We start from the raw sequence: 117,115 nt of genomic DNA on the forward strand, positions 1-117,115 counted from the left end.
TGGGGGAAGTCAATTTTTTTTATGTAAGAAGATCTGGAACAAGAATTTCCTCTATATGTTAAAGTAAAGGGATGTAGGTGTTTTGTTATAGATGTATGGATGTTTAGATTTGTTTAAAAAAAAAGATGTATGTTGTATTTGTGTATTGTATTGTTTTTGTGTTTTTGTTTATATGGAAAATCAATAAAATCTTATTTAAAAAAAAAAAGGAATTGTCTGAGTGTGATGAAAACACAGCACACATTTCTTTTCTCTAGATGTCCCCAGAGTAGGTGTGAGAAAGAAAAACAAATAAACATCTGTTGGGAAAGGTGAAATGTTCCTTATAACCTCTACTCTGAACCTGACTGAGACTTTGGAAAAGTGGGATAAAGCTGGGTGTGAACCACAGATGGGTGAGATCTCAGTCCAAAACCCCTGAGGACAGCTGTCAGTGGCTTCGTAAGGATGCTAAACAGCACAAGGGACAAGATGTAACCCAAAGCAACACCACCCGAGGACTTCCATGGCTTCAAACAATGCTGCCCCATAACAACTTTTTGGTAAGGCCCCATGATGTAAGGACCAAACTCCTGAAGTGGAATGCCTGCAATCCCTCCCTCCTTGAGCCTCTCCAGAGGGTGTGAGTGATGTCCAATGCTGCCAAGAGGTCAAGGAGAACAACCTCAACCCTCCCTGCCCCCCTCTCTCACCCAGGAAGGGCACAACTCCATGCCCCATGGGACTCTCCATCCAGAGGCAACAACCTGACTTTCACCCCCCACTCCAGACCACCTTTAGCCTCTCACACTGGAAACTCTCCCAAGAAAAAGAACCAACCCATTCTAGACCAACATACCTTCCCTCCCTAAGTGCCTCAAAGAGGCTGAGTTACCAGAGTTGGGCTTCTAGCTGGACATGGAAATCTATTGGTACGCTCTTCCAAAGCATATTTGGGACTTTCTCTTCTAGATGTTTGAAATCTCCACAAAGTCCATGAACAGAAAGTGCAAGAGAAAGAAAAGAGCCCCCATCCCTGTGTGGAGTGATGTGGGAGGGAGGAGGCAGAGCTCTGGCCTTGATCCTTGGTGGGAGAATTGGGGTGCTACAAATTCCAAAGAGGGGGCCCTGCTTTTACCTGTGAGGTGCTGCAGGGAGTGAGTCCTACATTCTCTCCCCTGCAGCCCCTGGAGGACCATGTCTGAGGTTCTTGCATCCCAGCCTCATGGAGTGATGCTAATGGAAATGAGCCAGATCTACTTACCTCTGCAAGGTGCTTCTCATATCCTAGAGGGGGAAAGAGAAGGGAATTCACTGCACACCACAGGCCACACCAGGAAGAACCCCTCAGACCCTGGCCCTAGGATGTCAGTCTGCCTTGTACATGCCAAGGTTTTGGGTAGGGATGGCAGAAGTTTTGGCTCATCACAGCTTTTATTTTTTCCAATCTGAAATTATTAATTTTTCCAACATCAAGTTCTCCACATTTCACATGAGTTTGAAATTATTTTTTGAAATCCTTATTAAAATCCACCAGCATTTAAGGGAAAGATTCCACCCCATCTCTTGTCTTAATTATAATTTATTAACTTTAATCCAGTTTACATTGTGCAATTCAGACATAAGTATGCCTACAGGAGAATCCTACCAGGGCACTGCTCCAAATTGTCTCCCATAGAAGCCCCCAATTTCCAATTCCATTTTCCATCTGGAAATAATAAAAAGCACCTGCATCATAAAATGTCTCCAAAGGGGTAATAAAACAGCTCTGTGTTTATTTGGGCTCATCCACACTTCTGCTTTTCCTGTCCAAGTGGGTTTGCCTTTCCCCTGCTGCTTTCCCTCAGGAAAAACCTGCTCCTTAGTGCAACATCAAAGCAAACGTCAATCGGGAGAAAACCTGGCTGAGGTTTGCTCTAATTCAGCAGTAAACAGCAGGTTTTCCTGGAGGAAAGGGGTGGGACAAGCAGCAGTTTGGATGAGTCCCTCTGGCTTGCTCTTTGGTCACTGTGATGGAGCACCATTTTGGGCCGATCTATATCCATGATGAAGGTGAACAACCCAGAAGTTGTGGAGGAAACGAGAAGAGAAACTTGGTCAAGAGAGTGGCTCATGTTGGAAGGATATCAGAATGCATCCTCGGCGAAGCCCCCCACAGACTAGGAAGGCAGCATTGCCCAGCGGGAAAGTGTTTAGAGACAAATCATCAGCAAAGAGCAGAAAATCATCTCCAGTTCTGGGCACTCTCTGGAAACCTGTTTCTTAAAAATTAATAAGATTTGGCTAAAAGCAGGCGTACTCTGAACTGATGGAGATAACGGAAACAATCTGTGGAACTGCACAGTCGCTGATGTCAAAGTTTGGACTTCAAAGAGATTCTCATCATCCTGCTTGGATTTAAGGAGGTGATTGGTACGTTTTCTTTTTTATGTCTACATTTTCTTTCATATGCCGAACCTCATTAAGGAAGACCTAAATTTTTTAAGTGGAGTACAGATGGACTTCTATTTGCAAATGATTATTCAGCTGCGCAGTTTTAATTGGACTTGATAAAGATAAAGGAGTGGAACAAGATGGCACTTGCTAGCTGTGACGCAGGATGGAAAACGCGAAACCCTCCCTTTTTTGTGGGAATGGGAAACATCTTTTGGCTGATTCTACAATGATCTGAGACAATAATTTGGGAAATATCACACAGAAGGGAGATTGTGTGGTCCTTGGAAAAACCGATCAATCGCCAAATGATTTATATCTGTGGAATATATTCCATTTCAATTACTATATATATTTGCGAACAGTATGCTTAACAATTACAAATTGGAAATCTACTGCGTCATAAACTTCAAATGGCAGACTTGAACAACAGCCCGGACTGGAAGATAAGGGTGAGCCAGGAAAAGCTGTGCTGGCAAGCAAACAAGGGAATACACACACACACACACACACACACACACACACACGATAAGCTGTACCCGACAGATGAAAGGATACCTGATTGTTCAACATGACTGAGAATCGATCAACCAGGGGCTGAGGACTTTGAGAGTTTAAGATCAGACTGTGGGAATTATGACAACAAGAAGAAGAAGTCAGAAATATTACTATGAGCGATGATTCTTCAGAGGTCCAGAGTATGGGAGATCCGTTTGAAATGTAATAATGAATAATTTGGACTGCAATTTGTTTTTTATATATATATTTTGAATTAGATTATGATTTGATTTGTTATTAATTGGATGTTCTTAATGGAAAACTAATAAAAATTATTTTAAAAAAGAAAAAGATAAGTACGTCCAGTTCCATCAAGACCACAGAAGAATCTCTAGTCTGCATTCAGGTGAGTTAAGCATTCCAGGTCTCTTGGGTCTTCCTGTCCATTACAAACCTGACTAGAGACTCCAACATCTGAGTCTCTGTACGCCTTGTATACATGAAAGGGGCACATAAAGGATTGGAGGCAGCCTCTTCCTGGAGCCATGGGCTGTTCCTACCACCGTCTTACCTGCAGGAGCTCACTCGCTGGCTGCTGACACTTTTCCTCCATCTCCTGGATGATACTCTCAAGAGAGGAGATTTTCCTGGAGAGTCTGTCCAGCTGCTCATCCCTTCTCCCTGCAATCTCCTTCTCCACCTCTTTCACATAATTCAGCAGAATTTTTTTTTGTTCTTCCAGGAACTGGCACAGTTGTCTGACCTTCTCCACAGCCTTCAGTCTCTCAGTTTCTGTCAATTTCTGCAAGAAAAGAGGAGGTCTGAGTGTGGAAGAATAAAATTGTGAGAATTCCACAAGGAGGGCACCTCTGATTTTTCATAGACTTGAAACCAATCTCCTGTGGCTAAAGTAGCAGGGCCGTCTTATCCATTAGGTTTAGTGGTGCCCTGCACCAGGGCGCCTGCCCATCAGGGGCTCCTAGCAGCGGGAGTCCGGGACCGAGAACTGGCATCCGTGAATAGCTGCACGCTGCTTCTGTTTGGGGCAAACAAGTGAGGCGCTGCCCGGACTCCAACGTTCTCCCCCAAACTCACGCCGAGCCACTGCTCTGCTCTTGCTGTCGGCTCTTGCCCCAGCTGCATGGTGGCTGTTTGGGTTGCATGTGCCACACCCAGAGCGCCGTGTAACATTCTGGGTGCTGCTCGACGCATCCTGTTGCATGCGCTGAGCTGTGGGTTCCTTTGCTGGCAGCAGAGGAAACATCTCTGGACGGGATCCGCCATGGGCCAACAGCGCTGACGGAAGCAACAAAACCTGATGAATAGGAGCGCACAGATCACCTCACGAGAACTTTCCTCTGCTGCTGGTTGCATTCCCCATTGTTCTGTGCTGGCACCCCACGTTGGGTGGCTCTGGGAGCGTGTGCTGACAGCAGAAAAGGAACCTGCAGCTTGGCACACGCAACAGGATGCATTGCGCAGCACCCACATTACACAACGCTCTGGGCGCGGTGTGCACAGCCAAAACAGTTAGCTGCCATGCAGATGGGGGGGGCAGCAGGTGGACAGCACGGCGACTGTGCCGCCTGACATTCCCCCCCCCCAGCATGGAACCTGCACCCACCTTTGTACACCCCTGTGCGTGGGGCGTTGGCACCCCCGTTGGTTGGCGCTGTGAGTCCCTGCGTCCTGCAACCATTCTAAAGCTAAACAACTATTTCCTTTTAAAAGGGTTAAAAATGGCCTGAGTTTCCTAAAGATGAACAAGGACATACGTTTAGAAAGACAATTCTTTAGTAATATTTACAGTAAATCAGGATTTGAATTGAACTGTTTCCACCCTCTCAGCTCACAAGTCCTCAGGCTTCTCCTTGTTATACTATTCATATAACAAACAACAATGTGAAATAAACTCCTTTTAGCTGCATTCAAAGCTGAATTTACATAATTCGCAATTACTGGAAAAATATGGAGACCGAAACAGAGCAATGCTTTAAAATTCACATTACCCAGCCAGGTAATGTTCACAAAAATGTATTTATGGGGGTAAAGTACAGATCAAACTATTTCTACATGGAGGTAGCTACCCTAACATCTGATTCATTTTCAGAATAATATGTTAATAAACAAACAGATATGGGAAAATGAGGAATGGGGAGAAGCTGAAATGGGCAGGTTTCCCCATTCCTCCTCAGTCCTGACTCCATTCTTCTGCTGCTTGTTTCCTCCCTAGTAACAATAGCGGCACTTACAAGGAGGTCTTTGCTTCCTTTGACCAGTTGTGCTTGATAGGCCAGATTTTCCTCTTTCTCTTTCCTCAGAATCTCCAGGCAGCGAGAGATCTCTCCCTAAAGAGAAAAGGAAAAACTGAGTTTTGACTGAGACACACAGAGAGGAGATGAATATTATACTGCCTTCTTGGGTCCAGTGGCCTTGCTATAGTAGCGAAGTAGTTTACTGGAGGAAATAAAAGTCCAGAGGTCTTCAACTTTTTTGGGTCCACGGCTCCCTGAACCATTCTTTCTGCGGGGCTCAGGATCCCAGTTAGGTGCCCCCTTACTTGCAGAGCTTGCAGCCCCTCACCCTTTTCTGAACACCCTCCCTTGTGGGGTGCTCTCTCAGCCTCCTCTCCCCTCTCCTTAGGAGTCCTCCTCTTGGTCTCTGAGCTGCCCCAAAGAGAGACACCTCCTCACGCTGCCCCACAGGGGCCTGGGACTTGTCTGTCCATTCCCAACAGCAAGGGCCCCTCACCAGTTTGCTTGCTTACTTCCAGGCCGCCTCAGCTCCTGGCAGCCAACACCCCTTGGCCAGCCGCAGTGGCACCATTTGCCTGTGGAGCTTGCAAGCCTTTGGGAGGCCCCCCGTGTGGGGGTCAGGAGCCCAGTTAGGTGACCCCTTGCCTGCAGAGCTGGCATTATTGGCATTGCATGGCACAGGAGCAATTTTGCACCACTGTAGTAGAACAAGTGATCTGTTTTTTTAAGGGAATAAAAGGCATTTTTAAGTTTCTTCTCAAGCAGAATTATAATATATATATATATATATATATATATATATATATATATATATATATATATATATATATATAATAGCACAGGTCCCCACTGAACCCTCAATGCACAGGCCCCACAGCACCCCCAGAATAAGCATGCTCCCCACCAGTAGGTGCTTCCATCCACCCCCACTCCAAAACCTGCTTCCAACAGATACTTGGAGGGGGGTGGATCCTGCACCATCTGGTCAATTCCTGGCCACCAGCGCGCCCCCCCCGCCCCCCACCCCACCCCCCACAGCTAATCCCTTTCTGCTCCAGGGCATTGAGGAGTCATCCTGCTAGCCAAAGGAGACATGTACTTAGTTGTGTATGTGCAATTTACATTTGTTGTGTTCTTAATATGTACAAAGCAATCTTGCTGGGGATGTTGATGAGGTTAACCCTTTCTCTCCCTGCCACGACTCCAACCCAAATCTTTGAAGCTGCTGTCAGTATTTCAAGGGAAGATCCCATTGTCCCCCTGGCTGAGAGAAAGACTTCAACTCCCTCCTCCCAGTCATCCCAGGAGCCCTCAGGCTTCCCCTGGGCTGCTTCTAAAGTAATAAACAACCACCAATTAATGCCCGTGACTACAGTCACACCCCGGGTTGCATACGCTCCGGGTTGCGCACTGTTCGGGGTGTGAACTGCACCCCGGAACAAATTGAGTGTGCAACCCGGGGTACCACTGTACTTTGGACCTGACAATAAAAAAGAAAACCTCCCAAGAAGAATCCACAGCTATTTCTCCCCCTCAAGATCCAGGGATATCCTACCTTGCATTCCTCGAAAGCCTCCTTCAGATGAATCACATTGTGATTTTCATGTTCATTTGATCTGTCACACAGCATGTAGATGGGGGCTTCATCCTCCTTGCAGAATAGCTTCCGGGACTCCTGGTGCTCCTCACACTCTCCTCCTTTTCTTTCTTCTCCCCCCACCTTACTGAGATTCTTGATTAATTCTACGAAGTTTTCCAGTTGCCGGTTGGAGGTGAGTTTACTTATCTGGACTTTTTTTCTGCACTGAGGGCAGAAAACCTGCCCCACTCTTGCCCCCCTGCACTGGATCAAGCAGGATCGGCAGAAGTTGTGCCCACACCCTGGGATGATCACTGGATCCGTAAAATATTGCAGGCAGATGGAGCAAGTGGTTTCATCACGGAGACCCTGGATGGGATCCCCAGCAGCAGCCATGGCTCCCTCAAGCCAAAATTTTGAGTTAGGTTTCACTTTTTCTGTTTTCAGTCACTGGGAGTTTCCTTTCCTGGAAATGACTCAGAAACTCAGTGACCGCATGATTTTTTTTTTTAAAAAAAACAAAATGTCCCCAGGTCTTTGCAGTTGCTGAATGTTTTCTCAAGTAGCAGCAAATGCTTCTTGGTTGCTTCCCATGTTTTAATTGCACAAACACACACTTACTTTGGTCTCTAAGGTGCTACTGGATAAAATTTTCAATTTTGTTTCGACTATGGCAGACCAATACGGCTACCCACCTGTAACACACTTACCTAGTAAGTTGTGGTTTTCATACTTTAACAGGGGCATACTCAGGATCAAAACTAGGGGGGCAAGCCATGGTTGCCCGCCCCTCCCCCAGTTTCCCAGAGTTGTCGACCTTTTGGCTGGCGGGGTGGCATGACGTGGCCCAGGACTCCTGTGATGCAGGGGGCAATAACCAGAGGCGTAGTAAGGTTAGGTGCATGGCCATCTTAAGCATATCCAGTGCCGGAGTACAAAGATCTTTCCGGAGGCCCCCCCCCCCATTTCCCACATCATACATTCAACACACATTTAAAGCACATGATTTCACCCAGAGAATCCTGGAAACTGTAGCTTCCCACTCACAGAGCTACAGTTCCCAGGATTCTCTAGAGAAAGTCACATGCTTTAAATGTGTGGTCTACTCTAGAACTGGCGTCAGCGGCTGAACATCTGCTTGACATGCGGAAGGTGCCTGGTTCAGTCCCTGGCATCTCAAGGTATGCTGGAATAGGACTGCCTAAAAATTCCAGAGGGCTGTTGTCAGTCAGTGTAGACACTATGGAGCTAGGTAGGCCAGTGATACAACTCTGGTTAAGTTATCCCTCTATAAAAGTAATATTTCATTTCCTCAGGTCATGTGTCCCCTGTTAAACTGGCATTGTGGAGGAGGTTGTCCCATATAATGGATTGGGGGGGGAGGATTCTCCTTAATGGAAAAAATAAAGGTAAAGGTACCCCTGACTGTTAGGTCCAGTCGCGGACGACTCTGGGGTTGCAGCGCTCATCTCGCTCTATAGGCTGAGGGAGCCAGTGTTTGTCCGCAGACAGCTTCCGGGTCACGTGGCCAGCATGACTAAGCCACTTCTGGCGAACCAGAGCAGTGCAAGAAACACTGTTTACCTATTTATCTACTTGCACTTTGACGTGTTTTTGAACTGCTAGGTTGGCAGGAACATGGAAAAAATAGGATTAAGCAAATAAGAGAGCCAGGGAAGTATAGCAGTTAAGAATGTTGGGCTAGGTCGGACCTGAGACCCAGGTTCAAATCCCCACTCAGCCAAGAAGCTAATTGCACGACCTTGGACCAGTTGTTCTCTCTCAGCCTTGCCTACCTTGCAAAGTTGTTACAAAGATGAAATGAAAATCATGTTTACTTCCTTGGACACCTTGGGGGAAATGGAGGTGTACAAATGTAGTAAATAAAGAAAATAAATAAATGAGGACTGTGTAACTGGAAAGGTACTTTTCCCCAAGTCAAACCATCTAGCTCAGTACTGCATACACTGACTGGCAGCAGCTCTCCAGGGTTTCAGGCAGGGGGGATTCCTAGCCATACATGCAGATGCCAGGGAGGAAAACTTGGGTGCAAGGTGTTCTAACCACTTAAGGGGGTGTTATAGCAAAAAAAAACCATACACGTGTTGCACAAGCACAACTCTATACATTTCTCAGCCACCCTAGCAACTTTCTTTTACACATGGCCTTCCCTGTAGATAAGGGGAGATAGGCTCGAAAACCCCGGTTTCCTTTCCCTTACGGACTTTGTTTATTCATAAAAAATGACGTTCCGACACAGCGCCCCTGGTGGCCAGCTCGTTGGTACTGCAGGCTTATCTTGACAGGTTAACAAGGTGTCAATACAATGTTTCCGCAGTCAATTGACCTTGACTGATCCAATCAAAATGTTGCAACTTTGAGATACAATGTTTCCGTTTTGTTTCTGCACGTTTATTCCTGACTTTTTCGCTTGTAAAACGAAGCCCTTTTGAAATCTAGCGACAGGGCTGACCTGGAACTTCATCCTCCATAATCTGCAAGGCGTGACAGCACGTACACAGCGGACCCAGGAAACCTGACTTTCCCACCTCAGCATCGCCAGACGGAAATATCTGGTTAACAAAAGACCACCGCTCAGGACCACCAAGAACATTTATATGGTCAGTATGAACTCTCTCGTTTCTTCCACTCTCCTCTCTTACTGAAGTCATTTACCACGCACAGAATATCAGATCATCTCTATCCACTGTGAGTTCTTGGATGTCTGTTCAAATTTACTTCGTCACAGAATTTTTTTTGCAAACAAAGAATGTTCATATGGTTTTTCATGCCTCTTCTCTCCGTTATGAGTTATCTCTCACTCTCTTTTTTGCAAATTAATTTTTATTTTATAAAAAACAGACATGAAAAAGGAGCAAAATTGACAAAGTACAATACTAATGATACTAACACTAATAATAGAATCGTCCTCCAGGATAGCAGGGGGTTGGACTAGATGACCCCCGTGGTTCCTTCCAACCCTACAATTCTATGATTCTATGACCTGACCCCTTCACCCTAAGGCCCCAGGGTGGGTTGAAGTACCAAAAAAGAAAAAACTTTGAGCCACAATATTGAAAGCAGCGTGAAACAACTTAAAATTACAAAATTAAGGTGGGCCTTGAAAATACACATTTCAAGCGTCCAAAGCCATTCACTGAAATCCTCTGGGATTTTCTGGAGCTTGGGGGGGAGGGCTCTTTACCCAGAGGATCTACTTTCCCATCCTAAAAATACAACGCTTGTAAGCCCAATCTTTCTCACAATGCCATGTCTCATATTTTATCTAGCCAGCCTTTCATGCAGAATCCCATTGTTTTCCGGTGACCCATTTGTGCCACAGATGGAAGCAGGAATCCAGGTCACAGTGAATCAGTTGAGGCTTATCAGGAAATTGAAATAGTTTAAAACGTTGCTTTCTGAATTCTGGATGACATTGTCTTAAAAAGGTGTCATACCTCAAACATTTCAGGCTTCATCCGGTAACACTGTACCAATGTCAACACCTTCGAGCTCTGAGGAACCTCCTGTGAGTTTGCTGGTGCTTTAGCAGGGCCCCACTCTGGCTGAAGCATTCCCCACATTGAAAACATTTGTATGATTCCTCCCTAGTGTGGACATCCCAATGTGTCCACAAAGCTCTTTCTCGATAGAACCTTTTTCCACACTGAGAACATTCATGTTTTTTCTCTCCAGTATGAATCAGTTGATGTTCCTTCAAATGATGAGTCTGCTTGAAGCATTTCCCGCAATGAGAACATTTGTAGGGCCTGTCTCCGCTTCCCTTGACTGACTTTGTAGAAATAAAGCTCTGCCTACACTCAGGAGAATTATGAGGCTTGGCTTGCATTGGGTGGCCCGGATGTCTAGTCAAGTTACTTCTTTTCCTATTCCAAGAGAATTTGCCTTTTCTCTCTCCTCCTCTTGTTCTCTGCTGTTGCCGGACATCTTTCTGTGGCATGGGATGCTCATTCTCCACTGTTTGCGTCGTAGCATGTTCTGACTGATAGCGATACCTCCTGCCATACCTGGAAAACAAGGCCGTTCCCCCCCTTTTGCCAACTGTGGAGGTCTGGCTAATGACAACTGCAGGACCTTCTGTGAGCTCATTGCATTCATTCCCTCTCTCCACGGGGTTCTTCCCATCTTTGAATTGGCATCCTTCCTCCTTAATCTCGCCGGGCTCCAGCCCATTCCCAGGGTTTATCTCCGGGGGAGTCCAGGGTGTGTCCTCTGGCTTATTTCCTCCGCACTGAGAATTCTCCACCTCCACCTCCACCTCACTTCCTTTCCCATCACCTGCAGAGACAGAGAGAGGAATTTTACCCATGGATCGGTTGAAGTTTACAGGATTACCTGGACCTGAGGGGGAGAGCTCCTTACCCAGAGAATCTCCGTTCCCATCCTCCTCTTGCTCCAAGACTTTCCAAACCAGGGTCTGTGGGCCTGGCTGTGTCACGCTCAGCTTGATGATCTGCAACGGGACACCCCTTTCCTTGAGAGCCATTAGTCCCTGCCAACAGGGGAAAGACAGCCATCTCCAGAAACTCAGATCTTGGTGAGGAAGAATATCATTAAGTAAATATTAAAGTAAAACCTTTCTTCTTGTTGTTCTTTTAATGACATGGGGTAGGGGTGGGGACAAAACATTGTTAGGGGGCTATATAGAGCCTGCAGAGCAGCCAGCCAAATCAAAAAGTTACAGCTCTGTGGGCAGCCTTTAGGACACACACTGTGATTTGCTACCACCTTGCAGATATGAAACCCACCACAAGGCCACATACCTCCCTCTCGCCAGCTTGGTCCATTCTGTGTCCTCCTGGAGCAAGCAACGAAGTGGAGTGACTTGAGCCCTTGATTGCCCTGCCTGCAAAAGATTTTAGAATCAGAATCATATTAGAGTTGGAAAGGACCCCAAGGATCATCTAGTCCAACCCCCAGCAATAGGCAGTTGTCCCATACAGGGCCTGAACCTACAACCTTGGCATTATCAGCACCATGATCTAACCAACTGAGCCATTAGTCCTGTTAAGGTGAAGCAGTGCTTTATCTTTCAGTCAGCATGAGATTTCAGACAGGCAGAACTGGTCCATACCTGCATTTTTAGTCTAGCCAGATACAAAGGCGTACTGGAGTAGGAGCACAGGGAGCTGCCTTCTACTGAGCCAGGCCCTTGGTCCATACAGCCCACACTGACTGGCAGTGGCTCTCCAGAATTTCAATCAGGAGTCTCTCCCAACCTCACCTGGAGATACCAGGGATTGAATCTGGGGCTTTCTCTCTTTGCCACTGAGTTATGGACCTTCTTATCCCTTATCTCTTTGAAGGAAAGGGAAATTTTGGCAGAGGGAGGTTGTGATTCCATGGGGAAGAAGGATGATATCCCCACATAAATCTTCTGCCTGACATTCAGGTGTGCAGTTGCCCTGTGCACCTGCACAGCATGCAAGGATATAAGTGGAGAGTATTCCTTGTGGAGCCCAGATTGTAGAAATGTCTAAATCTGGCTTGTTGGAGGACATGCATAAAGAGCTGGAGAGGCCAATCCTCCTGGTCCTTCCACAGCAGTAGTGAACAAGAAAATTCAACTGGTCACCTGCAAAGTGAGGCTGCAGTGGCCCACATCCCCTTTTCCACAGACTCATAACAGGTAATGAAGCTCTGGCCTTTCCTTTTCACCTGATTGGCTTAGGTTTTCCCCATAGAAAAGCATATAGCACTGAATAGCTGCCCTGGGAATCCTCACCAGGAACACCAATCTCCCTGCCGCCATTCTGCTCGGCTTCTTCATAGATCTGGACCTGTGTGGCACCCAGAGAATCCATGTGCTCTTCCTTAAGTTGCCCCTGAAACATGGAGAAAGATCCCCATCAGGATAGAGAGAAAATGCTGGGAGAGGAACTGCTGTAACTTAGCAAGAGACACATTCTGCTCCCCTTATTCTTATTGTGGTTATAATTCAAGTGGCAAATATCAACAGCATCACTAGTCCTCATGAGGTTTGATGTGCAGCCAATTAAGGTGTGTATGTCTGATCATCACCCAGAGTTCCCCCTAAATGCTTCCCTTCCTGTTGCTGCTCCTGGCCAAAACTGGCAGAGCTGCAAGAGGTACACTGTTCTGTGCATTAACGCATCTACACACCAGGAAAAGCTACACCTGTGGATTTTCACCCCTTCCTCAAGAATACGTTCCCCTTGCAAACTGAAGACAGGGATACAAAGGATTTAATGCACCCTTCCAACAGATGTCAAGGAAATAAGCAGCTATCCTATTTTTAAAAGACATCTGAAGGCAGCCCTGTTTAGGGAAGCTTTTAATATTTAATGCTGTATCGTTTTAACACTTGATTGGGAGCCACCCAGAGTGACTGGGGAAACTCAGCCAGATGGGCAGGGTACAAATAAATTATTATTATTAGTATTATTATTAATGCAGCTGAAACCACTTGAGGAATCACAGAAAACAAAGTTTGTCAGATATTATAGTAGAACCCTTGCAAAGAAACAGTTAAAACAAGGATCAGTTGTCAATAACAAGTTAATCACTGTGGCAGATTTGTTCAGAAATGAACTGCAGTAGCTGGATGAGTGGAACGGCCTCTAGCTTTACTAAACCAGGAAACATATATAATGTTTATTTTATAAAATTTGTACATTGCTTGCTTTGAGGAAAAGCTTTCAAAGCAGTTTACAAATAAGAAAATAATGAAACTATCAATACATTAATGACACTGGTGAGGGAAAATGGCACACGACAGAGAGCTGCAGGAATGAAAACAGAAGAGAGCAAGCCTGCTGAATGACTGTTAATCGGAAAGTCCTCGGATAATTTGTTTAAAGTTCTGAGGTGGAGACTAACTTTGTTACCATTCTTTTTGTTACTTGGGAGTGAGGAGGAATTCCCCCCCCCCCTGTCTTGGCAAAGGAGCTATTTGTTAGTTACAGAGAACATTACGGTAATTCACTGCGCTCCATCCATTTTAGTGTTACATGATTCTGCCAACAGCAGATTTCATTTGATTTTTGGATCGTGTTTCTCCGCCCCACCCCCCACTTTTTCCCTTCTTCGGATGCTCCCATGATAGATTTATTTAATTATTATTTACTCTTGTGGATATAGTATTTGACTTATCTTCATTTCTCTTGGGGTCTGTGACGCAGACTGTTTGGATTAAGCTGAAAAGCGGTTGAAGACCGGGAGGGGAATCCCCTCTTGGATTATAGTATTGGCTTTGATTTTTATTCTGTTGTTTTGGAGTCTGTAAGGATTTTGGTGTTTTTATTTTTGGCCAGAAATCAGGTGGAGACACTTTCAAAAAAGGAGTCAGTAATATACTGACCAGTCAGCTAAGTTGATATTAAATAATTTCCTGACTGAGAACAGTAAAATAATTAAAGGAACAAGACAAGGCTGCCCGTTGTCACCTTTGTTGTTTAAAATAGTTTTAGAAGTATTGGCGCAAAAAAATAAGATGTAATCAATATATTAAAGGTGTAAGAGTGGGACAGAGACAATATACATTAAAAGCATTTGCAGACAAATTGGTGATATATGTAGAAGAACCAATAGTCAACCCCGAAATCTCTTATTATGAGAGATTTTTTTTTAAATGGCAGGGTAGCAGATTATAATATTAATAAAGGTAAAACCAAACCCTTAAAAATATGAATGATGAGAGTAAAAATAAATTTCAAGATGTACCTGGATTAAAGATTGAAAGGAGGGTTAAGAATTTAGGAGTATGGGTAACAGCAAATAATATAAATCTGTAAAAAGATAACTACCAGTATTTAAAAACCTGAGAAGATATTAAAAGAAATTTACAAATTTGGAACAGAATGAATCTTTCACTATTAGGCAGAGTGTCGTCTATAAAAATGAATGCATTACCTAGAATGTTATTTGGGTTTCTTTTTTTTTTAATAAGAATTTATTGATTTTACTACAACAAATAAAACACCAACATTGACCCATCCCCTAACTAAAAATAGACAAATACATATACACCAATAATTCTTCTTCTTGTGTCATAACAAAAAAAAAATCTTGGTCGAATCTTGGCACAGACTTCCCCTGCCTTTCACCCTCGGTTCTAATACCAAATATTACTTTAATAACTTCATATACTAAAAATAAATCTAATTCCAACAAAAATCAATCATTTTATAACTTCCTGTTAATTCCACACAAAATTCTAATTCTTAACACATTATTCTCAAATATAAATCATCACAAATATCTTCTTTCACTATAACTGCTGTTAATAACAAAATTTAAATATCTCTTCTCTTAATCAAAAGCTTAAAGTCTTAACACACCGGTTTCAGGTTACCACAATATACCATTTTTCCTCTTTTCCCTTAATGCAGTTCAGCCTATCCCCCTTCTGTCCATTTCTTTTGGTCGTATTGCTCCAGAACCGCTCCTCGAGGTGTCTTCTTTTCTTGCATATCCACAGATCCAAACAAAATCCATAACAATCCTTGCATAAAACATCAGGGTATACATATCTTCTTCTTCCAGCTTCTCCGGTTCTTCATAACATTCTTCTTTAATTCCCGTCCTGGGTCTGCCACCCCCAAAGGACGTTTCATTTTTCCGGAGCCGCCAGATCATTCCACTCTGGTCTTCGGTCATCCCCTTCAGTTCCATGCCAAGGCTTTCTTCCAATGCTGCCATTTCCTGAATAGTTTCCTCTGTGGGGTACATCTTTTCTGACATATCCCGGTTCAAAATCTGCAGTTTTCGGTTGAGCAGTTCCAGTCCCAAAATAGTAATCCTTTGTTCATCACTCATCTCACAGTTCATAGCCAACTCAAAGACAAAACCCAACATGTCAGAAGCGGGCACAGGTGTCAAATTACAGTTTCGATTTCCAGGGTTCTCCATCTTAATACCAGTAACTTTCCACTCAGTCAAAGTCTTTCACGGCCATTTTCCCAGTGTCCAGGGTGTAAGACTCACAAATTTTAAAAAGAGATATTCTCCACAAGCTTATTCCCCGGAGGGAGATCAAAAAAGCCTCACTTGTCAAAATCCAAATACTTTGTAATCATCGCTGTAACAGCAGTCTCTCAAACTGGTTACTTTCTAACCCCCGAAGGGAGGGAGGCAGACGTCCTTTGCGAGTATCTCCCGGGTCGTTAAAAAGGTACAAAAGCAAAGTCCAGTCGAATACTCACGACCACCGGATTTCTTTTTAGTTCCAGACTTGACAGGTAGAACATTGACGCTCGTCGCGGGGGTGACCGACGCTCCGCGTCTCGGTTGGGGCATTTCCCCTATAGCCCGGCTCCGTGGTCCCTTCACCCCCACTCCCCCTTTACAGGAGGAGCGAGGGAAGGGTTCAGAGCCATAATGGGCACAGCCGGGGAGCCCGGGGTGCAGGACGCTCTTCCCGCACCCCACCGGAGCCCCGCTTTGTGGTAGCGGGGCTCCAACCCCCGAGACGGACTGGGTCGCCTCGCAGCCAAGGCAACCCACGACCGCTCCACGATGGCGTCGCCGCCGGAAGTGCCGTTATTTGGGTTTCAATCAGTTCTGGTGACTGGCAAGACAGATTGTTTCAAGGCATGGCAAGAAGATATTTTTAAATATATTTGGCAAGGGGAAAAACCAAGGATAAAATATAAAGGAATGGCATAAAGAGGGGTAAGGAAGTCGAGTACAGTGGTGCCTCGACTTACGAAGAGAATCTGTTCCAAAGGCGCCCTCGTAAGTCGAAATCTTCGTAAGCCGAAGGCGCCATCTCGGAACGGGAAAAAACTTCGTAAGTTGAAAAAACTGCATTGAAAACCTCGTAAGTCGAGGTATCGTGCTGCTGCTTCCCCTTCGTAACTCAAAAATTTCAGAATTTTTCAGAATTTCACTTTTTCACTTCCGGAACTGATTTAGAAGTCAAAAACGTTAGAAGTCAAGTCGCTCGTAAGTCGAGGTAACGCTGTATTTAAATGTTAAAATGATTGTAAAATTATTGAAATGTATAAAACTGAAAATCATTACACATACACACACACACACACACACACCAACTTTATATTATAGGAAAATATGTATTATATGCCTTTAATCAAATACCAGTAATAATAGCAGGGAAATGCTCTTCTATGGAAAGGCATGCATCAGACGAAATAAAGTTTTTTCAGAAACTTTCCCTTTTGCTATGTGTTATCAATTCTATCCATTTTAAGCTGAACAAAGGTAGGTGGTCCCAACAATCTATATCACATTAAAACCCTCACCTGCCACTCTGCAGCCTCGTCCAAGTCTTGCTGGCTGGCCATCAGAAACTCCTCCGCCAGGGCCACCGCCTGCGAACACGACTCTGGTCCTCCTGCTCGGATCCAGCTCTGCAGCTCTGGCGGGAGGCTGGCCAGGAACTGCTCCAGGACCAGCAACTCCAAGATCTGCTCCTTGCTGCGTCTCTCCGGCTTCAGCCATCGGTGGCAGAGATCCTGAAGCTGCAGGTGGATGCTCCGGGGGTCCTCCACCTGCTGGCAGCAGAACTGCCGGAAGTGTTGGCGCTCAGCTTCCGTCCTCAGGGCGGCCCCTCGCAAGATGGCTGCCTTCACCTTCCCATAATCCTCTCTGTCTCTGGCTTCCAGGCTCTGGAAGGCCTCGTCTGCTTCCCCGCTCAGCGCAGGCAGGAGCCGGGCCGCCCACTCTCCTCTGGGCCAGCGGCAGGCTTTGGCCACTTGCTCAAAGGAGGCTAGGAAGGCCTTGGCGTCTTCCCAGGGGGCAGACTCAGGCGTCTCTGGGGGGCTTCTGCATTCTGGGTGAAGGGGCTGCAGGGTCTTCAGGAACTGCTGCCATTGGGCTTCCCAGCGCTGCTGCATCCCCATGGCAGGTTCATCTTTGTGATCTTGAGACGCTCCACATCCTGGTCGCTCAGTGGCATATTCAACCTTGTGGCTGCCATTTGCTTTGTCTGGTTTGATTACTAGTTCCGGGCCTGCAGATTTTGGCTTCTTCATGCCTTTCTCTTTTATCTCTACTCAGATTTAGACATTAGAGAGCAAGTAGCAACCCTTCCAGGAAGTTGATTTCTGGCCAAAAATAAAAACCCCCAAAATTGCAGTCACTCAAACGTTTGAAATCTTGCTGTCACTCAACAATTCAGGCTTGATGAAATTTGACACGCAACAACGGAGCTGTAATTTTCTAGAGAACCACAGCAGCCCAAGAAAAGTTTCTACCTGAATGAAAGAGATACAATGGAAGTGTAAAATACCACTAGGGAAGAAAAAAAAGAGGAGAGATCAGCCTGCTGTTGTAGAAGCCGGGAAGGATGAATTTATTTAAAAGTGGCATATATTGGGATGGAGAAGAAACAGAAACAAGGAAGGGAAGAGTCAGCATATGTATGCAGCAGGGATTTTAAAAGGATACATGCTTAAGACTATCATCCTTATTCTCTTTATTTCTGCAGTATTCAGAAAGCATCTGAGATTGGCAGAGAAGGCACTCTTGGTAGTTCCTCCACCTTCTCCCTGCCAGGAGGAGCTGACCCGGGAAAGGGCATTTTTTGTGGCAGCCCCAAAGTTGTGGTCCTTAAGGTGAAGTGGGCAGGTCATAGAATCATAGAATTGTAGGGTTGGAAGGAACCCCAAAGGTCATCTGTAAGAATGGATACAAAAACTGGTGGAATATGCAGAAATGGCGGGGGGGGGGGAAGAAATCAAGAAAACAAACTTTTTATAAAAGAATGGAAATTGAATATTTACAAACAAACTGTAAACAATAAGTAAACGGACAGGATTAGTGTAATAACCTGCAGTTTCATAAGAGTATGTATTTAAAGTACCTTTACCATTTACCACAGCAAACTATGGCAAGTTCTTAAAGAAAAGGGAGTGCCGGATCACCTCATTTGTCTCCTGAGAAATCTCTATGTGGGACAAGAAGCTACAGTTAGAACTGGATATGGAACAACTGATTGGTTCAAAATTGGGAAAGGAGTACGGCAAGGCTGTATATTGCCTCCCTGCTTATTTAACTTATATGCAGAATTCATCATGCGAAAGGCTGGGCTGGATGAATCCCAAGCCGGAATTAAGATTGCCGGAAAAAATATCAACAACCTCAGATATGCTGATGATACTACCTTGATGGCAGAAAGTGAGGAGGAATTAAAGAACCTTTTAATGAGGGTGAAAGAGGAGAGCGCAAAATATGGTCTGAAGCTCAACATCAAAAAAACTAAGATCATGGCCACTGGTCCCATCACCTCCTGGCAAGTAGAAGGGGAAGAAATGGAGGCAGTGAGAGATTTCACTTTCTTGGGTTCCATGATCACTGCAGATGGTGACAGCAGTCACGAAATTAGAAGACGCCTGCTTCTTGGGAGAAAAGCAATGACAAACCTAGACAGCATCTTAAAAAGCAAAGACATCACCTTGCCGACAAAGGTCCGTATAGTTAAAGCTATGGTTTTCCCAGTAGTAATGTACGGAAGTGAGAGCTGGACCATCAAGAAGGTTGATCGCCGAAGAATTGATGCTTTTGAATTATGGTGCTGGAGGAGACTCTTGAGAGTCCCATGGACTGCAAGAAGATCAAACCTATCCATTCTTAAAGAAATCAGCCCTGAGTGCTCACTAGAAGGACAGATCCTGAAGCTGAGGCTCCAGTACTTTGGCCACCTCATGAGAAGAGAAGACTCCCTGGAAAAGACCCTGATGTTGGGAAAGATGGAGGGCACAAGGAGAAGGGGACGACAGAGGATGAGATGGTTGGACAGTGTTCTCGAAGCTACTAACATGAGTTTGGCCAAACTGCGAGAGGCAGTGAAGGATAGGCGTGCCTGGCGTGCTCTGGTCCATGGGGTCACGAAGAGTCGGACACGACTGAACAACAACAACATATTTAAAGAAGATGGATAAAGGAATAAGTTAAATTAATTTAGAGCATGCAGAAAATGTAAAAAGATAAATTTAAGGAACCGCAAAAAAAGGAGTAACAGAATTCTGAAATGTCCGAATGATTGTAAAACTACTGGAATGTATATAACTGAAAATCATAAAACAAATAAAATGCAGAGCTGTTCGGCAGTGGAACGGGCTCCCTCGGGAGGTTGGATGGCCTTGCTTTCGTTGAGATTCCAGCATTGCGTGGGGTTAGACTGGACGACCCTTGGAGCCCCCTCCATCGCAACATTTCTAATAGAGTCGTACCTGAAGCGGCGAGGAAGCTGCTGCGAGACTCTCGGCTGCTCGGCTCCCTTCGAATGGCTGCAAAAAAAAGTCTCCGTCCGGGAAGTTGGCGGGCGAGGGGACCCCGATCCCTGCGGAGGACGATGCTGCAGCCACGGATCCCAGCCTTGCCTCCTATTCCTATTCCTTTTTCTCTTTCTCTTCCTCGCGCGCTTCGGGGCCGAGCTGGCGTGGGAGAGTTGCACGCATCCCGCCGTTCAGAAGGGGGCGATCGTGTGAATCCTCGGGGTTTTGCCTCTTGCGACTCCGCCATTAAACCACCGAGCAAGAGGAGGAGGCGGCGGCGGCTGCAGCCTTAAAGCGAGAGATGAGAGATTGCACAGACCGCCTGCAGCCTCCGACGCCCCGCTTCCAGCCGGGGACGGCGCCAGGGAACTGTAGTTCGCGGGCGCCGAAACGGAGCTGAGCGAGCGCGGGGAGCAGCGCCGGTAGGAACCGGGATCGCTCCGGCTTTGTCGCTGTGGCAGCTTCTCTCGAAGCCCTGCAGCCCTGCGAGAGGGAAATCCCGTCGGGAGCTGGAGCAGCCGCCTGCATTAACGCCTGCCTGCAGCCCAATACTGTCTGCACTGGCTGGCAGTGGCAGCGGCTCGCCAGGGTTTCAGGCGGGGTGGGGACGGGTGGGGAGGGTCCCAGCCTCACCTGGAGATTCCAGGAATCGTACCTGCATGCAAAATGTTGTTTATTTATATCTCACTGACATAGGAAGCTTATACCAAGCCAGACCAGTGGTTCATGCAGCCCAAGACTGTCTGCACTGGCCAGCAGCCCCAGCCTCACCTGGAGATGCCTGGGTTCAAACCCTGGGGCCTTAAGCATACGAAACATTGTTTGTTCATATCCTACTCACCTTATATGGGAGGATAGGGTTCGTGTCCCCACTTGGCTGCGAAGCTTTTGCTAGGTGGCCTCGTGGCAGTCGCTGCCTCTTTGCCTAACCTACCTCGCAAGGCTGTTGTGGGTATTAAATGAGGAAGTGGAGAGCCATGTCGGCCAGCTTGAGCTCCTTGGAAATGAAAGTGGGCTTTAAATGTGTGCCTCTTCCATGTGAGGTCCGGAGGGTGGTAACATATGAGCAGGGCCTTTTCTGCAGTGGCTCCCCATTTGTGGAATGCTCTCCTCAGGGAGGCTCACCTGGCACCTGCCTTGTACCTGTATATATTTAGGCGCCAGGCAAAAACATTCTTTTTCAACCAGTCCTTTGGCTGATTAATACTCTACAGCCTTTTAAATGTGTCTGTACGTGTGTTATGGCTTTCTTGTTTCTGTTTTAAGTATTTATTTGTGATTTCACCTCATGCTTTTATCTTGTGTACCACCACCCTGAGATTGTTTGATGAAAGGCAGTATATAAATTCAATAAAGATACCGTGTTTCTCCTAAAATAAGACACCGTCTTATATTTTTTTCCCCTCAACAAAACACAGTATGGCTTATTTTCAGGGGATGTCTTATTTTAACCGCAACGCATCAGTACGCTGCATAGCCACGCCTCTCCAGGCTGTTTTAATGGGAGGTGCCGCATCACTATGGCTTATTTTCGGGGTATGGCTTATTTTCGGGAAACGGCTTATATTTCGCAAATGCATAGAAATCCTGCTATGGCTTATTTTATGGCCATGTCTTATTTTAGGAGAAACAGGGTAATAATGCCATCAAGGAAATTAATGAATTAATGAAATACTTGAAGATGCTGAACTTGGTAGATCGTTGGCCTCTCTATTCTTTAATTTACATACAGACGTGCACACGTTGACTCCTTTTCCTGGGGTTTTTAAGAGTATGTCTTTGGTCACCAGTTCTCCCTGCGTCTCCTCTCTCCCTCCCCACTTGTGTTTTAAACAGTCCATTGTTTCTCACTCAGGAAGACTATCGCCTAACCACTGAGCATCACTGCCAGGGAATGGTCAGGGGCAGGTGGTGTATATGACGGTTGAACCCCATCGACCACAATCCAATCCTTTAAAGGACTAGAAGATCAACCAAGAAGATAGCTGTTCCTTCCTCTCGTGTTTCTGGCCAGACTTTCAGGGATTGAGAGCAAAGATACGGTAGTTTTCTGTCAATAAACCGGATTCTAGATTGGCCCAGTGAACTTTGGAAGCGATGAAGAAGCAAAAATCTACAGGTGTGGAACTGGAACTCAGACCAGACCCAGCAGGAAAAGCAAGCAGAGTGCTCCTGCCTGGAATTACGAACAAGCGACCAGGATATGGAGCGTCTCAAGATGGCAAAGGGGGACCCAGCAAAGGGAGGCAAGAGCAATGGGAAGCCCAATGGCAGCAGTTCCTGAAGACCCTACAGCCCCTTCACCCAGAATGCAGAAGCCCCCCAGAGACGCCTGAGTCTGCCCCCTGGGAAGACGCCAAGGCCTTCCTGGCCTCCTTTGAGCAAGTGGCCAAAGCCTGCCGCTGGCCCAGAGGAGAGTGGGCGGCCCGGCTCCTGCCTGCGCTAAGTGGGGAAGCAGACGAGGCCTTCCAGAGCCTGGAAGCCGGAGACAGAGAGGATTATGGGAAGGTGAAGGCGGCCATCTTGCGAGGCGCCGCCCTGAGGACGGAGGCCGAGCGCCAACACTTCCGGCGGTTCTGCTGCCAGCAGGTGGAGGACCCCCGGAGGATCCACCTCCAGCTGCAGGATCTCTGCCACCGATGGCTGAAGCCGGAGAGACGCAGCAAGGAGCAGATCCTGGAGTTGCTGGTCCTGGAGCAGTTCCTGGCCAGCCTCCCGCCAGAGCTGCAGAGCTGGATCCGAGCAGGAGGACCAGAGTCGTGTTCGCAGGCTGTGGCCCTGGCGGAGGAGTTCCTGATGGCCAGACAGCAGGTGGGCAGAATAGACAAATGGCAGGTGAGCTTTTCATTCCTGGAGTCCTTCTCAAGAAACAGGCGGTGGACTGGATTCTTGGCATCATCTGCAGTTGCTCAGTTAGCAATGGGTGGGATTTTTAGCAGGGAGCTACGGTGAATTTTCTTTAATTAACCACACTAAGGTTGTTGAGCTAATCAATAGCCTTATTGGTTATTAGCACTGAGGGAATTAAGAATTCCAAAGCATCAGGTAAACTTTTAGAAGTTACCAAGTTATGTATCTCAGCAAAAAGCATGCATCGCTAGGTCATATGCAGCCTTAAAAATGGATGCTTTTGGTTTCATTTTTTACCAGACACAGGAAAGAGACATATCATACAAGCCCCGTCAACAAATTCCTTCTCTCTTCATTTCATTTCATTTCACTTTTAATTTGTATACCATCTTTCTATTTTACAATACCCAAGGCGGTTTACAAGCTGAAGGAACAAAGAATGTACCCCTTATAACAATCTAATCCAATATAAAAATGTGATAATAAAACATAACTAAAATACATAACCAACTTACATCAAATAAAGTAATATTCAACAATCCATTAGAATAGTATAGAATAATATTAAATACCAGCATATAAAAATTAAACAGAAATCCACTCTTAACAATCCAAATTTCAAGTAGAATTCTGGTCTGGCCTTGAATTGGCAGCCACCAGGACAAATTTTGCTCTTGGATCCTGCCTGCCTGATTCCTATAGGCATCTGGTTGGCCACTGTGGGAACAGAATGCTGGACTAGACGGGGCTTTGGTCTGATCCAGCAGGACTTTCGATAGGCAAGCTTTATTTGGTCCGAATAGCTCCTTGAATTAATAATACCCGAAGGGGAAGGGGGTTTAGGAGTGCAGAGCCCTTATCATTCCTGTACCTCTGTTCTGAGAGGGTTTTCTGTGCCTGTTTCAGGGGCCTCTGCAAGAGGTGTGTTTGGGTTCTCTGGATGCAGTCGAGGATCCCTCAGAAGCCGCCAAGGGGCAGGTCTGCTACGAAGGGAAGCAGGACAGCGATGGGGAGATCAGGTTGCTGGGTAAGAAGTCACCGAATTAGTGTTTCACATCGTTCTAGTTTCATGGATTATGAGAGGGACGAGATTTGGGCTGCCTCAGAATTGTAGAAGGAAGGAACTATGGTGTGTTCATCTTTTGTTTTGGGGAATCAGAATGGCTGCCCAGGTCTTCTAAGTCAGGATTTTATTTAATAGAAATGAATAAATCCCACTCACATGTGAGGGGTTTAGAAACCTGATTCTTTCTTCTTTTTCCCTTTTCAATTTCTTGATGAATACTTGCAATCGGAAATTTTTAGCGTTTGATGTTTTACTATGTTTTTTTATGTGTTGGAAGCCACCCAGGGTGGCTGGGGCAACCCAGCCAGATGGGCCAGGTATAAACAATAAAGTTATTCTTATCATTATTATCATTGTCATCATCATCATCATCATCATCATCATCCCAGTCTGTGCCTGTGTTGGATTTGAAATCCACTTTTATATATGTAAGGGTTTTTAATTGTTTTTGGATATGCAGTTGTTCATAGGCAGCAATCGTTATAACTTTATAAATACGTGTGCATGAGAGAGAGATAGCTCAAGCACAATATATCTATATCTATAATCTATATCTATATAGTGCAGTATTGTGAAATGGCTCCAAGATCCTTCATAGGGAGCAATCCATAAATAATAATAATAAATCTGGCTTATTATTATTAATCTCTTAACAGCAGAAATCTTGCTCCAGGAGAAAGCTGAGCAAAAGCTGTCTGTGCAATTTCTTAGCAGCTGTGCCAAAAGGGGGAATTGGTGACTTGGGTCTCTTTCCCCATCACTGCAAGAAAACCTGCCCCTTCTCTCCTTTATGTAACTCTGAACAGAACAGGAAATTTACCATACGCTGCTGCATCCAGAGCCCTAAAGGTGATGGGATTAACTTGCTCACCATTTCTAATTTTTCCCTCGCCCTTTTCAGGCAGCGGAATCAAGTGCTCAGGTCACTCTAGTTCCTTGTCTCCTGCGGAAGGACAGAGGATGGCTGAATCGGGTCTGAATGAGGTAGGTCAGCTTTTCTGTATGGTGTGTTAAGACTATAGAGGAGCCAGGCCAACAGTGGATGCTGCGATGATTCCTCTCTCCTGGTTTTCTAATACCTGGTAAACTGTTAGTTTGGGTTTTTTTTTTGCTCATTTAGAGGGAAGGAGCCTTTATTTAACAGACTTTGGGTACTGACAAATAAAAAACCTGTAAGCGGTTCACATAAAATGTAAAATGTACGTTAAAGTCTTTGATGAACTTAAGAAGTTAAAAACAAGTTGGCCAAAAAGCAAAATCATTTTTCTAGTGCACATGTGCACTGGAGTTACTTGAGTTCCTAGTCCTCATTGTTTATACAGTCGTACCTTGGTTTTCGAATTTAATACATTCCGGGAGTCTGTTTGACTTCCGAAACAGTTCGGAAACCAAGGTGCGGCTTCTGATTGGCTGCAGGAGCATCCTGCAGCCAATTGGAAACCACACCAGACATTTGAGTTTCAATCGTTCGGGAGCCGAAACTTTCGAGTTTAAAGGCATTTGGCCTCCGAGGTTCCACTGTAGTAGATTGACCTGTAAGGCTGGAACCCTGCCCACATTTACCTGCATATTGGGCAGTGGGGCTTGAATAGCACTGTAAAGCGTGCAAGAAAAGTGGGTCTCCCCCCTCCCTTATGCTTTACAAGTGGATCAAAGACTGTGGAATCCAACTAAGTAACTGCGTGCAGGCAGGGGCGTCGCTGGGGAGGGGCGGTGGGGGCGGGACGCCCCCAGTGACAGGGTGAGCAGCGGCGGGTGGGGGTGACAAGCGGCAGCCCCTCCCGCCACTCCCACGCGCCGCTGCTCCCTCCGTCACCCCGGGAGCAGCAGCACACAGGATGGGGTGCTTCGCCGCTTTTTTTCGGCGGGGGGGGGGGCGACCAGTGAGGGGGGGGTGTCACGCTTGCCATCCCCTCCTCGCTGGTCACCACCCCCCGCCGAAAAAACCGCGGGGGGGGGGGGCGGGGAAAGCCTGGAAAGGAAGCAGAGCAGGCGCGTTTAAGCGCAGCTCTGCTTCTTTTTCCCCTTTCCGCCGCTTTTTTTCGGCGGGGGGGGGGGCCGACCAGCACCCCCCGCCGAAAAAAAGCCTCGGAAAGGGGGAAATCCCCCCTTTCTGCATACACATGCGTCGTGACGTCATGATGACGTCACGGCGCACGCGTCGTGCCCCTCCCCCAGGGGGGTGCCTCTGCGCTGCTGCCGCCCCCAGCAGCGCAGAGGCTAGCGACGCCACTGCGTGCAGGGATCAACTTTCACGAGCGCAACGAGATGTCCTCCCCCTGCATGCCTCCTCCAGGCCTCTGCAGCCGATTTGGAGGAGAAGGAAGGGAAGTTTCGTTGTGCTCATGGAAGTTATTCCATGTGCAATGAATGGCTCTAAATGCTATTTATTGTGCAACGAGATCTGACTGGGAAAATCAGTGGTGGTTCCTTTCACTTTTTTTTTTCCAGGGGCTGGTGAGCCTCAAGGAGGCAGGTGTCTCATTGCACCTAGTGGAGCCGTCTCTGATCCAGCCAGGCCAACAGACAATGTTCTGGCAAGTCCTGCAGGAGGAAGATGGGAACTCCGAATCCTTGGGTAAGGATTTGTCATTCTCAGGCCCCAGGAGCTGCTGTGGATGCCGGCATAACCGATTGCCCTCTTTAGAATCTGTAGAAGGAGGGCGGAATAATTGAATAACTAGACTATTTGACTCCTTTGAATAAATATTGCATACACAACTGACAGATGGATAGCTGGAGTTCCTTTAATCCATTTCTTTCCATTTTCTCTCTCTTAACTATTATCTCCCTTGGTAGTTTATTATTATTATTATTATTATTATTATTATTACTCTCTCTCATTGTACTTTGGTAAGAACTGTACACAGATGAAGGGCAATGACAGTTTGAGGACCCCGTGTGAGAGATGGGCAAGGGGAGATGTCACCAGCTTTGAGAAGAGAGGCATGAGCCCAGGTGACAGCTGAGAGGGCACACCTTTCTCCATTAAGCTATATTGATGAGGGAGGATCTTGTGGTTTCTGTTTCTTTTCCTTCTTTCTTTAGTTTCTTTCTTTTCTAGATTAGTTGGCTCCTTTTATTGTATAGAAAATAACATAGCGAAATTGACTTGTGAGGTTGTGTGTTGTTCGATAAGAGATTGAGTGTTGGGGGGGAGGGAGGCTCGTTTAATTTCACTGTACACAAGTTGTGCAATGACAATAAAGGTATTACTAGTAGTAGTAGTAGGAGGAGTATTTATAGTCCTACCTTGGAAGTCAAATGGAATTCATTCCAGAAGTCCGTTTGACTTCTAAAACGTTCGGAAACCAAAACGCGGCTTTGTTCAGCTTAAAATGGATAGAATTGATAGCACATAGCAAAAGGTGAAGCTTCTGAAGAAACTTAATTTTGTCTGATGCCAGCCTTTCCAAAAAAGAGCATTTCCCCACTATTATTATTTGATTAAAGGCATATAACAAGTATTCTTCTGTAATATAAAGTTGGTGTGAGTTTTTTATATATACTTAATCCATTCCGGGAGTCGATTCGACTCCCGAAACCATTTGAAAACCAATGTGCGGCTTCCAATTGCTGCAGGAGCTTTGAAAAGCATGGTTATTGAGTTTTGAACTTAGCTAGACATCATTCTCTCTCTGTTTCTCTTTTCCACTCAAGAGGGATTTTTGGCGCCCAAACCTGATTTCCCCTCCCACCCCAAAAAGGAGGACGAGGTGTTCCACCAGTTCTCGGTGCGATGTGAACGACCCTCAGACCAAGCTATGGGTAAGGGGTTGGCAATGTTTGTTATTTGAGAAGGACACCGGGGTTGTCATGCAGAGCTGAAGGCCACTCTTTTTTCTTTCTTTTTCCCCTCTCCCCAAGGTCATTGTACACGGGTTCATCAGCATTTCTGATGACTGGTGGATGAACCAAAAAAAATTATGCAGAACAGGACTGACTCCTCGTGCATTCTCTGTTTTCCTGAAAGTGCAGAAAACTTCTGGAAATGTCAATGAGCTCCTTTCCACTTAAGATTTAAATCAAGTTTAATTGTGTCCAAAGAAGTCTACAAGGTCTTGCACTTTTGCAAAAGAACCTCCCTTTTCTCTGTCCTCCCCCCCCCCCCCAAAATGCATCACAGGGTAAAGGGAACACCTAGAAAATATTTTTGTTGTTGTTCAGTCGTTCAGTCGTGTCCGACTCTTCGTGACCCCATGGACCAGAGCACGCCAGGCATGCCTATCCTTCACTGCCTCTCGCAGTTTGGCCAAACTCATGCCAGTTGCTTCGAGAACACTGTCCAACCATCTCATCCTCTGTCGTCCCCTTCTCCTTGTGCCCTCCATCTTTCCCAACATCAGGGTCTTTTCTAGGGAGGCTTCTCTTCTCATGAGGTGGCCAAAGTACTGGAGCCTCAGCTTCAGGATCTGTCCTTCCAGTGAGCAATCAGGGCTGATTTCTTTGAGAATGGATAGGTTTGATCTTCTTGCAGTCCATGGGACTCTCAATAGTCTCCTCCAGCACCATAATTCAAAAGCATCAATTCTTTGGCGATCAGCCTTCTTGATGGTCCAGCTCTCACTTCCGTACATTACTACTGGGAAAACCATAGCTTTAACTATACGGACCTTTGTTGGCAAGGTGATGTCTTTAAATATTTAAATATTTAGTGGGCCCTTATTTTTGGTACCTTTTTCTTCCCACAAACCTTTTAAGCTGAGATCATTCCCAGTCTTATTTCTGTGTTGGAATTGTTTTAAATATGTTTTTAGGTGCTTTCATTGCTTTATCATTTGTGGGTTTGGGAAACAGGGCTGGGTCATTCCATGCCAAATCACCTGGTGCTATGTACTCTCACGTCTCAGATTTTGTTCAGAATTTTTGGCACTTAATACCACTTTTATACCTTGTTCTGAAAGAGACAAAATTAGCTTTATTTTGATACCAAAATAAGCCCAATTGGTTTAAAAATAAGTGGAACAGGTGTGTTTTTTTCTAAACTGACGCGGAAATTGCATTAGCCTGAATCGCGCGAAAATTGAAACCTCCTGAGCCCAATTTTGGACCAAAAAATCTTAAACAATTAATTTGAGGGTATCTCATAGGTATGTACACACACACAAATTGAACAAAATCTGAGATGCGAGAGCATGGTTGAGTATTAAAATCAGGTGATTTGGTGTGGAATGACCCAGCAGGATATAAATTTCTGAGGGTGATAGGTAGAAGCAATGAGGTGGTAGGAATCTGGAAAAGAGTCCCATTCAAACATGGACAAAATGTCCTCTTTTTGTCTCTGTAGATGATGGGAAGCGAAGCGAGCTCAAGGTGGAGAATTCGCAATATGGAGGAAATGACCCAGAGCCACAACCAGATATGGGCCAAGGGAATGGACCAATGGCAGCTGAGCTGTGTGAGAAAAGATGTGAGTCAGACAGGGAACAGGGGAAGAAGCCTCTAGAAACTGAGAATGGATCCAACAAGTTCTCAGAAGGTCTTGGAGTTGTGGGTAGAGGAAATTGCTCTGTTGATACAAGGGAGGAGAAGCTCTCGTTCGCAAAGTATGGTAGACTGACCCGCTGTAAATCAGGACATGTTGCGAAACGTGCTGGAGAGGACCGTTCTGAACGTCCCGCGATGGTGGATTGCTCCCTGCAGGATCCAGGCCGTCCACAAAGGCATGCGGGGGGCAAATTATACCAACGCTCAGAGAGCAGGCAACGCTCTCATCCGAGAAAGGACCTTCTTGGACAACAGAGGATCCGAGGAAGAGGGAAATCCTACGGCTGCCCCGAGTGCGGGAGGAACTTCTCTCGGGGATCGCATCTGAAGGACCACCTGCGAATTCATACCGGAGAGAAGCCTCACAAATGCCCCGAGTGGGGGGGCTGCTTTCCTCGGGCGATAAACCTGATGAGACATCGGAGAACCCACACCGGAGAGAGGCCACACAGGTGCCCCCGTTGCAAAAGTAGCTTCGCTCGGAAGGATGAGCTGCTCCGGCATCAGAGGACTCGCAAATGTCAGAGCGTTTGACAGTGCGCCCTGAGTGCAGGGAGGCCTTTGAGTCCCAAGGGGCGCTGGTCGGCCAGCAGAGAACCCATGAAGGGCACCAGCAGAGCTAATTCTAGCTGGAGTTACGGGTGAAGATGTTTCTAGTGGGCCTGCAGAAACTGCAAAGGAAGAGCTGTCTGGATCAGGACAGTGGCCCATCTAGTCTAGCGTCCTGTTCTCACAGTGGCCAACCAGATGCCCTAATGGGAAACCTGAAGGCAGGATTTGAGAATAAGAGTCATCTACCCACCCATGGTTTGTAGCAACTGGTATTCTAAAGCATTGCTGCCTTCAGCTGTGGAAGCAGAGCACAGCCATCGTGGCTGGCAGCCGTTCAAAGCTTAATCCACTATGAATTTGCCCGAACATATTTTAAAGCCATCCAAGTTGGTGGCCATCGCTGCCTCCTGTGGCAGGGAGTTCCGTAGCTTAACTGCGTGAAGAACGACTTCCTTTAATCCGTCCCGAATCTCCCAGCATTCAGCTTCCAGTGTGGTGTAGTGAGAGCCAGTGTGGTGTAGTGGTTAAGAGCGGTAGACTCGTAATCTGGGGAACTGGGTTCGCGTCTCCGCTCCTCCACATGCAGCTGCTGGGTGACCTTGGGCTAGTCAAACTTCTTTGAAGTCTCTCAGCCCCACTCACCTCACAGAATGTTTGTTGTGGGGGAGGAAGGGAAAGGAGATTGTTAGCCGCTTTGAGACTCCTTCGGGTAGTGAAAAGCGGAATATCAAATCCAAACTCTTCTTCTTCTTCTTCTTCCTTGGATGTCCACGAGTTTTGAGAGATGGAGGGAAAACTTTCCTGCATCCCCTTTCTCCATGCCATTTTATAGACTTCTTACTTGCCTTTTAAGTTTCTCTGAACAAGTTTTAAGCAACCATTCCCCCTCTGGTTGAGTATTAGTCTTTGCACTAGGTCACATGGCCAAAATACCTGCACCAGATGTGTTGATGGTGCTGTCATAGAATCACAGAACTGGAAGGGACCTCAAGAGTCATCTAGTCCAGCCCTCTGCCAATGCCTGCACACTCCACATTTAAATCACCAAAGAGCCAAAGGAATTAGTTTATGTACACAACTCCTGCTCTGAAAGTTTTATGTGCCCAAAAATGGCATGAGGGGGGTGGCAGTTGAATTTGATGGACTGTGCAGAATTATCATGTTGAACTGGTAAAATCAGAGGACAAAGTGGAACAGTTTTCAAGGAGGAATGGAAAACGTTTGCAGATTGTTATTTTTTAAATGTTGTAAATATGCCAGCACGCTAGCTAGCAGGTGTGAAGTAAATTCAGCAGTAACAGTTATTTTGGGAATAAAGCTGAGAAAAGAAGATATAGATTAGTTGCAATGTGAGGCATCAAAAGATAATCATGAGAAAGACATGGAGGGGTCAGAGGGAAGTCGACTTTTTAAGTGTATGTATACTGGAAAATGTTTCGATTAATTGTATTTTATTTGAGATAGATAGATAGATAGATAGATAGATAGATAGTGTGGTGTGTACACTGGGGCAGTGCTCGTTGAGCTGTTCCCCTTCCACCTTTTACATTTCTTTCTTCTAAAGGTTTCTCTTGTGCTTCTTCAGATCTCAGGGCTCCCCATAGGCTGCTGACAGGGATAGCTCAACTCATAGCTGTCAAGTTCTCCCTTATTTTAAGAGAAATTCCATTATGCCGAATAGGCTTCCTTGTGAGAAAAGGTAAAACTTGACAGCTATGGCTCAACTGGTAGAGCGTGAGACTCTTAATCTCGGTCCAGTATACCTGAAGGAGTGTCTCCACCTCCATTGTTCTGCCTGGACACTGAGGTCCAGCTCCGAGGGCCTTTTGGCGGTTCCCTCGCTGCGAGTAGTCAAGTTACAGGGAACCAGGCAGAGGGCCTTCTCGGTAGTGGCACCCGCCCTGTGGAACTCCCTCCCATCAGATGTCGAAGAGAAAAACAACTACCAGACTTTTAGAAGATATCTGAAGGCAGCCCTATTTAGGGAAGCTTTTAATGTTTGATGGACTATTGTATTTTAAAATTTTGTTGGAAGACGTCCAGAGTGGCTGGGGAAACCCAGCCAGATAGGCAGGGTATAAATAATAAAATTATTATTATTATTATTATTATTATTATTATTATTATTATTATTATCTCAGAGTTGTGGGTTCGAGTGCCATGTTGCGCTATGTTCTGCCACCAATGCCTGTTGCTACAAATCGCAAGTTGGGAGAGTCCTATGCTGTTGGGCTCAGATCCTGCTTGTGGACTTCTCAATTGGGCATCTGGTTGGCCACTGTGAGAGCAGGGTGCCGGACTGGATGGACCACTGGCCGGATCTAGCAGGTTATTCTTACATTCTAGATGCAAGGGGTTGCGGGAGAAGAGATGTTTAACGGAGCCTGTAATGCCATACAATGGAAGGAAGACCAGCAAAATTCCTCTCTCTTGTCTCTTCAGGTCAAAGAAACTGGATCAAGATGGAGTGTTCTCAGTATGGAGGAAATGAACTGGAGGAATCACCTAGGTCTCTTCCACAGGTAGACCAAAGAAATGTGTCAGTGGCAGCCAAGGTCCACGAGGAAAGATCTGAGTTCAACAGTGGGCTGGAGAAGAAGCCACCGACAGCTCAGAAGGAATCCAGTAGCCTCTCAGAAGGTCTTGAGGAGTCTTGGAGTGAAAAACACACAGTGTGCACCAGGGAGGAAAGGCCTTTGCTCTCCAAGTGTGATAAAAGCTTCCGGCACAAACCAGGACTTGTTTTGAAACACACTGGGGGAGACTCATCTGACTGTCATACGCTGGTGGGAATCGTCCAGCAGCATCTAGGCGATCAGAGAAGGGAACATACCAGCGAAATATTTTACCAGCGTCCCAGATGCGGGAAAATCTTCCATGAGAGAACTAAGGTCCTTAAACATCAGCAGTGCCACACAGTGAGGAAACCTTGTGTTTGTCTGGAGTGTGGGAGAAAATTCTTTTGGCGATCGGATTTGACAAGGCATCGGAAGACTCATACAGGAGAGAAACCTCACAATTGCCTTGTGTGTGGGAAAAGCTTTGTACGGAAGGAACATCTGAGGAGACATTTGAGAACCCACGTGGGTGGGAAACATCACAAATGACTTAAGTGTGGGAGAATAGCTTCCCGGAAATCTGAGCTGATCAGACATTGGAGAACTCACAAACTGAGGAGCGTAGCAGATCCCAAGAGGGGGAGAACTTTGGGTCCAGGCGCGCAGAGCTCCTCCATCAAAGAATGCATAGACTCTCTTTCATGGGAGGTTTTTAAGCAGAGGTTGGATAGAAGCTTTAGTTGAGATTCCCGCATTGCCCCAGGCAATGAACATGTGACATGAACAAGAATTGATCTGAGAGAGCATAGGCGGATTTTTTGTGAGAAACAGAAAAAATAAATCTTTGACCTTATCATAGGTTTTCTCCAAGGGGTCAGAGGGAATTCGAGATACGAGACTGAGTTATACAAAGTGAGGCCATTGGTTGTCTGGTCCACTACTGTGTACCAGACCGCCAGCAGTTAACCCCAAGCTTCGGATGTAGAGCTAAAGGAGATCCCAAACTCTGTGACTCATGAACTGCCAAGAATCTGCTAGCTTCATTCAGGTGGTCTGCAGCAAGTCTGCAGTCAGTGTTAATATTTTCAGCTGTATTTTTATTCAGTCTTTTATTTCTTGTGTTGTATCTTACAATGTTCCCTTTTGAATTCTGTGGAATGTGAATTGCCCTGTGCGATGAAATAAAATGTGTAAGTAATAAAAGGAGAAATAGAAGCACAACTAAAAACCCTACAGCATCTAACACCCCACATTCCAATTGCTATGAGAGGCAGAAACAACATTAAGCCAAGTCCATCTGCAATTTTCAAGTCCATGAGGAACGGATGTTTGGGAACGACTATGTTAGAACCTCCATGTAGGGCAGTGACAGGGCTGGAATCCTCTGATCGGGAACTGTGTCTGTTTGAGGGTACAGTGGTACCTCAGGTTACAGATGCTTCAGGTTACAGACTCCGCTAACCCAGAAATAGTACCTCGGGTTTGCTTCAGGATAAGAATAGAAAAAGTGCGCTGGCGGCGCAGCAGTAGTGGGAGGCCCCATTAGCTAAAGTGCTTCAGGTTAAGAACAGTTTCAGGTTAAGAACAGACTTCTGGAACAAATTAAGTTCTTAACCAGAGGTACCACTGTATATCTGAGGTGGGTCCATTTATTGCTGACCCCTAGGCATATTCTGCAAGAGTCCTTGTTTAGTCACTTAGTCATGTCAGACTCTTCGTGACCCCACGGACCAGAGCACGCCAGGCACCGCCTATCTTTCACTGCCTCCCGCAGTTTGGTCAGACTCATGTTGGTAGCTTCAAGAACACTGTCCCACCATCTCGTCCTCTGTCGTCCCCTTCTCCTAGTGCCCTCAATCTTTCCCAACATCAGGGTCTTTTCCAGAGAGTCTTCTCTTCTCATGAGGTGGCCAAAGTATTGGAGCCTCAGCTTCAGGATCAGTCCTTCCAGTGAGCACTGAGGGCTTATTTCTTTGAGAATGGATAGGTTTGATCTTCTTGCAGTCCATGGGACTCCCTAGAGTCTTCTCCAGCACCATAATTCAAAAGCATCAATTCTTCGGCGATCAGCCTTCTTTATGGTCCAGCTCTCACTTCCATACATCACTACTGGGAAAACCATAGCTTTAACTATGCGGACCTTTGTTGGCTTTTTAAGATGCCCTCTAGGTTTGTCATTGCTTTTCTCCCAAGAAGCAGGCGTATTTTAATTTCGTGACTGCTGTCACCATCTGCAGTGATCATGGAACCCAAGAAAGTGAAATCTCTCACTGCCTCCATTTCTTCCCCTTCTATTTGCCTATTCTACGCAAAATTCCTCTGTCAAATGTCAGCTTGGGAGAGAGAAATAGGCCGGGATCCTGAACACGCAGGAATGCAGCTGTTGCTGTGACACCTCAGGAACACATTTTTGGGAGGTTGCTGGAATCTCTTGGATGCCCATTGACCTGCCTCAGAAAATAAGTTCTGCTCAGAGTACACCCATTGGAATTAATGGGCACATTCATTATTTTCAATGGGTCTACTGTGAGTATGGCTAATGTTGGACGCAACCCATAATTCCCAGGGTTTGAGTCCCTTTATGCTTGAACAGAGAAAACATGTAAAATAAAAATAGCTTATTTTGCAAAATGAGGGGAAATAAGCCCATTTGCCTTGATTGGCTTAACTAATTCAACTGTTTAGGGAAGTTTTTAATGTTTGATGTTTTTATCGTGTTTTTAATATTTTATTAGGAGCCGCCCAAAGTGGCTGGGGAAACCCAGCCAGATGGGTGGGGTATAAAACAACAACAACAACACAAGCTACAACATCCATCTTTCCCATGAACAGAATCTGGGAACGTTGACATTTATTATTTTACGGAGTGGGTGATCTTTGAGACCGGGGTGGGGTGGGGATGAATTAGAACAGGGATGTGGCCAAGCTTCCTTCAAGCGGTTCATGGCATGTCTGCATTAAATGTCCAAACTGATTTTTAATTGTATTTCTATTGCTTTTTTTATTTCTTCTGTTGGAAGCAAATTTCTTCTGTTGTGCTGCAGTTTGATTTCTACGGAACGTAAATTGTCATACTGCGAAACACAAGAAAAGGAGGAGCAATAGAAATACAGTTAAAAACCGTACAGCATCTAGCACATTGCAGTGGCGACATTAAGTGGTCTGACAAGTCTGCCCCTTTTCAAGTGGTCTGTGGGGTGAGGGGAAGAGAGTTTTGGGAGCCACTGAATTAGAGTATGCAGCAGGCAGGGAGAGCAGTGAGAAGGATTTTCTTGACAAGAGGTGACCAGAACCAGAACATAGACAAAAACGCTCTCTTCTTCTCTCTTTAGGTGATGGGAAAAAACATTGGATCAAGATGGAGAAATCTCAGCTAGGAGAAGCACATAGGACGTTAGCAGAAATGTCCCGGTGGGATTTCCCTGGGGCATCTGAAATTTATGAGGACCGATGGGAATCCAAAGAGCATCAGGAGAAACAGCTGCTGATGGAGAAAAAAAATGAATACACAGAGGTCATGCAAATTCTCCCACCTGCTGTTAGCACCGTGCAGACACAGAGGGGAAAGCTCTACCCCAAGCAGGTCAGAAAATCCCGCTACAAATCGGGACTTCTTATGATCCCCAACAGGGAGAACGCCTATAAAAGTCCCACGCTGGAAGAAAACGTCCAGCTGAAGTGTTTATTGGATAACCGTCCAGGAATCTCTGCAGGCGAGAGGCAACATGAACTCTCTGAGGGCAGGAAAGGCGTCCGCCGTGGGGACGGTTTGATTGGGTATCAGAACAATCGCACGCAAGCGGATCCCTACGAATGTCCCGAGGATTGGAAAAGCTTCGGGAACAGAAAGGCGTTAAAGAGGGATCAAGGGATTCAGACGGAGGGGAGGCGATACCAATGTACGCAGTGCGGGAAGTTCTTCAGACACAGGCAGACGCTGACTAAGCACCAGAAAATTCACACGGGAGAGAAACTGCACGAGTGCCCCGCCTGTGGGAAAGGGTTCACCTCTAGGGAGCCGTTACTGAGACATCAGAGGATCCACACGGGTGAGAAGCCGTACGAATGCCCTCAGTGTGGAAAGTGCTTCAGGCAGAGGGTGCACCTGATGTGCCACCAGAAAACCCACACGGGAGAGAAGCCGTTCAAATGCCCCGAGTGCGGGAGGAACTTCTCTCGGAGGGATAAGCTGATCAGGCACCAGAGAATCCACAGACGGCAAAGGCCTTATTCGCACCCGGAGGGCGGGAAGAGTTTCGATCAGAGAGCAGCGCTGGTGAAACACCAGGGCCTCCAAGAAGGGTGCTGAGAGACTCTTCTGCTCTGTAGACGGCAACACGTTTTCCACAGTCGGGAGGGAAGCAGGGGCTCGAGCTCCCGTCCCTGAAAGCAGGTTTTAAGCAGGTTGCATTGCCACAGAGAAATAAATATGGTGGTACCTCAGTTTTCGAATGTAATCTGTTCCAGAAGACCGTTCGAGTTCCGAAACTTTTGAAAACCTAAAACTCAATACGGAAGCCTCATTACAGAAGCCGCGTGGCATCTTCGACTTCCGAGGTGTGTTCAAAAACTGAAGCATTTATTTCCGGGTTTACAGCATTCGGAAACTGAAATATTTGTCAATGGAGACATTCGGAAACCGAGGTACCACTGTAAATAAAAGGAGAGGCCAAGCCTCCGGCTGGAAATGTCCTCTGCGACGTGTGCAGTACAAGAAAGCACATGCGTCGCGTGGCGTTTTGTGAGCAGGCCTGTTTCTTCAGAATCCCTGTTTGCAAAGCTCTGAAGGAGTACAATAATAAAAGGAATTCCGACTGTGTGTCTACTGTCTCCTTTAATCATGGCCGAGTCTCTTGCTTGCCTCTGTGCTGTGAACATTGAGGATTAAAACTCATGTGGGAAGCCATGACGGCTTAAAGTGGCATAAGAAACCGGGCAGAGGGCCTTCTCGGTAGTGGCACCTGTCCTGTGGAACGCCCTTCCATCAGATGTCAAGGAAATAAACAACTATCTGACTTTTAGAAGACATCTGAAGGCAGCCCTGTTTAGGGAAGTTTTTAATGTTTGATGTTTTATCCTGTTTTTAATATTCTGTTGGGAGCTGCCCGGAGTGGCTGGGGAAACCCAGCCACTTGGGCGGGGTATAAATTATTATTATTATTATTATTATTATTATTATTATTATTATTATTATTATTTTATTAGAGTGCTTTACGTATGCTGCAGGCGGAGCCTTTGTCTCTGGTGGTTACTTACTTGCATTAAATGGTTTTGGGGGAAGCCATGACTGCTTAAAGTGGTGTAATTTAGGGGATGCTCATCAAATTTGCAGGGACGCGGGTGGCGCTGTGGGTTAAACCACAGAGCCTAAGGCTTGCTGATCAGAAGGTCGGTAGTTCGAATCCCTGCGATGGGGTGAGCTTCCGTTGCTCGGTCCCTGCTCCTGCCAGCTTAGCAGTTCGAAAGCACGTCAAAGTGTAAGAAGATAAATAGGTACCGCTCTGGCGGGCAGGTAAACGGTGTTTCCGTGCGTTGCTCTGGTTCCCCAGAAGCAGCTTAGTCATGCTGGCCACATGACCCGGAAGCTGTACGCTGGCTCCCTTGGCCAATAAAGCAAGATGAGCGCCGCAACCCCAGAGTCGTCCGTGACTGGACCTAATGGTCAGGGGTCCCTTTACCTTTACCTTTTACCAGCTGATGGACCCACCCATTTGTCCCCTGGCACAAAGCCACTTCCTTTGTTACCTTAACAGAGCCAGTGTGGTGTAGTGGTTAAGAGCGGTAGACTCGTAATCTGGGGAACCGGGTTCGTGTCTCCACTCCTCCACATGCAGCTGCTGGGTGACCTTGGGCTAGTCACACTTCTTTGAGGTCTCTCATTTTAAGAGGGCATTGGATGTCAGTCAGCCAAGGGCCTGGTTCAAGAGGAATGTTTTTACCTGGCATCTAAAGGTGTATAGTAGTAGTAGTAGTAGTAGTAGTAATAGTAATAATAATAATAATAATAATAATAGTAGTAGTAGTAGTAGTAGTAATTTATTTGTACCCCGCCCATCTGGCTGGGTCTGCCCAGCCACTCTAGGCGGCTTCCATCAAATATTAAAATACATTTAAAATATCACAGTTTAAAAACTTCCCTAAACAGGGCTGCCTTCAGGTATTTTCTGAATATCAGGTAGTTGTTTATTCCCTTGACTTCTGATGCGGCCCAATCACCTTCTCAATCCAGCCCGCGGATGGTCCGGGAATCAGCGTTTTTTTACATGAGTAGAATGTGTCCTTTTATTTAAAATGCATCTCTGGGTTATTTGTGGCGCATAGGAATAAATTCACCCCCCCCCAAAAAAAAATATAGTCCGGCCCACCACATGGTCTGAGGGACAGTGGACTGGCCCACGGCTGAAAAAAGGTTGCTGACCCCTGGTCTAATCCCCCTTCCTTTAAAAGCCATCCCAGGTAGCGTCCCTCGCTGCCTCCGGTGGGAGAGAGTTCCACAGTTTAACTGTGCGCTGTGTGAATTATTTTATTTTATCTTCCTACAATCTGGTTTGTTGGATGCCCATGAGTTCTAGGCTCGTGAGAGAGAAAGAAAAGCTTTTCTCTTTCCCCTTGCATAATTTTATAAACTTCCGTTCCCATCATGTCTTAACATTTTGTTCAAGTTGGAGAAACTGGAATGCAGAGCTGCCTTCCCCCCTTCCCCTTTTGAGGGAGGGTTGGGGTGGACTGATGTGAGGGCTGCTGCAAAGACAATAATCATCTGCGTAAATGGCCGGGTGTTTTAAGATGCTGTTACATGACTTATAAGTTGTGGCTCGTGCCACAGAAAACCAATCCTTTGCCCTTCAAAATTAGGAAATACTCTCAGGAAAAATAGACACTTTGAGTGTATCAGACACTTCACAGAGCAAAAGCAAGACCAACTTTAGCCTCCAGTTGAAGACCCCCCCCCCTTCCAAACAGACAGAAGGAAATTCTTGCTAAAATCAGGCCTCCCGCAGCCAACAGTCTTTACATTTGCAAATGTCTCAAGCCCTGCTAATACATAAACAACTTTGGTAGGAATGGGACCCATTTTTAGTCAATTGATTTTTGTACCTGTGTATTCAGCATTTCAATAAGATGCTCTGGCAAGCCCAGGAAAACAATTAGCTTGCATTGTTAAAATCTGAGTGACAGGCTTTTCTACAGAAACCTGAGTTCTGAGCTTTGCCTGATTTGCATTTTTGCATTTCTGTGATGTTTGCATGGTGATATTGGGTGACCTTTGGCTAAGGGTTGGGCAGTTTCTAAAGTCTTCACATATTTACACTTGAGTTTGCATGAAGGGAAAAGACCCTGATGTTGGGAAAGATGGAGGGCACAAGAAGAAGGGGGACAACGGAGGATGAGGTGGTTGGACAGTGTTCTCGAGGCGACTGGCATGAGTTTGGCCAAACTGCGGGAGGCAGTGGAGGATAGGGGTGCCTGGCGTGCTCTGGTCCATGGGGTCACGAAGAGTCGGACACGACTGAACGACTGAACAACAACAACAATTGCATGAAGGGAGTCCAGATCTTACAGCCTGGTCCTCTCAAGCAAGGCTTGTTGCTCACAGCACTGCAGCCAAGGGCATATCTCCCTGTCTTTCTTCTCCCTTCTTCTTCTTCTAAAGACATACTTTTCTTCTAAGCTCACATCCAGGCAACCCTCCAAATCCCCAGTCTCTATTGACACCTCAGGGTGGGGTGGGTGGAGAGACAGGCAAGGGACAGTTTTCTTGCATTGCCAATCTTAATGACCCTAGCTTGGCCAAGTCATTTTGCATAATCTTGTCCAGTAATTCTTCTACAGGAATCTTATTAGAGTTGGAAGCGACCTCAAGGGTCATCTAGTAACTTGAAGCCATTGGTTCGGGTCCGACCCTCCAGAGCAGGAGAAAACAAGGTTGTTCTCTCTTCCTATCCTATCTCCTCTCAGTCTCCTCTTTTCCAGGCTAAACATACCCAGCTCCTTCAACCATTCCTCATAAGGCTTGTTTCCCAAACCTTTGATCATCTTGGTTGCCCTCTCTGTACACGTTCAAGCTTGTCAATAACTGTGGTGTCCAGAATTGGACACAGTATTCCAGGTGTGGTCTGACCAAGGCAGAAGAGAGTAGTCCTATTACTTCCCTTGATCTGGACACTATACTTCTGTTGATGCAGCCTAGAATAGCATTAGCTTGTTTTGCTGCTGCATCTCACTGCTGACGCATATTCAGCTTGACGTCCACCAAGACCCCTAGATCCTTTTCAAATATACTGCTAGTAAGCCAGGTGTCCCCCATCCTATATTTGTGCATCTGGTTCTTCCTGTCTATGTGCAGAACCTTCCATTTGTCCCTATTTTGTTAGCTTGCGTCCAGTTCTCCAATCTGTTACGGGCGTTTTGAATCCTGATTCTGTCTTCTATGGCATTAACTACCCCTCACAGTTTGGTGCCACCTGCAAATTTGATGAGCATCCCCTAAATTCCTCCAATTGTGGGGATTTCCCTTAGTTTCCTTGGGAGGAATGGGTATGCTGTGGTGGGGGTACCGGTATTTTCAATTGTCTCTCTCTCTCTAGGTGTACGCATTGTTTTGTCTCATCTTCTAGAATATACGGGATCATGTGGTGTACTTGGCTAGCGGTGTAATATGATTCTATGTTGGGGATTCCCCATCCTCCTTCTGAGGAGGGGAAGTGCAGGTATTTGGGGCTTATTCTTGTTTTTTGTGTGTGTGAGAATATAAATGAGTGCATTTTTTTCCTGCCATTTGCGAAGTTGGACTGGAGGCATCCAGACTGGGAGGGTTTGGAATAGGTAGGTTAATTTTGGGATGGTGATCATTTTGATCATAGCTCTTTTGTCTGAGAGTGAAGTTGGTATTGTTCCATCTCTTCAGGTTTTTGTTGATTTGTCGCCACAAGGGGTTGTATTTTTAAGGTATATTTTGTTGAGGTTTCTGGTTATTTGAACTTGGTGTGGCAAACTTTTATCTTGGTGATGTTGGCGAATTGGATGGGGGGGGGCATGTTGAAGCACATAGCCTCAGGCTTTGCGGAGTTTACAACACCATTGCAAATGTGCTTGAGTTCTCTGATTAGGAATGTTGCTGTGTTTGTGGGGACTGGTGTTGTGACCATTAGGTCCTGTTCTCTTTTTATTGCTTTCTGGGGTTTTGTTGGGAGATGAGTTGTTTCTGTTGATAATATTCTATTGATAATATATTTTTTGTACCTTTATGTTTGACATATTTTTGTGGAAATTTTTATGACTATTTCTGTTATGTTTGTAATTACGTACACTTTTTTTTGTATTGTAAGCCACCTTGAGCATAGTTTTAACGATGGAAAGGCGGCATACAAATAAAATGATGAATGAGTGAATGAATCCCCACCTAAACTGGGGAGGGGGGACATTCTCCTATCGTAGAAGGGATCCCCAAGGGGCATCTAGTCCAAACCCCCCACATATCAACCTTTTCAGTGCTTAGGTCCTCTAAAGGTTAATGTGTCTTTACTCCTGGACTGCCTGATCCTGCTCAGGTTCACTCACTACAACTCTGGATTCAACAATACTTGCCTCCTAGTCCAAGGTGATACAGTGGTCAGAGCATCAGACCTGGGAGACCCGGATTCAGATCTCCTGACACGACCATAAAGCTCACTGGGTGTCTAACCTGCCTCACAGGGTTGTTGTTGGGGTTTAAACGAAGCGGGGGTAAGAGAACCACGAGCGCCACCTTGAGCTCCTGAAAAAGCTGGGAAATTATTATTGTTGTTGTTGTTAATTAAATCCTTAACGCCGCCCTTCACCCGAGGATAAGAGGCGCTTTACACTGCAGTATAATACTCAGCAATGCAATGAATAAGCAAATGTGCATGTTTAGATGCAGGGAATAAGCAAATATGCATAGGGACATCTGTCTGTTTTGGTTTTTTTTAAGAAATATTTCTCCTGTAGCCACCCAGTCTTTCAACAGGAGGCGGCCGGAGGAGCGTCTTTCTGCCTCTGCAGCTCCACCATTAAAACACCGAGGAAGAAGAGGCGGAGGGAGCATTTTTTAGGTAGGGGTTGGGGGTGGAGAAAAAGGGGGGCTGACAGCGGGGAGGGAAGATTTTGGGGTCCGGGGAAGCGTCATAGGCGCCCCAGCAGCAGCAGCAAAGCGGATCAATTGGAGAAGTGAGTTGCACCAGCCCCCCCCCCCCACCTTCTCTCTCTCTCTCTCACACACACACACACACACACACACACAAACACGTGTCTCCTTGTCGCTTCCGGGACTGTGCAAAGGTGCGCGTGGGGAGCCCCGCGGTTAATCGCAGAAGCCCCACGTGGCCGCCGGCTTCCCCGCTTTAAGTCGCCCCGCCTCAGTTCTCCGCGTATGTAGTATGGGAAGAAATAATAACAACTAGGCCGCAGGGTTTCTTGGCTGCAGCCCCACCCCACCTCTTCTCTCCCAGATGCTCAAGGTGGCGCACAAGTTCCCCCACCCACCTCCTCGTTTGGCCCCCACAACAACAACAACAACAACCCCAAGAGGTAGGTCATTATTAGTATTATTAGTAGGTCTCCCTCCATCCGAGGATCACAGGGCGGTTTACGATAGGAAAACACAGATTAGGCTGAGCGCAGGCAGTGATTGGCCCAAGGTCACTCAGTGAGCTTCATGGCCAAGTGGAGGGATTTGAACACAGGTCCTCCAACCACTGGTTGTCGCCAGTTACTATCTCAGCCCGCCCTTGACCCCAGATTATGGGAGAAGCCTATAATTAAAAGCTGCTGTTGTTCAGATTAGCCCCCCCCCCCCCAATATGCAGTGGTGGGATATTAACGCCAGATTTTTATTATAATGTTCCTGCAAACAGCTCTCTGCTGCTGCTGCTCCTCTCAAAATGCAATGCGCTCTGTGTGGGGCTACCTGGAAACTACAACTAATCCAGAATGCGACAGCTAGACTGGTGACTGGGTGTGGCCGCTGGGACCATATAACACTGGTCCTGAAAGGCCTACATTGGCTCCCAATACGTTTCTAAAACACAATTCAAAAGTGTTGGTGCTGACCTAAATGGCCTTGGCCCGGTATACCTGAAGGAGCATCTCTACCCACTTTGTTCAGCCCGGACACTGAGGTCCTCCTCCGAGGGTCTTCTGGCGGTTCCCTCACTGCGAAAAGCCAAATTACAGGGAACCAGGCAGAGGGCCTTCTCGGTAGTGGCACCCGCCCTGTGGAATGCCCTCCCACCAGATGTTAAAGAAATAAACAACTACCAGACCTTTAGAAGACATCTGAAGGCAGCCCTGTTTAGGGAAGCTTTTAATGTTTGACGGATTATTGTATTTTAATATTTTGTTGGAAGCCGCCCAGCCAGATGGGCGGGGTATAAATAATTTATTATTATTATTATTATTATTATTGGAAAGAGGAGACTGAGAGGAGATAAGATAATCATCTTCAAAGATCTCAAGGGCTGTCACATGGAAGATGGAGCAAGCTTGTTTTCTCCTGCTCTAGAGGGTAGGACTCGAACCAATGGTTTCAAGTTACAAGAAAGGAGACTCCGACTAAACATCAGGAAAAACTTTCTGACAGTAAGAGCTGTTTGACAGTGGAATAGTCTCCTTCAGGAGGTGGTAGGCTCTCCTCCTTTGGAGGTTTTTAATCAGAGGTCGGATGGCCATCTGTCAGGGATGCTTTAACTGAGATTTCTGCATTGCAGGGGGTTGGACTAGATGACCGTCAAGATCCCTTCCGACTCTATGATTCTCTATTGATATGGGGGTTGATGGTCCACTTTTTCTAGAGAATGTGCCCCGTGTTTGAAACTCCCATTGTTCTATGTGCATTATACAACAGGGAATTTCATTAGCGTGAGCAGTTTCTGAGCTCTGGGCGCAGTACTGCACCTAAGATTTCAGATTAAAACTGCAGAGTGGAAGGAAAGGAGGACATTTTTCTGCCTTCCCACTTCCATCTGCTTCCTGAAGAGACCCTCTTAAGAATATTACGGGGGGGGGGGATGACGACAGGGGAAGGACTGAACAATGTGAAAAATGAACATAATTTTTAGCTGCAGTTCATTTTCAGCTTTGTATTCTTGTTATTAAAAAAAATGCCTAGACATTCCGTTGTTGCACCCATAACCTAGGTTTTTAAGGTGCCATTTAGCTCCTAGCTTTCATATCTTAGTTTCTAACACTGAATGAGCCCCACCACCCTGATTGCTAACCACTTTTTTGCTTTTGTTTTCCTTGACTCCATTGTGTGTGTGTTTGTGTGTCTCTTTAGCTCAGGTAGAAACGCCCCTTTCAACTCAGGAAGACAACCCAGGGTCTTCAGACTACTGGGGTCCTCGGCCAATAGAAGCTCTTTTGCCACCAAGCAAATTTCATCACACCTGAACCATCCTCTCTGAGAGCTCCTTGGACTAACCATTTCTATTTCCAGCAATATCAATAACTGGTAGGGATCTTCCTTCCTCCCCCCCCCCCCCCGGAACCAACCAGCCAAAAGGTTTAGCGCTAGCTTTTTAGCTCAAGAGTTGGAATGAAGATGATAGAGCAAAAATATGCTAGCAGTGAACCTAAAGGGGGACCAGAAGGAGCAACAAAGCCTATCAGAGCAGTTTATTCTGAATATACGACTAAGCAGTCAGGATGTGGAGCATCCGAAGACGGCAAAGGGGGACCCGGCAAGAGGAGGCAAGAGCGCTGGGAAGCCCAGTGGCAGCAGTTCCTGAGGACCCTGCAGCCCCTTCACCCAGAATGCAGAAGCCCCCCAGAGACACCTGAGTCTGCCCCCTGGGAAGACGCCAAGGCCTTCCTGGCCTCCTTTGAGCAAGTGGCCAAAGCCTGCCGCTGGCCCAGAGGAGAGTGGGCGGCCCGGCTCCTGCCTGCGCTAAGTGGGGAAGCAGACGAGGCCTTCCAGAGCCTGGAAGCCGGAGACAGAGAGGATTATGGGAAGGTGAAGGCGGCCATCTTGCGAGGGGCCGCCCTGAGGACGGAGGCCGAGCGCCAACACTTCCGGCAGTTCTGCTGCCAGCAGGTGGAGGACCCCCGGAGGATCCACCTGCAGCTTCAGGATCTCTGCCATCAGTGGCTGAAGCCGGAGAGACGCAGCAAGGAGCAGATCCTGGAGTTGCTGGTCCTGGAGCAGTTCCTGGCCAGCCTCCCGCCAGAGCTGCAGAGCTGGATCAGAGCAGGAGGACCAGAGTCGTGTTCGCAGGCTGTGGCCCTGGCGGAGGAGTTTCTGATGGGCAGCCAGCAAGACTTGGACGAGGCTGCAGAGTGGCAGGTGGGAGAATAATGCATTTAACTGGACACGGAATGTGTCTTAGGCATGTGCAAAGTGTTTACATGTATCCCCTCTGGAAAAGAGTGTTAACTTTTCATGACTCCAGTCAGGAAATTTGGGGAACATTCCTGTGGGGTTTTGGCAAGACAGGCAGAGAAAAAAAGAACAGCATTTTTGTTTTGTAATTTTAAAAAGTGTTTGTTTGGGCTGTAAGTCCAAGTAAACCCCACAGAGTTCTAGTTTAGGATTGCAGTGTTAGCCTTACATTGACCCTGGAACGTATATGCAAGTTTGCCACATTTTCTTTCTGGCAGGGCAACTGTGCCTTTAGCAGTTGCAACACAGGACAGAAAAGTCAAATAGGTTGCTTTTCCCAGCATGGCAATACAGCATGGAGGTCTTCAACGTCGTCCCCTTCTGATCTTTCCATTGGCTCAAGCATTTCAGCTTCCCAGGATCTGCCCCATGTTCCCCCCCCCCATGTGCTGTTCTGGGATCCCCGCTCCAGAACTAATTGTGGAGGGGCACAGAGGGGGTCGGGGAAGCCCCGCTGCCCAAGCAGAAGTCCTTGTGCAGGCAGATCTCTCATGCGGGGTGGCAAACTCAGGCTTACAGAGAGCCAATGTGGTGTAGTGGTTAAGAGCGGTAGACTCGTAATCTGGGGAACCGGGTTCGTGTCTCCACTCCTCCACATGCATCTGCTGGGTGACCTTGGGCTAGTCACACTTCTTTGAGGTCTCTCAGCCCCACTCACCTCACAGAGTGTTTGTTGTGGGGGAGGAAGGGAAAGGAGAATGTTAGCCGCTTTGAGACTCCTTAGGGTAGTGAAAAGCGGGATATCAAATCCAAACTCCTTCTCTTCTTCTTCCTCCTCAGAGCAGAGCCTCTGAAATAAGTCGACCTTAGTAAAAGTAAAGGGACCCCTGACCATTAGGTCCAGTCGTGGACGACTCTGGGGTTGCAACGCTCATCTCGCTTTACTGGCCGAGAGAGCTGGGTCATGTGGCCAGCATGACTAAGCCGCTTCTGGCGAACCAGAGCAGCTCACGGAAACACCGTTTACCTGCCCGCCAGAGCAGTACCTATTTATCTACTTGCACTTCGTGCTTTCAAACTGCTAGGTTGGCAGGAGCAGGGACCGGGCAATGGGAGTTCACCCCATCGTGGGGATTCGAACCGCCAACCTTCTGATCGGCAAGCCCTAGGCCCTGTGGTTTAACCCACAGCGCCACCTGCATCCCTCGCCATGTTCATTAATTTGAATAGATCTTCTCCAGGTTGAATGTGATTGAATTCCACCCAATGAAGTCAGCTATGCTCATTAAGTTCAAGGTGTCTCCTCTGGATATGACCCCGCACCTGTAGGAACACTTCCTGTCACGTGATCTGACAGGTGCATCTGTGGGTTGCATCCAAAACTAATCCCAGCTCCTTTCCAGGGCCGCTTCAAGATACTTATTCTTCCTGTCATGTGGCTGTTAAAGGTCCAGAAGCCATGATACGTGTGTTTTTGTGAAGTTTTGCCAACCTTATGCAGTATTCACAATTATAAAGCTTGCTTGGCCTTGGAACAATCTCATGAGAGCCAATGAGCTTTATTTTGCTCCCCCCAAACCACTGCTAGTTGAATTAAACCTGGAATGGAATAGGATTCAGGGGTGCCTACCACTTGCTCTTTGTAGTTGTTTCACTCTGTTCCGAGTATGACCACCACCACTGATTCAGGAACCGTTGCAGGATGCATGCATGGATTCCGTGGATTCAGAGGAGGTACGATCGGATGTTGCCCAAGGACGGATCTACAGAGATGGGGAGATCAGTTTGCTAGGTAAGGATTCACAACAGCGACTAACATCGCAGTCCTAACCATGTCTGCTCAGAAGTAAGTCGGGGGTTACTCGGAGGAAGAGATGGGGACCTTTTGTATTAGTGGTATAATTTGGACAACTAGGTGTAACAGAAGTCTCTTGTGTCTTTAAGCTGTCTGGTGATGAGGTTTTGGCAGGTGAGATTTGTCATGCAGGGGATGATGAAACACTGCACCTGTTGAATTTCCCTATTCTACACAACAGTGCAAGGTCGCTTCAGAGGTGCCAAAACTAACATCTCACCAAAATAATTTGTTGTATGCTCAGGCAAAGGAACCACAAAGTACCAATTATCCATATAACCGCATATTCAAGTCTGGTCCAGGTTTTTCAGATTTTCTAGTCAATTTTACTTTGATTGTGACTTGATCTAGTACTAGAATTTTGAGGGCAGATCCTCTGTAGGGTGCTCTAGCTAGGCTTGATGTGAGCTGTTGGCATCCAGTTATAGAGTTGTACAGTTGGAAGAGACCCAGGGATCATCTAGTCCAATCCCCTGCATTGCAGGAATCTCAACTAAAACATCCATGACGGGTGGCCATCCATCCTCTGCCTAAAAACCTCCAAGGGAAGGGATGGCCAGGTTTCCCTTGTGAAATTGTCCTTTCCATCCTTTGCAGGTGGCGACATTGAAAGCTCAAGTAATTCTGGTTTGTTGCTTCTTCCTGAAGGACGGGAGATGGCTGAAGTTGTCCTGAGCGAGGTGAGCTTTGGAGACCACAGCAAAGCTTCCCGTGGCCGGGGTCTCAGTGTGTAAGTAGAGGAGGTAAAAGTCTCGCTTTTACTCCAGTTCGCTGCTTTTCCTCTTGTTCTGCCTCAGGGTATTTACACCCTAGTAGGGCTAATTTTAGAGCCCAGCTAAAGAAGCAGCAGCAACTGAGTAAACTGCCCACACACAAAATAGTAACCTGCCTGTTGTTAGTTGTTTATAGCATGCTGGTTTCATTTTAAGAAGCAAAGAATAAACTCCCAGTTTTTGACACTTCCTTGCCTTGTCCACCTGCAGGTGGTGTTTGTTCTCCGTAGGTGACTACGGCTATTTATGTTCCCAGTATGTATTCATCATCCTTTTCTGTGTTCTAGGAGCCAGTGTGGTGTAGTGGTTAAGAGCGGTAGACTCGTAATCTGGGGAACCGGGTTCGTGTCTCCGCTCCTCCACATGCAGCTGCTGGGTGACCTTGGGCTAGTCACACTTCTCTGAAGTCTCTCAGCTCCACTCACCTCACAGAGTGTTTGTTGTGGGGGAGGGGGAAGGGAAAGGAGATTGTTAGCCGCTTTGAGACTCCTTTGGGTAGTGATAAAGCGGGATATCAAATCCAAACTCTTCTTCCTCTTCTTCTTCTTCTTCTAAGTCACAGTGCAGAGTGTAGCTTTTCCTCAGTGTTTAATTTTGTATTTTTACAATTGGATTGAGAGTCGAAACTCTTATTTAACGGGTTTGGGGTTTGTTTTTTTGTGAGGGAGAAAGGACATTAGCATCATTCTGTGCATTGGCATTGTTTGTTATGCAACTGCATCTGATGGCGGTGTTGGGGTGTTTTATGTTTCCAGGGACTGCCAAATTCCAAGGAGGCAGGTGTGCCTTTGCACATGTTTGAAAGGACTCCAACACATCCAGGCCAGCAGACTATGTTCTGGCAAGTCCTGCCAGAGGACGATGGAAATGACCTGTCTTTTGGTAAGGGTCGCTCAAGTCCAGTAAACAACCTGCCGTTTTTGGAATTTGAAAGAGGAAGAAAGAACATTTCCCCCAATTCTATGTACTGCAGTACAAATCATAAATACAAAAACATTAGGAATAACAAAACAAAATAAAATAAAAAATTCCTTCCAGTAGCATCTTAGAGACCAACTAAGTTTGTTCTTGGTATGAGCTTTCTTGTGCATGCACACTCCTTCAGATACAGATGCACACTTCTTCAGATTCAGTATTAGGAATAACAGTAAGAGCTGTTTGACAGTGGAACAGTTCCTCGGGAGGTGGTGTACTCTCCTTCCTTGGAGGTTTTTTTTAGCAGAGACTGGATGACTGAGAATTGCTTTTCCTGAGGGTGTTGAAAACTCTTGGGAAACCAGAGGCCTTGGTTTGCTTCAGATAGCACAATTCCCGGGACTTGAGTCCCTTTTGCCGTCATGTGAGACATTCAGTGCCCCAAATTCCTTCCGTGCAGGATTAGCTGAAGCGGTTTCTGTACAAATAAAACAAAATAGCCGTATTTATTCCCTTTATTTACAGAGGCCACAAACCAACCTGGGTTAAGCGAACAATCCGCACAGCCTGGGATGTACGGAGAGGGGTTTGATATCTGGCTGGAGGTAGGGAGAGAGAGAAATAAAGTTTGAGCTTAGCAGATGTATTTTGATGATGCAGAAGGGCAAACGGTGAGGAGAGGAAGGAGGTTGCAGGCATCTAGAAAAGACCAGAGCATGGACGAAACCCCTCTCTCTGTCTCTTCAGGTGAACAAAAGAGATGCTGCATCAAGAGGGAGACATCTCAGCGGGGAGAGACTTTGCCAGAGGACATATACAGGGCAAGCGTAGAAGTACCTCAGTGGGGTTTTCCTCTGACGTCTGAAACTCACGAGCAGCGGTGTGAGGAGAAAGGGCGACCGAAGAAGAAGCCAGTGGAGAGAGAGGGAGAACACAACGAGCGCACAGAAGTTATTCCAGGTGTTGTTATCCTGACCTCCTCAGGGCCCGTAGAGGGGGAGAAGCTTCCGTTTTCTGGGTACGGGAGGAAACACAATGACAAGTCAGGGCTTGTTGTGAGTCACCCTGGGGAAGATCCCAGCGAACGTCCTCTGTGGGGCAAAGAAAGCCAGACAAAGCATTGCTTCTGTAAAGCTCGGGGGATGCTTGCAGGAGGGAAACAACATGCACCTGCCGAGTGTGGAAGAAACTCTTTTGTTGGCCACCAGAATATTTGCCCAGAAGAGGAACCCAAGGAAAGCCTTGAGGGTGGCCAAAGTTTCAGATGCAGGCTGCAGAATCGTCAAGATGTTCCTTCAGGAAGGAAGAAGCATGAATGTTCCACATGTAGGAAAAGCTTCACTTCCAGAGCAGGTTTAACAAGGCACCAGAGGATTCATACTGGAGAGAAACCCTACAGATGCCTTGAGTGTGGGAAAAGCTTCAGCCGGGGAGAAAACCTGTGGAGACACCGGAGGGTCCACACTAGAGAGAAACCTTACAAATGTTTTCACTGCAGGAAATGTTTCAGTCAGAGAGGGGACTTGAAGATTCATCAGAGAATCCATACCGGAGAGAAACCGTACAAATGTCCTGAATGCGATAAGAGCTTCAGGCGGCGACAGCACCTGATGGGCCATCAGAGGACCCATAGCAGGGAGTAACTGTTTCACGTTCATCAGAGCACTCACAAGAGACCTTACAAATGCCACAAGGGCAGGAAAAGCCAGAAAAGATTGTTTAAGCACCAGAGCACCTTTATATTGTCTGCCATCAGATCCTATCACCACATATTCCACTTTCTTGATACTCTCGATAGCAAGTGGGTGGCCACTATGAACTATTTTTGCCCACAGCTCCTCAGCAGCATGCTCTCCTAGTGAAGAAAGTTCCAGAAACCATTTTTTTATCTTGTTAATAGTGGCTGCAGTCTTAAAAACTGCATACTGGGACACAGTTAGTGGGATATCTCATGTGTCAAACTGCTTGGGATTAAACCATTCTACTTGTCATTGCTTTTCCTCAAGGAGCATTGGGTACTAGAGTTTGGGGTGGGTCTTTTGGCAGCCCAGAGGTCTGTACTGACCTCTTGATGTACAATTCCCAGAGTCTGATTCTGAGTTGTGCCCTTCTCACTTCCAACAGGGAAGCCATAATATGGCTGATAGTATGGAAGGGGGGCTGGTGATCGGGATCTTCAGTGCCCCAAATATATCGTCTTTGCGATTAGTTGAAACTGGTTTTGTATTTTTAAAAAGCCAAAATAGCCATATTTGAGAGAGTTACTACTCTGTTAGACGGGACGCTTGGGAGTGGGGGTTAATCCAAATGTGGGGAATCTTTGACCCTCCAGATGTTGCTGATGATGGGGTGTTGGAGTTCAGCAACATCTGGAGGTCAGATGTTCCCCACAGCTGATTTAGGCAGTCAAACTGCTGTTGCTGGCCCCTATGAACATAACTACCGATATTTATCCATAAAGTACTTTAGCTATTAGGAAGAAGCAGACAGGTTTAGACTGCAATTCTAAAAAAGTCTGCTGCCTGGCATTGTGGACTTAATTAAAATTACAGGCTTTTGATGCCAGCCTTTAGGATAAACTATAATACATTGTTGCTTTCCTCATTTACCCCCAATGTATCCCAGGAATTGTTTTTTCTGAGGGCGCTGAAACCTACTGAGGAACCAGAGGTATCCTTCAGAAAGCAAGACTGCTGGAATTTATGTTTTTGCCCCTTCATAAAGGTGGCGCTGTGGGTTAAACCACAGAGCCTAGGGCTTGCTGATCAGAAGGTTGGTGATTCGAATCCCCACAATGGGGTGAGCTCCCATTGCTCGGTCCCAGCTCCTGCCCACCCAGCAGTTCGAAAGTACGTCAAAGTGCAAGTAGATAAATTGGTACCGCTCCGGCGGGAAGGTAAACGGCGTTTCCGTGCGCTGCTCTGGTTTGCCAGAAGCGGCTTAGTCATGCTGGCCACATGACCCGGAAGCTGTATGCCGGATGCCGGCTCCCTCGGCCAGTGACGCGAGATGAGCGCTGCAACCCCAGAGTCGGACACGACTGGACCTAATGGTCAGGGGTCCCTTTACCTTTACCTTTAAAGCCGTGATGAGAGATAATGGCTGACAGAATGGAAGGGGACGGTCTTATTTTCAGTGTGGAAAATTACTTTCCTCTGCGACAAGTTGAAACTGATTTAGTGCAAGCAGACCCGAATAGGTACTCTTGGCTTTAACATCTTAATTTAGAGGTGTCACAAAAGGCACCTCTCCCAGGAGCAGAACCGAGTGAAGAGGAGAACCTCAGTTGTGGAGAGAGTGGTGATGCATGGCCAGAAATTGACAGAAAAAGCTGAGTGTAGCGGAGAAGATTCAGAATAGTCTAGAAAGGGAGATCTGGCAGGACAGAGAAAGCCAGGAGGGAGGAGGTTGCAAGAGTCTAGAAAAGAGGTGACCAGAGCTTAGACAAAATTCCTCTCTCTTTCTCTTCAGGTGAACAAGACAGGTGCTGGATGAAGATGGAGAAATCCCAGTTGGGAGAGAATTCGCCGAAAGAAATGCACAGGGAGTTAGCGGGAGAATTCCGTCAGGATATTTCGGCTGTGACACCTGGAATTCCTGAGCAGAAAAATAATTCCAAAGGACAACAGGAGAAGCAGCTGGTGAAGAGAGAAACACAATGCAGTGGCCTCTCAGGAGTTATTGCAGTCTCTGTTAGTGAAACCTCAGCAGTGGCCACAGACAGTGGAAAGACCTGCAGGAGAAAATATAAGTCAGAGAAGCCTTTTGAGTGCCCCACATCAGCGAGAGACAGCCAGTCGGTATGTTGCCTTGAGAAACTACAGGGAATACTTAGGGGGGAGAAACAAAATACATTGCCTGCATGTGGGGAAAATTTATGTGGGAGAGAGGAGTTTGTTGGACACCAGGACAGCCGCACAGAAGAGAGCTCCCACGAATGCCCAGAAGATGAGAAACGCTTCAGACATAGACATCGGAACAATAATTCAGGAAGGAAACCCCACAAATGTTCTGTTTGCGGGAAAAACTTCGCCTTCAGAGCAGAGTTAGCAAGACATCATAGAATTCATACGGGAGAGAAACCATACGGGTGTTCTCAGTGTGGGAGAAACTTCCGGCAGAGAGTGCACTTAGTTAAGCACCAGAGCATCCATACTGGGGAGCTGTTCCAATGCCCTGAATGTGGGAAGGGCTATTCCCAGAGAGATACGTTGGTAAGACACCAGAGAACTCACAGGATGCTCCCTGCGTCCTCTGAGGGTGGGAAGAGTTGAAATCGGGGCAGCATGTTCGCTGTGCAGGCCCCTGCCATACCTGTACCAGTGGCCATATTCCCATTGGGAGTAGCCAGCATTAGGCCTGAAAATGGGATTGAGCTCAAAAAGCTCTCTGAAAGCCCGTAGTAAAGAACAACTATGTCCGCTTTCAGTTAGACTCTTAGGTCTCAAATGTGTTAGTCACAAGGCACCAGTTACTCATATACGTATAATAATTTACACCAGTTACTCATATACGTATAATAATTTCAATAATTTCATTATTTATACCCCGCCCATCAATATACATAATGCATGCTGAAACTAAAAGCTTATCCACGAAAATGCAGTGGTGAGGAAGCATGCATATTAAGCATGCATATTAAGCAGAATATGTAGTTGTGGCTATAATCGCATAACTTGGGCTGCAGTCCTAACCCCACTTTATCCTGGACATAAACCCCATTGAATTCAGTAGGACTGGCATGGTTAGGAACACACCGTTCTAGTCCTTATGGAATACCCTCTTCATTGACAAAACAAAATAAAATAAAAAAAATCCTTCCAGTAGCACCTTAGAAACCAACTAAGTTTGTTCTTGGTATGAGCTTTCGTGTGCATGCACACTTCTTCAGATACCTGAAGATATCTGAAGAAGTGTGCATGCAGATATCTGAAGAAGTGTGCATGCACACGAAAGCTCATACCAAGAACAAACTTAGTTGGTGTCTAAGGTGCTACTGGAAGGAATTTTTTATTTTATTTTGTTTTGACTATGGCAGACCAACACGGCTACCTACCTCTCCATTGAGGCATTTCATCCCTACTTCGTTTTATTTTTCTGTGCCTACTTAAAACACACCGATTTGCACAGTGGCTTGTTGCACATCAGAGAATCCAGAGGGAAAGAAAATGCTTAGCAGGACTGAGAACACGTAATATCCCACTGCAGGAATATCTGCAGCTGCTGTTGAAAGCAGAACATCTAGCAGCAGGGAGGCAATAAGAGCTCTGCCGACACTGTAGACCCCACAGCATGGGTCAAGGATCTTCCCTCCATCACCAGCTTTCATCAGCCCATGGTCATGGCTTCACTTTAACCAGCTTATGCACATCCTCTTAAAGCCAGAGATTGTGTCACAGGTGAACAGAAAGCTTATGGCCTCTGAAGGTTTGCCATTGAATGCTTAATTCTGCTCCCTTGTGGAGTGTTCTCAGAGGCATAGCTGGGGGTGGGGGGCGCACTGGCCTCCACACTGTGGGGGGTAGCACTTAATGTGGGACCTGCAGTGCGGCTGAGCCACACAACTCTCATGGGAGTGACACGGTGGCTTGGGCGCCTGCAGGCTCCGCACAAGTATGGGACTTGTGTCCGCCGCCTCCCCCTCAGCTGCCCTACAGCTGATGGGGAGACCCCGCCTTCTCTCTCCCCTCTCCTTGGGAGAGGTGCCTCCTCACACTGCCCCACAGGGGCCTGGGAAGCAGAGAGGGCATCCATGGAGGGAGGGAAGGAAAGAAGGACAGAGGCCAGTGTTGCCCGTGGCAACCCTGTCCACCATTCAAGGCACCCCAGGGTGCCATGGCACACTGGTTGAAAACTACTGGTTTAGGGGTTATGCTCTCAAATAAACAGCGGGGGAACATTGTGGTCCAAAAAGCCCCTGCCATCTTACCTCACAGATAAGGGAGAAATAATTCCTCACAGTTGGCACCTTATCTTTTACCTCGGATTCTCCGATCCATTATCCTTCTGTGCATGTTTGACAACCATTCATCCTATAGATGCCTCGAGAAGATCTTGCGAGAAGGCCACCTCAAAGACATGACTTGTTCTGGTTTGCACTTTTGTGACCTTTATTTCTCCTCCTATTTTCTCGGAGGGAACCCCCCCCCCATTACATTTTGTTGCATTTGTTAAGCTTTTGAAATTGAATAAAAATTAATTTAATTAATTATAATAAACTCCGAGTGTAGCACTGTTGTTTTGTAAAGGCTCACTGCGAGATTACAGAAAAATAAAGACTCCAGTTCTGAAATGGAGGCAGGGGCATCTTGTCTTACATTTTGTGGAGGCTGAATCAGTTGAATGTGGGGGACTTCTTTGTTCCCAAGTGTGCACATACAACGTCAGTACACTTTGCAGCATGCATGCGGCCGCCACAGGACTTTTTTTTGGGGGGGGCAGCCCCTTCATTGAATTTTTTTGAGGTGGTCCTCACAGCCCTGCATAGATGGTGCCTCTGTTTGTTCCTTTTTAATCAATGAGAAGTCTTGACATTCCAAAACATAAGAGAGAGTTGTCCTTTTGGGCTTTCTGACTAAATTGAACTGCACAAATATAAGCAAGGAGACATCTAGCTTGCCAGTAGCAGATGTAAAAAGAATCTAGGGGTCTTGGTAGACCACAATCTTAACATGAGTCAATAGTGTGACGCAGCAGCGAAAAAAGCTAATGCTATTCTGAGCTGCATCAGCAGAGATACAGTGTCACTCTGTTCTGGAGTACTATGTCCAGTTCTGGGTACCACAATTTAAGAAGGATGTTGACAAGCCAGAACACCTGCAGAGGAGGGCAGCTAAGATGATCAAGGGTCTGGAAACCAAGCCTTATGAGGAGCGGTTGAGGGAGCTGGGGATATTTAGCATGGGAAAGGAGACTGAGAGGAGATATGATAGCCATCTTCTGACATCTCAAGGGCTGTTGCTTGGATGATGGAACAAGCTTGTTTCTCCAGCTCTGGAGGGTGGCATCCAAACCAAGGGCTTCAAGTTGTAAGGCAATTCCAACTAAACATCAGAAAGAACTTTCTGACGGTAAGAGCTGTTGGACAGTGGAACGGTCTCCCTTGGGAGGTGGTGTGCTCTCCTTCCTTGGAGGTTTATCTTCTTCTTCTTTGGAGATCACTCGTAGGAGAGTAAGATTGTCTTCCATAAACACGGTTTTAACAATGAATCCGTAAGTGACTGTGGAGGCCAATTCTTGATCCACACATTAGCAGTAGTTTAAGTAAAATAAGATATTAAGATTTGATTTAAGAAGTAATATTTTGCATTATGAATAAATTATGTATTAAGAAATTATATTTGGATATTTTGATGGAAATGGATTTAAATCTCAGATATGTGAAGTTATTAAAGTAAGATTTGATTTAAGAAGTAATATTCTAAATTATGAAGTTTAAACTATGTATTAAGAAGTTATATTTGGATATTTTGATGGAAATGGATTCAAGTTTTAGAGATGTGAAGTTATTAAAGTAAATTAGAATTGGAAGCAAAGGAGAGTAAACGGGGGAAGTCCCCCAAGTAGATTCGAAACAAGATTTTTAATTAATGAAAGAAACGTTGGTGTTCCGGTGTAGGTTTGTATTTTTGTTATTTCTGTTTTGTTTGTTGTATTTGTTGTGCTGTATTTGTTTTACTGTATTTGCATTTGTTTTTGTGGAAAACCAATAAAATCTTTGTTAAAAAAAAACACAAACAATTCTTGATCCACACGTCCTTCCACAGTGGGGACATTGGTTTCCGGGCGGGAGTTGATCACAGTGGATTTGCCAAGCGTGCCTTCCTCTTACCATGTTTCTCCCTTGCGTCCTAAGTTTGAGTGTCTTCAGAGCCCATGACGCCTTTGGTAAGAGGCTGTTCTCCAAGGTTGGAGGGCCATCTGTCATGGAGGCTTTAGCTGAGATTCCCGTCTTGCAGGGGGTTAGACTAGATGACCCTGCGAGTTGTTGGATCCCTTTTCTCGTCGACTATAAAATATTGTAAACCACCTGTGAACCTTGAATGAAGGGCGCTCTACAAATACAAACAAATAAGTTGGAAGGGACCCCCCCCCAACGGTCCTCTAGTCCAACCCCCTGCAATGCAGGAAACTCAACGAAAAGCAAAATGGCTATCCAACCTTTGCATTATCTAAAGTCCCAGAGCAGGTTACGACTAGTACTAAACAAAACAACTTTCACATATTCGTGTGCATGTTGTTGTAGGTTGCTTTCATTCGTGTTTAATATCTATTTCTCAAATCTTTGCTTTTGCGCAAGCCGTTTTGAGTTCGATCCTTCGGGGCGGGGGAGAGGGTGTAATCATAATTAAACAAGAACTAATTACTCAAATTATTTTGGGTGGGAGGAGCAGCTCCTTCCAGTCGGGGGCAGCCTTGCTCGCGTGCAAGAACCTCGGCTCCCTATCTGCAAGCGCCGCCATTAGACCAGCAGGAGGCGGGGGGGGGGGGGGAGAGAAGGCGACCGGGAACGAGAGCAGCCTCCATCGCTCCAGAGACCTCGCAGCCGCCCTCCTCTCCCCTTTCCCCGCCGGAAAATCCCGGGGAGCCGCGCTTCCCTTCCCCCTAAAAAGGTGAGTCTCACTTGCTGTGCGATCTCCCCTCCACCTCCTTCCCTTTTATTGCATTTGATCATCATTTAATTGCATTCCATCATCATCATCATCTGCAGACCAACTTCAACCCCTCCTTTGCACACAGGGAACAAACAGAAACTGGGGAAGCCGTAGGTTCAAATGAGGACAAGGGGGCTTGGTCTTATGTACAATATTTGAATATATCGTTAAAAATATATATACTGCTGCGCTTGCCGGTGCCCTTATTTTAGGAGCAGCCTCCGCGCCTGCCGGTTAATTAGCACCCGGTGCTTCAAAATAATACTCTTTTTTAAAAAAAATAATCCGTGCTGTGAAAAGGCTTCCCCTGTTTCCCTGAAGGTGCAGCTGGAGTTAAAAGGTATTATTGGTTGTGGGTAAGGAAGCTTGGAGGGGAGGTATCTCTTGTGCTTTTAAGAGGGAGATCCGCTCACTCCTTTTCCAGGCTATTGAATGGCTTTAAAATACGAAGTGCCTGGAGGATAAGGGCCAGGAGGGAGATGTTTGTTTGTTTGTTTGTTTGGCCGAAGCCATTGCAAAAGATAAAACACAGAATACAGAATAAAAAAGGAATAAAATATATTTCACAGTTAAAATGATTATTAAAAGTAGATACTCTGTGAGATGGCAGTTTGCTCCCCTGAAGAACTTTACATCATCCCCACAAAATTTTCTTCTCGAAATTGCCGCTCGAAAGGCAAAACTGGCCACTTTTCCCAGAAGTGTAGGGGGACCTGCCACCTTATAGAAAGTTAATCAAATACCCAATTGATCTCCCAACCGGGAGATTTAAATCTTTGAACAAGGCTTCTCTTAATGTCTGTGTAGATTAGGCAAACCAGGAAGCAGTGGGGCATAATAATAATAATAATAATAATAATAATAATAATAATAATAAATACTTGCCTCCACATGGGCAAACACTCTCTTTATAAGGGATCTGGCTATAGCATCCTTCAACTATGGCAAAGTGCACAGACTGGAGCCACAGAGCCTTAAAGGCATTTCTCCATTTGCTACTGGTGGTGGTGGTCACATAAGTGATGGCGAGGCGTCTGAATGGGTAGCTTGGCATACCAAGGGGCAAATTTTGAACAGACAAGCTTAGACGTGCGGCCAGCACAAAAATAATGCTTCAAAGCGGCAGATTTCATGAGGCAAGTTGCCACCTCAAAGTCTAAGGAACTCAGAATTGTCCAACGAAAGGCCATACTTCTCAGTAACTTGTAGCATTTCCTGATTCCAAGATGGGGTTGCTCCGGTGTTAAGATTCAGCATGTCCTTGAAAGCTGAAAGTATTAACACGGGCCCTATCCCCCTTTTTAATTTTAGCCAGTACCTAAGGGCAAGGATATGCCCTTGTTGGAGGGAAGCACTTGTTTGAAAACCTGGGAGTGAACCATACAACAGAAGAGCATAGGCATCCTGGTCTTTGCCTCCAAGGCCTACCTGTAGATGCTGAGGGGTTGAACCTGGGTAGCTCAGTTGGTTAGAGCGGGGTGCTGATAATGCCAAGGTCACAGGTTTGATCCTTGTATGGGACAGCTGCATATTCCTGCATTGCAGGAGGTTGGACTAGATGATCCAACTCTATGATTCCCCTTAACACTGAGTGACGGCTCTTCCCCAGAGCAGAGGCCTCTTGACCAGAATTCTGCTCTTTCTCATTTTCTTTTAAAAGTTTTATTTATATTCAAAGGTGATGCAACACTCAAATCAATGTATGGGGAGAGGTTTAAACCCTGCGGTCTTTGGGCACATTTCACGAATCCAATAGTAGAATCATCATCACCTTGGATGTTTGTAACAGCCATCATTTGTCAATGGTAAATATTTTCGTCTTTCAGGTGCCACATGGAGTCAGAAACCAACAAGCCATCAACAAGGCATAATTAAACAAAAAAAACCACCAACAGACCTTTCTTAAGAAGTCCCTATTTTTACTGCTGCTTATGGAGGATAATCTATGTCAAGTTGATTTCTAAACAAAATAAAATTTTGCCAGACAATGTGAAAAGGCACCAGCGGCCTGCCTGCGACCCTTATTGGTCTCACTTGGTGTCGGTTTTTGCCGCAAATTCATTTTTTTACATTGGGTCTTTTGTTATACACCCTAAGGTCAGCTTCAAGGGATGAGATAGCACCCGCCAAAAGTTCAGGAAGTCTCTTGTGAGAAGAGAAATTTGAGTGTGGTGGAGAAAGAGGCTTCTACTGGGATTAGTCTGCCAACAAGCCCACTCCCCCACCTCCTGATTCCAGATTCAGGGCTTCGCAGACTGGGTGGGGAAATGGAGCCTCAAACTGTGAGACCAGAACGAGAAGGAGGGCTGGGAGAGGATAATAAGCCCTCCAGCATGGCTCAATCGGACTGTGTGAGGGAGCAGCCAGGATGGAGAGCATCCCGAGAGAGCAAGCAGGAGCCCTGCAACGGGATGCAGCAGCGCTGGGAGGCCCAGTGGCAGGAGTTCCTGACAACGTTGCAATCTCCCTCCATGACTGAGAACCCATTGTCACTGGAGGGTGCTACATGGGACGATGCCAAGGCCTTTCTGGCCTCCTTCGAGCAAGTGGCCATAGCTTGCCAGTGGCCTAGGGAAGAATGGGCAGCCCGGCTCCTGCCTGCGCTGAGCGGGGAAGCCAAACAGGCCTTCGTTGCCCTAGAAGCCGGAGACAGGAAGGACTATGGGAAGGTGAAGGCGGCCATCTTGCGAGGCGACGCTATCAAGATGGAGGTGCAACGCCAGCACTTCAGGAAGTTCCGCTACCAGCAGGTGGAGGACCCCCGGAGGATCTACCTCCAGCTGCAGGATCTCTGCCACCAGTGGCTGAAGCCGGAGAGACGCAGCAAGGAGCAGATCCTGGAGTTGCTGGTCCTGGAGCAGTTCCTGGCCAGCCTCCCGCCAGAGCTACAGAGCTGGATCCGAGCAGGAGGACCGGAGTCGTGTTCGCAGGCTGTGGCCCTGGCAGAGGAGTTCCTGATGGCCAGCCAGCAAGACTTGGCCAAGACTGCAGAGTGGCAGGTGAGGGTTTGAGGTTTAATTTCCAGAATCTTGAAGAGGATAACGCTACCTTTCCCAAGTAGTTTCTTTCCAGATGTTTCAAACTACAACTCACATGATCCCTGAGCATTGACCTTGCTCCCTGGGACTGATAGATATTTCTGTTTTCAATCACCTGGAAAGCAGTAGGTTGGGGAAGTCTAGGATATGAGAACAAAATATGGACGAGGTTGTCACCATCATCCAGGGATGTTGGCTGGTTCAGCCTTCGACCACATTCATGCCACCCATTTAAACACTGCGACCCCACTTTCAGCATTCATGGCTTTCCCCAAATAATTATGGGAACCGTAGTTCATCAAGGTGCTGAGAGTTGTTCCCCTCACTCTGCTACAATTCTCAAAGTGGTTTCCCAGTCCGTTAACCCTGGGAATTGTAGGTCTGAGGGGAATAGGGGCTTCCTTACAAGTGCTGAGGCACATTTAACATACTACAGTTCCCATAATTCTTTGGGAGAAGCCATGGCTGATCAAAGCAGTGTTACACCACTTTAATGTATATTGTGAATGTGGCCGTAGAGCTGTTGTCTGAGTCCAAGGAGAGAACTCTTAGTAAAATATTAGTAGGCCTATTGGGAACATACACAGAGAAGGTTGTCAGCTTCTCTTGTGCTTTTAAGCAGCTGCTTGAAATGCAGGGATAGGTGTAACCCTTCACTGCACAGCACGGAGGAAGAAAATCAGCAATTGCCTGCCAGTGTCAGTGAAGTCAAGCTGCTGCTGAGCCCAGGAACGGAGGCTGATGGAAAAGCTGGCAGCCCTGCTTGTCAGAGGCTGAAATGACTGCATATGCTCAATGTCATCTTCTTTTTTAGATGCCTTTTAGTTTTGCAAATGTAACAAAAAAAAAAAGAGAGAAACACAATCTGCTCACATTAAGGGTTAAAGTAATCCACTGGTCCTGACTTAAACACATGAACTAATATAAACAGTCCATATGCCGAAAGAGATACCCAAACAAGGTTGATGATTATAAGAGACAAGTTCAAATGCAGAAAGGGCAGCTTCTACGTTTACAAGCATCTTCAAGTCCTATGGATAAGGGTATCTTTACATTCTTCACCAATCGGATCGTCTTTTTTTTCAGAAGCCACTGCAGGAGGGTTCCCTGAAAGCTGAGGAAACAGAGGAGCAAAGTAGTAGCGACGGTCTCTGTTTGCCTGGTAAGGTGTCCACTTTTCGCATTGAGGCTATGATCCCCTTACACATGCTTCTTCAGAGTTTGCCCTACAGAAGCATATGCAGAAGGAGCTGCAAATTCAGAAAAGTGGGGTGTGCCACCTGAGAGATGACACAAGGAAGATTAAAGTTTTGAAGGCCCTGTGTCTGAAAGAAACAGCGCCACTACCCGATAACTGCCTTCTGCAGGAGTCCCCCAAAATCTGCTCCACGGTAGCTCAGAGCAGGGCTTGCAGTGTGGCTGCAGCTGTTCTATGAAACAGCATTCCTGTCACTGTCTGCGCTGCCTGGAAACAGCAGGAGATGTTTTTTTTGTTCCAACAAGCTGCCCCAGATGGGTAAATTTCCCTCTGCCATTAGCGTCCATTTTGCATCGTTCTTAAACCCGTCTTCAGTTTGTTTTCTGTACTGTTTTTTTTTACCGTCCTTCTGATGCATTTGTAAATCCCATTGACACATAAGTGAAAGGCAATTCATAAAATGATGATGATAAAGATAAAAAAAATATCTCTCTTCTGTACTTCGAGGCAGTGGAAGCCAAGGTCCAAGAGATCACAGCAACTTGCTTCCTCCTGAAGGACCAGAAACGGCCATGTCGGGTCAGGCTAAGGTATGTTCGCTTTTAAGGAGCAAGACCTGGGTTGTATATTTCTCAGTCATTTAAACTATTTAATTTATGTATATGCGGGTTACTTGCCAGCATGGTTTCTATGTGATTTATTAGTGCAAAACCATCCCAAAGAATATAGACACACATCATTACGTTTTTCCTCTCTGTCAAATCCTAAATTGTGATGCACCTCTGGATAGGGAGCTCTTGCCAGGTCCGTGCATATTGATGTCGCCCTATAAGCAATCTTGTCCATCTCCCATTCTCAGGGGCCAATGAATCTCGAGGAAACTTCACACATGAATGAGCCCACTCCAGCCCAGCCAGGCCAGAGGACCATGTTTTGGCAAGTCATGCAGGAAGACGATAGAGATACAGAATCTTTGGGTAAGTCTCTGCTCCATTAAAGCCCTGATATATCGATTTTTTTGCATGACAGATCCAAACATACAATTCAATACAAACCACAATAATTGTTGGTTTCTAAAAATACCAGTACGTGGGCAGCACCAAGCACTCACTGCTTTTGTTAAACTGTTTTGAGTTCAAATTGCTTTTCTTATCAATAGTTCGTTTTTGTTGTCAATTTTTTTTTTTAAGCCAAAAACTGCCAGGAAGAATCAATGCATGCTCTTTGTGACAGAAATGTTGTGAGACTTCCCGGGGGGGGGGGGGCAATTTGTTGGACTGACCCCCAGGCAGGAACGAAGCCTCTGTGCCTTCCTGGCTATTCGAGTCCAGGGGCACATTAGTAATATGTGATTGTTCCCAGCTTGCCAAGAACAACACACACAAGCCTTTAAGGCTAAAACCTACTTTATTGTAGATAAAGTGCAGAGTATGCCTCTGCGTAGCCAGCTCATATATTCAGAGCTCTCTGTACTTGCGTCCAGCATCAGTGAGCTGGAACAGAAAGTAAGATACATCAGTACATTACAATAACATCACATGTGTGGGAAGGCTGGTATGGCCAGAGGTTTTCCCACAGTATGAAAACATGACTCATAGTCAGGTGACCTCGCTGCTGAGGCGTTCGCAGCTCGGCTTGTACTAATATCACAACATGAAATAATAATAATAATAATAATAATAATAATAATAATAATTATTATTATTATTATTATTATTATTTCTCTCTCTCAAACTTAAGAGGGACTCTCGATTCCTAAACCTGACCCTGCCTCCCACCCTGAAAAAGAAGAGGGGATCTTTGTCCGGTTTCCTGTGGAAAGTGAAGGATTCCCAAGTCAAGATTCAGGTAAGGGGATAGAGAACCCCAAATGGCAACTCTTGCAACACACAAAAATTCCTGTGTTTTGGGACAATACCACCCTTGCAAGTCTCATGGCTGAATTGGATTTGAATTTGGGTCTTCCTCAGTCTTAGTCAGATGCTCTAACTGCTACACCACACTGCCTCTGAAGAACTCTGCGGTTCCCCTTAGAGGACTGGAGAACATCCTTGCCTCTGTCTTCTCTCCCCAGGATGGTTGAAATGCATTATTGCTTCCTTGGCCGGAGTATGGAAAGAGAGAGAGAGAGAGAAAGTTTGTGTGGCCTGCGTGGTTTATCCCAATGTGCTTCCCTGCATCACACCTGGAACGCCTTTTACCACACCTCCCCTCCCGCCTTTTACCACACCTCCCCTTCCGCCCTGCGTCCCTCTCATAAATCCTCGTTTCTACATAATTCCACCGTACTCAAATTTGGCAGGTGGCATTGTGGTCTAAACCAATGACCCTCTTGGCCTTGCCGATTGGAAGGTTGGCGGTTTGAATCCCCGCGACGGGGTGAGCTCCTGTGCCTCGGTCCCAGCTCCTGCCAACCTAGCAGTTCGAAAGCACACTAGTGCAAGTAGATAAATAGGTACTGCTGTGGCGGGAAGGTAAACAGCGTTTCTGTGCACTCTGGCTTCCATCACAGTGTTCTGTTGTGCCAAAAGTGGTTTAGTCATGCTGGCCACATGACTCGGAAAGTTGTTGGCTCCCTTGGCCTGACAGGACTGTTGTAATCTGTGCTGAAAGAAGCTCCTGAAGTTCAGTGCTGCAGCATTGTGAAATCTTACTTTTTTGTACAATTTGGTCTGCTGTTTTTAGTATTTACCGTAAAATCTATTCAAGTTTTGGTCTGTGAGGAATTCTGCTGGGCCCTGAAGCCTCACCTCAATCGCTGGAAATCCTGGTCACCTAAAGCCCATTAACTTCTAAACATAAAGGCATGGTTGTTGTGGGATATGATCATAGATACAGGAAACAAAGAGGAGTTTTAGCAACGACAGCCTTGGAGAAAGAGAGAGAGAGAGAGAGAGAGAGAGCAGGAGGGAAGGTTGGCATGAAGGCTAGGAAAGGTGACAAGAACCTAGATTTTTAAAAAAAAATCAATTCTGTCTCTTCAGGTGATGAAAAGAGATGTCTGATCAAGGTGAACCCCTCACAGCAGGGAGAGACAGGGACGATAATGAAGTTATCTCTACGGACTGTTTCTGGAGCTGGAGCAATTCATGAGCAGAGATGTGAGTCTGTGCAACAGGGGAAGGAACCAGTGAGGGGAGAAAATGGCTCGAGGGAGCTTTTAGAAGATATGCATAATGAACCCTCCGTGCGATACTCCAGAGCAGAAAATTCCTTCGTTTCCAAATACCAAAGAAGGTACCACCGCCGCAACATAGGACTTACGGCTTATAATGGAGAGGACCACTCTGACTATCTGAAGAGGAAGGGAAACACCCAGCAAAAAGCTTTCCGTTCCAAACACCAGAGAATACAGACAGGAGAGAAACCTTTCAAGTGCCTTGATTGTGGGAAATGCTTCAGGCAGGGAGAAAATCTGATGAGACATCAGAGACTGCACACTGGAGAGAAATCGAATGAATGCTCTGAGGGTGGGCTCACTTTCCACCCAAGAGAGAATTTACAGAGACTTGTTCGTGCAGGAAAGAGATGCTATGAATGTCCCGAGTGTGGGAAGTGTTTCCCTTTTAGAGAACGATTGACCAGGCACGAGAGGATCCATACTGGGGAGCGACCGTTTGAATGCCCTCAGTGTGGCCAGTTCTTCCGTCAAAGAGCCCATTTGATGAGGCATCAGAGGATCCACACAGGAGAGAAGCCACACATGTGTCCCCAGTGTGGGAGGAGCTTTTCCCGGAGGGATAGTTTGGTAGGCCACCAAAGGAAACATTTCTGCGAGAAACCTTTCAAATGTGCCAAGTGTGAGAAAAGCTTAGGCCAAAGATGCACTCTCGTTAAGCATCAGAGGACCCACATAACCGAGGCTGTACACTGAGAACTCATTGTCGGGTTCAAAAAAAGCCCCAGTAGCAAACTTTGTCATATCAGGAATTGGTTGGCAAGCCCACCTGTGCTCTGTGCTAAACAAATATTACACAGACATTATGGATTGTATCCAATGATTGTGTGTTTCACTCAGACAGTGTGACTTCTGTCCCCACATGCCCTCAAATTATGCTCCAACCCTCAGAGACTTGTTTTTCTAACTCTGGCGGGAAATTCCATGACATGTCAGGAACTGTGATCGTAAATAACTATGAAAGAAGGCGAGTTTACACCATGTGATGTGGGGGAGAACCTCCAGCAACAGCTCACATCCCCCCCCAAAAAAACCTGAAGATAATAGAGAATTAATTCTGGAGTGAAACCTCACATAAGCCCCTAGTGTGTGAAAAAACACTATTCGGTAGTGTTTAACTGATCCTGGGAGAAGTTACATTGGCTACCTACCATGTGAACAGTGTTAGAAACTGGGATACAAAAGCTAGGAGCCAAATGGCTCCTGGGACCTGGGTTGTGGGTGCAAAAACAAAATGTCTAGTCGCCATTTGGGGGGGGGGGTTGGCAACACTTTATTTCTTATTTCATAAGCATGAACTAATATGCAATTCACATAAGTGACACATTGTTAATATCACATTTTTGTACAGAAATTGTTAATACGTGTTTAATTTGGCATTTACAATAAAAATATTGATACCATACTTCAGTTTTCAAAACACTCTACTCACAGAATCATAGAGTTGGAAGAGACCACAAGGGCCATCCAGTCCAACCCCCTGCCAAGCAGGAAACACCATCAAAGCATTCCTGACAGATGGATGTCAAGCCTCCGCTTAAAGAGCTCCAAAGAAGGAGACTCCACCACACTCCTTAGCAGCAAATTCCACTGCCGAACAGCTCTCACTGTCAGGAAGTTCTTCCTAATGTTTAGGTGGAATCTTCTTTCTTGTAGTTTGAATCCATTGCTCCGTGTCCGCTTCTCTGGAGCAGCAGAAAACAACCTTTCTCCCTCTTCTATATGACATCCTTTGATATATTTGAACATGGCTATCATATCACCCCTTAACCTTCTCTTCTCCAGGCTAAACATACCCAGCTCCCTAAGCCGTTCCTCATAAGGCATCGTTTCCAGGCCTTTGACCATTTTGGTTGCCCCCTTCTGGACACGTTCCAGCTTGTCAGTATCCTTCTTGAACTGTGGTGCCCAGAACTGGACACAGTATTCCAGGTGAGGTCTGACCAGAGCGGAATACAGTGGTACTATTACTTCCCTTGATCTAGATGCTATACTCCTATTGATGCAGCCCAGAATTGCATTGGCTTTTAAAGCTGCTCTTTATTGTTAAACTCCTTATTGTCTATCCTTAACACATACCTTGAGGCTTCAAAGCACATACATTTCAGTAATCCTTGAGTGTCAGCCAGGCACAAAAAAAATCGCACCCAGACCTTTTGAGGAGCTCACAAATGGAGCATCTTTCAGTGCAAAATGTGCCACGTGCCCTGCTAATTACGAACCCTGCATGTGAAAGGTCACATTCATAAGACGTGAAGCATCAATTAATGCATTGTGTGGAGAATGCATTATTTCTAGAAAAATAGTCCTGCTTATGCACATCTTAGCATGTCTCCTTTTACTTGCCTTATCTCTAAACTAAAAAGCCCCAAACTTTGGAAATCTTCTGCATAGCGTAGTCGCTCCAACTCCCTTGATCATTTTAGTTGCCCTTTTCCTGCTCTACAATAACCTTTTTGAGTCAAGGTATTACCTAGAGTGTGGGTTGTGCCACAGATCTGTATAATGGCATTATGATATTGGCAGTTTGATAACTGTGGTTTGAATGTTTTCAAATGGATATCCCAAGTACAAGAATGTTCTAGAAATCCCTGGTCTAATTAGCAAATTGACTGAATTTTTTGGGGGGGGATAGTAGGCCTACATTAAACAAACAAACACTGTCTGGCAAACATGTAAAATTTATTACTTCCTTGCGTTCAAGGCTTCATTGTTAAATGGGCATAGAATATAGGGAGAAATATTCCAATCGAGATCTGGGAGAATTTTTGGACATCAGCACAATATGTTCTCTTTTGGACTCAGGTATCAGAGAAAATTGTTATGAAATAATGATTACCGGTAAGTGATATATAACCCTGATAAAAATTAAAATTATTCTCTCTCCTCAGCCAAATGCCTGGGGGGGGGGAGGGGGGAAATGTAAGTTGGCAATGGGATATTGAGAAAGAATAAAAACTTGTTGGGGAAGAATATTAGGTTATAAAGTTCCCCTACACCCAGCAATACTTAACGGTATTCAATTACTTTGCACCTCACCATTTTAAACATCTTAAACATGGATTTACTACATGCCCTTGCAATTAAAAAGAAAATAAAAATTACACAAGGTAATTGCAACAGGCAAACAGAAATTAGAAATGATCCAATAAGGGGAAGGAATGCATTGCAGGTAGTTGGCTTAGGCCTTCTCCCTTTGGGCGCTTAGCAACAGACTGCCTGGCAACCAGCCATGAGCTTTGCTCCTTATCCTTGACTCATGGAAATCGGCTGATTTACTGAGGAGGCTCTGGACCTAGCATTCTGCACGTGCTCAGAGGTAATTCATCAACAAATTCCCTGCCTGAGTCCGACATCAGAGGGGGAGAGAGAAAAAACCGGGGCAGGAAGAACTATGACTCTGGCTTAGATTACGCCCAGCAAATTGGGCTGCATTGATTTAAATCTATTTTGTTAACAAATGGCCATACTGTTGCATTGGGCCAAAGACCCTTCTTCTGAGCCACGCCAATAAAACTCAGAGACTAGAGGAGCTAGGAGTCCATTTTGTTTTCTTTATTGCAAAGCAATAAGGGTTACAGTCGAATCATTTCGCAAGCCCGCAACCCCGCCCAAAGGTCTGGGCAGGGGTATTTATAACATTTCAGACAAAGCATTTCAAATTAACCAATCATATTTCACTACATCATTTTAGTTTAGTACGCATGTACATTACCTAATCTAATACGCACGCGCAATAAGCATTTCTAACTGAACCTTGGTTCTCACCGATTTGTTACATCTTCGTTAGTTTGCATGCATGGGAATCTGTGTTAAGCCTTCGTGCATGGAAATCTGTGTTAGGCCTTTGTTCTATGTGTCAACTTATGTACTAGCTTTCTGAATGTGATTGACGTATTTGCTGTCCTTCTTTCCCAGTAGGGAAGGTATTATGCCAAATCATCAGTTTCCTTAAAGCAACAGGTTACCATAACATTTCTATTATAGCATATTCAATGATTTATTGGGGTTCACATTATATTCATTGTGGCCCCTTTGGGCCACTGCTACAATACCGTTTTAGTTTTAGCCAAAACTATATATATATATATATATATATATATATATATATATATATATATATAAAGTGGAGTACCTGTCTCCCCTACATATTGTTGGACTACATCTCCCACCACCCCTGATTCCTAACCATGCCAAATGGGGCTGATGGGAGTTGTAATTCAGCAGCCATGACATGGGGGGCAAGGCCCCCAAAAATGTTCAAGCAGGGGCTCTCCTGCAGCTGCAGCTGGCCTCTCACGGCCTACCTGTGGCCGCAGCGAACACACACGCAACATGCACATAATGTCATGCACACATGCTGACCCCGCCCCCCGAAATTGGGCAGAACCTGGCATGTCTGGAGGGCTTAAGTGTAGCTCTATTAAGGTGGTGAGCAGCTTTCCCCAACTTAGTGCCCTCGATGTACTTTTGGACTACAACTCCCTTCAGCGCCAGGCAGCTGACGCGCAGCGGGAATTATTTAAGCAGAGTTTTCATTGAAACAAATAAAAACTTTTATTAAGTTTAAAATAAACTTCATAGAAATAGTTCACATATAGAATTCAGGCTCTTCTCTATACTGGCACACAATCTGAGAGAAACTACCGGTAGTCACCACAGTCAAGGTAAGTAACTCACATGGCACTGAAAGACAGTTACAGACTGGAATGGCAGTTATATCTTAAAATGACAGTTACATCTTAGAATGACAGTTACAGCAGTTAGGCATCTTTGTCACATGACAGCAGCATGGCCAGTGGTCAGGTACCTGGAGAGCCTGACTGACACTGTCCACACAAGGAGAGCCTCTCATGCACTGGGTGAAGATCCTCCTTTGTATTCATTTGATCTGAACCCAGTCCTCCGAAACAGGTGGGCAGAGGATGGACTTCTGTGCCTAAACCATCAAAGAGAAAAATGAATGGCCACAAAAAGAGAGTACTGGGAACTGTAGTTTGTTATGAGTGCTCAGAGTTAATAGGAGACTCCCTATTTCCTTCACAGAACTAGAGTTCCCAGAGTTCCCTTGGAAAACAGGCTGATGGTTAAAAACCATTCTGAATATTGTGGCTCTGTTAAGGGAATAAGGCAGGGGTAGGCAACCTAAGGCCCGTGGGCCGGATCACCTTCTCAATCCGGCCCACGGACGGTCTGGGAATCAGCGTGTTTTCACATGAGTAGAATATGTCCTTTTATTTAAAATGCATCTCTGGGTTATTTGTGGGGCCTGCCTGGTGATTTTTACATGAGTAAAATGTGTGCTTTTATTTAAAATGCATTTCTGGGTTATTTGTGGAGCATAGGAATTCGTTCATTCCCCGCCCCCCGCCCCCCCAAGATATAGTCCAGCCCACCACATGGTCTGAGGGACGGTGGACCAGCCCACAGCTGAAAAAGGTTGCTGACCCCTGGAATAGGGAGTCCCCTAAAAACGCCCAGCGCTCATAACAAACCACAGTTCCCAGGAATCTTTGAGGGTCAGAGGCAGAGAAGCCCCTCCCATCTATCCCCCATCTGGTGTTTTGGCTCCTCCCAGAACAATCTCCACCAGCTACCCCTCCCATCAGTTTGGCTGGGATCAACTGCCATTTCGCCTCGCCTCTTCCACAAATTGCCCCACTTGGCCATTGTAAGAATAATGTAACATTATGTGAAAAGGGGTGCCAGAATCTGCTTATTTTCCTCTTTCTTTCCTGGGCTTTTCCTTTCGTGTTGAACCTATTTTTTAAAAAAGAAAGCCTCAAAGCTTGGCCCGTGTGGTAGAGTTGTTAAAAGGATCAGACTAGGACCTGGGGGATTAGAATTCAAATCCCCCCTCAGCCATGAGCCAGTCCCTGTTTCTCTCAGCTTAACCTACCTCACAGGGTTGTTATGGAGATTAAATGAGAAAGAGGAGAACCATGTATGGCAGATTGAGCTCCTTGGAGAAAAAAGTCCCTCGACATCTAAGGACCCAAGACTGAAGAACAACCTGAATCTGAATCCTTATTTCCTCTATAGAATATATTGTCCCCAATCAACAAAGCGTGTCAGTCTTTCCTCCCACCTGAAAAAAAATAAAATACTGGTGGCAGATGCACATTATGCTTTCAAAGCACATGACTTACCCCAATGAATTATGGGACAAGTTGTTTAAGGGTGCTGGGAATTGTAGCTCTGTGAGGGTGAAGCTCCCATTTCTAGGAATCTTTGAGGCAAGCCCTGTGCAATAGTAGTGCCTGTTGTTGTTGTTGTTGTTGTTGTTGTTGTTGTTTTGTTTGTACTCCACCCATCTGACTGGGTTGTCCCAGCCACTCTGGGCAGCTTCCAACAAATATAAAAGCTTAATAAAACATCAAACATTAAAGATCTCCCTATATAGGTCTGTTAACAGGTAGGTAGCTGTGTTGGTCTGCCATAGTCAAAACAAAATAAAAAATAAAAAATAAATCCTTCCAGTAGCACCTTAGAGACCAACTAAGTTTGTTCTTGGTATGAGCTTTCATGTGCGTGCACACTTCTTCAGATACACTGAAACAGAAGTCACCAGACCCTTATATATAGTGAGAGGGTGGTCTGTTAAGCTATTTATCTCCTTGACATCTGGAGGGTGTTCCACAGGGTGGGCGCCACTAGTATGAAGGCCTCAACATTGAATTTGCTTTAAATGTATGTTGTGGTATGATAAGGTTAAGGCCCATAAAGGTTTTAAATCACATATTATTAGAAATGCTTTGTTCCAGGTTTGGCTGAGATATAAAGATTTGTTAGAAAGGAAAACACCCAGGTGGATTTCACCTTTAGAAGCTGAAGCTCATAAAAGAATAAACATGGAAGGTGAATGGCCAAGATATACTGATATTTTGGTTCAAGATGGAGATACGTACAAATTGAAATCATATGAACAGATGAAAGGGAAAGTATCTCATTGGCTGCAATATTACCAGATTAATGAGTTGTATAAAATAGGGTGAAAGAGGAAAGCGCAAAATATGGTCTGAAGCTCAACATCAAAAAAACTAAGATCATGGCCACTGGTCCCATCACCTCCTGGCAAATAGAAGGGGAAGAAATGGAGGCAGTGAGAGATTTCACTTTCTTGGGTTCCAGGATCACTGCAGATGGTGACAGCAGTCACGAAATTAGAAGACGCCTGCTTCTTGGGAGAAAAGCAATGACAAACCTAGACAGCATCTTAAAAAGCAAAGACATCACCTTGCCGACAAAGGTCCTTATAGTTAAAGCTATGGTTTTCCCAGTAGTAATGTACGGAAGTGAGAGCTGGACCATGAAGAAGGCTGATCGCCGAAGAATTGATGCTTTTGAATTATGGTGCTGGAGGAGACTCTTGAGAGTCCCATGGACTGCAAGAAGATCAAACCTATCCATTCTCAAGGAAATCGGCCCTGAGTGCTCACTAGAAGGACAGATCCTGAAGTTGAGGCTCCAGTACTTGGGCCACCTCATGAGAAGACTCCCTGGAAAAGACCCTGATGTTGGGAAAGATGGAGGGCACAAGGAGAAGGGGACGACAGAGGATGAAATGGTTGGATAGTGTTCTTGAAGCTACTAACATGAGTTTGGCCAAACTGCGGGAGGCAGTGAAGGATAGGCGTGCCTGGCGTGCTCTGGTCCATGGGGTCACGATGAGTCGGACATGACTGAACGACTGAACAACAACAAATAAAATAGACAAGAAATATGGCTTTCAATCAGAGAAATCCAAGTTGGAAACGGAATTGATAGAACCAAAGGTTAAAAATCTGTCTAGAATGTATAATTTGTTGCTGGAGTGGAATACGAAAGATGAGATGGTTAAATCGGTAATGATTGAGTGGGCAAAAAAATGTAGGGCACAATATTATGTTGGAGGATTGGGAAAGGTTGTGGAAGACAGGTATAACATTTTCAGCATGTAATAGCCTGAGAGAAAATCTAATGAAAATGATGTATAGATGGTATTTAACTCCAGTTAAGTTGGCTAAAATGTACCATGGACAATGTAGTAAATGCTGGAAATGTAAACAAGCAGAAGGGACATTCTTTCATATGTGGTGGATGTGCCCGAAAGTAAAAGACTTCTGGGATAAGATTTATAATGAATTGAAAAAAGTGTTGGAAAACACGTTTAGTAAAAAAACAAAAGCCTTTTTACTGGGCATTCTAAACCAAGAAATTTCAAGAGAAGATAGAATAGTTTTTATGTACGCCACAACAGCAGCAAAGATTTTACTGGCAAAGACTTGGAAGACAGAAGAAATACCTATGATTCAAGATTGGCAGATGAAAATGATGGATTATATGGAGCTCGCGGAACTGACCAGGAAACTCCGAAACCAGATGGACGACGCGGTGGAGAAAGATTGGACTAAATTTAAAGTGTATTTGAAAAAATATGTTAAAATAAGTATTTAAATGCAGACAGGTAGAAATAGGTAGGCTACAGATATAGAAGTTAGATTAGATTTAGTAATAGAGGAAGTAATGATAAGGTAATTAAAATAAGATAATTTTTTTGGAAAATAAATAAATAAATGTATGTTGTGGATTTGCCCTATGGTCTGTTGACTGAGGGTAGTCCAGATTCTAGGTTTTTTTTGGGGGGGGAGGGATATTTAACAACAAACCTGATTTTCTAAAAGACCGGGCTTTTTTCAGTAAGGAAAGCGACAGGAAAATGCACTTGTTCTGATGCCGCAGCATCTCTCCTCAATGCAAACAATGAATGTATGTTCATTAAATAGCTGATGCCATCTAATCAACCCTGCAATAAACAGGTTATCTCAAAGTGCCTTGGGAGAAAAGTTGTTTTTTTATAATAATAAAAAATATCCATCTGTGTGGGAATACGTTTGTGGTGCTTCCTGCACCTTGCCGCAGCACAGTAACCTTCCGCGCAATGCACGGAATGCAAAGAGATGCGGCAAAGGTTTGCTGCCTGGATCCCTCCGCGCTTGCAACAAAGCGCGCCAGAAAAGCCTCTAATAACGGTCGGAAAGCAGTTTCCCGCCTAGAAACTCAGCCAAATGTAATGTTGTGATTGGTCTATGTTAATGTTATGACGTTGTTCAGTTTATCAATAAATGGCCCCTGCTCTCTGTAGCGGTGTGTAGAGTGCGCGAGACAAGCCAAGAGAGAACAACCGTGCGAGACAAGCAAGAGAGAAAGCGAAAGAGAAACCAAGCCGCACAGAGTAGTAGTTGGGAGAGCGAAACTCCACCATTGGCTGCAGTCTCTTAGTCTTTTGTTTCTTTTAGTTTTATTTTGGCCGCCTTCTTATTCTTGCTCTGCCTATCCTTTCCTCTCCGGAATCTCCGGAACCTTCAGAAACGACCTTCAGAACTCCAAGCAACTTCTCACGACCTTCAGTTTCATAACCAGCGGACCCAATCATAACCAGTGGGAGCAGGCACTCTGGGAATTACTGGTTATCCCAGATGTTGGTTATCCCCACACATCTGCATGGAAAACATCCTTCACCGCTCTCCTAGGCATGGTTTTGCTAGATTGTGTAATTTGTCCACCTGCCAGTATAATACTTGCAAGAGATAATGTGCAATGTAATATTACATTGGGATTATCCTATCCCATGATTAATGACCTTGGAGTGGTGTTAGGCTTTTTCTTGGCAGCTGCAGCTCAGATTATGTGGTCCACCCCAGGTGTGAGCAATTTAGTGCTCTCTCTCTGTGGGCGGGGCGAGTAATTCAGCAAACAAGCCTCGAAAAACCTATAAGTTCCCTGGGATTCGAGGCTACAGTGGGGGCTTCCAGCAGCTGAAAGGAGACATTGCTTGCTTGGTATGGTATATTCTTATGTATGATCTGCCTGCTGTTTAATAAATCTTGAGACTTCTTAGAACTGTAGAGTTGGACGGGATCCTGACAATCATCTGTTCCAACCCCCTGCAATGCAGGAATATGCAGCTGTCCCATACAGGGATTGAACCTGCAACCTTAGCGTTATCATCACTTGTGTCTTGTATTGTTTCTGTATGCCAGAGAAAGAAGCCCCTTGCCTTTGGCAAGACACTGTCCAAACTGTTTCTTAATTATTATTATTTTTTTTTGGGGGGGGGGAAGTTGGTAGAAATAAAGAACAGCAAAAGTTGCCTTCTCTCTCAAGTATATATCATGTACCGGTAACTAAAGAGATACTTATTTTCTACTCTTATCTCTTTCCTGTAGGGAGTATCCCTGCCATCCATCTTGGGGAATGTTCTCAAGAAAAGGCTGAAGGCCTCAGAAATGCGCGTAAAACTACCCGTTGTAACTGACAGGATTTTGCCAAGAGAATAAGGGGCGGGGGAACTGAGAGTTGAAAATGGAGATAAGCTGTGAAGACCTGGGGAAAGGTCCAGGCATTGCCCTCTTTGAAGAGTTTCCAAGAGGGGCAGCACCACAAAATGTTAACCGGAAAACCCAGGAGCCGCCACCACAGCAGAGGGTGAGCCAATCTGAAGAATTCCTGAAGGACCTCCAGCCCCCAGAGCTGATTCTGGAGAATTCAGGATTCACAGAGTCCATACTGTGGGAAGATGATCCTGAAGGGTTCCTGGTCTCCTTTGAGAAAGTTGCTGAAGCTTGTCGATGGCCGAGAAAAGAATGGGCAGCTCGGCTTGTGCCGGCCCTTAGCGGAGAAGCAGCCAGAGCCTTTGGAAAGCTGGCTGCTGGTGACAGAGAGGACTATGGGAAAGTGAAGGCTGCCATCTTACAAGGGGATGCGATCAAAATGGAGGTCCAGCGCCAGTGCTTCAGGCAGTTCCGCTTCCAGGAGGTGGAAGACCCGCAGAGGGCATATGGCCGGCTCCATGAGCTTTGTCGTCAGTGGTTGAAGCCAGAGAAACACACAAAGGAGCAGATCCTGGATCTGGTGGTTCGGGAGCAGTTCCTGGCCATCCTGCCCCAGGAAACCCAGAAGAGGTTGGAGAAATGTAGCCCGAAAGCCTGTGCCGAGGCAGTGGCCCTGGCAGAAGACCTCCTGAGGAACCATCAAGAGGCCAAGATGTGGAGACTGGAGGTGAGATTTGCATGATGTGAAAACTTAATGGCCTGTCTGTTTGAAGCCAGCGCAGAGAGGTGATGTGGGTTGCCAACTGCTGAGAAAACAGGCCTGCCTTGCTCTTGTGCCATTAATAAGAGGCTTGATGTGCAGCAGAGGTTCCCAAACTGGTCCATGGACCACCAGTCTCCACAAGCATCGTTCAGGCACAATAGGAATGAAGAAACCTCATGGGAATGCAAAATGTATTTTAAAAAAAAATTATTATTGAAAGTTCAAAAAGTACATAATTATATGTGCACTAAACATGGTGAGACGTAAATAAAAGAGAGAAAGAGAGAAAGAGAAACAGAACCTGTGTCGAAGGGGAAATAAAAGGGGAAGTGGGGAAACGCAAAACTGTATATTTTGCAAGGTTATTGTACTTCACCAATTCTTCAGAAATTGAGTATGGCCTCCATCCCTAATGTTTCTGTTTCAGTCCACTTTATGGGATGCAATTTTCCTTGCTGTTTCAGGAGCCGTTGCAGAAGATGACCCAGAGTTTCTTGAGAGCAGAGGAGATGGCGGCCCACTCCGCCGAGAGAGAGATCTGCAAGGAAGCCAGGCAGCAGGGTGGTGGTGGTGCCACACTTCTATGTAATGGTTAAGTGACTCACCATAGGCCGGCCGAGCAGTGGGGCAGGCAGGTGGCCGAGGCAGGCCTTTCTATGCCCACCTCTCACCCCCCCCCCTTTGACCTTGACAGCTGCCACTGCTGATAGAAGGAAGTGTGCAGACAGAAAGGGAGGTGGGTGAAGGGGAGAAACATGAGCAGCAATTGGGGGATCTTGGGACTGGGCAAACTGGGAGGGGAGGGAGGAGTTTGGGGTGAAATGTGAGTGGGTGGAGATTGGTAATGGGGCAGGGAGTTGGCAGGTGGTCTGGAATTTTTGATGTTGCTGAGCAAGCACTTTTTGTTGTGCAGAAGACGACAAAATAGGTACTGTTAACAAAACAACTCTGCTGGTCCAAGCAGCCCATTGGATTTGGCTGTGGTGCTCTGCTAAGAACAGGGCGTCCACTAGTGGAATGCCTGTTGTGATCTGTGGCTACCACAAGTGGATCTCCTCCTTTGTGTGTCCAAACTCTCTGATACTTGTAAGCAGCTTTGATTATGTTTTGAGAATGGATGGATCATGGGAATGACTGAAATAAATAACAATACAAATGTTGCTTCTGAAAACATAACCTGTTCTTGTCTCTTACAGCCAGCAGAACAACACCCCAAAGTGTCTCTGCTCCCTTGCATTGCCCTGATGGATCAGAGTTGGCAGAAGGTGTCTTGGATGAGGTGGGTTCATGCGTTAGCTGTCCTGATATCTCCCCTCCTTCTGCAGGCTTCTGAATCTTCCTTTGCATGTTTTTTTGAATTGGGCAGCTTTTTTCTGTCACCTTGCTGCCAAATTCAGAAGGTGACATCTTTTTCATTTTAGTTTTTCCTATTCCTGACTGATTTGCCCAAAATTACCATGGAGGCCTGTCCAGCCTAATGTATGGTTACCAGATTTAGAAGGTGATTGGGCCGGATTTGGCCCCCGGGCCTTAGGTTGCCTACCCATGCCTTAGCCTAATGAAGGGGTGATATGATAGCCATGTTCAAATATATAAAAGGATGTCATATAGAGGAAGGAGAAAGGTTGTTTTCTGCTGCTCCAGAGAAGCGGACACGGAGCAATGGATTCAAACCACAAGAAAGAAGATTCCACCTAAACATGAGAAAGAACTTCCTGACAGTGAGAGCTGTTTGACAGTGGAATTTGCTGCCAAGGAGTGTGGTGGAGTCTCCTTCTTTGGAGGTCTTTAAGCGGAGGCTTGACAGCCATCTGTCAGGAATGCTTTGATGGTGTTTCCTGCTTGGCAGGGCGTTGGACTGGATGGCCCTTGTGGTCTCTTCCGATTCTAGGATTCTATTCTAAGCCCATGGGCTGAAGTTTGCCATTGCTGCACTAACCCATAGGTTGTTCCACTGGCAGAGGAAGAGGGGGTGGGGGGATTGCACTGCTCCTGGCAGCGCGTTCCCGGTGGAGTGCCATCGTGGCTGCCTCCCCGCCCGCGCTGGACGCCACACCCCTGGGATGCGCGCGCGCCAGCCATTCCCCTGCCTGCTCACCACCCCACCCCACCCCACCCCCAGTTGCTGGACCATGAAGCTCCACCACTGGGTTGTTCAACAAACCATCGGTTGTCCTGAAAACAACTGGACAAGCAACAGCTTGTTTCTCCAAACTGTGTTTTCAAGTACTGATGCCACTTCGCTAAAAACCTTAGTTTCTGTAGGAAGCAGATGCATATGTGATAGTAAGGGACCTAAGGGGCTAGATTTAAGGGATTTAAGTGGCAGGAAGGGAGATTTTGGTTGGACATGAGGAGAAACATTTTGATGGTAAGAATTGCTGGAGATCTTCAATCCGAACCTGGAGAACTCTAGCTCTGAATCTCCTGCATTGAGCAGGAAATTAGACTTATTGGCTAAGAAGGTCTTTTCCAGGTCACATACATGCCATATATAACAATCTCTGGCAATCAAGCAGCCTAATAAGCAGCAACAACTCCCTGTCAGTTTTATGTAAGTTTATTTACAAGAAGAAACACATCCAGAGCCCGGTCTTCCCGCCTGCTCTCATTAACAGTAGTTGTTCAGTCTGTCTCATCGTCCCTTCCCCAACAGAAAGAACGCCAAAATCGAGCCATTCTTCTCCTTCCCTTCCATTGTTCTCTGAGCTTCTCCCATCTTCTAGTACGGGGGACTAGCCTGTCTTCTCCTCACTCCCAGAAGACACAGACTCAGACTCTGGCTTATCTGATGGTTGCCTGGCAACGCTATGGCTGACTTCCAACTCTTCCTCTCCTTGGGAGCTAACAGCTTCTTCCCTGGGAAGGAGGGGGGTCTGGGCTGTCCTCTCTAAACTCTGACAAACAGCTCTCATCTTTAGAGTCGGCCCCTTGTTCATTTAGCTCAGTTTCTGAGGCCGACTTCTGCTGTGCTCGGAGCAGGGGGCACATTCCTGACACCATACATTTAAAAGCACCTGCCAAGGAATCCTGGGAACTGCTGCTTACTCCTCATACAGATACAATTTCCAGCACCCATAACAAACAACTGTGTGTCCAGGTTTCTTTAGAGGGAAGGAATTAGCTTTAAATGTATGGCATGAATGTGACCTTCTACAGTTCTGTATTCAGAGCAGGAAACCCTCTTGTAGTTTCAGGGGACAGTTGATTTGAAGGGTGCGACTATCTTGTCAGATACAGCAGAGAAGGCTGCGCTCAATCCAATTCAGAGCCCTGTGTACTGGAAAGTTTTAGAGGAGGAGGACGAGACCGTTGCTTTCTCAGGTAAATATCTCAAGCATATGTACACTGCTGTCACACCCCAAAAGGATTGGATTTGTCTGGCATCCATATTTCTCCCAGTTGTGAGACAAACTCCTCTTTTCTCCCCATTCATCATTTGTGTCTCCAACCTGTAGGAGGACCACTGGTCTTACCCAGCCTGGTTGGACAAGAAAAAGTAGTATTTGTCCCAAACTCTGATCATATAGATACATTCCCAGGTAAGACTCTATCAGGTAAGGGTTATCACAGAGACTCCATGGTTACATCCTGGTGGCGATGAGTACATAGGCAACAGCCTGAAACCACATCAGTGTCTTGCACCATCTGATCCAATACTATCGGCTCTGACTTGCAGCAGCTCTTCAGCGTCTAAAACACAGAGACGGTCCTTTCCCATCCCCCTGCTTATCGAGATCCTTTATTAGTTAGAGAGAGCAGAGACTGAGATGGAGATATTGGCTGTGTTTGTACTTCCAGTAATCTAGTTACGGGGATAGTGGTCCCCATTATTCCCATGTTACAAGAGAAGAATATTCGAAAGAGAGCCCTGCATGATCAAATCCTGCGTCCTAGCCCAGCACCTTATTTTCCCCGCTATGTCCCTTGGAAAACTACAAGCAGGACCATGAGCGGAGCAAACCACCTCATATGATTCCCAGCAACTGATACCCAGATGCAACACTGCTGCTGATATTGACATTACCATCATGACTTAATATAAGAACAGTTCTGCTAGATTAGGCCTAAGAACCATCTAGGCCAGTATATTTTTCTGGGAGCGGCCAAGCAGATGCCCATGGGAATCCCATAAGTAGGACCTGAGCAACTGATTATCGCTGGCATATTTTCTCTGGACAGCAGGTATTGAGGCTGGGTGTTCAGGGTTTGCCCAAGGCCAGGCAGTAAGTCTGTGCCAGAGAGTTAAGAATGAACTCTGTCCATCGTGCTTCAAAGCTCAGTTCTCTCTACAATGCAGAACTGTCTCTTGTATAAAATAGCAATGATTCCCCCCTGTGTTTTCTCACCTTCACAACAGGCTGGAGCATGAAAAGGAAGGAAACTGAAAATTCTCAGCAAGGAAGCCCTGAGCGACAAGGCCCATCTGTGATCCGATCAGGAGAAACCCAGAACACTGTTCCTTTGTGTCCTGGTGTTTCCCTGAGTCCTGGAGTGATGTGGCATCAAATGAGTGACCAAGGGACGAAGCAAGGAGAGCCGACTCTGCATGGTATGAGCCAGGCGTTTGCAGAAGGAATCGCAGATCTACCACAAGAGAAAAAACTCCAGCGCGGGTACAGAACTTTCTCCTCAAACCTCGCTCAGCACAGGCAGATTCACACGCGGGAAAGACTTTACCAGTGCTTTGAGTGCGAGAAAACCTTCTGGGGGGTACATGCCCTTTCTGGCCACCTGAGAATCCACAAGACCAAGATGGAGCCCAGAGGCAAGAGGCGACTGCTTGCCAGGGCATCTCTCACCAAAGGTCAGAGATTACTCTGAGGCTGCAGATATGAGCAGACAATAGACTTGTGGAAACCTGCTTTGTTGGGGCTATTTTTTTGCGGGGGGGGGGGGGGGGTGGAGTCCAGCAACTGGAGCTGGGTGCAAAACAGTGCTTCCTCAGAACAGCTGCTGGGGACTTAATTGCAACTTTGATTTCAGATTTGACCACTACTGAGGTCAATCCAGTTCCCTAGTTTTCCTTGTATTACTGTATATACATTTGTTAAGTTACTCTTTAATTTTATGAAACAGTACACGGATCAGTAAAATGTTTCCCCTATTATGCCCTTTCAGAAGCGGCTCGGTAGGTGGGGCAGAGTTGCTATGCCTGCTTCCCAGTAGGTGGGTTACTGCTGCTTACCAGGCAATAGATGAATGAGGAGGTTGGCATGGTGCAAACACACCAGCAGAGAGAGCCAGACCAGTGCTCCTGCCAGTGCCTTTGCACCACACTGACCTTTCCCCCTCTCCCTCCTGTTAAGCAACAGCAATCCATCTGCCAGGAAGTTATAATAATGGATTTGTCCCACCCAGCACAACACCTCTATGTAAGTTTCATTCTCTGTGTTGAAGAATTAATCAAACTGATTGGTTGATCAAACATTGTGTCTCTTATCGGGATGGGTTAATTCAACTTTCTCTCCATCCCTGTAGGAAATGAGGGGCTAAGTAAGTTCAGGGTGGAGACTCCTCAGCGGAAAAGGAATGATAGAGAGGGTGTATCTAATGGAAGGATAGCAGAATTTCCTCAAAGTAAGATGACACTGGCTCAAGAACCAGAATGGGAACCTGAAGGGCAGCAGGGAAAGAAGACAGTGAAGACACAAAATGAGCCCATCAAGCTCTTAGATGGCCGCAAGTCCACAAAGGAAACTGTGGCGCACATGTGGGTGAAAAAATTGTCGTACTCCTCCCAGCCTGGGAATGTGTGCCCTAGCACACCAGGATTTGTAACCCAGGAAACTCCTCCTACAGAGAAGGCACCCTATCTATGTCCCTCGTGTGGCAAAACCTTCATGAACAAGGTCCATCTTGAAGATCATTGTAGGCTCCATATAGGAGATGCTTTATGGATGCCCATTGTGTGGGGAAAAGTTTAACTGGAGAAACTGTGTATTCAAACATTTGTGGATCCATAGTGGGGAAGAAAATGTTCACAGGTACTGCGTGTGGTAGAAGCTTTCGTTGGAAAACCAGGTTGAGAACACACTGGGAGACTCGTACAAGGAATTGTTCTAAACTGAAATTGATTTAGTTTGAAATTGAACAATGCAGGCAAAGGTGCAGGGCTGTGCAAGCACTGATGATCTCTGGTGATGCCTGTGACCCCTTTTTGGCCTGGCCACATTTTTCCTGCCCCAATGTCTGACCTGATATCATGCATGGTATTGGGTGTAGGGTCTATGGGCATGGCTGTGCCAAAATGGCCCTGTGAGCCAAATTAGGGAGGTCTGATGGGCCTAAGTTGGCCAGGTGGCCTGGTGGTTCCCTACTCCCACTTTAGAGAGAGTTTCATTGGCCATCAGATAATCCACACAGGAAAGAAAGCCTATGGATGCTTTGAGTGAGGAAAAAGCTTATACAGTAGTGGGAAGTTGTAGATATTAAACCTCTGACTGTAAAATTTGATGGGTTCAGGAGAGATAGAGAGCACTGCTTGTTTCTCCAACACCACTCTGTCATTTCCTCCCTACCTGAATCTGACTTCGCTTGTTGCATTGGTGAGAGTGATGGGTTGCTTGGGTGTGGAGGCTTGTAATCTGTAAACCCAGATTTGTAGTTCAATATGAAGACACATTGCTTTTTGCCCATTTTCTCTTTCTTCCTGGTTGTTTCCTTGAAGAACGTTTTGTAGAATTTTCCTGGAACTGTTGATGCACAAATCCAGAGGAACAGTCATGTGAATCACCAGAGAGCAAGGGAGAATGTTGCTTGTTCTGATGTAAAAAGAGGCTTAATGCTGTACAATTGCATCTTGTACAAGGGCTACATTCTGGGGATGGTGCATGTATACAAAAATACGCATACGCAAACCACCCTCTTGGAACTGCCCCCATGAGACCATCCTTACCTTCCAAGCAAGGGCAGAGAGCTTTTAAGTATCTCCAGCTTGCTTTCCAGCCTAGTGAGTAAGCTTGGGGATCCCATGGGTCTGTCTGAGTTCCTGCAAGAGCATCCCAGAACTTGGTAAGCAAGACAAAGCTTAAAAGCTTCTTGATGTCAGGAAAGCCCAGCACAAAAAGAGCTTTTAAGCTCTTCTCTTCACATGCAATTAATTTGTGCAATTTCAACTGGACGGATTTCAACTGCACAAGGCTGAAATCCTACAATTTAATTGTGAGCAAGATGCATATGGTACTGTAATTGACATTTGAATCTATGCATAGTCAACCTGGCATCATCCAAATAGTGTGGGACTCCAACTTTCATCAGCCACAGCCAACCAACATGGCCAATGGGCAGGGATGATGGAAGCTGTAGTTCAACAAAAAGTGGAAGGCACCACTTTGGCTATCCCTGCTCTAGCCAAATAGGAAATTAGACCTTGTTACATACCCAGAAGAATCAATAGAGAGACCCTATAATACTGTACCCTGTTCTGGTACATGTGCAGATAGATATACAAAGTTATGTGTGCCCTGTTAAAATGTGGCAGCTGGGAGGCAAGGAGGAATTGTTGAATTACTTTTTGTCTATTAAAAATAGCTTTGAAGTTTCAAAATCAGTGGAGTGACTTCTTTTACTTAACCTCTTGTATTTACAAGCTAATTCTTAAGCCCCACTGATCTTAATGTGACTTATTTTTCAGTAAACACATGCTTAGGTTTGCAATCCAAGGTGTCAGTTTTTACTAGTTAAGCCTTAAAACGTTCTATGTCTTAGTTAGAATGCCCATATGAAACTCTGCCAAATCAATCCCTACAAAACAACAAGTGAGACCTTTTCAACTTCTATAAGTCAGACTGGTCTCAACAAGAAGCAGGAACTTTTCTGTTTTGGCCCCCAGGTTCTGCGGCGCTCTTTGAAAGTCGCTCTGTTTATTCCCCAAAGATTTTGGCAAATTGACTCACCCCCCCCCCAACCCAGCTGCACTGCCTTTCTGTTGCTGCTGATATAGTTTTAAAGCTGGGGTTATCAAATTTTCTACTCACAGGCCCCTTTTGAGATGGCTGAAAATTACTGAGGGTCACAAGTCACATTTCCCTGAGAGTCTTTCTTCCAAATATTATCATTGATTGATTCTGAACAAGCAAGCACCTTGCCCAGCTTTCCAAACTCTGGGGGTCCTTAGACATTTATTGGAGGCTGGGATTCTCAGTGACAGAATCAGTCGGAGCCTGGAGAGAAGTACAAGTTGGCAACTCAGGTAGACAGGAGGAAGCCAACACTGTTTTTCCTTTCGTGTCTCCGGTTAGCCATGCCTCTGCTTCTCCTGAGCTGCCTCCTCTTGGGGTTCTTCCCTCCTTCCCACTAATAACTGCCTCTTTCCCCTCATCCATTTTCATTCGTTTCATGTATTGTATACCTATGCCACTTTTCACTCACATGAGTCACAAAATGACTCACAAGCAATAACATAATAGAACATCACAATTACCGTATTTTTCGCTCCATAGGGCGCACCGGACCATAGGGCACACCTCATTTTTAGAGGAGGAAACGAGATTAAAAATATTTTTTTCTGGTTTTCCTTCTCTAAAAGCCCTGTTTTTTTGAGGATCAGCTAAAAGTTTTGCAGCTTTTTTTGGCAAAGGGGGAAAAGCAAAGCTCCTTTTGCGAAGGGGGAAAAGCAAAGAGGAAAAGCCCCGTTTTTATGGGGTTCAACTCACATTTCTGCAGCTTCTAAAGGAAAGGGAGCCTTTTCTACAGTTTCCAGACAGATAATCTAATCAGCCAGTCACATGTTGCTGGGGAAACAAACAACCTCCCTCTGCAGCACATTCAACAATGGAGGCCTGGGCAAGGGGGCAGGGCTGAAAGGGAGCCGGGGACTCTTATCTCTCTCCTGATCTCTTGCTGATCAGCTGCTGAGCCCGGTCCTTTCAACACCCCCTTTTCTCTTTGTAAAATAAAAAGCATGATCCTCTTTTGGCCCATGAGAAATTCGGCTCCAGGGACCACCATTCACTCCATAAGATGCACAGATATTTCCCCTTACTTTTTAGGAGGAAAAAAGTAAAACAACCACCTTCTATAAAGCACTATTGTTAAAAGAATTCTAAGGTCTCAAATATAGAATAAATATTCATAAATGCACACATATCTAAATATATAAACCATGTGTCTAAAATAGTAGAGGAGAACAATCCTGAAGCCAGATGCAGTTTCTCTCGCTGGCCCTGATCCACCTTCCCATCAGCCCCTTGTTTTAGGGGCTCCCCCCTTTCTCTCACTTATGGCTGCCCCCCCCCCCGCAGCCACCATGTCCTTTTGTGGCATCGCAAGTTGTCTGTATTTAACGGCAACAGTGCAGCCTCCCAAGGCCTGACAACTGCAGGGGCAGCTCAGCAGTGATTCATTTCTTTAGAAAATATTTGTCAAATGAAACTCAGAATGGACTCTACACTTAGATGTATTTCGAAAGACCTGTAAGAGCTGGCTGGCATTTAAGCCCTGCATTCTGTCGCCCTGGAAGATGGAGCAAGCTTGTTTTCTCCTGCTGTGGAGGGAAGGCTCAAACCAATGGCTTCAAGTTACGAGGAAGGAGAATCCGCCTAAACATCAGGAAGATCTTTCTGATGGTAAGAGCTTCTTGATAGTGGAACAATCTCCCTTGAAGGTTTTTAAGCAGAGGTTGGATGGCCCTCTGTCATGGATGGTTTCACTAGATTCCTGCATTGCAGGGGGTTGGACTAGATGACCCTTAGGGGTCCCTTCCAACTCTGATTCTATGATTTCTCTTCATTGCTTTCACCAGGAGGGTTTATGTATGTGTTGAAAAAGCTTCCTTAGCTTCAGACAGCCCTTTGGTCCTCTTAACAGAAATGCACAGGAATGCATGGCTTGAATCCATTTGCCTATTTTTCTCTTATAGGCACCACTGCATGTAAAATAAAAGGTGTGTGTGTTGTTTGTTTTTATGCAAAGCTTCAAAGAGTTAAACCCAGTGAAGGTTGTTTCCTAGAGAGGCCCATCAAGGAAGCATGCAAAACAGTGAAGCCTCCTTTCCTGTTAGAGGATGTTCCCCCAAGGGACTAGAGCTACTATGCAGTCCTTACAATATTTCCGGTAGTCAACTGAACAGATTTCCACCCTAACTTTCAATGCAAGGGGTATATAATGCAGAGACAGAAGGAACATTGTTGCTTTCACAAAACACTTATGTGAGATGTAAGGTTGTCACCACAGACTTGCCAAGGAACAAATTGATGCCACTTTGTGCCCACAGAAAAGTCCTTGTTGCTTTCAGACAAATACCAGCTGTTGAGGCTGTGTGCCTTTTTCTCCCTCTGTGAAATTCCTTACATTAGGAGCAGAGGGATAAGAAGAGAATCTGGAGTGGAGCAAAGACATAAAGTGTAGGGAAGGTGCTTTTTTAGTATTTCATTCCAACACCCTGGAAAAGTTTGCTTTTGGGGAAAGGGCCATAGCTCACAGGAGTAGAGCAGCTGCTTGGCATGCAGAAAGTCCTGGGTTCAAGAGATGCCAAAAGTATCGCTTCAGGTAGGGCTGGGAAAAGACTGGAGCCCTGGAGACAACACTGCGCTAGATGGACCAATAGTCTTCTTCCGATGTTCTAAAAGAGGGGGGCCATTTGGCAGGAAAATCACTGATCTCTTGAGCTTTCCATACCCTCCAACATTTTTTCCAATGAAAATAGGGACATCCTAAGGAAAAGTGGGACATTTTGGGATCAAATCAGAAACTGGGATGGCTTCTCTAAATCAAGGATGTTCCTGGAAAATAGGGGCACTTGGAGGGTCTGGCCTTCCTCTTCCCCTGGCACAAGGCGGAGAAAAGTTAAGAAGTTAAGCCACAAAACCTCGTCTTGCTCATTATGGCTTGTTAAAGGTAAAAGTAAAGGGACCTCTGACCCCGTGTCCGACTGGGGTTGCAGTGCTCATCTTGCTTTATTGGCCGAGGGAGCCGGTGTACAGCTTCTGGGTCATGTGGCCAGCATGACTAAGCCGCTTCTGGTGAACCAGAGCAGCGCTTGTTAGAGAGCAACAAAACTCACCATCTCTGGTTTAGATGCAAAGGTGAAAAACCATCCCTTCCTCCCTTCTGTCCTTTATCTAAATCATTTTGTTCAACAGACATACAGAAAGGTTTCTTCAACTGCTTACAATTATCAATGAGAAGACATGACACAAAAGGAAAATTTATTGAGAGGGGGTAAGTAAGCATAGGCACTGCTGCTCAGGCTCCATCTATGCTATGCATTTAAAGCAGAATGCGCCACTTTAAACCCCCACAAAATTTTGGGAACTGTAGTTTTGTAAGGGTGCTGAGGGTTGTTAGGAGATCCCTACCCCCCCTCACAGGGCTACAGTTTCCAGAGTGGCTTAACAGTCAGTCTTTCTTCCTGGGGAACTCTGGGAATTGTAGTTCTAGCAGGGAATGGGAAAGGCTCTGCGCAACAATTCTCAGCACGCTTAAGTTACAGTTTCCAGGATCCTTTGGGGGAGGCTGTGACTGTTTAAAGTGGTTTAAAGTTATGATTCTGCTTTCGATGTACAGATGGGGCCTTAGTTACAGAATTCTTGCCAGCACCACCTGAAGAGAAAAGAAATTTTGCAAACATGTAGAATAAAAAAGGAGTCACAAACTCCTGTTTGTTTGTTTTTTTTTTAAACAGAATTTATTGACATTTTCACAAAATAACACAAACCCAACCCCCACACCTACAAATATCAAAACAAATACAAATACACATAATGTCAGGATTCTTCTTCTTATCTGTATACCTTACTAAAAAAAAAAAAAAATTCTAGTTCCAAATCTTGACGTTTGACTTCCCCCGCCTATACACCTTCGGTTTTAAAACAGTACACTATTTCCTTAACAACTTTTCTCTATAAAGATTAACTTTACTTAAAAAAGAAAAAACACCTTTGTCTTAATCTTTGCATTATAACCTAAAACTTAACCAAATATTCTTACAGCTAAACTTGTTTCTTCTATCATTTATCATGCTGCTTTTCACTTAAATTCAATATCTCCTTACTTATTTAAAATAGACTTGTAATTAACAGACTTCACACTCCGATTTCGGATACCATGGCAGACCATCTATATTATACATTAATTGGTTCAACCCACTCCCCTTCTGTCCATTATCTTCTCCTGTCTTTCACCAGAACCGGATCTCCTATTATATTCTTCTGAATGTCCACAGATCCAGGTTGCACCCACAACAAACCCTGCATCGAGCTCCAAGATGTTCATCCTCTCCATTCTGAGTTTCTCCGTGCCTTTGTACCATACTTCTTCTTCTTGTAGAAATCTTAATTCTGTGTCCCTCGACCCCGAACTGCCACCTCGGAGTCTGGATATTAAAAATCTTTCCGTTCCAGGGCTGCTGCCACCCCCTGAAATCGGCCCCTGTTCCACTCGGATTTGCTCAGCCATCTCAAACCATCCTTCCAACACATCTTCCAGCTCTTTGCAAAAGTCTGTTTCCATTGAATAAAACTTTCGAAAAGCCTCCTCTGTGGAAAACAAATTCTTTCCATTTATAATCCCACTCAAGGCTCTTAATTTTCGATCAAGCAGTTCCAATTGAAAGACAGTAAGCTTTTCCTCATCCTCCCAGTCCTTCAGTGCCAACATAAGCGCAAAGTCCAACATCTTCGGGGGGAGGTGGGTATCAAGTTACGTTTCCTGTCTTTTCCTTCCTTTGTCTCAATTTTTTCCTACGCAAGTCCAAATCGCCGCCATTTCTTCCGATGTCGGAATATAAAGACCAAAACTTCAAACGGAGATATTTTTTCCTCAGTTAACCCCCAAAAGGAGATCTCAACAGACTCAGTTTTCAAATTCAAAATGCTTTCAATTGATTGTTGTAGCAGCAGTCACTTAAAGGGTTAATTTCTTTCACCACCCGAAGGGAGAGAGGCGGGCTGCCTTTCTTCTTAATCCCAGAGCTTTCCCGGAATACAAAGAGTCAGTCAATTACTCACAGCTTCTGGTTTCTTAGCAACTCCTTAATGACAGGTAGAACAGAGACGCCGCATGTAAACATCCTGGTTGGGGCATGTCCCCTAAAGCCCGGCTCCGTGGTCCCTTCACCCCCACTCCCCCTTTACAGGGGGAGCGGGGGAAGGGTTCGGAGCACAACGGGCACAGCCGGGGAGCCCAGGGCACGGGACGCTCTTCCCGCGCCCCAACCGAAGCCCCGCTATGCGGCTGCAGGGCTCCTAACCCCCGGGATGAACTGGGTGCTTCGCAGCCGAAGCAGCCCACGACCATCCATAATGGCGCCAGCCGCCGGAAGCCCTCCTGTTTGTTTTTTTCTTGTTTTTCTAAAGGTGCAAGACACTATTACTGCAGTGTTGTAAGAATTTCAAGGTCTTTCATATATATACTGTATAACAATTGTTATTAATTTACCAAACAAATAAGGCCACATGTCTGAAAACAGCACAGAAAGACAGGCCTCACTGCATTTTTACTCCTAGCTGGCCAAGTGTTTTCATCTGCAGGGAGGAGGTGAAAAGTCTCTGCCTGAGGGCCAGATGATGGGCCATTTCCCTCACAAAGGACAGCCATTAGCCCTACGGCCAGGGCAGGAAACCTTTTGTTTTGCAGAAATGTGTGTCTGGGAGGGGTCAAGGAGAGATGGCACAGGTTTGGAAAATTCCCAAGTTACCTCCTCTGACCCTCCCATTTTGTGATGTAGCTCTGATGTATCTGGGGGAATGATGGTGGTGGTGTTCCGTCATTCAGTCATGTCCGACTCTTCGTGACCCCATGGACCAGAGGACGCCAGGCACGCCTATCCTTCACTGCCTCTCGCAGTTTGGCCAAACTCATTTTAGTAGCTTCGAGAACACTGTCCAACCATCTCATCCTCTGTCGTCCCCTTCTCCTTGTGCCCTCCATCTTTCCCAACATCAGGGTCTTTTCCAGGGAGTCTTCCCTTCTCATGAGGTGGCCAAAGTACTGGAGCCTCAACTTCAGGATCTGTCCTTCTAGTGAGCACTCAGGGTTACACCTATTCTGTGATTGGATTATGTTTCTGTGGGTGGGCTAGACTCCAGGAGGGATTTTGAAATGTCTTTATAAGAACATGGCAGCATTGTTCTGGGTCTTTTCCCCTGAGAAACACAGTTGTTGCAACAGCTTCAATAAAGATAAAGCTTACTAGCTGCTTTGCTTCTCAATCTTCTCTGGTTGGTCTCTGTTTTTTACTCCTACCAATGGAGAACCTGCAAAAGACTTTGCAAGGGCTCTTGTGTACCCCATAAGGGAATAAGGGCAGATTTTTTATTATTACAGCAGAATCTGGCAAGGATGAAAATGGAGGTGCGAAAGCTTTGACGGGATGGATGCCTGGGCCATAGGCAAGACCCTCATGTCCTCCAGGCTGGGAGTATTGGAGAAGTGCTTCAGAGAATACCAATAATGCAGCTGGTCAAACAGGAGCCATGTAAGGGTCTGTTTCAGCACTGGGAAATGCAGTGGTAGGAGTTCTTGAGGATGGTGGAATCGCCTCTGTCACACCAGGCAACAGCACAGTTGCTGGAAGAGCCCAGGCCTTGGGACGATGTCAAGGCCTTCCTGGCCTCCTATGAGCAAGTGGCCAAAGCCTGCTGGTAGCCCAAGCAGAAGTGGGCGACTCGACTCCTGCCAGCCCTCTGGGGTGAAGCCGAGTAGGCCTTTGTCAGGCTGGAAGCCGGGGACAGAGAAGACTATGGGAAGGTGAAGGCGGCCATCTTGCAGAGGGACACCAAGAGGAGGAAGAGCCAGTGCTGGCACTACAGACATTGCTGCTACCAGGAAGCAGAGGGGCCCAAAGGGGCTTACAGCCAGCTCCAGGAGCTGTGCCACGGGTGGCTGAAGGCTGAGAGGAACACCAAGGAGCTGGTCCTGGAGATGCTGGTCCTGGAGCAGTTCCTGGCTGTGGTTTTTATTTAATCCAGGGGTGGGGAAAGCTGTTGAGCCTGAGGGCCGCATTACCTCCTGGGCAACTTTCTGTGGGCCACATGCCAATGCTGGGCTGGGAAATCGTTAGCCAATATTACTATCTCAATTTGGTGGCAAAATGTGTGGAACATTGTGCTTCAGGGGAGAGGGAAAAATCACTTGGCACGTTAGGTTGGAAAAGCTAAACCCAGACAATTTTGCTCCTCTATGTTGGGACTTCATCTCACATGTCAAGAAGAAGAAGAAGAAGAAGAGTTTGGATTTGATATCCCGCTTTTCACTACCCGAAGGAGTCTCAAAGCGGCTAACATTCTCCTTTCCCTTCCTCCCCCACAACAAACACTCTGTGAGGTGAGTGGGGCTGAGAGACTTCAGAGAAGTGTGACTAGCCCGGGGGTCAGCAACCTGCGGCTCCGGAGCCGCATGCGGCTCTCTGACAGGTCTCCCGCGGCTCCGGCATGCCCCCTTTCAATGCCCTTTCAATAATAATTAAATGGTTATCGGCAAAAAAAGGGCCAAAAAAACCATGAATAATCCGCATCAACGTTGAACAGCTGGGCGGTCTTTCTCAGCCCTCTCGGGGTTCCCGAGGACAGACCCAAGATTGATGTCCACCTTGACCACTCCCAGAGAGAGGAAGCGACTTCTTCACACCAATAAGCGTGTGGGGAGGGCTGAGCTTTTACCACCTCGGCGTGCCGATTGGCAGGACAGATCGCCCGCCTTGGCGCATAGGCTCGGAGCCGGGGCCGGGGCCTTACCGCCAAGGTAGCCACTGAGGATGAAGGCGGGAGGCGGGAATGGGAGAGCGATGCTTCGTTCGGCCAATGAGCCGCCGGGATGCCTGTTCCTGTTTGAGGGGAACATGCCAATGAGGGTGGCGTTAGGGCGGGGAGAAGAAGGAGCTGGGCTTTGCGAGTTATCGAGAGAGAGAGAGAGAGAGAAAAGAGTCGGGATAATAAAGGCGGCGGGAGGTGGCGGCGGCGGCGATTGGAGCGGCCCCTGTTCTGAGCAGCCCCTGTCGGGCGGAATCCTTTTCAAAGCGGCCGCGCGGAGGGCGGAGCAGGCGGGCCAGGCGTCGCCATGACGGGAGGGCAGTGATGGTCGCCGACAGGATGAAGTAGAGCTGCTTTGGGGCGGCGGCGGTGAAAACGTCCGGGCTGCTTCTGAAACCTCCGCCAACCGGTGCTTCGCCAGCGCTCGCTGCGGGCGGTGTACATGCTCAAGACGGCCCCAAGGGCGGCTCGGGGGCCCAGAGCCCCGAGGCCGGCGCGCTGCAGTGCCTGGCGTGATTTCCCCCCCCAAAAACCTGTTTTTTGCTTTTTGGCTTTTTGCCTTGCTCTCCCACCCCCCTCTCTTTTTCTTCCTCCCCTCCTTTTTTAATCCAAGGGGAGAAATCCCATTTTTAAAACAAACAAACAAACGAAAAACAAACAAACACCCCCCACAGCTGCTGCAGCCACTCTATTTGAATTTTTATTATTACCCTTTTCTCCCTCTATCCCCCCCTTTTCTTTTCTCTTCCCCTTTTGTTTTTGTTTTCAAAAAAAGGAAAAAGAAGAAAAAGATTTCCCCCCTTTATTTTTATTTTTTAAACTACTACATATTTTTAATATTCTCCCCACCCCACCCCACCCCCAATTTATATTTTTCCACCCCACTTTTCCATTCCCACCCCCCTTTTTCTTTCTTTATTAGTTCGCTTGCCAACCTATCTTAGAGGGGGAAGCCCTCTCTCCCACCCACCACACCCCCCAAAAAACAACTTTGAGCTGAACCCCAAAAAACGGGGGTAGATCACTGCTGAAAGTAGATCACAGTTTCTTGGGAGTTGGCCACCCCTGGTATAAGACATGTAACTAGAATAAAAATTTAAAAAAACCAAGCAAATAATTGTAATAACTACTGTAATAAAGCACTGCTATAATTATATATAATTTCCCTAAAATTTTGGTTTCATTTGCCTTTCCGTGCTGAAATGTCACAACCTGAACGACCATGACTTGCCCCCCCCCCTAGTTTTGATCCTGGGTACGCCCCTGAGTCAATGCAAAAAAGTAATAACTTATTCTTGTTGTTTTTACTAATTATACTTTGCATTGGCTCCTATACGTTATTTATTATTATTGCATTAAGGTAAGAAACAATATATGCAGCGTTATATTTGTTTTAAATGTCGCAATGGTTTTGCGGCTCCCAGTTGTTTTTTCCCCCTTTGGAAACGGGTCCAAGTGGCTCTTTGTGTCTTAAAGGTTGCAGACCCCTGGACTAGCCCAAGGTCACCCAGCAGCTGCATGTGGAGGAGTGGAGACGCGAACCCGGTTCCCCAGATAACGAGTCTACCGCTCTTAACCACTACACCACACTGGCTCTCAGTAATGAACAATTGCAGCAATCTCTGCAATCCGTTCTGTTGGTTATTTGAAATAGTTTTTGAATCACAATGCCTTTCCTTATTGACTCCCCCCCCCCAATGCAGCTTCCTTCCTTCCGAAGAAAGTTGTGATTAATTATATAATATATGGTATAGCTTTTCACGCCAGTTACTTTTGGTTCCCATGCTGATCCAATCTGGTTGGACTGTTCTTCATTATTTAATTTTTGTTTTTGGCACTGTTCTGTATCACTTTGATAAATACATCAATAAAAAATTATTACAAAGAGAACATGGGAGCCTCAGAAAAGTCTTAGAACAGAGGGAGGGACCCTCCTGTCCTTTGTCTCACACAACAACCCTGGTATGAAGCAGTCCTGGGATTTGGGGAACGGGGTGGCATTACTGCTCCATCTTAGGCAGCAAAATATCTTGGATTAGCTCTGCACACGCAGAGAGAGTAGAAAAGAAACCCTTGTCATTCCCTCCGGGGCAACTTTCCAGGGGCACATGCTGGGGGGGGGGGAGGCCAGGAGCTGAACTGGGAAGAGCAACAAAAGTAAATTTTACCTCTGTAAGGTAGGTAAGATCCCTTCCTGCATTGCAGGGGGTTGGACTAGATGACCCTCAGGTTCCCTTCCAACTCTACAATTCTATCATCCTAAGACAAGCTAGAGGCATTATCAGAGTTCAAGGACATTTGTGAGGGGCAGCAAGACCAGGGAGGGGCCACATAGAGAGAGTTCAAGAGATGCAGTTTGCCACCGAGACTAAGATTCCACCTATGCAATTTAAGACTGGATTAATGCAATGCCGCTCCATGCAGGACTTCCGCTGCACACGATCCAAAAGCTGCAGTTAGTGCACAATTGCTGACAGAATGGAAAAATTCTTTCCAGTAGCAACTTAGAGACCAACTGAGTTTGTTCTTGGTATGAGCTTTCATGTGCATGCACACTTAAAAACTGGCAGTGATCAGTGGGGGGTTCAGGTCAAAGTTGTTGAGCTTTTTTTTTAAAAAGGAAAGCCCTGTTTTGGGGGGTTCACATAGAAGTTGGTAAGCTTCTTTAGGGAGGAGGAAAGCGACATTTTTAAGAAGGAAAGCCCTGTTTTTGGTGGTTCAGGTCATTTTAGGGGTGCAGGGCAGAGATGTTGAGTTTTTTTTAGGCGAGCCAAAGTTTTTTAGCTTCTTTGGGGGGAGCCACTGATCTACCGGTGAGAAAATAGCAGCAGGAGACTCTTTCAGGTGGTTCGCAATCTATCAGAACCACCTGCGTCATCGGGGCCTGGTACGGACCCCAACATCTCCTGCAATGCGTTTGCAAAGTTTTTTGCAGATAAAGTCGCTCAGATTCGGAAAGAGGTAGACTCCACCGTGGGAGCAGGGCTGGGGCAGGAGAGTGCCAGAGCCCTGTCTGGTCAAGTTGCATGGAATCAATTTCAATCTGTTATCCCCGAGGATGTGGACAGGCTGCTTGGATGCATGAAACCAACCACCTGTCTCCTTGATCCTTGCCCATCCTGGCTAATAAAAGCAAGCCGGGAAGGGCTGGGCGATGGGCTCTGCGGGGTGGTGAATGCTTCCCTCTGCGAGGGAATCTTTCCAGACCCGTTAAAAGAGGCGGTCATTAAACCGCTTCTTAAAAAAACATCTTTAGACCCGGCCAATATGGCCAACTATAGCCCAGTCTCAAATCTTCCATTCTTGGGCAAGGTGATTGAGCGGGTGGTTGCTGAACAACTTCAGGCACGCCTGGAAGAAGCGGACCATTTGGATCCCTTCCAATCGGGATTCAGGCCTCATCATGGAACTGAAACTGCCTTGGTGGTGCTGGTTGATGATCTCCGGCGGGCTAGGGACAAAGGTGAGAGCTGTTTCCTGGTTCTGCTGGATCTCTCAGTGGCCTTTGATACAATTGACCATAACATCCTTCTGGACCGGCTAGAGGGGTTGGGAGCTGGGGGCACTGTTATACAGTGGTTCCACTCCTTCCTCCTGGGCCATGTGCAGAAAGTGGTGGGGGGGGATGAGTGTTCAGACCCCTGGGCCCTCACTTGTGGGGTACCTCAGGGTTCCATCCTCTCCCCCATGCTTTTTAACATCTATATGAAGCCGCTGGGAGAGATCATAAGGGGGGTTGGGCTGGGCGTCCATCAATATGCGGATGATACCCAGATCTACCTCTCCTTTAAATCTGAACCAGTGAAGGCAGTTGAAGGTCCTGTGTGAGTGCCTGGAGGCGGTTGGAGGATGGATGGCGGCTAATGGATTGAGGTTGAATCCTGACAAGACAGAAGTACTGTTTTTTGGGGACAGGGTGCGAGCAGGTGTGGGGGATTCCCTGGTCCTGAATGGGGTAACTGTGCCCCTGAAGGACCAGGTGCGCAGCCTGGGAGTCATTTTTGGACTCACAGCTGTCCATGGAGGCACAGGTTAATTCTGTGTCCAGGGCGGCTGTCTACCAGCTCCATCTGGTATGCAGGCTGAGACCCTACCTGCCCACGGACTGTTTCGCCAGAGTGGTGCATGCTCTGGTTATCTCCCACTTGGACTACTGCAATGCGCTCTATGTGGGGCTACCTTTGAAGGTGACCCGGAAACTACAACTAATCCAGAATGCGGCAGCGAGACTGGTAACGGGGGGCAGCCGCCAAGACCATAAAACACTGGTCCTGAAAGATCTCCATTGGCTCCCAATACGTTTCCGAGCACAATTCAAAGTGTTGGTGTTGACCTTTAAAGCCCTAAACGGCCACGGTCCAGTATACCTGAAGGAGCGTCTCCACCCTCATCGTTCTGCCCAGACACTGAGGTCCAGGGCCGAGGGCCTTCTGGCGGTTCCCTCAATGCGAGAAGCAAAACTACAGGGAACCAGGCAGAAGGCCTTCTCGGTGGTGGCGCCCGCCCTGTGGAACTCTCTCCCTTCAGATGTCAAACAGATAGACAACTACCAGACATTTAGAGGACATCTGAAGGCAGCCCTGTTTAGGGAAGCTGTTAATGTGTGATATTTTAATGTATTTTGATTTTTGTTGGAAGTCGCCCAGAGTTGGCTGGGGAAATCCAGCCAGATGGGCGGGGTATAAATAATAATAATAATAACATTAGTAATAATAATAATAATAATAATAATAATAATAATAATAATAATTTACCACAGAAGATGTCCAGTGATCTACTGGTAGATCACGATCTACCTGTTGGACATGCCTGTGTTAATATATAAAGCCCTTAACTTGGGATTAGTTAACCTACAAGATCGCCTTACCCAATATACACCCACTCTTACCACTTCAATCGGTGGAACGGGCACTTCCAGGTGCCACAAAATACCTGTTCCATCTAACTTTGGAACTCTCTGCCTATTGAGACCAAGCAGGTGCCTTCACTGTGCTCCCTTCAGTGCCTGCTAAAACCAGATTTGTTAGGCAAGCCTACCAAAATATTTAGAAAGCTTTAATCTTTAGTTATTTTAACTTACTCAAAGTCTGAAATTATTGTTGTTCTTATTGGGAATTTTATTATTTTATATGCAAACCGCTTAGAGGTTTGCTTGTTAGTTTTACAATCAGTGTATGAATTTTACGAAATAAATAAGAAACTACTGGTGGAACTGCGGGGAATTCTTAACTCGGCTTCCCTTGCCTACAAGCCTAAAATTGCAACAGCTTAATAATAAATAAATAAAATACATACATACATACATATTTAAGGGTAGAAGCTTCTGTAGACCATATCATCAAATGCAAATTGCTATTTGCAATGGGGCTGTGTGGTTCAGTGGTCAGAGCATCTGCTTTGCATGGAGGAGGTCTCAGTTTCTGTTCCTGACATGTCCAGGAGAGGGAGGCCAAGGAGACTCTGTCGCCTGAAATTTTGGAGAACCTCTGCTGCCAATCAGTGCATGTAATAGTGGGCTGGATGGGCCCAATGGATGAAGGCACCTTCCCATCTTGCAATTTAATCAAAAAGACACAGAGAGACATTTGATCAGTTTCATCTGAATTGGCGGTAGCAACGCGATTCCACCCACTCCCTCCGTTCAAAAGGGCACCGGAAATAGAGGATGAAAGCGCGTGTCTGTTGCAGCCTCATCCCTGCCTCTTGCCTCCTTCTTTAAAAAGCGTGGCTGCCCGATCCGGCCTTAAAACGCAGCTTTCTCGGGAAAGTAAAGCTTGCAAACCCCAACCACCCCCGCTAAGGTTTGGCCTGATCCGGGCTGCAACCTCCTCCTGTCCCAGAGTGATGGATGGAGGGAGAGAGAAAGTATTGCTGGAAAGGGTTAAACTCAGATTCCTGGAGGAACTGGGAAATTTGAGAAGGGAGGTGGACCTGGAAGTGGTGTAATAATTCTCTCTTTCTCTCTTGCTCCCTCCCCTTCTCTTTCCTGCTTTGTTGAGAGGGACGGATGCCTGCTTTTGAATGGCTGCGAGGGAGAGGTGAGTTTTAAAGGGGCAGATTTGGCCGAAATGCGGTGGGAGCTGATGCAGATCCAGAGAATATGCAGCGAGGAAGAGTTGCAAAAATGCGTTACTTGTTGTCCGGCCTGTGTGCGGAGCGACTGGGAAATTTGGGCTTCCAACTAGGTTCGGGGGTGGGTGGGTGGGTAGGAAGTCCCCACTGCATCCCCGCACCTTTTGAGCTTGGGGCAATGGTCGATTTGCAGGTTTGGAAACAACAACATGCACGGAGTGGCGTGGCCAGGTGTGCTTTGGGAACACCGTCTTCTGATCTAGAAGCTGTTACCCCCAAATCACCCTTGAAGTGGGGGCTCTTCTCTCCGCGGTTCAAAAGGCCACACCAGCATTTCTGCCTCACCTTTTCCTTCAAGGAGTGCAAGGTGCTGCACATGGTTTTCTCCTCTTCATTTCATCCCCCACAACAACCTTGTGATCTAGGTTAGGACAAGAGATTGGCCCAGGGTCACCCCAGTGAGCTTCATGACTGAGTGGGGATTCGAACTCAGGTCTCCCTAGTCTGACACCCTAACCGCTGCTACTCCCAGGGGAAGAGTGTACAGCAGGGGTGGGGAACCTTTTCCCAGCGCGAGGGCCGCATTCCCTTCCAGGCAGCCTTTGGAGGGCCATATGCCGGTTGTAGGAGATGGGAGCAAGGCAAAAAACAGGCACTGTTTGTGGTAAAAGGTGGTTGGAATAACCAATGTAAATTGATGGGAGTTGTAGTCCATCAACATCAGGCAGGGGGAATTTGAGACTGAGCAGGCTTCTGTTTCCCCAGCTTCTGGGACTTGAGCGCATGTTGTAAATGGCACTATACATTCAGAGCACTATGATAATCACTTTAAACTGTCGTGGCTTCCCTCCCAGGGAATCCTGGGAGCTGTAGTTTGTTGAAGGTGCTGGGAGCTGTTCAGAGAGACCAAAATTCCCCTCACAGACATAGAATTCTTACAGATCCCTGGAAAGAGGGATTGACAGTTCAACTGCTATGGCAGTTGTGGTGTTTTAAATTTCATAGTGCCACAGTTTGCCAAAATGGCTCCTCCTTTATGCCCTTCTGCAGGAACCGGTCCCACTTGCCGTTCAGAAAGACACCCAGGGGATACCGTCAGAGAAAGTCTTGGCAAAATGCTATAGAGTCTCCTCCTTGAACTGATTCTGTCTGTATAGCCACAGACCCGAGACAAAAATTTGACATTACAAGTGTGGGATATTTGTCCCAGTTCCCCCCCCCCCCACTCCACCCTGAAGTAGAGAGAGGGCACCAAGGATCCAAGATGGAGGAGAAGTTAGAATCCGCAGGCCAAGCACCACCGCATGTCGTCACGATAGCATGCCTGAAGGAGTTACCGCACCAGGCAGCGCTGCAAAATGGCAAGCAGCAGCTCGAGGACGGGCTGCCCCAGGAATGGGCCACCCAGTGTCAGGAGTTCCTGAAGGCCCTGGATTCTCATCGCCTAGGATGGGGAAGCCCACCACGGTCAAAGCTTGGGCCGTGGGATGATGCCAAGGCCTTTCTGGCTTCCTTTGAGCAAGTGGCCGAAGCCTGCCAATGGCCTGAAGAAGAGTGGGCGACACGTCTCCTGCCGGCTCTCAGCGGAGAAGCCAAGCAGGCCTTTAGCGGCCTAGAAGCTTCCGAGAGGGAGGACTACGGGAAGGTGAAGGCGGCCATTTTGCGAGGGGAAGCCAGCAGAATGGAGGCACTGCGGCAGCACTTCAGGCAGTTCCGCTACCAAGAAGTCGAGGACCCGCGAAGGGTCTATGGGCAGCTCCAGGAGCTCTGCCATCAGTGGCTGAAGCCGGAGAGGCGCAGCAAGGAGCAGATCCTGGAGCTGCTGATCCTGGAGCAGTTCCTGGCCATTTTGCCCCAGGAAATGCAGAGTAGGATCAGGGCCTGGGACCCGGAGACCAGCACCCAGATGGCGGCAGAGGAGCTACTGATGAGTCCCCAAGAAGCCAAGGCTTGGAAATGGCAGGTGAGGTTTTAATGCGTGTCGCCGTTTAATTCAGGTGTGGAGAAACTGTTAGGTTAGTCTTCCAGATGCTTCTGAAGTGCAGCTCCCCTCGTCCCTGGCCACCGGCCATGATGGGAGTTGGAGTCCAATGGCAGCTGAAGGACCGCAGGCTCCCCACCCCTGTGCTACTTGGACGGCTCCTGGGTTTTAAAATAATTGAATGAGGCCCCATCTGCACTGTACTTTTAAAGCAGTCTTGTACCACTTTAAGCCGTCATGGCTTCTTCCCCCAGTGAAACTTTGGGAACTGTTTGTTGAGGGTGCTGACCCTATTCCCCTCACGGAGCCACAATTCCCAGCATTCCATGGGAAGAGAGCCTGACTGTTAAAAAGTCTCCTGGAAATTGTAGCTGCATGAGGGGAATAGCGGGGTCTTCTCACAACATTTTCTGCTTCAGTAACGTTCAATTGCCAGTGTTCAACTAAAATTCAACAGCTAGTCGGGCCTGTTTTTGCATACCAAAGTCTAGTCTATCACCTCAGGCAGTAAAATACCTTGAGCCGGTACATGGGGCATCCATGACACGAGAGGGGGAAGTAGCAGGGAGAAGAACAGCCACTTCCACCCCCCAAAACAAACCATAATTCCCTGGTTCCCAGCTTTCAACTAAAAAGAACAGAGAAGGGTTTTGGCATTTGTGAAAGCTGTGCTATCTATCTATCATCTATAATTTTTTATTAAATTTTCTGTTTTACAATTTTGAATATTCATTTAAACATCCTTAAATTATCATTGGCTTCCCTTCTCTTTCCATGGTTCATTTTGCATACCATAAATCCCTGCATATTTTATATAAGCTAAACCATTCAGTATTCCATTATTAAATCCATCAAAACTTATTTACACTGTTGAATTTATCTTAATGTTACCAACATTTTCAAATGAACACAATTCCCCCCCCCCCCCATGTATTCAATAAGCCTTTTCCAATCTTCTCTAAAGGTATGTTCATCTTGTTCTCTTATTCTATATGCCAGTGTTTTTCAACCTTTTTTGGGCAAAGGCACACTTGTTTCATGAAAAAAATCACAAGGCACACCACCATTAGAAAATGTTAAAATTTTTTAACTCTGTGCCTATATTGACTATATATAAAGTAATTTTTCAATTTTTCCCACGGCACACCAGGCAACATCTCGCGGCACACTAGTGTGCCGCGGAACAGTGGTTGAAAAACACTGCTATATGCTAAGCCTGCAAGCTGCACATAATCTGTCAATTTAAGTTGCCATTGTTCTTTGGTTGGGACCTAGCTCGTTTTCAGTTTTTGGGCTAACAAAACACGGGCCGCATAACATAAATAATCTTTTTTGACACCTGGGGATTTCTGTCTGAGCTATCCCCAACAAAAAGGACTCTGTTTTTTTTGGGGGGGGGTAATGTACTTTTAAACATTTTTTATCAATTCATTTTGGATTATTTCCCAATGCTCTTTTACCCTTTTACAAGTCTACCACATATGAAAGAACGTTCTCTCAACCTCCTTGCATTTCCAGCACTTATCTGATTCAGTCTTATGCATCTTAACTAGCCTACTCAGAGTTAAATACCATCTGTAAATCATTTTTGAGTAGTTCTCCTTCAAATAATAACATGCTGTGAACTTCAAATAGCTTTTCCAAAGGTTTTCCCAGAGATTAAAATCTATATTATGTCCTATATCTATTACACAGTGTCATAGAGGCTTTGGCAAGCTCGTCTTTTGCTCCTTTTTAAATGCCATTTATGAATTGCTTTCCAAAAAAAATACCTCAATGTAAAAAAATAATTTTAAAATAATTCCACGTGCAAAAGCAATTAACAATTCCACACTGCAGTAGGTCCTGTAACATTTCCATCAGTTTGATTTCACCCACCAAGGCACACTCTTCCATTGTCTTCCAGCAGCAGGAATATAAAAACAATTTCAAATCCAATATGGATGTAAAGGTAAAGGGATCCCTGACCATTAGGTCCAGTTGCGGACGACTCTGGAGTAGTTGCGGCGCTCATCTCGCTTTACTGGCCAAGGGAGCTGGCGTACAGCTTCCGGGTCATGTGGCCAGCATGACTAAGCCGCTTCTGGCAAACCAGAGCAGCGCACGGAAACGCCGTTTACCTTCCCGCCGGAGTGGTACCTATTTATCTACTTGCGCTTTGACGTGCTTTTGAACTGCTAGGTTGGCAGGAGCAGGGACCAAGCAACGGGAGCTCACCCCGTCGTGGGGATTCAAACCGCTGACCTTCTGATCAGCAAGCCCTAGGCTCAGTGGTTTAGACCACAGCGCCACCCGCACTTGAAAGGATGGTTGAACAAGGAAGGCCTTCAATATGCGCCAAGCAGACGATAGAGGTGACACAAAATGCCCAGGCACTTTTTTTACTTGATTCCCCCCCCCCTTGTAATAAGCTCCCCTGCTTCCCCCTTCAGTTATTTGCTTTGTCCACCTCCTGCCCTCCTCTCAAGCCCTCCTGCCTCTACCCCATCCTGAGTGGGATCTGTGTTGTTCTTTTTCAGATGCCGGTGGAGGAAGTGCCCACGAACCCCTCAGAAGCCAAGGGGGCACCTCGGAAGCAAATCTACATAGAGGCCGATGAGAAAGCAGACAAAGACCTCTGTTTGCTGGGTGAGGGTTCATTGGGCTAGCGCAGCATTTATTCAAACTGGATTCCTGGGATCCCTCTGTGGCTTTTCAGAGGGACTCGCAATGAGAAAACTAGCAACAGCTGAAAGACAGCCGTGGCTTCCCCTAAATACTGAAAGACTGCAAGTCCCATTATCCCTCATTGCTGGCCATGCCGGCTGTGAATGACGGGAGTTAGAGTACAGCAACTTCTGGAGGCCCACCAGGTTGGAGAAGGCTATTTTAGGGGACAAACAAGGATGGCTGGGGATCCATTTCTCACTCCTATGACACCTGTGCTGGTTATTTCTGGGCTCAAAGTGCAGCAAAGAAGGGCTAGCTCCCATGTGGCCTCCACACCAAGTAAAAAAAATGTCTGGGGCTGACACTGTTGTTTCTTCCAAGCCCTGGGTATTGTGTGGCATCCTGCCTTGTAAAATAGATGCACCGGTTGCCAGTTTGTTTCAAGGAGCTTGCTCACATGTCACATTAGTGTTTAAAGTCCTACATGACTTAGGCCCCAAATATCTGAGATGACCTCTTTCCCTACAGACCCTCCTGGGTGTTAAGATAACTCTTGGTAGTTCTGCTCGCCCCAGAAGTTCGGGGTGGGGTGGCCCAAGAGAGAGCCTTCTCTGGCATCCCCAAGATTGTGGAACTCCTTACTCTCAGAGCTGTTTCTGACTCCTTCATTATATACAGGTAGCCTCTGACTATACAGTAATTTGTTTTAAACTCAGTGCTGATTTTCTAGAAAAATAGGTGGTGGAAATCACCATGAACGCCTCCGTTGTTCTCTTATAATTGTAATTAACGTTCCAGTGAGTTTCAGCTAAGAAAAGCCTTGTTGAAATTTAATTTCTTAGTGGGTTTTAAATCGCTGCAACCTGCCCAGGACCTTATCGGGAAGGGCGGATAAGAAATTGACTCATTAACTATTATTGGTATCTGAAACATTCCCCTTCTTTCCAGCCAGCGAAATAATGTCGCCAAGTCATCCCAGTCCGGTGCTTCCTCCTGAAGAACAAGAAATAGTTGACACTGAGCTTTCTGAGGTATGTGAGGTTCTGGGGTGGGAAATATGTTTTGACCAGAGGGCCACCCCCCGTCTTTCACCCAGGCAAGCAAGAGGCGTTATTAAGAGTTCAAGGGCACATTCCAAGCAACCAAAAACACTTGAGGAAGGCATGAAGCAGGGCTGGTGAGGGGAAACATCCGTGGGCCAGATAATGGCCTGGGAGCTGCATTTGGCCCTTGAGCTTGATGTTTTGCAGCCATGATCTAATTCAGGGATCTCCAAACTACAGCCCAGGGGCCGGATGCGGCCTGTGAGGCTCATTTATCCATCCGCTGCCGCCCGCTCTTAGCGCTGCGGCGCAGCTGCCCACTTTCAGGGCCCCAGAGTGTTGGAAATCACTTGTGCACATACGCAAGCGTCATTTCCAGCGCACATCCTGGTTGGAGGAGGCCCATGCGCATGTGCACAAGCTATTTCTGGTGTTCCGGTGACCCAGAAGTGGCCGAAAATTATGCTGGTGCATGCGCACAAGCGATTTCTGATGCTCCGGCGACCTGGAAGTGCGCCGGAAATCGCGTATGGGTGCGTGCTCCGGCCCACCGCACAATCGGCACTGGACACACCGGCCTGAGGCCAGGTAAGTTTGGAGACCCCTGATCTTGAGGCAGAACAAGGCAAACCAGGTGGGCATCTATCTCAGTGAGCCAACAGTGGTGAGAGATAATGGAGAGGAGGAAAGGGCCAGTCTCCAAAATTATACAGTTATTAGAATCATAGAGTTGTAGAGTTGGAAGGGACACTAAGGGTCATCTGGTCCAACCAGATGCAGGAATGGAGGGGATACTTTTATCGTTCCAGGGAAATGTGAATTTAAACGAGGTGACTGTGGCTTTGGGCAGTGCTGAGTGGGCAGTGCTGAACACCAGTCAAGGAACCATGCATTGGGAAGTCATGCAGGAGGACTCTGAGGACATCAGCTCTCTAGGTAAGGCAGTCCTCACCCTGTATTAATGGAACATGGCAGAAGAGAGAATCTGAGTTTATTTATTTTTTAATGCATCAAAATAATATAATGATGAAAAAGAAGGGGGGGAGAACAAATACGTTTTATTTATTTCCAATTCTTTATGGACCGATTTTCACCATAGATGGTCACAAAGCAGTTTCCACAACAATCAATAAAAGATCCCTCCATGAAAAGAACAGGGTGTTGTCTTGAGCCCCACAAGGCTGTTGGAACTGGGCTTGGGTCGGCAGACTCTGACACACCCTCCTCCCTGCCCTCATCCTATATCCTAATGGCAAACTCAAATTGTTTGAGTTGGGATCCTAATGCAACTGAAACAGCCCCATCCATACAGAAGATAGAAGCATTGGTAAACTTGGGGTAATGCCCCAAGATTTGCAAAGCACGAAACATCTTTGTGGGTGGGGGAGCCCCTCAGAAGAGACCCCCCCCCACACACACACATAAAAAGCCAATCTAATGAAGACTGACCATGTTCAATGGTCATGCGAATGCTGGGTGGCTGTTTGTGAGGGAGGAAAATGGAGTACTGTGGAGCAGGGTTTGGCTGGCTGAGGATCTCATTCTGTGACCGCTTCTGCTTAATCCCCAACAAGCAGGCTAAGTAGAAAGTGTTCTGTGCTTATTTTAAAACTGTATTTTATTGAATCCCCAAAAGTATTCCAAACCATTTATCATCATATACAAAAAAATATATTTTTCAACATAAATTTCCCACTGCTCCTTTCCTGATGTTTTTTGCTTCTTTTTATTAGCTGTTTTGCAATACATGTTTTTATTATCTAAACTTCATTACCATTAGTTATTTCAGTAACCCACTGCTTACATTTCAGATCCTGCCCGCGACTTCATGTATAGGTGATACAGTATTTTGATAGATAATCCATCAGTGGCCTCCATTCTTCTTTAAACAATTTGTCATTATGTCCTCTTAGTCTGGCATTTAATTTTGCCATTTCATCAGAGTCCATCAGTTTCATAAACCAGCTTACTTTGAAACTTTTTAGGTTGGAATCCACAAATATTCTTTGCCCTGCAAAACGTTCAGTCAATGACTATTTCTCTCAATGTTCCTTTTCTCTCTGTCTCTCTCCCTATTCTAAGGAGGGTTTGTGATTCCCAAACCAGAGGCTGTATCCCAAATGGAAAAAGGAGACATGGGTTTCATCCAGGACTCTGAGGATGGCGAGGTATTTGCAGAAAGCATCTCAGGTAAAGGGGAGGGATATTAAAGGCAGAATGGGGCTTAGTTGGGAGGGGTGGTTACAGAGGGGTGCATCACACACTCTGGGATTGCTTTCATTGTGCCTGTTTTTCCATGTGCCACTTCCTGCTTTTCTTGTCCTGGGTGCTGATTGGGTGGGAAAGTTCCACACCGGGCTTCCCCTCTCTCCCCCCCCCCACTTTCGCCAGTGTCGGCAGGAGGAGGCAGTGTTGGGGGAGGCAGCAGGGAGCAGAGCAGATGCTGCTGGATCCTCCCTGCAGCCTCCGTTCACAAAAACAAGCATGTTTCTGCGAATGGAGGTGCGGGGAGGATCCAGCAACATCTCTACTGCTGCCCCCCGCTTGTTTGACGGGGAACCTTCACTCCATAAGACGCACCAACACTTCCTTCCTTTTTAGGAGGGGAAAAGTGCATCTTGTGGAGCGAAAAATATGGTATAGTAATAATAATTATTATATTTATTTATACCCCGCAAACTCTGGCCGGCTCCTAGCAGAATAGTAAAAGCACGATAAAACATCAAACCACTCAAAACTTCCCTGTATAAAATGAGTGAGCCAGCACCTCCCTGCAAGAAGAAATCTAGCACATCAAAGAGAAAAAACTCATTTGCCTGCTGTGCTGGTTTACTATTTGCAAGGATCCTAAACTTACATTTACTATATGTATAGGCAAACTCCCCCCCCCCCCCCGAGCAGCTTCCTCCCACTTTCTTATTTCATTCTTATGACAACCCTGTGAGGTAGCTTAGGCTAAGAGATGTTGGCCAGCCCAAGGTTACCAAGTGAGCTTCATGGCTGAGTAGGGATTCAAACCCTGCTCTCCCAAGTCCTAGTCCAGCATTATGCCATAATGGCTCATGATGCAAACTGGGCAAAAAGAGGAGTTGGCTCCGTTGCCAATAAGCTGATTGGGGACAGCTGAAAAGCCCTGTTTACAACAGTTTGCAAGCAGAGAAAGTGAGCTTATGCCTGCGTTTTTAAAAGGGAGCTGGGGACAAGGCGTGAGCGTTCACCCCTCGTCCCCAGCTCCCTTCAACGCAAGCGGGGATGAGCCATTCTGAAGGGGCTCCCCTTCAGAGTGGCTTATCCCCGCTTTTTTTTAAAGGGCGCCCCTTCAGAGTGGCTTATCCCCGCTTTTTTTTAAAGGGAGCCGGGAAGAAGGGGTGAGCCTCCTTCGCTCCCCCTCCCAGCCTTTTAGAGGAGGAAAACCAGAAAAAAATATTTTTTCCTGGTTTCCCCCCTTTAAAAATGAGGTGCATCTCATGGTCCGGAGCGTCTTATGGACCAAAAAATACGGTACATAACATTGGTATAAAATCAAACAATAATTAAATTACCTCCTAAGAACATCTCAAAGTCTAATTAGATGGCTTTCCACAGGGTTAGGGTTGGGAACAGTAAGTGTTCTCTGAACTGAAATTTCAGCCTTCATGACATAGGAAAACAACCAAGTGAACAGCTATTTTGGTGGAGGAGGGTCAAGATATTAACCAATATGCATGAAATTTCATATCTAGCTATATAATCCCTAGTATAGTAAGACCTTCGGAGCAGGCATTTAAAAAAAAATTCAAAAAAAATTGTTCCTTGATAATTTGTCACATTATGGAACCCGGGGCGGCCTGCCTGCCCTGCCCTCTTGCTACGCCCCTGTTCCAGTGCCAGGATAAATAGGAAGGGAGATAGTGGGCATCCTTGTTTTGTGCCTCTTTGGATTGTTATGGTATTTGAGTCCATATTATTAATTCTGCATTTTGCTGAGGCTTGGGAGTATATTTGTTTGATGGTTTGTAAGAAGTTGGGGCCAAATTTCATGCTAGTTAGTACTGCTGATAGGTATTTCCATTCTAGGCAATCAAAAGCTTTGAGGGTGTCTAGGGGCATAATTGTGAATGGGAGTTTGGGGCTATTAACTTGGATAAGATTTTTTTCAGGCAGTTGGCCAGGATTGATGTGAATAGGGAATAGGGCGTCTATTTCTCTTCTTTTTACAGGTGGGTAGCCGTGTTGGTCTGCCATAGTCAAAACAAAATAAAAAATTCTTTCCAGTAGCACCTTAGAGACCAACTAAGTTTGTTCTTGGTATGAGCTTTCGTGTGCATGCGAAATGGCATCTGAAGAAGTGTGCATGCACACAAAAGCTCATACCAAGAACAAACTTAGTTGGTCTCTTCTTTTTGTTCTATAAGTTGAAGGAGTTTTTTAGATCCTGTTTGTTTATAGCGTGATGAAAGAGTGGTGATGTCTTGTTCTAAGTTGTTAATTTTAGAGGTGGTTTCTTTTTTAAGGAGTGCTTTCTCTTTTATGCAAGCTCATCTGGTGACTGCTTTCATTGCGTCCCATAGGAGGGGTGTTTTTATATTGTCTACATCGTTTTCTTGAAGTAATTTTGGAGAGTTTTTGTGAAACTCTCTCTAATTTGTTTGTTTGTAGTTAGGGTGGGACTGAAGGACCATGATGGGGTGGTTTGTGTTTCTTCTCCTATTTTATTAGTGACTTCTACTGGGGCGTGATCTGTGATTTTGATGTTGCCTATGCTTGTTGATTTCACTAAAGGGATCAGACCCTGTGTGAGCAGGATGCTGTCCAGTCTGGATACTGTACCATGGCGTCCGGATTGGAATGTATGGCTGGTATCTCTTGGGTTTTGCTCACCCCAGATGTCATAAAGACCCCTGTTTTTATACATTTTCAGTAGCTTGTAAGAGTCCCTAGTTGTTGGGGGGGGGGGGTTGAGGAAGGTTGTCCATGAGGTTGTGGGGTGAGTGTTTTTTAGGGATATGCCTTTCATATTCAGGTTGAGGTCGCCTCCTAGGATTGCTTCCCCTTCAGAGAAGGAGAGGAACTTGTTTAGTGTCTTCTGGAAGCATTCTAGTTGTTTCAGGTTTGGGGCGTATATAGAGCCGATTGTTAGTTTGATTTTGCCATCTAGTGTTCCTTTAACGAAAATGAATCTGCCTTTTTTATCCTTTAGGACTGCTGTGGCTTTGAAGTTCAGGTCTCTACTAAGTACCACAGCTACCCCCTGGGCTTTTCCTGAGCCGTTTGCCACCCATTTTTGACTGAAGCGTGGCTTGCTCATGACTGTGTTCCCTTTGGGTGGGTTGTGTATTTCTTGTAGGAAGGTGATGTGTGTGGTTTCATGCTGTTTATGTATGAGGTGATGCGTTTTCTTTTTATGGGGTTTCCCAACCCCCTCATGTTTAGTGTAATTGCCTTTAAGTTAGCCATCTTGTTTCCCTATTATGTTGGGTGATTCCTTGCCAACCCGTCCGGGTTGTCTTGTCTCTCACCTCGTGTTGTTTGGTGAACCAGTGGGATTGCGCTGACTTTGGGTGTGGTGGGTGGGGGGCTAGTGGGGTTGGAGTTAGATTTGGGTTAAAGAGTAGGGGGTAGGTTGTGTGTGTGGGGGGGTTCCTATATATATTCATATAGGTGTTTGTTTGGGGTATTTTGGACCCTTTGTCGTTTAGTCGGTTGGTCCTGGGTCTCAGCTGGTGTGGATGGCCGTGTTCAGGGAGAGGCCATTCCCCTTGTCGTTTACAATAGGGGGTGTCCAGCGAGACGGTGTGAGGCATCTTTGTGACGCCAGTGTCATGTGTAAGGTTCAGAAGCAATGTTGCCAGTGTAAGTAGCAACATCGTCTGTGTGTTGGGGTGGGGGTATGTGTATTGGTACGCTCTAGTGCCACCTTTGTGTTGGTTAGTTATCAGCTTTTTGCCTGATTGTGGGTTGTGTTGTGAAGGCTGAAGGAATTGTTTCCTTTAGTGAAGAGTGGGGGGGGGGGTGCTGAAGGTGTGGGTTGTTGGGTGGTGTGGAGTATGGTTGAGGTTGTCTGGGCTGGTGCTGGGGTGTGGTTTTCTGTGGGGGTTTGGTGTTGGGGGAGATGTTGGTGGTGCTAGCTGCTTTTATGGTCTAGGGGTAGGGGGGGAGGAAGGGGTAGGGGTGGGGATCACCAGTCCTGTAGTTTGAGGTGTTTTTCGGTTGCTTCATTCAGCTGTGGTTGTTGTTGTAGTCGTTCCTCTATGATGTGTTGGTTTGGTTGTTCTTGGTCTGGATTCTTGTGCTGATTCTTTGGCGGAATGATTCTGTGCATGGCGGTAGTCAGTTGTGTTGATGCGCGTTGTTGTGTTGCTTCTGTTGTCTCCCTTTGTTTCCTACTGTTGTCCAATTGTTGGCTGTTGTTTCGCCGTCGTGGTCATGGCTGTCGCATGGTGGATCTTCTTCTTGCCATTCCGGTGGAAGGTCGAATCCGAGGTCTTTCAGTAGTTGCTGGGCTTCAGGTATGTTGGTAACCATGTATTGTGTAGTGTCGGTTGTTGCAATGAGGCTGAAGGGGCTTTGTCTGGCTGGTGGCTGGGTATCCCCGTTCTCGCGGCCCGTTGGGGGGGGGGTTCCGGTTCCGGTGGCTTCCCCTGGCAGCCCTCAGCGATCGCGTGGCGGTGGCAGTCCTGGCGGCACGGAGACCGGTTGGGTGGCTCTGTTGGCGCTGATCGCCTTCAAGAGCACTGCGGCTCCGTGCCGATCGCCATCTTGCCTTGCCGGAAGTCTCCTGATATTTGTTTTTGACTTCATTTTCTGAACACGTGTTTTTACTATCTAAATTCTAGTTCTTTCATTAATCCACTGCTTATATTTCAAATCCAGACAGACAATGTATGGGTGACACTCTGATAGATAATGTTTCAATGGTCTCCAATCCTTCTTAAACACATCATTATGTCCTGTTAATCTGGCAGTTAATTTTGCCATTTTAACATAGCCCATCAGTTTCGTAAGCCATTCCTTCTTCATTGGTAATCCTTCCTCTTTCCACCTCTGTTCATATGAAGTTCCAGCTGCTGTTGTCACGTACATAAATTAGTCATTTTTCTCAGGATCTCCGTCCCTATTATTCCTAGCAAAAAGGCTTTGGGGTTTTTTTAAGGACTGTCAGTTTGAACAGAATTATTGTCTCCGTTATCTTTCTTTGCAGGTGATGAGGAAATTCAAATCAAGAAGGAGAGTTCTCTGCAAGGAGCCAGAGAGCCGGATGAAATATACAGCATGTCGCTGGAAATATCCCAAGGAAAGGCTTCTTTGGTGGCCGAGATTCACGAACAAGGACGCAAATCTGATGAGCGATGGGGGGAGAAGCCGGCGGAGGAATGGGGTGAATTAAACGAGGTGGCAGAAAGTCATGGGGCAGTGAAGGAAACCTTGAGACATGCACGGGTGAATAAATTTCTGTACTCGAAGGGTGGGAAATGGTACCGATGCAAATCTGGACTGGTTGCAAACCAGAGTGTCCACAACGCAGCCATGCCTTACGAGTGCCTCGCCTGTGGGAAGCGTTTCCAGAAGAAGAATTACTTGGCGAAACACCAGAGGATCCATGCGAGGCCCAAAGTGTTCCAGTGCTCCGAGTGTGGGCAGAGCTTCAACGGGCGAGAAGGGTTCGTCCGGCACCGAGGGACGCACACAGGGGAGAAGCCGCACGAGTGCCCTCAGTGCGGGAAGTGCTTCAGCCAGAGGGAGAGCCTGATCAGGCACGAGAAGATCCACACGGGGAAGAAGCCGTACGAGTGTCCTGAGTGCGAGAAGAAGTTCTGCCGGAGGGACTCGCTGGTAAGGCACCAGAAGATCCACACAGGAGAGAAGCCATACGAGTGTCCCGAGTGTGGGAAGAGCTTCAACCAGAAAGAGGTGCTGCTCAGGCACCAGAGGATCCATACGGGAGAGAAGCCATACGGGTGCCACACCTGCGGGGAAAGCTTCACCCAGAGAGCCATACTGAACAGACACGAGAAAACCCATCTGGGGGAAAAGGCCTTGTTAATACTCTGAGAATTAATGTGGCTCTCAAAGATGCGCTGGCCTTTTGTGTATTGTGTGTGTGTGTTTGTGTTTTGAGAGACACAGACCTTTTTGTAAGCTGCAGACAATGCCTGTGTTTTCAGAGATATTTGGAGCAATAGCTCAAGAGCTGTGAGCCTGGCGCTGGTTCCTGAATTCTGGATGCCCTCAGACAAGAGCCACCTCATTGGGTACTAGAAGAGGTGGGCAGTGCCAACAGAATTCTCTTGCTGGCCACGCCCCCTTTGGGAGAAGCCATTAATGATAGAATCTTAGAATTGTAGACTTGGAAGTAATACAAAGGGTCATCTAGCCCAACCCCCTGCAATGCAGGAATCTCAGCAAAAGCATCCATGACAAACGGATCCAACCTCTGCTTATAAACCTCCAAGGAAGGAGAGTCCACCACAGCTCTTACCGTCAGAAATTTCTTCCTGGTGTTTAATTGGAATCTCCTTTCTTGTAATTTGAAGCCATTTGTTTCGATCTTACCCTCTGGAGCAGAAGAAAACAAGCTTGCTCCATCTTCATGTGACAGCCCTTTGCTTTTTCTTGCTCTGGAGGGAAGGACCAGGACCAAAGGCTTCACAAGAAAGGAGATTCCGACTAAACATCAGGAAGATGTTTTTAAGCAGAGGTTGGAGGGTCATCTGTCATGGATTCTTTTGGTGAGATTCCTGCAGTGCAGGGGGGTCTACAATTCTAGGAACATCAATTATTATTACCTTTAATTCATGAAGATTGCAGTTTCTCTCTCTCTCTCTCTCACTCACTCACACACACACACACACCAACACTGTTGAAATCCTGAAGTCACTGATTTCAACAGCAATACCATGTATACCATTTCATAGGAAAACATTCTAAAGGCTGCTTCACAATTGATTGGTTTCTCCTACCTCTTTCTTCTTCCCTGTTTTGGCGATTTACTAATATTATTGTGCGAGAGTGCATGTATGTTTTCCTTCTTGTTTCGGTTTTCACTTAAAAGTTTTAAAATTGTTCCTGGTTTTTACACTATTTTCTACAAAACATGGAGCGGTTTTGAAAACGAAATAAAACAAGAGCTCCCTAAGATTTATATATGTGTATATAAAATATAAATAAATAAATAAACACCATTGGCCTGGCTTCTAACCCTTTCTAGGATTGATTAGGGTGCTTTTCCTGTTGTCTTTGTCCATTCTGAAGGAAATCAGCCCTGAGTCTTCACTGGAAGGACAGATGCTGAAGCTGAGGCTTCCAATATTTTGGCCACATCATGAGAAGAGAAGACTCCCTGGAAATGACCCTGATGTTGGGAAAGATGGAGGGCACAAGGAGAAGGGGGTGACAGAGGATGAGATGGTTGGACAGCGTTCTCGAAGCTACTAACATGAGTTTGGCCAAACTGCGAGAGGCAGTGAAGGACAGGCGTGCCTGGCATGCTCTGGTCCATGGGGTCATGAAGAGTCAGACACAACTAAACAACAACAAAATACCCTCAGCCTTGAGCCAGCCAAGGGACTGTGGCAGATTTATTTATGTATTACCTTTCTATCCCACTGTTCCCCATGACGGAACACAAGAAAGCACACATGTGATTCCTAGTTAGTCTCCCATCCAGGAACAAACCTGCTCCACTTCAACTTTACTTTGTGCCTTCAGGTTATGTTCTAGGATATCAATTCCCATCGGCCTGACAGTTGAGATGCAGGCATGGTGGTGGTGGTGGAGTTTTTAAATGGGTATTTTTAATACTTCTTTTACAACCCTTGGAGATGTTATTATAGTCAAGAAGTATATATATTTCGTTAAATTAAATAAAAATAAAATACTTCAGAGTTTTGGTGGAGCAGAATGGCCCCGCATTTGCAAAAATATCATGACAATAATGAAATTGGTTACATATTAAAAGAGGAAGAGTATTAGCTTGTGATGTCACCAGAAGCCAAATTCCATTAGCCCCAGCCTAACAAGCTGTCAATAATAATAATAATAATAATAATTTATACCCTGCCCATCTGGCTAGGTTTCCCCAGCCACTCTGGGTGGCTCCCAACAGAATATGTAAAACATGATAAAACACTATTAAACAGGGCTGCCTTCAGATGTCTGACATGGGGGTGACTGCTATTGTTATGGGGCATTGGTATACTTCAGCAGTTTTTGCAAAAGTTCACCCGCCCTTCTCAACAAGTGGTGCTGGTTGATAGATGGTTTTTTTTGTTGTGACATGAGCCAAGAGTATGAGTAGGGAAACGGCCAGATCTTTATCTGAGAGGAAAAGGTTTCCCAACTTGCTTCTAGATGTTGCCTAGCAACCAGAGGCAGGTAAGCACTGCCTTTCCCCATTGCCAGGGGACCTCGCTTTTCCTCACCAGGTCATCCAGACAGATTCCTGGCTCTCACTTGCAACTGTGGTCACTGATCACGCAATACATCTTCACCCTGGTCTTTAAATGCCGATGGGCAGCAGCTGGGTTTTAAAAGTTGAAACACATCGTTACAACTAAGAGTGGGCCCTGCAACAAAATGATGCAATGTGGGGTGCTTCTTTGGTGATCCAGACACTTTCCCATCGCTCCTCCAGTTTTTAGTCTGTGAAACAAGATGATCCATCCAGCAGAGGATATGGTTTTTATACTGACACCTTTTTATATCTGTATCTTCCTCTGTCTTGCTTCTCCAACTACTCCCAGGCAGTTGCCAAGGTTTTTTCTCTCTCGGTCAAAATGCTGGAACCACTGAGTCCTTATTGGATTGGATTGGGTGCGTGTGTAGCTTTTATTTAAAGAATTACCCCTGCGAATTTCAGCATTAGGTTGAGTCTCCATAACTGCCTAGGAGATAGGAAACGTGGGGTCCCAACTGTTGATCTACAGCTGCAACCGCTCCCACCTGCTCTGATGGGGTGAGTGTGTTAATTCGTTTCCAGAAGTTCATGAAGATTCCAGAAGCAGCTCAGTGCTGGATATTCCTACTTGAGGACATTTCTGTGGGAACTGTTCTTTACTCCTCCAAAGTTCCTACAGTGACTGTGAACTGTGTTTAGTCTGTGTCCATTTCCTGAGCTGAGAAGATCTAAGAGAGGGGAGAGGCGGCTTTGCAGAGAGCAAGGCCTGGAAATTTTTAAGAGAAAACTTCACCGGGGGCTCTGGTGGAAGTAAACTAAGTAGCTGTAATAATCAAACTTTGTATAATCTGACAGTAAATCTATTTACTGTCTGTACCTAATTGCTTCTGTGATTTGTTACTTTGCTGTCTGGGTCAGAGCTCCTGAAGCACTTTGATGCTGTGCGCCACTTATGATTTACGACTGCTGCCACTGGGAAGTGTGCCGGACCCAAATGGTCATGGTTCGGAGACCGTAGACCCTAGCATACTGGTCATGCTTTGCTTGGGCTGATGGAACCGCAGCTGGAGAGCCTCACCCCCCTTTCTGAGGTTAGGTGGTGTGTGAGAGAACTACAAGTGAAGCCTTTTCTGTTGTGGCGACTCAACTGGACTGCCCTCCCTGCATTCAGCCAGCATCTCCTGCAATTTCTTGAAGACACCAGACAAAAATGGTTTCGCTTACTAAGGCTTTGACTAGTGCATGTGTGCTCCCCAAAGTGCCACAAACTGTAACTCACTGACACAGGATATAGTGAGGCCTGCTAGCTTGGGTCGCTTAAAAATGGGGTTAGACAAATTTAGTGAGGATCAAGGCTACCAGTGGCTGCTGGCTGTGTTCCATCTCTACAATTGGAGGTAGCATGTGCCACTGCATAGCAGTTGTTTGGATCAGCAGGTGGGGACAGTAGTGCTGCTGGACTCTGGGTCTTCCTTGGAGACTGAATGGCCACTGGAAGAACAGTGTCGGACTAGATGGGCCTTTGGCCTGATTGATAATCCATTTAAGTGCTGTTTCAAACTCACATTGGATAGTTTAACTCTCTTGCAGTTTTTGTGCATTGGTTTCCCCTCCCCCATTTTTACCAGACTCCACTTTGATGAATGCTTGTGTTAAACCTAACACTTTTAAAATTCATTCATAGCATTGCAGCCATAAGCCTTTATAAAGGTAAGCTCCCAAAATATTCAAATATTAACAGTGGGGGCGGGGGGAGAGATTCTGTAAGGTTTTAAAATTGAAAAATTCTTTATTGATTACGAGAATCCATGTCCACATACTCCTCTGCAACTGCCACAAATTTATACGAACGTGACGCCACAGCTCTAAAATTTTTTACAACTTTTACTTTGTATTCTAGAATAGACATTACTTTTCTCAGGTAAGTTATGCTTCTAAGGTTGTTACTTTCTCATCTCCAGTGCACTTTTGCTTTCCAACGGCACCAAGACAAACAAAATTATACAAAACTTCCCCTTCCCAATCATTTATTTCCCAACCACCGCTCAATATTTCTAAGACACCCTTATCCAGGACTGTCAGCAAGGCAAGTGAAATAGAACCTCCGGAAACCTCTGGATTACAGATGCTAGCAGGGAAATCGCCCTGCTTAAGGGCTTTCTGAAAACAGTGGGTTGGTGCATGAAACAGAACGCCAAGCTAAAAGGATGCTTATGTTTTCATGTCTAAAGTCTACTGCATTATAGTATCCAAACTAGCCAAGGCTCTTGCCTAAATGTTTTTTGTTTTAAATTAATTTAAAAATAACAAGTCATGAGGCAAGAGATAGGGAGATTCGGAAACTCTGAAAGAGGTAGGAAGAGAGGGAGGTATATTACATTACAAGGGCAGAAGTCTGAGTTCAGGTTGCAAACTGGTCAAAACATACCCAGCCTGGCTTGATCTTGGGCCGTTAAATCACCATGTGCCAAAAAACAACAACCCAGCAGCATGGAAGAGGTCAGCTCTGTAAACTGAGAATATCGATAGACATTGAAGGCAGAGGAGCAGGGGCCAGGCTCAATCACCACCATGCCCACTCTGCAAAGGGGTGGGCTGGCTGTATAAAGTTTTTGACAGCTTCATTTCCTGTGCCACTGCCCTTTCACACTTAGAAAGAGAAAAAACTGCAAAATAGACGTCAATGCTTGCGACAGTGTGACCAAGACTTCCCCAGTGCAGTACAGTGGTCATAAAGTAAGCCATAGCAGGTTTTTTCCACATTTGCAAGAAATAAGCCATAGTGATAGGAGCGAAGGAGAGT

General features: G+C 46.2%; 7 protein-coding genes across 8 annotated transcripts; all 7 read left to right on the top strand.

Annotated features, from left to right (window-relative positions):
- Positions 1-20,266: 20,266 nt before the first annotated feature.
- LOC117042434 (zinc finger protein 420-like) lies at positions 20,267-36,952 on the top strand. The gene is made up of 9 exons (XM_033141980.1): positions 20,267-20,386; positions 21,820-22,799; positions 23,721-23,841; positions 24,782-24,864; positions 26,332-26,458; positions 27,541-27,648; positions 29,168-29,887; positions 32,362-32,559; positions 35,810-36,952. Exons 2-9 carry the CDS (start codon positions 22,062-22,064, stop codon positions 36,784-36,786), a joined length of 3,072 nt encoding a protein of 1,023 aa, XP_032997871.1. The 5' UTR covers positions 20,267-20,386; positions 21,820-22,061; the 3' UTR covers positions 36,787-36,952.
- A 6,048-nt stretch (positions 36,953-43,000) lies between these two features.
- LOC117042713 (zinc finger and SCAN domain-containing protein 31-like) lies at positions 43,001-54,169 on the top strand. 2 transcript variants are annotated; one of them, XM_033142327.1, is made up of 4 exons: positions 43,001-43,025; positions 44,773-45,777; positions 47,515-47,605; positions 52,828-54,169. In XM_033142327.1, the coding sequence occupies exons 2-4, from the start codon at positions 45,031-45,033 to the stop codon at positions 53,628-53,630; spliced, it is 1,641 nt and encodes a 546-aa protein (XP_032998218.1). In that variant the 5' UTR covers positions 43,001-43,025; positions 44,773-45,030; the 3' UTR covers positions 53,631-54,169. The 2 variants fall into 2 exon arrangements, with proteins under 2 accessions (XP_032998218.1, XP_032998219.1); XM_033142328.1 differs by lacking the exon at positions 43,001-43,025 and having other exon boundaries at positions 44,671-45,777.
- On the top strand, positions 49,113-51,488 carry LOC117042775 (zinc finger protein 418-like). Its single transcript, XM_033142421.1, has 2 exons — positions 49,113-49,323; positions 50,104-51,488. The coding sequence occupies exons 1-2, from the start codon at positions 49,236-49,238 to the stop codon at positions 50,997-50,999; spliced, it is 984 nt and encodes a 327-aa protein (XP_032998312.1). The 5' UTR covers positions 49,113-49,235; the 3' UTR covers positions 51,000-51,488.
- Positions 54,170-57,854: 3,685 nt separating the features above from the next.
- Positions 57,855-63,258, top strand: LOC117042771 (zinc finger and SCAN domain-containing protein 32-like). Its single transcript, XM_033142415.1, has 5 exons — positions 57,855-57,968; positions 59,837-61,009; positions 62,135-62,210; positions 62,754-62,836; positions 63,106-63,258. Exons 2-5 carry the CDS (start codon positions 60,278-60,280, stop codon positions 63,241-63,243), a joined length of 1,029 nt encoding a protein of 342 aa, XP_032998306.1. The 5' UTR covers positions 57,855-57,968; positions 59,837-60,277; the 3' UTR covers positions 63,244-63,258.
- A 12,396-nt stretch (positions 63,259-75,654) lies between these two features.
- On the top strand, positions 75,655-82,466 carry LOC117042721 (zinc finger protein 174-like). Its single transcript, XM_033142342.1, has 7 exons — positions 75,655-76,464; positions 76,965-77,085; positions 77,697-77,779; positions 79,692-79,824; positions 79,959-80,042; positions 80,861-81,350; positions 81,575-82,466. Exons 1-6 carry the CDS (start codon positions 75,769-75,771, stop codon positions 81,322-81,324), a joined length of 1,581 nt encoding a protein of 526 aa, XP_032998233.1. The 5' UTR covers positions 75,655-75,768; the 3' UTR covers positions 81,325-81,350; positions 81,575-82,466.
- Positions 82,467-99,501: 17,035 nt separating this feature from the next.
- Positions 99,502-106,285, top strand: LOC117042761 (zinc finger protein 202-like). Its single transcript, XM_033142398.1, has 5 exons — positions 99,502-100,227; positions 102,765-102,873; positions 103,843-103,925; positions 104,747-104,873; positions 106,020-106,285. The coding sequence occupies exons 1-5, from the start codon at positions 99,529-99,531 to the stop codon at positions 106,145-106,147; spliced, it is 1,146 nt and encodes a 381-aa protein (XP_032998289.1). The 5' UTR covers positions 99,502-99,528; the 3' UTR covers positions 106,148-106,285.
- Positions 106,286-111,041: 4,756 nt separating this feature from the next.
- Positions 111,042-111,992, top strand: LOC117042793 (zinc finger protein interacting with ribonucleoprotein K-like). The gene has a single exon (XM_033142445.1). It carries the CDS (start codon positions 111,189-111,191, stop codon positions 111,966-111,968), a length of 780 nt encoding a protein of 259 aa, XP_032998336.1. The 5' UTR covers positions 111,042-111,188; the 3' UTR covers positions 111,969-111,992.
- The last annotated feature ends 5,123 nt before the right edge of the window (positions 111,993-117,115 follow it).

The sequence above is a fragment of the Lacerta agilis genome, chromosome 2, assembly GCF_009819535.1.
Source record: "Lacerta agilis isolate rLacAgi1 chromosome 2, rLacAgi1.pri, whole genome shotgun sequence".
Lineage (NCBI taxonomy): Eukaryota > Metazoa > Chordata > Lepidosauria > Squamata > Lacertidae > Lacerta > Lacerta agilis.

Bases quoted from the DNA above. Each gene is read 5' to 3' on its own strand.
- LOC117042775 (XM_033142421.1), top strand. From the start codon at position 49,236: ATGTTTGAAAGGACTCCAACACATCCAGGCCAGCAGACTATGTTCTGG. The intron at 49,324-50,103 runs GTAAGGGTCGCT...CTGTCTCTTCAG, and splicing joins TGGAAATGACCTGTCTTTTG to GTGAACAAAAGAGATGCTGC.
- LOC117042761 (XM_033142398.1), top strand. From the start codon at position 99,529: ATGGAGGAGAAGTTAGAATCCGCAGGCCAAGCACCACCGCATGTCGTC. The intron at 102,874-103,842 runs GTGAGGGTTCAT...CCTTCTTTCCAG, and splicing joins CAAAGACCTCTGTTTGCTGG to CCAGCGAAATAATGTCGCCA. The intron at 103,926-104,746 runs GTATGTGAGGTT...TTATCGTTCCAG, and splicing joins TTGACACTGAGCTTTCTGAG to GGAAATGTGAATTTAAACGA.
- LOC117042434 (XM_033141980.1), top strand. From the start codon at position 22,062: ATGAAGAAGCAAAAATCTACAGGTGTGGAACTGGAACTCAGACCAGAC. The intron at 24,865-26,331 runs GTAGGTCAGCTT...TTTTTTTTCCAG, and splicing joins CTGAATCGGGTCTGAATGAG to GGGCTGGTGAGCCTCAAGGA. The intron at 27,649-29,167 runs GTAAGGGGTTGG...TTGTCTCTGTAG, and splicing joins ACCCTCAGACCAAGCTATGG to ATGATGGGAAGCGAAGCGAG.
- LOC117042713 (XM_033142327.1), top strand. From the start codon at position 45,031: ATGAAGATGATAGAGCAAAAATATGCTAGCAGTGAACCTAAAGGGGGA. The intron at 45,778-47,514 runs GTGGGAGAATAA...GAACCGTTGCAG, and splicing joins ACGAGGCTGCAGAGTGGCAG to GATGCATGCATGGATTCCGT. The intron at 47,606-52,827 runs GTAAGGATTCAC...CTTTCTCTTCAG, and splicing joins TGGGGAGATCAGTTTGCTAG to GTGAACAAGACAGGTGCTGG.
- LOC117042771 (XM_033142415.1), top strand. From the start codon at position 60,278: ATGGAGCCTCAAACTGTGAGACCAGAACGAGAAGGAGGGCTGGGAGAG. The intron at 62,211-62,753 runs GTAAGGTGTCCA...CTGTACTTCGAG, and splicing joins CGACGGTCTCTGTTTGCCTG to GCAGTGGAAGCCAAGGTCCA. The intron at 62,837-63,105 runs GTATGTTCGCTT...TCCCATTCTCAG, and splicing joins CCATGTCGGGTCAGGCTAAG to GGGCCAATGAATCTCGAGGA.
- LOC117042721 (XM_033142342.1), top strand. From the start codon at position 75,769: ATGGAGATAAGCTGTGAAGACCTGGGGAAAGGTCCAGGCATTGCCCTC. The intron at 77,086-77,696 runs GTAATGGTTAAG...TGTCTCTTACAG, and splicing joins TGGTGGTGCCACACTTCTAT to CCAGCAGAACAACACCCCAA. The intron at 80,043-80,860 runs GTAAGACTCTAT...CCTTCACAACAG, and splicing joins TCATATAGATACATTCCCAG to GCTGGAGCATGAAAAGGAAG.
- LOC117042793 (XM_033142445.1), top strand. From the start codon at position 111,189: ATGTCGCTGGAAATATCCCAAGGAAAGGCTTCTTTGGTGGCCGAGATT.